Genomic DNA, 144,179 nt, shown 5'->3' on the forward strand with positions numbered 1-144,179 from the left:
TAATTATTTTGGTTCAAATGCTTATGAATAAGGTTGTTATCTCTTGTAAATGAGTAGATCCTTGATGAGAACTATAGATCTCGAAAGCATGATTTTGTTTTTATAACAAATAACATTAGATCACACAAATTTACGTTTTAATTGGTGCTGACGTGTTATATTAATATATTCTATCAAATTTTTTAACTACAAAAAATTATTTATTTATTTTTAACTTATCCCAAATAATATTTAGTCACTTTTTAAACATTATTAATCACGTACTCAAACCATGTATATCAACTTAGGAATTTTTCCAATCTTTACTTGGCTTCCATTTCCATGGGCCTTGATTTATTGAAATGATCTTTATTGGGGGCAACTGAGTAATTCACTCCACGTGGGGGGAACAAAATAGAATAACTGCATGCTTATTACACCAGTGACCAGTCGGAGTCTACTCCCAAAAAAAAAAAACAAAGAAAATTAATAATAATAATAATAATAATAAAAGAATTGTTTACAGGTCTCTGACTCTCTGTAAAGTGGTAGGTCTTCTTCTACCTCCTTGAAGCCGTGAAAAGATCTTTGACTTGAGTACCTGAAAAAATAAAATAAAATATATATATATATATATATATATATATTAAAAAAAGTCACAAATATTTTGACTTCTTAATGAGATATTTTATTAGAAATTTAGAACCTTTCTAAGGTCCCATTTTATAAAATTGGAAATTGTTAAACGATGCAGTAAGTTGGCCTTTGGTGCACCGGTAAATAATGTTGGTGGATTTGCTCAACCCAACATTACTTATTTTCTTCTACTTACCAATGTAAGAACTCATGTAAAATATAAAATATGAGGGAAAAAAATAGAAGCAAATACAAGAGATTTAGAGCGGTTAAATCTTAGAGTACTAACCCACTACTAACAAAGGTGAGTAATGCTAGAAGTAAAACTTTTGTTCAACTCTTATCCCTCTAAAAGCATTCACAATGAATGATCTAAATTTCAATCTATTCTAGATAACCAAAATCCACTTTTTGCTAGTTTAGCTAACCACTCTTAAAAATACCCTCCAACCGATTATCTAAATTTCTATCTATTTTATTAAAATAATCATTTTTAATATTTTTTTTTTATTCTTTTTGTTAAAACCTCATATCTACTCATCCTATGGTTTCCACCGAAACACAAAATCTGCCTCTCCCTCATCTTCGTCTTCTCCTTCTTCGGGTGCGATCTGTCCACATGGCTCCAGAGCATGCTCTCTGAGTTTAACCCCCCACCTACCAATCAATTCGATCCCACGGTTTCCATCGACTTGCCGTTGGGGCTCTGTCGGTTCTTCTCAATGATTTGTTTTTGGGTTTGGCCGGGGATGCACGAGCAAAAGCCACCAACCCGCCCAAGCAACAACCATCGGCGATACAAAGAGAGGGAGATGCAGGGACGCACGAGAGAAAGAAGAAAGCTAGAGAGAAGGTAGGCGAAAGGAGAGATCAGAAAGGTAGAAGTTTCGGGAGAGAGAGAGAGAAGAAGAGAAAAATTAATAAAATAATAATAGGTTTGTGAACAGTGTCACGCTATTCACAAATGCTAAGGAATATATTTTGGCGTTGGGTTTAGAGAATTCGTTGGAGGGGCTTTTTTTTGCTTTGGTTACCTATTATAGATTCACAGTGAGTTTTATATAACCCACCGTGAATGTTCTAAGAGTGATGTGAAAGAATTTAATAATGATTCATTTTAAATTCAATGATTCAAAGTCACGTCGTATTTGAAAGGATAAAAATCTTCATTTTAACATTACTCAATAAAGGTTTTACATTTTTATTGTACTGAATTGTATATTATAATTGGTTAACATACCCTATTAAAAGAAGATTGTTGTGGTATAATATACTAGAAAAGGTTAAAAAAAAAAATTAACGAGAGACCTAAAAAAAAAAAAACTTATAACACCAATTTTATTTGTAAAAACCTTGTGAGGAAAATAAAACTTAAAAAAATAAAAAGTGCCAATTTTTTTACTAAGAAATAGTTACCAAGATGATGTAAAACTTATTCATTAAAAATGATTAAAACAATTAATAAAAAAAAATAGTATGAATATTAATAAATAAACTTCAAATCATTTTAATATTTATCTCTCAATAAAACATTATACCTCTGGCATTCCTCAAATAAAATTCCCACACCGACAATACACGCACACAAGAAGCGCCTCCCCAACACAAAGGGAAGTTTCTCGATCATCGCGTTGTTAGCATGCATTAGTGCATAAACACCTCAATCCCTCTTTCCCTTCACTTTCACGCCTCACCTCTACCTTTTGCGCTCGAAATCCTCTGCACATATTTCCTTCCTTCCTTCCTTCCCTCTATATATATATATATAAGGGATTCACCTCTATTTCCTTATTAAACGCACAAATCCCAATTTCCCTTCATTTCAAGAGAAATCGACGTCTCTTCTACACGGTTTCGCATTCGCATTCGCATTCCTCTGGATCCAGAGATTCTCTTCTCTTTTACGGCGTCTACGTGGCGGGATCTCACTGCACGCTTCCATTTCCGTTCCCGTCAATCTAGGCCTTCCGCTTTTCTCTCCTCCCGAGGTCCAATCCCTTTCTCTCTCAAACCGTCTCTTGCTTTCCTCAGATCTACTGCATTTCGCTTCAAAACGGTTGCTTATATTTACTCTCACTCCCACTACCTTTGCTTTTCTCGTTCCTCTCAGATCTAAACATATTATTATTCAACCTCATTCTTCGTTTTCGTTGCTAATGGCCGAACTCGCAAAATTCTGTCTCGCTCTGCTTTTGGCCTTCTCATTGCTTGGATTTTCTGTGCCCCAGCAGTCGCCGTACACCTCACCGAGTCCAGCGCCTGAACTTGGCGCCGACTCGTCTCCGCCGCCGCCACTTGTTCCGGTCGCTTCTCCGGCGAGTCCACCATCGACATCGTCTCCTCCGGCACTTTCGCCGGAGGATCTCCCTCCAGGCTCCCCCCCGACGCCGTCGCCGTCACCGTCGACCTCGACGCATCCGGGGCCGGCTCCTTCCGCCGTCAGCGACCTCGGTCACGTATCGGCCGACGGCGGTGTACACGAAGGCAATGGCTCGTCCGAGGGAATGAGCGGGGCGAAGAAGGGCGGGATCGCGATCGGAGTGATATTGGCGGCCGGGCTGGTGGTAGTGGGAGGCTTCGTGTACAAGAAGCGCCGCGACAACATTCGGCGAACTCAGTACGGGTACGCGGCGAGGAGAGAGATTCTGTGAAGAGGCTGTCATACAAATTTTTTATAATCAAATTGGTATTGGTTTATTATTGTTATTATCTACAGTAGTAGTAGTAGTTGTTCTGTTTTTAAATGCTTGGCATCTTCATGGTGGTGATTATTGGAATTCTGATTCTCGATTCTTTTTGAATGTGATCCGATACTGGAGTTAATATATATATATATATATATGCTGCTATTCTAGTCAATGATATCTTTACAAAATAATTATATAAATAAAATAAAATAAAAAATTGCTTTTTGCTGTTTTTCTTCTTCTTTATCTTTTATCTTTTTTCTATTTTCATATTTTCTGGTTGGTTTCCTGGATTTACTTTTTTTTTGGGGTTGGGCGAGAGGACGCTGATGACAATTTGGTGATTGTTGGAAGTGAAAATGGATGGCATTTAATGTGCAGCGTGCTAGTCTGGCAGACGTGAGCCGTTTGTGTCTGTAAGAGCATTTTAATTGGATCGGGGAGGCACAATTGCCAGCTGTGGGGCTTTGGCTTATTCATTCCAATCCCACCGGTGACATTTTTATTTTACAATACTTTTTCCCTACTATCACGCCATAATATTAATTCCCTTGACTTGAGCGTCTATTTGCAAGTCTTTTTACAATTTCAAATGTCTAATTTGTCTTTTGATGATACCCAAAAAAGGTCTTATCATTATAGCATTTCTAGTTTGGTGAGGTAATTCGGTAAAAATACACAAAAATTACTCCGCAACTTTAATATTATAAAAAAAAAATAATAATAATAATTAGTGAAGGAACAATACTCACGAACAATAGTGAGTACTATTTACTTACCAAATATTAAAAAATGTAAAAATTTGTCGCTGTTAGCTGTAATGTTATATGCTAGAAGTTTTTTTTTTAATTTTTTTTAACTTTAGACTATAATATTTCTATACTTTAGACATCTAATACCGTACAAATTTCTTGTTTACATATTCCAACAGGTTTTGTAGAATTGAAGGGGCATGTTTGGATAGAATTTTATTTTTGATTATTTTTATAAAAACAAGTTTGGGTAGGTTTTTTAAATTTAAATTCTATTCGAGTTTTATCAAATTTTTTTCAATTTTGTCTCGGGTTTTTTAAACCAATTTTCTCGGTATTTATAATTTTAAATATAGTAAAGAATAATATAATATAATACAATTTTTTAAAAAATATGACCATTAAAATAAGACAAATATTTAAAAATATGACCGTTAAGAAAAGACAAACATTCAAAAAATATTAAATAGAGAAAGAATAAAGAAATTTGAAAAATATTATTTAAATAGAATAGTGATAATGAATAGTTTTAATGGTTAGACTGCTGGGGTGCATTAAAAATGTGGTTCATCAAAATAAAAATAAAAAATTAGTTTTTAACTATTTTGGCTAGTAAAATTTGGTAAGGCTATTAAGAATGCTCTAATGAAACTACTATGGGTAACCATAGCATTGAAAATTAAATGGGTCAATCATGTGGCAACCCTCGGGTTGACTCGTTAATGAAATTATATATATTTTTATATAATATATATGATTTTAAAATAGGTTGTGTTTGAGTCTTGAAATAAATTGTGTTGAGCTTAGGTCAAACAGGTTAAATAAGTTGCTTTTAGGTCTAAACAGGTCGTGTCGGGTCATTCTTGAATCGTGTTAAGATTGATTGGCTTGACCCGTTTAACTGAATGAATCGTGTTAGGGTTGACGGGTCAAACGAGTCGATCCGAACTCGACGCGTCAACTTAAATTCAAATTCTAATATTTTTTTTTCTTTTAGAATACCACTAGTTACAAGATCTATAACATTGTACGAATCAAGTAATATGATTATAGATGGTGATGGAGGACCAAATCTTTTTTATTATTATTATTATTATTATTATTATTATTGTTATTGAGTCATTAATCCCAATCCAGTCTAATATTTACGACCGCATGGGATAATTGGGATTCATTTAACTCGTGATTTGTGGATTGAAATGATCACTGTGGACTAAAAGACCAAGATTAAAAATGTTCAAAAATGTAGGATTCGGCCTAATTAACCATAATTTTTGTCTGAATTCCGCATGTCAAGAGGACCTTTATTCACTAATCAGTTTCTGTTACAGCCATATCTTGAAGGCTTTATTTTACTACAACTCAATCAAATTACGATTTTGCTATGTTCTTCCATTAATCTTGTTCAATAAAATTAAGAAAAATTATTAAATTGATCCGTAGAGTACTTTAGCTTTGTATAAAAATAAAATCAGTCCCGGTGATATAAAAATTACCTAAGAGTTTTGGGATGTCATGTTGTATCAAATTGGATAGATAGGGATGGATCATTGGGGCCAAGGGGACGCTACCTCTATTTTTTTCTTTTCTTTTCTTTTTTAAGAGAAATGTTAAAAATTTCATTTTTATTCCACAATAATGATGTGGTAATATCCCAACCAATTTTTGTTAAAAAGAAAAAAAAATAAAAATTGAGAGTTAATTAAGACTATCATGACAACATTATAAAATAAAAATGTAGTATTTAGCATTATTTTTTTAAAAATATGTAAAGGAATTATGAGAAAACGTCAAAGGTAGATGAAAGAAGTAATGACATTTTTTTTTTTTTTTTTTGCATATTTTATTCTTTTTTCATAATTTTGGATCATTCTCTCCGTCCCTAAATGAAGAATCATATTACTCACAATAATAATAATAATAATAATAATAATAATAATAAAAGTAATGTCAATCTTTTGGACTCTTATGTAAAAAGAAAGGGAAATAAATCGTCCTCGATTAACACGTCATAAATAGTTTCCATCATTTTTCTTTGCCTTCTCACATATTCTCATGGAGCCCTACAGCCTGCAGGGGGCTAAGGCAGATTTTATTTTATAATTATATCTAAGTCCTCCTAAATAAACATCCTACTCCGTCCCTGTTGACAGAGATCGTAAAACTCAGTACAATTAAATACTAAAAATAAAATAGAGAATAAAGAATAAATAGATAAAATGATTCAATAGAGATGTATTTTGGTAAAAATAGACAGAGCATAATAAGGCTAATGGGCATTTGATTAAAAGGGGTAAAATTTTAAAAACATTTGATATGGGGTGTTGCATTCAATGTGGCTAAATCGCATTCGAACGAGAAGAAATCTCCACATAGCACTAATTGGGTTAGTTGGGTTCGAACATGCTAAGTGTACTGTACAAAGGCAATGACATTTTCACGTATCATTACGCATGATAGTTATAGGTGAAGATCAATGGCTCAAATCTTTCAAACGTGCGAATTAAGTGAGATTTGACGCGCATTTAATGCTGATTGATGCATCATCACATTCGAACATAATAACAACGTGTTTGAATGGGACTGCTTGATCAGCATAAATTCGAGCTTTAAAACGTAGAAACAAGGGAATGGGTCGTTACATAATGGGCTTTGTGATCCAATATTTTCTTCTTCTTTTTTTTTTTCTTTTTTCTTTTTTTTTTTTTTTATAACGAAATATTTAAGTATTTCATTAAATCAAAGATTACAGGCATATAGCTCTTACATCATAAACCATAAAGTTCTGCAAAATCATAACCACGTGCTATAAGGTTACAAAGTCATAAATATAAATAAAATTTTTACAATAAAGTGTTATTTATGACTTTTATCGTCCACTAACCCATGTATAAAAATAGCTAAAGAGCAGATTTGCTCCAAGCAGACTAGATCTAAGACAATGGTAGCCAAATATCTTAGAAAAATTTATTTAAATCGGCCGTGAAAAATAATCCCTCACACCAAACTATCCAGATCGTGAGAGATAACCCATCATACCGAACTATCCAGGCCGTGAGAGATAAGTACCCTCGCACCTAACTAACCTTCATCCTATAGATCGTCCATGAGTGCAGATCTATGGAGAAGAAAACTCTTATTCAAAGTAAAAACACAACCAGCAAACAACAACATTGGTCATGGAGGAGATGGACAATATAACACAGAGGTAAATGAACGGATGCGTAGTGGATAGGCCAAAATTGCTGATCTGGTCGGAGAATACCTGTAAACAAAAAAAAAAAAAAAAAAAACCATAATAAGAGGAGAATGGTAAAAGCGGAAAATAAAGAGTGAAAGGGAGCTGCTCCCTCCTCTCAGATATATTTTCAGAGAGTTTTTTTTTTTTTTTTTTTTTAATATTTTCATTTGGAAATAATATTGAATATCCATTGATTAAGCTAACATAGATCTTACTAATGGGCCCGCACGCACATTCTAAGCCCATCAACTTAAGTTTTGCCTAAGAATTAAGTTAATTAACCAAGGCTGGCCATCCTTGAAAATGATGTAGTAATAAGTTATGATGGACATACAATTGATACCGATGGAACACCACATTAATTTTCATCAAATAAAAGAAACGTGAAGTTTCCTGGCACCTGCAACAAAATAGACAGGCTTGAATCGATTGATCATCGACAAGAACAATAATATGTAAACATTAATAATAGTAATAAAAACATAAAGAGAATAGCTCAAGGCAATATCCTTCTTTGGGTCACAGGAATAGATTATAGAATGAGTTCATCTTAATTTTTTTTTTTTTCATCGGTTAAAGGTATATTCTTTAAAATGCATGCATGTACATTATACATACATGAGTAATTCTATGAAATATCTTTTTATTCTCTCAAATTAATATTATTCTTAAAATTATCAGTAGATTTGGAATGGATCACTATTGAATTTTGATCTAATGATGATTTTAAGTACCACATCAACTTTGAGAGAATAAAAAGATGGTATCTACCATTAGAAGTGCACGTGTAAATATCTGCACAGTTATTTGTGATATTCGCACCCGCATCCGCAAAAATGCTGATATCACTTTTAAATATCTGCTTCTGCATCATTTTTTACAATTCGCATTTGCGCAGTTATTGCGGTTATTATCCGCTATTCGCAAATAGGTAATGAACCTATTTTAAATGTTTTTAAAAATAATTTTAACCGAGTTTTAGTCTTTTAGGCTTGTTTTGAAAATATAATGCAATACTAAAAATATATAGAACCGAGAAAAAAATGGGATGATGATGGATACAATTTCAAAATATTTATGGTAATCAATGCTCACAAGAAACATCCTTATATTTTTTTAATCCATGATTCAATAAGCATAACAATCAAGCCAACAAACAAAAAAAAACATAAATAACAAATCCAACATTATATATATATATTACAAATTCATAACATAAGAAAAAACATAAATTATCTAAATATATACATTCATAAGTGGAATATATATATATATATATTAAAATATATTAAATATAAAGGGGTATGCGGATGTAGTTATTATCCTCATATCTTAAAATTGTTATCCGCGCTTGCGGATAATGGTTTTTGCTATCCGTTATCTACATGTGTGGATAGCGGATGCGAGCGGTTAATAACCGTCTGCATGTACACCCCTACCTACCAGTACTTTCTTTTGTTTCCTCAATCTTTTGTCCGGCATCAATTTTAGTATTAGAGTCGGATTCAATTGTTTCCCATAACAATTTAGCAATAAAAATGTTAATTTAAGGTATCCATCTTTCAATTTTTTTCAATTTCAACCATCTGTTAAAATTTTTTATTAAATCCTATCAAAATTCTCAAAATACTATTGTGTTTATTTTTTTTAAAAAAAAAAAATCATAAATTTAGGCATTGATATTTTTACAAATTCTGTTAAATTCTAACTAACAATTAAATCCTTCCAATTTTTTTTATTATTTTTTTCCTTAAAAAAATCAGGGTATTTTGAGAATTTTGATCGGATTTAACAGAAAATTCTAACGGATGGTTGAAATTGAAAGATGAATACCCTAAATTGATACTTTTTAAAGTTTGAATACTTAATTATAAAAATGATAAAAATTAAGAGTTATAAGTAAAGTTTTTTTAAAATATATATATATATATATAAAAAGAAGAAATGTTGGTTGAGTGGAGTGGATTACGGTTTTTGGCCCATGAGGATCAAGTTCCTGGTCCAGTGGTCCCCACCATATGGATTGATTTTGAAACTATCGTACCCAATGAAATTTACAGCACACGGAATTTATAGATCCAATATTGATGGGCCGGACCCATCACGGACCCCATTTCTAGGTTTTTTTTTTTTTTTTCTGCAGCAAATTTAATGTATTTGGACTATTTTGGGCATGCTTGTGGAATTAGTTGGGGAGCAGTAAAGCCGAGACTGCCTCCCAAAAGGGCTAGTTTTGTTTAACACCTTTTTGGGTGTTCTCTTTTAAAAAAAACACACAAAACTAAAAGCAACTGCATTTGCCATTTGTTAACGTTTTCATTCTTTTACTTTCACCGAACACAACACAGGTCCTTTTGCTCGGCTTTCAAAAGTCTTCCCAGCATGCTTCAGTCTTCTCAACATGCTTTTAAAACCTACGTTTACGTATGTCTGTATACAGGGACAGTGACAGTACATCTAGAGTTTCTTTTAATATTGCAGTGATAACGCTTCATAATAATTTAGAGGAATGCTAGAGTTTCTTTTAATATTTTTCTGGTGTCCATCTGAAATGACATACATGTAATAAAAAAAATATATATATATCTATGTCCTTCAGATAACATGAATGTAATTTTTTAATTTTTTTTTTATTATATTTATATATTTCCAGATAGACACCAAAAGAACACTAGAAAGAGCTCTGACATTCCTCAATAATTTATAGTCCATTGGTCCCGAATTGGCTTGTAAATTTTTTTCAACAAACCAATCTCTAAAAATAACATGTCTCATTTGCATGTGGCACATTTTCTTTTAATAGCATGCTCTTCTTACATGCTTTTTAAATAATTTAAAGAACACAAGTCCCTTTTAGAAATTTTTTTTTTTTGTAAAAGTTGAGAGACATCCGTACCGTTGGCTTCACTCAAAAATTCATCAACTTCGATTTTTTTTTTTTTTTTGTTTTTTTCTAAATCATCAACTTTGATTAATAACACAATAAACAAGACTGCAGAGAATTTGCAAAACATACACCCCGGGGTTTCAAAAAAGAAGACATATTTTTGATAGGGTGAGACTGCAACGCCAATTAGGAAAGTAAAGGTTGCTGACCAGCACCTTGGTGCTTTGGTTAATTGCCGCATCATAACTCATAATAAGCCTGCTGCCTGCCATGGGGACTTGCGTAGCTCCTTACCTCATTTGATATATGGAAGATAACAGCATGTCAGCATGCAACTTGGTCTGAGTTTGGCACTTATCCGGTAAACTATATATATATATATATATATATTTTTACTAATAATGGGGGAGTATTACAATGCTGTTTATATAAAAGTTGATGAACATATAATTCGAATGGGCGGCTTACATGTAGTTTGCGGAAATAGATTTCCATATTGACGTTGGCTTTGGGGGACGGGAGAGACAGTGATCTATCTTCGACAGTCTCTTCATTTCTATCCGCCAACCAGAACTGCCCGTGCTAGTGCTAGTGCTAGTGCTAGTGCTCTTACTCTTCTGCAGGAGGGTCAACCCAGCGGCCATGATCTTTTATAAGCTGGATCAGGGCATCGGTTGCATGCTCCATTGCAATTCCACGCTTCACCACCGTCTGAAATACAATCCAACCTTTTGTCAAGTTCACCCATTTGTTGGGATTGTGAATCAGAATATCATGAATACAGCAAATGATAGGGTGACAACGTCATCCGGCCACCATGGTGTTGGCCAAATAAATCATAATTTTCGTCATTGGTACACGAAGATCAGAAATATTAACATTTCAGGTTCCTTTCCGGTCATAATGAAGACACACTGCATGCTCCTACCATAATATGTTCTGAAATATGGCTGCTAGACACCTCGACGTAGTGTCAGAGAAGCGTGCAGATTTAATTCAGAAACTTGATAAGTTTCTTACTCATTATTTTGACTATAACTTGATAAAATTTTCAATCGGGTTAGGTTTAAAATTTACATACTTATATGCATAGAACTGTTTCTAAGTATTCCAAAATATGTTTGCAGGTCATATCATAGGTTGCAATTGAGAGTGGTCTGTACCCTTAGCTCAATTTTTCTTTAGGATGCAAATTTTCTTAAAAAATATATTTCAGTTAAATACACAAAAGATTTCATACCTTCCCAACATAAAGGTCAATCTTTCCAGGAGTACCACCAACATATCCAAAGTCTGCATCAGCCATCTCCCCTGGTCCATTCACAATGCAACCCATGATTGCAATCTGGCACAGGAAAGAAAGAAAATAATTTAGTCCAATGAAAAGAAATTGCATTATACATCTTGATCACTCAATGCTGGTATTCAACATCTTCTGATGAAAGTGCAAAAGTATCAAGTAATTACTGAAACACCAGGCAAGTGTAATGTCTTTTCTCGTATTTGTGCACTTATTTCTTGAAGGTCAAACAAAGTTCTGCCACAGGATGGGCATGAGACGTACTCCTGCAACAATGTTTGGGCATATGATGAAATTGTAAGATATTGTCATTTATTGATCAGATGTTGAGTCCTTTTCTTTTCGACATAGATAAATTACCGTCTTTGTATTCCGCATTCTGCAACCTTGTAGCAAATTGAAAGATGTATTCCGGAGGAAATCAAAATCCTTATCTGGGGCTTCTAATAGGACACCATCTCCAAGTCCATCAACAAGAAGGGCTCCAGCATAGGTACCAGCCCTAATGACCAAGTCATCCCTGCAAGAAAAAGAAAGAAAAATAATCAGAAATTACTCATACCCTGCATCTGCCTCAACAAGGGGATTAATTACCTGTGAATCCCATTGGGAAACTGAATATGGTGAATTACAGGGAAGTTCAGAGAATTCTCTGCTTGGTACTCAAATAGCCTGCAGCCAACAGTTAAATTATCATGATAGGAAAGATTTGCACAAAGTTGTGGAGAATCTTGTTAAAAACTGGCGCCTAAGGATCCAGTTAGAAAGTGAGATAACTTCTTTAAATATAGTCAAACTGCCACCGATGGAAAGTGCTTCATTGGGACACAAAATAGACACGAGTTGCAAGATCTGTTAGAACTTTCTTTCTTATAAAGAAAAAATGTCTAGAAGGTCACTGGAGGCAAACAAATAGACAGCAGAGGAGGTCTCAATGAAGAATAGATGAGACTTTCAAGAATGGATGTATTCTAAAACTCAGGTACTAAAATTTATGGCTCCATGTTTGAGGTTACACCTCTTGTAATTGGCAAATATATATTTTTAATTTAGGGAAAAATACACTTGACCTCCCCGAAGTATCACCACTTTGTCACTCGTACCTCCGAAGTTTAAAAAGTGACATCGGACCCCACAAACTACCACTTCGTTACACTTAACACCCTCTGTTAGCATTTTCTGTCAAATTAGACGGAAATTGTGCCACGTGCCTTGCATGTGACTTTTTTTTTTTACATAAACTGTCTAAAATGACCTGATTTTTTTTAAGTTGGTTTATTTGATGTATTTTGAATCACTCCTTATATAACTCCACGTGGACCCTCTTTCAAACCACGTGCGTGTCAAACAAACACTGCATCTAAAAAAAACACTGCAAGGAAACAGTGCAGGGATGAAAGGAGTAGTGGTGCCTTATGAAGGAGGCCATGTACGGACGCCACCACCTCTCTGCCGCCCATGCCGACTACCCCTCCTACCTCCACTGCACCGGGCTCCAACATCTGAAACTAGGGTTGGATTTAACTATAGATACATTTATTCTAGATTAATTTCATACTGGGTTAAGCAGGTCCGACCTAAGTAGTCATCGATCAATTTGCAGTGGTTGGTAGCTGTCTATGTGTTAGCCTTGTTTTGTTTGTTGTTGTTGGCTACGTGTTATGTCGATTGGGTTGTGATTGCTGGTGGAGTGAGATGCCTTGAACCGGTCTGTGTTGGTTGTCGACGAAGAAAGTCCGTTGTAGCCGGCAAATCTGTGGTTGAAGTGGGAGAGAGGACCGGTGTTTGTTACAGGAATAACCCACCTCTTATCTGGGTTAAGGATATCCGCAACTTGGTTTGGATTTTACTTCGGATATCCACAACTTTGGTTTGTATACCTATTCAAACCTGTCAATAAAACTCCACTAAGACATGTCCATCAGTATCCTATAGTTCCTTGAGTCAGCTAGATTGGATCTTTCATCATGATCTGAAAATGTGAGTTAACTTTTTGTTAATCTAGAAGCACTGCTTTTGAAATGAAACTATAGAGATATGATTCATTTGATGGGTTAAATATCTTATCTTACCTTACCTTATGTTATTTTAGACACCAACCGTTCTGTTCACAAGTCAGGTCAGAAACTATTTAAAGGGATGGACTCTCTCAAACAGGATTGGACACAAGAGTTCTGCTTTTGGTTTGAAAAGTGAGATATCATTTTTGTAGTTCAAAAAACAATCTCCTGTTTGGATCCAGCATAACCCAACTGTATAACATGTTTCGTTTCAGCCTATAAAGTTTAATATTACCATAAATCCAATATCCAAAGCTTCTAGATGAGAAATTAAACACTGTTTTCAAGATATGAGAAAAATGCTGACTTCAAAGATTGTAAGTCTGAAACACGAAGAAAAAGCTTTCAGAAATCATCTGAATGGACATTTCTTGCAAAGATTCCAGGGTAAGAAAGAGAGGATATTTTAAGTGACATGTTAGATCAGAGTGAAACTCAAGAAGGAATGAAAAACACTGTGAAATAGGGTAGCAATGAATTTTCTTGAGGTTAGTATACCACAGAACAGTTCAGCAAAACAATACCCATCCCACAATAAACTCCTATTCCACAAAATATTTACGATGGCAATTACCCACAAATAACCCATGATGCCCATAATGTAACGATCTAAGGAAAAACGCTAGCCACATCTACGCTATTACCCCAAAATAACTAGTCATTTGGAGTTTCCCTAGAATTCCTTATAAAACCCAATTTCACCTAATAACTAAGCAATGTGGGACTTAGTACTCATGACTATCTTTATAAACCACCCTCTATGTGGGCTACTCATCTTCCCAATATGGGACCGAAGTGTTACACATAACTTCTCCTTTCTATTGAACACTCATGTTCTTGTGTAACCATCTCCCTCATGCCACATCCATTGTTGTGCATGATGCTTCGTTACTCCACATACTTTGGGTTGAGTTTCCAAGTGCATCATGGCCTGTTTTATCATCTCTTCAATTTCAGCTGGTTCCTATTTCTCTTTGGTGGGTTTTGTTTAAATTCAACCTATGGTGGTTTTCAGCTGGTTCAAAGGTATTTTGACAAGTTTCAATTACCTTCAAGTTTTAAAGGTTGAACCAATTAGCAAAACCGAGCAAAGCCCTAAGTCAAATGTGGGATTTAAATCCTAATGACAACCCACTTGCTAATTGGGAGTTCGATGAAATGACTAGAGTCATGCACCTTCATCACAAGGTCGAAAGTCAGTTGCAGGAGAGAACAAGAGGGTTAGAATTTGCATTTTTTGTCTGAAAGCACATAATTTGTGGTTAAAATGTAATTTCCCAACTATTATTAGGGACAATTATGTCTGTTTGTAGATTTATTATGGTTATTTTGGACTTTTACTTAAATTCACAAACATGTCATGCAATCTTACTGATGAGAGGGCAATTTCGACAAAGCAACCCCTAAAAAGGGATATTTTGGGTAGTATATGTTTAAAAAAGTCACCTGTGGCGCATGTGACGTAATTTCTGTCCAAACAGGTGGAAAAAACTAATAGAGGCTCTAAAGTGTCAAGGTTTGATAGTTTGTGGGGTTGGAGGGTCACTTTTTAAACTTTGGAGATACAAATGCCAAAGTGGTGATACTTTGAAAGAAGGGGGGGGGGGGGGGGGGGGGGGGGGGATAAAGTGTATTTTTCCCTTTAATTTATATATCATATGAACCATCATTTCAGAACCAAGGGAAATCCAAGCAGTTCTCTGGAGAGACAAGGGCCATCTGAACCTAACAGAAAGCTAAAAGGGAATTTTCAATGTGAACTTGGTTTTCACCAGCAATCCCTATCAGTGCTTTTCAATAATTAGTAAATAAATTAAATGATTGACCATCAACAACTTGCAATAACCTTGTTGTTGCCATATTTCTTCATATGACTGATTTGTGAATTTAGATGTAACGTTATTAGTTATTACCTCCTTGCTGCATGCACTCTGCTGATTTTATCTTCAGTCAAGGGTAGTTCATGAAGAAGCATGGTAGCATCAACGTCTTTGAGGATTTCTAGCTCTTCGTAGGGCTCATCGCCACGTACAGACACAACCAAACGTGTGCCTGAGAGATAATAAATGGATATGAATTGAGATATAAAATTCAAGGCTATAATAGAATGTGCTCAACTATGGGGGACATAAAAGGAAAAGGATGCTAAGCGTCACCTTCTTGCAAAAGCTTGTAAGCACCGGTTGATAATTCATTCAGGTTTACCAAAACCATGGCATTGGGCAATGGCTTTGTTAGCTGCTCTGACAAGGGAGTTATAACCCCCATGCTTATATCTATCAGCCTTTTGAGAGCTAGCCGCTGTTCACGACACAATGAATTATTAAGTCATAATGATTTTTTCAATATGGTGTAAGAATACAGTAACCCAGAATTGCTTAATTGAGCATGCGTGTGGGTATGTAAGAGAGAGAAGACAAGAAATTCTTTTCCTAAAGTAATGAAGCCAAAGGTGAGTAGGGTTCTTACAGCATCATCATCATCTACTGGTGGAAGTTCTCTCAATAAGATTGAGTCCACTGTTGCCAGATCCTAAATCAACAGCATTGTGAGCCAAAATTGTAATGTAAATCCCACAAAACATGAAGGTAAAAATAATCTTTTAGTGAAACTACATGGAGTGAAAATATACCTTAAATGGCATGCCAACAACAAGTTTTGTTGCAAGTGACTTGTAAAGGAGCTCTGGCATCTGTATTTTAAAAAAGAAAAGAAAAGAAAAAGGATTCAGACAGTTCCTAATTAAAACCCCCTCCCCTCTCTTTCTGCTTAGAAAAGATTGAGAGGAAAAGAATACAAATAAGTAAAAAAAGGGAACAAGGGAAGAGGTACCTTCAACTGATCCAGGGAAACTGACATGAGAACAGAACCATCACGGTGCAGGACACCTCTATAATCCACCTCCTCACCCTGCACTTAAATTAAATACTTACTCTGTTTGAAAGGTCCAAATAGAGCAACAAGAATGCACAACTCTAATACCAATTACAAAAATCTAAAAGACAGACCTCTTTTTGCATTGGCAATTGACCAGATCGGCGCTGAAAATCAAAATAATGTCTGTTCTTTTCTTCAAATGGAGCCTGATGAAAATGGTGCCATCAAAAAGCAAGTTCATAAGATCATGTAAATGTCAGTATTGAAGTTCTTAAGCATGTTAATTTGATCGTTGAGAAGATATTATAGAATCCTACCACCCCTTGCTGAAGTTCAGCTGCTCTCATACCAAGATAGGCCAATCTTCTGCAGGGATCTATCTCCTCCTCTGGCGGTTCTGTAAGAGAAACTCTGATAGTATCACCTAGACCATCCTGCAAATTCAATAGTGTTTATGAGTATTCTACTATGGTAATCATAGTGCTTTGAATAGTTAGAGTTCATTTGGTAAGCTAAAAAGAAGGCATATTACAAGGATTTGGTATTACTACGAATAACATAGTTTTTACCTACTCATTTGTTTAGTTATAGTATTTTTGTATTAGACAAAGATTTATGATACCATATAGTTTGATATACAATAACATCTTACATAAGAATAGATAATATTATAGAATAAAAATAATTTATATAGTTATACATATATTTTAATATCATTTCAATTTCAATTTTTATTTATTTCTATTCATAGTTTAGTTATATATTTATACATAATTTATAATAATTTTTTATTCTACAATACAAAGTACTAGAGGGTATCAAGACTAACCATCCATTCTTAGAACATTTCCTACAGCTTCCCAATAATTTTCCCTAAATATAGAGAACAAAACTACTTTTTACTTCACTATCAAAAAATACCCCACAGCAACTTCCCAATCATTTTCCGTAAATATAGGGAACAAAACTATTTTTTACTTTCCTATCAAAAAATACCCCACAGCAGCTTCCCTTCATTTTTCCTATATCATTAAAATATTACATTTTACATTTTTCTTTTATTTTTTTTTTTTTCTTTTCTTCTTCTCTCTCGGTGTCTCCTATCACACGCAAGCCCAAATACAGAAACCCATCCGACAAGGGGTGTGGAGCCGGCTAATGTGGTTGCAGCGGGTGAGTGGCGGGTGGGGGACGAGCCGGAAACAAAGAACACAAAATAGAAGCCGGCGTGCCCTTCCTCAGCAAGACGAAGCCGGCGCCAGCGCCGAGCGTGAGGAAGGGTACGCCGAAGAGGAGGAAGGCTACGACGCCGGCAAGAGCTGCCGATCATACCGAGAATTCGAGGCCGGTAACGGATCAGCAATGATGGCCTGGGAGGTTAAGGCAACCGAATTGTACGACTGTATGAGTCGGAGCTTGGATTTCACCGACGAGAGGAAAAAGGTCGGTAGATCCATGATAATAGCTTAAAAGTGTTTATTTTTTCTTATTAAGATAAGCATTATCATACTTTATTATCATTTAATTCTTGCATTTTACATTTAGTTGTGGAAAATTGTTTAATCATTAATCTTAAGCTGAAACGATATATTCATGCAAGAGTTTGTGCTTTGTAGAAATTACCAAAAGGAATAAAAAGATAGAATATGAACAGAAGAGTTCCTATTTAATTAAAGGAAGACAAATAAAAGTCCAAGAAGAACTCTTATTTCTTATGAAGTCAGACGGCAAAAAAAAAAGAGATAGAAGAAGATGTGGAGAAGGAAAATGAGTGGAATTGAAGACAAAATCAAATAAAGTAGAAGAAGTCAAAGAAGAAGTGGGCACGTGATATGTGAAGGCTTGTGAGTTGTAAAAAGGTTGAAGCCAAAAAGAGGTTAAAACTGGGACCAACTTGGAATTTAGTTGAAATGAATCTCTTGTGAAAACAGTGGCTCATGCGTGAAACAAGGGGGAGAAGAAGAAAAGTAAAAGGACTCTTATCTTTATTTAAGAGCAGACCCACGACACAATAAGGGAGGGAAAATTATCCAAAAATTGCAGAAAAAGAGAAGAAGACATTCAGCTTCAGATCGAAGAAAGACGGTTCAAGATTTGTTTTTATTTTCTTCTTAGTTATTTTATTTTGCTAGCATAATGTTTAGGATTTTAACGATGAAATTTATTTACATAATCATGTCTAGCTAAATCTCTAGTTGAGGCTAGGGGTGAAACTTTTAATAAGATTGTAGTATTTATTTTCCAACTCTTTTATGGTTTTTAATGTATGATCTTTTTAATTGATTGCATGATTTATTCTTAGAAAAAAGGTTTTTGTTCTGCAAAATTCCTTGATTCATTGTTAACTACGGGTACAATGAATGCTTTGAATTCCCTGCGATTCAAATAACCAATTTTGCGTAATAAAATCAATCAATTTTAAGATTAATCTTTTGATTATATTTTCTCTTGGTATTCCCTGATCTATTTTTCGATTATCACATGAGTTGCAAAATAAATATTATAATTTTGTTAAAAGTAAAACCCCAATGCCTAATGATGTGTTTGGCAACCGAGTGGAATAATTATTCCACTCAGATTTTTTTTAAAACCCGCCCACCCGCCCGAATACCCGAATTTGACCCGAATTTTGTTTGAATTTTAAGCTGACAATTTGAGTACTGGCTGGGCCCCACGCGCAGGACAAACTGTCTCCCAAAAAGCGCGTGGGTCCCACATATAAATAATAAAATAATACAAATTTAAATAAAAAAAAAATAAAAGAAATTAATTAAAAACACAAGGGGTGGCTGCCGGTTGCAGCCACCCCCGACCCGGGCGGGGGTGGCCGCGACCGCGCGGGCACCCCCGACCCTTGGGGGTGGCCGCGCGGCCTCCCCCGACCACGGGGGGTGGCCGCCCGGCCTCCCCCGGCCACTGGGAGTGGCCGCGCGGCCTCCCCCGGCCACTGGGGGTGGCGCGCGGCCACCCCTGCATCATTTTTTTTTTTTTTAATTTTAATTTTTTTTTAAAAAAAAAAAAATTATTTATTTATTTTTTAATTAAATAATCAATATATAATAAATTATTATTATTTAAATTATTATTTTACACAACTTTTCAAAATACCAATCATTATACACAACTTTTTAAACTTCCAATCATTTTTTACCATTAAAATATAATATTTTTCAATCTCAAAATTCAACATCCAAACACAATTTTTTACCTCGATATTTGTAAATAGAATTAGAATTCAATTCTAATTCTCAAAATTCAATACCCAAACGCTAGCGATTTCTTTTAATTGTTATTTCTGTTATATATTTTATTTGCATCATTCAACTAAATTATCTATCATAGATTTTTCTTAATTTTTTTTTTTTTAGTGTTCTGCGTTTCCCAAATCTCTGTGGTTCAACACTCGGACTTCCGAGAATTACTACTTCGTGACAACCTGTACTTGGGTTCTCATACTTAAGTTGTCAACAATCCGCCGGCAGTGTGGTTAGGGCATTGCAAAATTCAATGGTGGACGTTAACGCGAGACTTTGTTTGGAATCGAAGAAGGCAATTGAGCTTGCAATTGCTATTGAGGGCGATTCAGGCATAGTGGCTTCTGATACCGAAAGCGTGTCTTCTTATTTTTTATTATTAAAATAAGCTATGGGAATGCTACAGTTACAGTGCTTCCTTATGTAACAGAAAATTATAGGGAAGCTACTGTTAGTGGCTTTTTGTGACTTTCTTGAAATTTTATCTAAAATTTAGGGAACAGAACCCTTATAGGGAAACTGCTGTGAATGCTCTTAGATAAGGAATGCCTATTCCTCGAATCATAGGAGTGACTATTTCAAAGTCATTCTAGAAGAATAAGCACGACAAGACCTTTCTAAGATGTAATATTCACTACTAAAATAAAAGATTTTAGAAGTGCCATACTACATACATGTAGATGCATCAACAAATTCCAATTTAAGTTGTTTTTAGATGAAGAATTTAAAAACAATCATTGGAAGTTTGAAAATGAAATAATTTCAAATTAATAGGATTGAAATTCTCGTCAATTTAATAGTTCCAATCATTTGGATGAGCATATCCAAAAGCTAAGAAGTTATTGTGGTAGCAACAGTGACGATGATTATAACTTTGTGAAGGTGATGGTGGCAATATGAAGACACTGGTAATTATAGGGAGAGAGGATCATAGTGGCAATGGTGGTAGTGAAGATGATAGCAATGTCGTATGATGGCGGCGGCAATAACAATGGGTGGAGCTAGTGTAAAAGCAATGGTCATATAGATTGTGAAGGTGATTGCAACAACAATGGTGGTCGTGACATTGAAAGCAATGGTTATTGTATAAAGACGATGATGGTGGTGGTGGTGGTGGTGGTAGTGCTAGTAGTGGTGGTGGTAATGAAAGTAGTAACAGAAACAATAATGGTGGTGGTGGTGATGTGAAAGTAATGATGATAGTATGAAGATGTTGATGTTGATGTTGGTGATGATGGCAAATCAATTTCCGCAAGTGGGATTTGTAAAATAACACCCCTACACATAGAACTTGAATTTTGGATTTTAATGCTTGAAACTCCAAAAAAAATTCAACATTTTTTTAATAACTCTTTAATTAATTTAAAAAAAAAAAAAAAAAAAAAAAAAAAAAAAAAAAGAACTCAATATTTGAAATTCACAAATCCCGAATTTAAGTGAAATTCCACCATAAAATCCCTCATCCAAACACAGGATAACAGAATGGTTCCCAACTAACAATAAATCCACAATTGCATGAATTCGCTTTTCAAAATTAGCTACAACATTACGAAGGTTGTTTGAAGAACATATTACCAATTCATAAACTAGATAGGGAATGCATTCTTGACAGCAGATGAAGTCATCACAACATAGAGCTATTATAAAAATTCAGGAATGATCATCCATTTCATTTACTACACAGTTAAAAACCATACCTGAAGAAGGGTCCCAATGCCAATTGCAGATTTCATCCGACCATCCTCACCTTCTCCAGCTTCAGTGACTCCCAAGTGTAATGGATAATCCCAGCCCTGAACATACATTTCAGCTACAAGCAGACGGTATGCCTGGACCATGACAACTGGGTTGCTTGCTTTCATTGAGAAGACAAAATTATGGTAGTCCAACTTCCTGCATATCCTTGCAAACTCAAATGCAGATTCAACCTGTTCAGGCATACTGATCAGTATGACATCGTGGAGCTTGGAGGTAGAAGAAAACAAGCACAAAAAGTTGTCCCACAGAACTAAAGAAATAACTGTTCACCATTCCCCTTGGAGAATCCCCATAGTAACTCATTATGCGATCTGAAAGACTTCCATGGTTGGTCCCAATACGCATTGCTCTTCCATACTTCTTACATTTTTCCACCAACGGAGTAAAAATCTGGTATGATTAAAATCGAAAAGAAAAAAGTTTCAGACACTTGAATAGTTGACATTCACTGCTGCCTTGTTTATGAATGACAGGTTTACTTTTGGACAAGAGAAACATTCTAGAAGCATGTAGCTAAAAATAGATAGAAGCAGTGGTAGAAGAACAAAGCTTTGATCTTTAAGTGTGCATCTGTCTGACCCACTGGCATGAAAAAATTATCTTGCAAAGAACTTTAACTACTTCTACACTTCGCTGGTTCTGGACTTAAAGTAAATGGGGAATTACAGTATCATCAACTTAAAATCAATGAGAGATTTTAATGGAAGAATCTTATAAACAGAGGCATAGCATTTATTATTTCCCCCTTTCCTGTTCACTTTACTCCAACATACTAACTACATATTACATGAACTTGTTTTTGAAGCATATTTGGCATGAAGTGCTGACGTAGCAGTCCATTCTGTGACTAAAAACAATTTAGGAGTGCCCATATATTTAAAGATGAGTAGTTTGACCTGCTCAATATGCTCTAGTTCTTTCTGATAGTCCTCTTCTGTGTACTCTAGCTTCTCAAACTGAGCCCGCCTATCAGCTGCACTAAACTTGTTATATCCAGAACTATTTTCCTGAAACATCTAAAAACAAAATTAATGAACAGCAAACAGCATACCGAAATTTCCAGGGTTGACACGAATCTTGTCAAAGCATTCTGCAACACGCAGTGCAACAGAGGGAGCAAAATGAATATCTGCCACCAGAGGTATATTGTAACTGCATAAATAGGGAGTTAGTGACTAGCTAATCCTTATAAAATTATACATGAATTTATGCTTCAATTGATGCTCAGTATTGCGAACAATAATTCAGACCTACTTTTTTTGCACAAGAGAGTTCTTGATTTCAAAACATGCATCTGCTTCTTTCTTCCCTTGGACGGTTATTCGAACGATATCTGCTCCTTTGTCTGCAATTCTCATTACCTACTGACAGATTGGCAGTTAGTTTAATGAAATTTTCCCAGAAAATGCATAACAGTGGGATACAAGATATGCCTGTGCTATCAAAGAATAAAATCAGAACTGTTCTATCACTTCAACCTATTTGACTTCTTTTTAGTTTGTTTAAATTATGATAGTAAACAAAAAGTTAATTGGAAGAAAAAACAGTATGTAGTGTCCTGCAAACTCTGAGATTTGTAGAACTCAGTCCTGAGAACAAAAGAAGTTTAGGGTGATGTTGATTCAGACCCATCATGCAGTTCCAGCAGTGAAACCTAAAATGTAACAGGTCTGCTTAATCACATGGATGGTAGTATGGGCCAGTCATCGATGCTTCTAGCTTTAATAAACATATGTTTGCAAATATAAATAATTGGCACCCAGTTACCAACACAGAGAAGAACATCATATGCCTTCACCTATATCACATCTGCAGATATATGCATGAAATGTGGATGGTCCTAATAACTTTACTATCTTCGATAGAGAAACATAGCACTTTTACATGTGGAAGACTTGCTCAAGCACAAGGAAAGTAAAAGAACCTGTTCAACTGTTGCAGCAACATCCTTGGTGTCAGTTGTGGTCATTGTTTGAATCCTTATGGGATGCTCACTACCAAGAGCCACATTTCCGACCATCACAGTCCGTGTATTCCTCCTGACAGTTTTGTGTAACGATCCACAATATTTTTGCCTAGGAACTACATACAAAATAATTACCCATCCATCAGGAAAAAACACAACCACCCATAAGATAGAAAAGATGTACATATCATTTAGATGTTCACCACCTTAATTTAATTAAGTTGATAATAATAGAAAACAGAAAACAAAAAAGTAACCAAAAATTTGAACCCCACTGAATTGAGGTAAACATAATTGGTGTTCGTACAACCATTTGCCTCGGTTGAGGCAATATTTCAATTTTATAGAAACCAAAAGCACATTCTGCTGCTACCCTCATTTTTTTGTTTGAGAGATATCCGGTAAAGCAACCTAAGTGGAACCATTTCCGGAAGCTAGAATTCATCACATGCTCATTTAATTACTTGTAACTACATCAAACAATAATTAAGCAAAAATAGCAGTCTCAAACTGAAATTTTGTAGTTGCATTATTTTTTCAGATATTGAAAGGAAAAGGAAGCCAAGACATTGAAAAACATAACAGAGAGTATCATAGACTTTACATACACAAATGCACTAAGGAACTATACCTAATAGAGGGCTCCGCTCCGATGCAGTCTGAAGTTCAGCTGTATCGGTGCCGGGATTTGAATTCCGTATGACCGAGACCTTTCTTCTACCAGCCTTAACCTTTTGCATATCAGAAATTCTCACAAAATCCATACTTCTCGTGAACCCCAAGCTTGGGTCCCTGCTCTTCAGACCCGTAAAGGAAGCCGGTACAGCCCCGGTAGCCATTTCTACTAACACAAAACCACCCCTTCAGGTCCCAAGACGCAATTCAACATCAAAAGCAGTAAAGGAAAATATGAAATTACACACCCCGTTTCGTTGCCGAGAAATCGGACAAAACATAAGGAAACAAAGACTTCTAGAAATCATAATCATTTTCACCGTTTGGCTCACAGTAAAGAACTTCACAATCATATTTCTTACTCTTTTCCTAAACTTTCTCAGCAACCAAACAGCAACAATTTTTCTACTTTTAACTCAAAGAAAATAGTAAATATCCACACAAGCATGTAATAACAACACGATTTTTACCTCAAAATCGTCTAAACTTTAAAAAAAATAACTCAGTATCGATCACTCTGGAATATAATCAGAACACTCTAATTGAAACGAAAGACTTAAAATGCTTTTTCGAAGTGCTTTCAGAAAAAGCCAAAATTCAGCTTAATTGGCGGAGCTTGAGCTTTTTGTGGTTTTGGATTACCTGAAGCTTAACGTATATATTCAGCTTGAAGAGGCTTTTAGAGAGAGTGATGATCGAGAGTGAAAGGGAAGGATCTGGAGGAGGAACTGGTGGTGGGAGGAGTTTCAGAAAATTTTGGTGAATTTGTATTCCTTCCGAGAAAATTTAGTGGAAGGAACGTTTTTAAAAGTCTCGTTGAGGGGGAGGAACGAGACAAAAACGTTTTTCTTAAGTATCTTTATTATCCATGTACAGAGGTTATGCTGTATGAATTTCTAATTCTGGCCCCGTAGGTTTTGGAATATTCCAATGTGTCCCTAGATTTTGTCAATTCTGCTTAATGTTCAGAATGTTTTGTACTAGTCCAAATTATTAAATTAAGAAATGTTAGGGGTATCAAATCATTTATCAAAAGATAAGTACCAAAATAATGTGAAGTTTTTTTATTGGAGAGACTTAAAACAATTAATAAAAAGAAATGCTAAAAGTTCCAATGAATAAGCTCAACATCATCTTGCTAAATAAGAAGAGAAATGCTACATGTACTTAAATTTTTACAAAAGAAGCATTACTAACTGATGTGAAGCTTATTCATTGGAGGTGATCAAAACAATTAATAAAAAGAAATGTTACGAGTACTAATGAATAAGTTCTACATCATTTTAGGGTGCACTTGGTATTGTGATTTCATAGATAATAAATGCGATTTTAAACCAAATCGCAGAACACAAATCGTTTGGAAATGCATTTTTAAAAATTTCGATTTGAAAACGCAGAAAATCTGCTTTTTCAAATCACAGGTAAAATTGTGCTTTTTTGAAAATGTAAAATTTTAAAAGCTAATTTGCTATTTTAAATACTAAACTGCGATTTTGCCAAAAGCTTAATTGCGTTTTTAAAAATCACTTTTTTCAAATCGCACATTTTAAAATCGTGATTTTAAATCGCACTTTTTGAAATCACAAACCCAAACAAACCCTTAGTAAGGCTCTCTTTGTAAAAATGTAAGTACATACAACATTTCTCTTCATATTCATATTTGTGGGGAAACTTCACTTACCACCTCCCTTTGAAGTGTCATGGTTGTTATAAGGTTAATCTTGAATTATCAAAAAATTAAAATGTCAGTATCCCATTTTTTTGCTCCATTTAATTTCACCTCTACTATTAGAGTTTGGGGTTAAATCAAACAGCAAACAGATAAAATTCTTTTATACCCCTGTAAAATTTGTAAAATAATAAAATAAAACTAGAAAAGAAAAAAAAAAATATGGAAAATAGAAAACCATGGGTCACCAGGTAATTTATACTTTAAAAAAAAAAAAAAAAAATCAAACACAAGTATTTTGGTTTTTTTGGCATCTTCTGTCATGATTTAACAAAAAATCTTAACAGATAAGTAAAATTAACAAAAAAAACTCACATTATAAATTTTGATAATTTAAAGTTAACATTGCAAAACCCGTAACACATCAATGAGTAAGTGAAGTTTTCATATATTATTAGTGGAGATTTGAATCTTCATTAAAGGTGTAAAAGCAGGACGGTTATTAACCAAAAATAACTAACAACAACCGCAAACCGAAAAAATTGGATAACCGAATTATCGAGTACCCAGTTGCAGTTACCGATTATTACATTCTAAAAAATCAGTTAATAACTTGATAACCAGTAACCAATTTTTACTATTATTATTATATATGTTTTTAATTGTACAATAAGGCAATTATCAACTTTTTCCGTACATGATTTTCAGGACAGCTTCATAAAAAGTTTAGAGATGGGACCAGAAATTGATTCGGATCCCATCAACACTGTCTTGCATGGGAAAAAAGATGAATTGGCAAGCTTTATTGTTGTTCATTTAGCAATGGGACGAGAATACTCAACACCCTAATCGCCCAGTTGCCTTGCTTGCGTCCAACGTAAGTGTTAACACAATCACGCGCACACGCTCACTCATTATCAACAAATTTACGCGGTGGATGCCATCAACATAAGGGTACCTAGGGAGGTAAATAAACCAGTCCGTTTGACAATCCGTTCGATACCCGCTCGGTTTAGTCCGATCCGAACTCGAGCTCGATACTGTAGAAATTCGATCGTTACAGTAGAAATCCGCTCGATTAGTAAGTGATACATACCCGACTCGCTCGACAAAACTTGATAGGGGCTCGCGAGCTCAGCTCGTTTAAAGCTCGACCGGATCGCTCGCCCGGCTCATTAGTTCAACTCGTTAGCTCGTTCATATCTTACATATATATTAGTGAATAGTAAATATAGTATAATATATATAGTATTACATATTAATTATAATACTTTGATAACAATATTTAGTATGTTAAATTAACATATTAAGTTATTAATAGTTAGTATGTAACAATATTAAATAATTAGCACATATATATATATATATATATATATATATATATATATATATATATAAACACATATATCACATCACACATGGTTAACAATAGTTATATATTATACTTATATTTTATTTACTTAGTTATATAGAATATATTAGACTTACTATTTGTTCACGTTAGACATATACCATAGTTTATACTCTCTACTTATATATAATAACATATTGTTAATTTGTTACTTATAAACTATAATTATGTACTATATTTTATAATATGCCTTATATAGTTACATATTATATATTTTTGTTATTAATAAATACATAGAGGTTGTTCATAAACTTGGGCTTGAATTCTGCTTTGATTACTCATTGAAAAATTTAATAGTCTACATCGAACTCTAATTGAGCCGAGCTTGTCCAGTAACCCGGCTCGGCTCGAATGTCATTTTCAACGAACTCGAGCTTGAGCTCGAGCTCAAGCTCGCCCGAGTTTTAAACGAGCCGAGCTTGAACATGCAATTTATAGCTCGACTCGAATTCAAGCTCGACTCATAAATGAGCCAGTCTTGAAATCTTCAAACTCGACTCGGCTCAGCTCAATTACATCCCTAAGGGTACCCAAGTGCTTAACAAATGGTTGAGAGCGATTTGAAATTGAATCTAGAGCTCAGTTTTCAGGTTCGTGACCTGAGCATAATCTGATTCACAAATTATTCTCGTGATTCTTGTTATGGGCATTGCCCTTAAATACATAGAGAACAAATTAATAAGAGTGGTTTTTTTTTTAAAAAAAAAAAAATATATTCAATAATATATGAAAACCGGTTGTCCGGTTAATAACTGGAGGTTGGTAAAAATCGCAACCGGTATACCGGTTGCGATTGCGGTTATGAGCATATATATATATATATATATATATATATATATATATATATAAAAACAATGAGAGTTTATATTTTCGGAACACTTAAGAAGAGGATTACTTTATGATTTTTGACTTCTGATACGACAAGAATGCACCAGAGCTGCATACCTGAAAAGGCAAATTCGAAGAGGAGAAGAAGATTGTGGAATAAATGGAGTTATGGGGTGCAAACCTACCACATATATGGATGCCTAGTGAGAGAATTGGGGGAATCTTCGGAATGCCGTTTTGCAATATTCCACCGGGATCCAGGGAAACACGACCCGGCCCGCCATTTGATTTGAAGCCTTGACTACGCGCTCCATCGCGTGGCATCAGCAACTGTTAACTGGATGACAGTGATACAAACGACTTATTGGAACTTTTTTTTTGTTTGCTTTAAATTTTTCGATTTTTTTTTTTTAATTAGGTGTTGACGTGTCCACGAGATTCATGCTCTTGACTTCTTTGGCCGACGCCCACGGGATTCACGATCATTGCCAAAATCACGTGTTATTAACAACTTAAAGAAATACTTTTATATATATATATATAGGTTAAATACATTTTAGCCCTCCAAACTACCAATGCTTATATTCTGGCCTCCCAAATTACCACTTTCTGATTTTTTGGCCCAATCCGTCTATTTATGCCGTCAATTCTAACATAAATTGGCCAAAAACTCAAAAATATCCATTCCTTAACCGTGTAAATTTCAAAGTTTAGGAGGGGTATTTTCGAATTTCTGTTTAGAATTGACGGCATAAATGGACGGATGGAGCCAAAAAATCGGAAAGTGGTAGTTTGGGGGGCCAGAATCTAAGCATTGGTAGTTGGGGAAGCCATTCGGAGAAAGGGTGGTAGTTTGGGGGGCTAAAATGTATTTAACCCTATATATATATAAAAACAACTTAAGAAATTATTAATGAAATAGAAAAATAAATAAATAGTAAAAATAATATAAAAAAAAAATACAAAGATTTTGGTAGTCCGACTTATAATTTATGTTTACATAATAAAGTCTTAAATGCTACATTTTATTGTTATTCCTGCATTATTTTATAATGCATGAGACTCCTATTTATAAGAGTATTAAGGTAGATAATTATGCTAATAGGAGTCTCATAAATTATAATTAAATATGATTATAAGAGATTACTACCCATTACAATAAATCTCTGAAATCAAATCTCCAAATATATTCTAACACCACCCATCAAACTCAAGATGGAAAACTCTCAAACCTTGAGTTTGATTTTATTTATTTATTTTTAGAGATGACAAGCAGCAACGAAGACCTAAAACTTATTGAAGTTGATGGCAGCTGGCGGCGGTGACTATGATAGCGGCAACGATGACTAAAGATGGGCCTTTAACAACAATAAGCTAAAAATATTAGACCAAAACAAGGCTAACTATGAGCAAAAAAGAGAGCCAACAAAGGGCTGAGCTGAGGCCAACTCTAGGCCTTAAATGGGCATAGGTTTTAAACAAGAATAAATTTATAATAACTCTCTGAGTTGGAGCGCGATTTGAAAATGGTCAATCACTTTTTAATTTTTAACATTGACTCCTTAACTTTTTCACAATTTTGAATAGGGTCATTCCGTCACTTTTCCGTCCAATTTTGCAAATTTCGCTTGGTTGAGTCACCGCTTGTCCACGTAAGCATTGACAGATTAGCCTAAAAACAATGCCGTTTTATTTTTGGCTTTACATGTCAACCCCAAATCGTCTCTATTGGAAATGGGCGACACTTTATACATGTTCTTGAGCATTTTCTGAACGTTGGGGAAGGATGATGCGAAAAGCAAAAAAGCTAGAAGGAGCTGGAGCAGATGAAATAGAAGACCTCTCCATAGGGAAGGCAAATAAGGTTGAGTATCGGTAAGTTGTGTTTATGGGTAGTTTCAGTTAGGATTTCTTGCTTAAAGTTCCCCAATCTGACTGTTTAGGGTTCATCAATGTCGTCTCTGAGAGGTGATGTGGGTGTTGATGCACCAATGTGCAAATGCGGCCTTCAATCTCTATTAAGGACCTTGTGGACGATAACAAATTCTGGGAGGCGTTTCTTTGGGTGTGCTATGTACGACCCATCAAAGGTGAACTAACCGTAACCCAACTGTTTGATGATGTTCCCCAAAGAGTAAAACATATGTGATTGTATGTATAACTTTTTTTGTAATAATAATAATTTTTTTTTTTTTTTTTTTTTTTTCCCGGTTAGAAAGCAGGGCGCGAAAAGGAATTACTGCCTCCATTGCGTAGTGAATTGAAGTGCTTGAAGGAAGAGGTTGTACAACTTAGAGTACGGAAGAGGTAGCTTACTCAAATGTTGGTGTGTTTATCAGTTGTGTTTATTGCTTTTTGTGGGAGTATGGTTGATGGGGTGTAAGGCCATACATTGACAATGTACGTAATAGTAGTACTTGTAATGTTTTATCTGTTTGTAATGATAGTGTGTTTGTGAAGGAAGTGTGTTTGTAAAAGTATCGTCAGCTTTGACAGTTTTGGATGCTTGATGGGGTGTAAGGCAAGGCATTGACAGTGTTTAGGGTTGTGGAAGTATATGTAATGGTAGTGTGTTTGTAATGGTATTATCGGCATTGACATTTTTGGATGTTTGATTGAGTTAATTTACCACTCCCATTTTGTATTGCCATTGTATATTTTGGTACTCCCATTTTATGGAAGGAGTAATAGAATGAATTACTTTTTAATTGAATAGCTCATGAAGTTCTTGTTGGTAGCTCAATCATGAAGTACTTGTTGGTACCCCTTCTAACAATATCATATTGTTTGATGAAATCATTGTATAATTTGGCATCTTTGTGAAGGCATGTCAACATAAGATATCTCCATTACATGTGGTTATTTAAAGGAGATAAAATATGCATTTGCAATAGGTAATATAATGCCATCAAACAACTTGCTAAGTGAATTGAAAATATTGTCTGAAATCCAATATTTTCAGCACAACACAAGATATCTCCATTACAAAGTCTGTACAATACTTCCAACACATTCACAAAATATTGTTCATTCCACCAACATTATGCATTTATTGGTTATCCAAAATACCAACATTCACTTTAGTAGGTGTTTAGATCATTAACAAAATACATATATTTTTAAGCAAACCAACAAACCTAAGTGTTTAGATCATTAACAAAATAAAATAAAACAAAACCAAATATCATTTCATAATTGTCTTGCTCCTTCTTCTTCTATCATGGGTTTGCACAGGTTAGGATGATGCAACAAATTAAGATAACACAGGAGGTTGAGATGACCGACATGGTTTAGATGATGCATCTTCATTTTGGGATACCTAGAACATAAAAAGGAGTAAGAACTTTGTTAACACTAAATTTGACAATAAAAGAATATAAACATATTACACTTACATTTAAAGAAGTTCCGGCAATCTTCCTCCTCTTTGGGTTTCATCTTTTTCAATTAGGGTTTAGAAGTAGATAGCAACCCTTGTAATTGTGACCTTGACCCCCACAATTCCCACACGGGACTACATACCCACTACGGCTTATCTTGTATGGGTTAATGGTCTCATCGGGTGCCCTTCTCCTCGCTTTTCTTGGACATCTAGGTTGAACTCTCACAATTGGGGGCATAATTTCATCATAGCCTTCAGCAACTGGCTACTCTTCAGGCCCTAGCATAGCACGTACTTGTGGTTTGTATGCATGCATGTACTTCACCATCATATAATAACCGTCTAAATATTGTCCGGGCTTATGTTTGTGTATGTAAATGGCAGCACAAGCATGTGCACAAGGGATACCATTGATTTGCCATCTCCTACATGTGCTTGTACCTTCATCTACTACTTGTTCATCATTTGTCAATGGCTTCCCTAATTAATCCATGTCATTGTCATCCATCTTATACCAGTATCTTAGGTCATTCACATACCCAAAATCCCTAACAAGATCCTCAATTTCCCACACTGAAAGGAAATCAGTATCATAATCTTTGATTTCATCTGTCATACCTCCAACATACATAAGCCCAGGATTGTGTTGCACTATTCCGCTGTGGTGAATGGTTACATCGACTGACATATCTGTAGATGGGGTTGTGAATGAATGAGAGTTTGAGTTTTATCAGTTGCTGACAATTATAACAACAGACAAAGAATGATGTTGATAATTAGGCAGGGTTTACAAGATAAGTTTGCATGCAATGTTTACTATACATTGCATATGTTCAAAAGTTACTAACATGTAGCAACATAAATTGGAGTAAACACACGAATACGAAAAACTTAAGGACCACAATCTCCACTACTTTGTCAAAAATGTGTGAAAACGGTTCCTGACCACATGCACATCAAGTGGTAAAATGCACAAAAAAATCGAAAAACTGAGGTACCACAAATGTTTAAAAGCGAACCCAACCCCCACAGCCCTACATGCTAACTTCTTACTTTATTCTCAACTACCCCTAAAGACAAACACTTTTGAGTAATTTAATGTTCCCACTATCCGTTTTTCAAGCAATCCCAACATCCACATCTAACCCACATGTCCTAGAAATTGACCACATACAGACAGATATCCACATCCCACTCCCGACAGCCCACAATAACAAATATCAAAATCAAAAGTATATAAAGTTGTTGCATAACATCATTTCATAACCCAACATCACTTTCGGACAAAACCCAAAACCCTAAATTGGGAAAAACAACAACATAAAACCGAGAAAGATGATTGAGAAATTACCTTCAACCTAGGGATGACGGAGACGGAGATGGAGATGGTACTTGCAACCCAATCTGAACGGAACAGAATGGTTTCCACAACAACTCAATCCACAATGGAAACGACAAAGACACAAACCTCTTTTTGGGTGAATGGACAATATGCCCTTGTGTTTTCCAAAATATTATATTTCGTCCTTGATTTTGTGAAAAAAAATAAATAAATAAAAATGCCGCCCATTTCTAATAGAGACGATTTGGGGTTGAGGTGTAAAGCCAAAAATGAAACTAGACCAACAAAGAGTCAACATATGGGCAACTTAGCCTTTTTTTCAACTTTTTTTTTCTCGGATTTTTTTTTTCTTTCTTCTTTTCTTTTCTTTCCAAAGATATATATATATATATATATATATATATATATTTTTTTTTTCAAACTACAAACAAAGAACCTATAACAACCGCATCTCTACCTCACAACCAGCAGCCCTTTCCACCACAATGTTTTGCCCTTGAGCCCCTGGCCTTTTCTGGTCATAGAGTTGAAGCATGACTTCCAAATGGCAATGGAGTTCCTGTTCTTTATGTTGGCAGTAAGCACTTCCTTGAAAAGATATGGCACACGATGAAAAGAGCAAGAACCCAATTAAAAGAGATTTGTAACAAGAACAAAGTGAGGCTTCTTAGGTGGCACAAGACCTGCTTGAAAAAATGCGCATACAAAGAGCATAACAAGCAAAAGATGGGAAAACACCCAAGTGACAAAGGATCTAATATCGTTCTCTGACCAATGAGATCACTGGTACCTTCAATACTGAAGAATACTGACAAAAGGAAAAGAAAATGGTGCAACACAAAAGCATGAGGAGAAGATCTACAATGGCAATCGGTGAAAGGAAACAACGATAATTGACGGATGTAAAATTAAACTCCACATGATCGAAAACTGGCACTAGTCTATAGCTCTAATATTATGAAGAAATTAATAATGAAATAGAAAAATAAATAAATAAATAGCAAAATAAAGAAAACAAAACACAAGAATTTACGTGGTTCGGTCCATGACCTACATCTACAGAATAAAGCTCTAAGTGTTACATTTTTCCCTTATTTATTGATTAGTTCACAATACATGATTTATAGCAGTATTTGATAGATAAGTATGGTAATCAATTTACATTTGATTTGATTTGATTACCATCAAATTTGATTATAGAAGATTACTATCATTTACAATAAATAACTAAAATCAAATCTCCTAATATATTCTAACACCTATAAGGGTCAGGAACCACTTTGACCATTCATCCCGAGAAATCGTGTATATTTATTTTTTATTAGGAGAAACTACTCAATAGTGATTTCCATCACCCACTCACTGCTCGCATTCATGACCACCTAACCCTCTCAAACATCTCCACCTTGACTACGGCATCACGAGTGGCCACTACTGCCACATCTGATGATTGCAACATCACTAGTTCATGGGTTCTTTGAATAATGCCAGTCTCAAAGAGTGTTGGTTAGGAAGCTTGAGGGTGTTGGTTGAAGCCTTTCATGGCCATTTGATCTTCATGTGATCCGTAACCAGGGATAGTTACACGTGGAAATGACCTGGGCAATGAGGGATGCATGATGGGCTTTACCAGTCAAATATGAGGGTTTTGGTTGGTGTCCCTATGCCCTTTTTTTAAAGAACCCATGAACCAGTGAACTACCGTCGTGGAAAGTATACACACACATAAACATATACACTATTGTCCTTAAATTTTACCTTGCTATCACATAAATGATAAGCGAAACGGTCAAATCCTGAAGGACCTCTAATACAATATTAGTACTTCGGATATATACGCATACCGTCATATACTAGCAGCTCGACAAGTTTGACTTCGGATGGCCCAGGCTACTAGTAAAGCCGTAATTGTGACCCCCATTCAAGCATGGTGTACCAGTCACAAACAACCATTGGATCCAAAGCCCATCATAACACATCATAAACCTTGACCATAAAGAACAACCCATGTATTAGTAAGCCCATGGTCGTTACTCCGCACGAAACAGAGTACCATGTCATACGATGCAATAGTATGGTTCATTTATTGTTGTTATAAAATTGTAATACTCATCTTGAAATAGTTATCAATGCTATGGAAATTTAACAGGCTTATAACGTACCATTAAGAAAAGTTAATCATACTCAGTCAGCTGACATATCATATCTATTGTAAAATCAGTTTTGTAAGTATTTACTTACCATGTTCGCTCATCCATAAACTGGGACATCCTGGGTTCCTGCTACTGCGAAACATATTCTAAGATTAATAACACTCCTTCATATATAAATAAAACCCTATTTTCATCATTTATGGTTCCACCCTTCAAACGTTCGACCATAAAGACAATCGTTCGACCTACGGGTAATGAATGTTCGTTAAAGGTTTAGAGAAAGTTCGATAGTTTTAGAATGCCTGAAAATCTAAAGATATCATACCCTAACATGCTAACTCTTAATTCAAGGCTTCTAACAGCATAAAAGGGCATTTAAACACGTGATCGAGACCATTTATGAAATCAAGAGTGAGCTTATACTTTTGTTTTTTAAAAAAAGAAGAAGAAAAAAAAAAACATTTTCTTTAAAAAGATAGTCTATAAAGCTTGCATGCTTAAAATTTTTAAAACATATAACTAATAAGGATATCATATTAACAACATGAAAGAGAAGTTAGACAATAAAGGTTACCTCTAGTGAATGTGGATTATCTACCAAACTCCTTCTTCATTCTGTAGAACTTCCCTCCAATCAAAAAGTGTGATAAAATAAGTGTATGAGGAGAAATGGTGCAGTGAAAGACGTAGGGGAAAAGGTATTTATAGGAAAATAATGCAAAGGATAAGGATCATCTGATATGTCAACTGGCGAACATTCGTCAAGTGAAGCTCAAACATTCGTGTACTGTTTAGGGTTAACGAACACTCGTTGTACGGTCTGACACACATGTTGATGGCATGGGATGTACTTGCTGATTCACAGTACAATACGTCATTGAACGTTCGTGATAGGGGTTCGAATGTTTGTTATTGGAACTTTGAACGTTCGCAAAGGGATAAGGATGATTGGTTGCATCAGCTAGGGTTTTCATTGATCGTTTGCGAAAGGATAACAAATGTCGGTTATAGGTTTTCATTGAACGTTCCGAGGATCACAGAGAATGTTCAGGGGAAACATTCAAATTTTTTAACTAGGGCATTTTGGGGTAAATTGTTGTGGGATGAGGTATAGGGTTAATCTTTCTTAAAAACAACTGATTTTTATACGGGGCATCACATTGTCCCATTCTTATAAAATTTTTGTCCTTGAAATTCGGTAAATAAAACTTTTCATATCATGAAAATGTAAGCAAATTTAAAAGCATTCAAATAACCAAAATTAAAGATTTTTAAACATGCGCACACAAGATAAACGATAAAAATGTCATGAACATGTCAATAAATCTAAATATCAAAGAAATCTCCGATGTCCGCATCCGTGCTTGGAGCCCATCTCTAGTAAGGTTGACCGTAGTCATCAATTGTGCTGTCATGGACCATTTAGACTCCCATCTCCCCTGCTCCTCCCTGAAAGTGGTGACGTGGGCATCCAACGCTTCACGTAATAAGCGTACCTCGCTAAACAGCTGGACTGCCCATGGGGGCATGTCCTGGTCCTGGGGCAGTTGATGGGGTGGTGTCGTTCCATCGAATGGTTGCTCAGTTGCAACTATTGGGTCCTCCTCCCCTTGCTACTGCAATATTGCTTTCGTCAAGTGACCCATGCTCATGCTGATGAAGTGTTTGTTGAAGGGTCCTAATGACTTCTGGATATCTCCCCCTTGTGAGGCATGTACACCGACCTTCCTTGCTATCTTCATGATTAGTCCTTCGAGAGACAAGGCGATGTTGGTCATTATCCTGTGGACATTCCACATTTTCCTGATGGTGTGGGTGGCGAAGTCGATGAGAATGCCCTTGAGCAGTGCATATAGGAAATATGCCCTCTCAAGTGCGATCGGGTCGATGTTGGAGATGGGGTGGAGGCATTCTACTACAACCCAGTAGATGAGGTGGACGTCCACCAGAAGAGTCTTAAGGAGATATTGGGGGTCAGCTTATGTCTACACTGTGCCTAAGGTGGCGACCACCTCCATGTGGGGTGGGGTCTGCTCGGGAGTGCAGGGATATGGTGAGTCATCGACTAAGGGAGTGCTGGTAAGCTCGCAAATCAAGTCAGGGGAGACTATAGTCTCCTTTGCCTGGAGCATGGATTGGAAGGTGCCATCCCGAATGTCATGCATGTTTGTTTAGAACTCGCGAACCAAGGTAGGGGACACCTTCTCAGATGTAGAGACCATCTCCACTTATCTCTACTGGGTGAAAACCTCCACCGCTAATGGATGAGACACCACAAAGTCGTCGAACTCTACCCTCCTTTCTAAAACCACGTTCCTTCCCAAGTATTGTTTGAAGAATGCATGGGATGCCAGCTGGGTGCAAAACTTGATGCTATCAAGCAACAGCTCCTGGGTTGCCTAGGGTTGTTCGACTGGCAAAGTTAAGGGTAGGGTCGACCAAGATTCGGACTTTGTAGCATTAGAGTCATAAGCAGCATGTGTGTCTAGAGTGGGCTGGCTGTCCTGGGAGGTAGAGCCATCTATTGACGTGTGTTCTCTTCCTAAAGCTCGTCATTACTGCTTGTTACAAAGAAGAATAAATCAAATTCTATCGTTAAGTGTCCTACCCTTAATCAACACAAGGTGGTTTGAAGTCCTGGGTTTGCTCGTTTAAAGACCGGGTGTGAAAACAATTTTTTTTTTTTTTTTTTTTTTTTAATTTCCAATGAGACGAAATCTCATCGGTTAGCTATAAAATTACGAAATTGCCCCTATGTGACCCTCATTGGTTGACACATGGCAGTCCGTTAAAGTTTGGACGGAAAAATAAACGGAAGTACCAAGTCAGTATTTTCGCAAAGTCCATGTACCATCTGTGATGCGAAATGAAACTGAGGTACCAAAAAATAAAGTTTTTAAACCAAGGGTACCAAACCAAATATGTCTTTAACCCTTTTTTTTAAGCCCTAGTGTTATAGATGAAATTTATATCTTAATTTCACATTCCAAGCTAAAAGCAACAAAGCAAATACAAACACCCCATGATGGGTTTATCCAAAAAAAATACAAACATACGAATTACAAAGTGCAGTTGTTCAAATGTAAATCCAACATTACAAATCCTAAACATAACCTAAACAATGTAAAGAAAAGAAAAGAAAAAGCCTAAACATAACCTAAACAAATTAGATGAAACTTAACCTAAACAAATTGCAAAGTGAGTATGTGAGATATGAGATGAGAGAAAAGAAAAAAACCTAAACATCACCTAAACAGATTAGATGAAACATAACCTAAACACATTACAAAGTGAGTATGTGAGATATGAGATGAGAGAAAAGAACAAAAACCTAAACATAACTGTTGGTTTATTTTTATTGACTTCATTTTAGTCGACAAAAAGGCTTCCATATGAAGGACTTCCATTTCAGGGACTTCCATAATTGGGACACCATAATTTAGACTCTTCTAGAAGAATATTACAGAATATTAATTTCAAATATGGAATGAATTGATCAAGACATGATATCTGCATAGAACATCCCTAAGAAGGCAATTTCCTGTTGAAGTAAATATTCTGAAGACTTTACAGCTCAGAAAGTCGGTTTTTCCCTACAGCCCGTCCGGACGCCCAGATGCCGGAGTCTAGACGCTCAACACCAAGAGCAAAAGTCCTCTGAAGGCCTGAACAGTTCAGCAGGCGTTGAAGCCCGAAAGCAAAAGTCCTATGAAGTTTCAGACGGCCCAGCAGATACAAGCCATAGAGAGCAAAAGTCTGAAAGAAGGTTTGGACGTTGATGCGATGACTGTGGACTGTGGAAGTACTTTATGCAACTGTCTGAATGCTAGCGTTGCAAGTCCGAACGCGCTTCAGTCATTACTCGAAGTTTTAAGTTGTAGGTCCGGACGTTGCTTATGAAATTCGAGTTTGAGTAGAACTAGGTTTTCTGAAACCTATTTAAAGAGGCTCATAAGCTGTGTATTTGTAAGGAATTTAGTGTAGAATTCTGAGTGTGATAAGAGAGAGTGTTTAGACAGATGTTGTTAGATGTGCTAGCTCTCTTAGAGTTTGTGTGTGATTTGATCAACATTGAAGTCTAGCTTAGGGAGGAGCCCTAAGCTAAAGGAGTCCATTGAAGAACCCTTCAGATAGGCGGTCTGATTGAGAGGCGTTCACGTATAGGTACGTGTTAGAATTCAAGGTACGACTACTGCAATGGGATTTATGAGTACGACTGTCATGTAACTAACTATTTATCCTGAATAGTAGATTTCCTGAGTTTTTCTCTTTGTTTAAATAGCTTTCACTTCGTAACCAAAATATATGTCTATCTTTTTACTGTTTTATATATTTTGGTTGCATGTTTGGTTGTGATCACACACACGTATTAGGAGTCATTTATTTTTCAATAACCTAAACAATGTAAACATCACCCCATACCAAATTCAAAATTGTCGTCATTTTGGTATTAAAAAACCAAAACAATGTTATATATATATATATATATATATATATATATATATATAAACCGCATGCATATCCTAAAACTGCTATCAGCATCCGCATGTGATAGCAGATAGTTGCTACTGTGCCCTAGAAAGAAGTAAAACCCGTGCTGCACATTGTTGGTAGCATCTGAAGTCAGCCTTCAAAAGTCGTCATTTTAGGGAGTAGAACTTCCGTACTAGAAGCTGCATAAACCTGTTCTATGGAAGAAAAAAGCGCGCAACAAGTCGTTTTGTAAATGTCTGTGCTTATGATTCATTTCAGATACAAAATCTTTGAAAATACAAACACCCAAAACTTGTGTATCTGCAAATGTAGCCAAATGCATTGCAACATAACAATACATCTTGCAATCATTATATTACCATCAGAGCCTGTACAAACAAGTTTTTGGGTTATAACTTAAAGAGACAAAAGTAAATATAAGATCCCGTTAGATGAATATTACGAAAGAGATCAAGTGCCTCGTCTCAGATGCAACAAAACTAGCTAGCACCCTTTCAGCTCGCTAACCATATAATATTAAATACCAATGACACATTTCAGACCCCTCCATAAGTTTCAGGATTTCCCACTTCAGTTTGGTGGCGGCGTTCAGAAGGGCTTACCCATGGTGGATTTACTGACCTAGGAAATTGGCTTGGTCGACTGGTCGCTTGTGAACCAGGATGGAGCTCTAACTGAGCCCGCCGTCTTCTTCTCCATCTCAAAAGTTCGACAAGAATAGAACTCCCACTCATTGCGACGCCAATCCCAGCAAATGTTGCCAGCAGAATTGACAGAACTGCTGGCAAGCAAACCTGCAGTCCACACAAATCAATACAAAAAATAAATACAAATTTGTATTAGGCTAGTCCTACTTCGATAGGATATTTTGTTGCAGGTGTTCTCCCATGACCATTCCATTCTGCCACATCAAAGTAAAGACCAGTGCTACAATAATTTCAAAAATAAAAGTAGAGACGAAAAATTGTAATCTAATGGCTGCAGCACCCATCTTTTGACACGTGGCATGCTTGATTGGCTCTTGTGGCATCTGAAGATGCACGAATCAGAACAGAGTCATGCCCAATTCATAGAGCCGGTGACAGATACTATTAACGCATATATATTAATGACACACATATAGGTAAGAAGAGTAATATTTGCCAGCCTAAATCTGGATATGACTCAGAGACTTGGGACCATGACCAAAGTTCCGCCCACAAAAATGTGCATATACATGTACAAAAACTAAGAATCATACAAAAACTCATCAAACAAGATCAGCTAAGGCTAACCTACTTGTCAGCTAAACTTGTTTTAGGATTCATTCTAATCTGTTAAGAGGGAAAGAACTTACGTGGCATTTGGTTTGGAGAATCTAACGTTTACTCCAACATCCACATTCCAAGAATGTGATGCTTGAGAATCTGGATAAACGGGAATATGACTAAACCCACAATTAGGAATTGATTAGGAATCTAATAGAATTCCTGGAGATATGAAATTCTCATATTTGTTTTAATCTTTCCAAAATATCTTTATGTTTCTCTCTTCAAGTGTATAAGGTTGTTTAATCCAAAAGTATTTAAAAATTAAACAAAAAAAAATGACAAGGAAAAAAACTATCTATAAACTGTAGTTTCTCTTTCATTTCCCAATATATAAAGTGTTTATACTGTTTGATTTATTTATTATTATTTCATCTACAACAAAATAAAGCCTATTTATTTCTATTTTTTGTGGCATAAAACAGTTTCTCACTTTTATATACAGTTTTTACAAATGGTTATAGTTAAAACTAAAAAGTAGCATTAAAAAAATAACCATAACAAAATTATCACACAGTTTAACTTTTAGTGTATAACTATTACAATATTCAATAAGAGAAAAAGAAACCCAAATAGTAGCATCAAAAAGTTCAAAAGTTCATCAACTATAGATCAATGTTTAGCACACGCACAAGGATGTTTAGCATGTCTTATTAACAAAAAAGCATGGGCAAGGGAATGTGGGCATTTTGTCCTTAGAGACAGAGAGGTTTCCCATGGCCAAGGAAATATGGATTACCACACCGTTTGAGAAGGAAATCCACATTTCCAGCAAAAGGTAGTTGGAAGGGAATTCAAATATCCAGGGCATCTAGATTCCCTTGGGGGTAATCTTGTAGGATTCCCAGGAATCCTAAAAGATTACTCCTATCCAAACGCCACATTAATAGAAACCTTAATACATGAACCAGATCTAATTCTTGATGTGGTAACTTTTTAATGGTTTAAATCTATTACACCAACCAGGTTGCCAAAAGGAAATGGGGTCAAACCGACTCCCATTATGATAACTACCAAAGCCTCACACTAGATTTCTCAGATAATTTTATCTCTATGTAGAATCAGCGAAACTAAGCAAGCCAAAAAAAAAAAAAAGAGAGAAGTGGAGAGGTTCTTACCAAGGAGTAAAATATATGTGCAAAGAGGACCACCAGAGCAAACTGAATCGATGCATAAACCCAGACAAATCTTCTCTTCACTGAATACAAATGTTCAGAAGGTGAGGGTCATTAAAATCATTGGGAACAGACAATGTAAAAATTGGAGCTTCTCTTACCTTACAGAAAAAATGGTCCAATATAACATCATAAATGAGTATCATTTATGGTCATAGTTGCACCAAATATTTACAAGGACATTTTACAAATATCAAATATTTTACGTTTAATATCGAATTTCTGTCTCCCAATTAATATGGCTTCTAAATGTACCCCACTAGTCCACATATCCAATTCGCAGTAAATAGTTCCTTAGATAATATCTTTTAGAAAGATGCATCAATTTTTACATTATTTCTTAAGGATGTTTATCAACATACCCATGGTTGACGAGGTCATTGATGAAAGTAGACCCAGTACACAAGAAAATGGAAGAGAGATAGCAATTGCACCAGTGCCCATCTTCCCAACCTGCACAGAAACAGATATATTACCAAGGGTATATAAGAGTAAATTTGACAGCTCTGGATGTGAAACTGCTAATCTTACCAGGAGCTGCTCAAGGAAACAAAAGTAGGCTAGCATGCTGATAATGACGAGCACTGGAACCTCCTGCCAAACCCTAACAAAATTTAAACATACAAAATTTAATGCATGACCATTTTGATTAGAGGGCTTATAAATATAACAAGATAAAACTTGGGTATAACATAAAAAAACACTAAGCTCACTTTCCTGACAGCATTGATGTTTATCAGATTTTATATTGAGAAGAACTCAGATTATGCCTGATTTTCTTTTTTGGCAAGAAGTACACATGATTTTCCTCAAAGATATAATTCATTTAAGCATAAGGAAGTATTATGGAAATAAAGGGTTCAAGAAGGGAGTTGTTATGGATGACCCTTTCTTATCTTAACCAAGTCAGAAACTTTATAGTGGGTAAGAGGCTTATATTGCTCAAGTCTAAAACGTTTTTACCTGAAAGTCGATACCTAGAGATTAAAGAATACATTTTCATGCATGACAAATCTCCACCTTTGTCATTGAAGTGGCAGAGCAAATTAAACCAAGGCAATCCTCCAAGAGAATACAGTATTAGATGAAGATCAAAACAAGAAAGCAGTCCCCCAGGAGTATACAGTATTGGATGAGGATCAAGACAAGGGTGTCCAAAGAGAGAAAATTTATCCACAATCACGAGCTGAATGTTAGGTTGTATGATTCTAATAGAGGGACTTATTTAGGGGAATATGCAGGGTACCAATAGACAACTGCATATGATGTCCTGAGATCAACAAAATTGGGGGAAAAAAACTCCTCCAGTAAGAAACAGCTAAAAGTGAGGACTATTTTTTTTTTTATTTATGCAATATTTCTAAACGGTCAATACCATTGTCGGGACAAGAATCTTAAATAGGCTTGTCTCAGACAACTGTTTGAGGTGGCCCAGACATGAGCCATCACTATTAGGTTTTAGCTTTATACAGTTGAGGAATCAAGATCGCCATAGAATATTATAAGAATCAAGCTGAGTCATAAGGATATAGTCAATGGTGCTCTGAGAGGTCTGAGAAGAGAAAGAGACATAAGGGAAACAGGTCAGGGAAATTTTAAAATTTATAAGAGACTCTTAACACTTGGCTAGCTTCGCAGATTTCAGAAAAGTTAGGGTAGGTGTGGCTGCCACAAGATTCCATCTTTTTGCTTCATCTCCTAGAAGTTCTTAGTTCTTAGCAATAAGCAATCAAATGGAGCACTACGAAATTTCTCAGGCATCAAAATTAAATTCACTTGCCTGTATCCATTAACATCTACCAGTGCTCCATTTGCTCCAGTATTTCGAGTTCGAATACTTTGAATGCGCAACAGAGTGACTGGTAAATTCTTAACGTCTTGCTTGCACACATCACAGGTCTTGTTTCCCTTGATGCTGAACCATTTTACTGCACATTCTTGGTGGGCTAGAGCCAGTTCACCTTTGCAGCTGCACTCCATCTTGAGAGTCTCACCACCTTCACACAGTTCAACCAGACAAATTCTACAAACAGCCTCTTCTTCAGCTATGTCTTCACCGTCGTCATCATTGATACCTGAACCGTGAGATCAAAATGAGACACAAGACAAAAACCACAAGTGCTAGATTTTTGGAAATGCAGACAATAGGAATTTTAGAATAAGAAAAATTAGTAAAAAGAAACTGAAGAAAAAAAGAAAAAGAAAGAATATTTCTACAAGCCTCTTCTGAATAAGAAAAATTATTGCATACAGACCAGAAGCTGTGAATGTAAGTGGCATTTAAAAAATTAGAAATAATTGAGCCCTGTTTTTATCCCATTTTGATCTGTCAATTGATTGTCAAACCCCGTAAACTAAAGCTATAAGTCTAAATCTAGGTTTCTGATATTCATGAATGCAAATATGAGGGCACAAAGTAATGAACACAATGAAATTACCAGCATCCATGGTGGGAGAACTATTTGACACAGTGTCTCCATCCTTCACTCGAGGTGTAGAAGGAATTACACGAAAAAAGGAATCCATCCTCCTTATGCTTCTTTCTTTGTTGGGAATAGGGACTGAAAGAGAGCGAGATATGTGCAACTGAGCTCCTTTTCTCTGCAACTGGAAATAAGAACTAAAGCTATAGATGCTCAGATCCTTGTATTAACATGACCGTGACGCCAGACTAGACAAAAGATGAAAATCATAGAAGATATTGGGAAAAGAGGCGGAAAGTGTACTCAATGTTAGTACAGGAGACTTCGGATGTACTTGACTAATTTGTCTAATGTCTACTCAGTGCATATACTACATATTGAACATATTTACTGTAAATTAACTTCCTTGACCCTAAGCATCACAAATGAAGAAATTTACTGCAAAAATTCTAGAGAAGCTCTATCCCTTATGTTTACCTACATGTGTTGTTCTATAGAAGATGAGGTCAATGAACTATGTTAAGCATTCTTAAGGCACTAATCATGAAAACTTACACTTGAATTTGGGGGTCCACCTACGCTTCCAGAATGTGCAGATTCCAGGTTTGAATGTGCTATTGGAGTTACAGGTAGCGATGATGTTCTCTTCACCCTAGGAGTGAATATCTTTGTAAGTGAATATGACCTTGCGATTGAAGGCTTTTCTTGCATCCCTGTAGACGAACCTTCAGTAGCTAGGTTGGAAGCCTTCTCAATATCTGAGGAAGTTCGATACATGAAGCTTAATTTTGGTAAAAGGCTTCTTATGGATGACCTGCCTCTAGTTGAGGGCGGCCCAGGAGAACCTGTAATTCTCTCATCAGTAGAACCAGGTGTCAGGAGAAAATTTACTTTCTTGGGAGTGGGAGTTGGTGTTGGGGGCATCTTTATTCCAACAAAGCCCTGAGAGGACTCTCCTGATGTTCTGGAGGGTATCTCTAGGAAGAGATTTTGCCGTTTCCAGTGATGACCTTGGGGGGTTTCTTCAGTTATTCCCATTGAGTCTTCAACCTGAAATAGGACAACAAGAGATTGGAAAATATTCAAAATGGGCATATAAACTGCACTGAGTAGTTTCTTGCTCTTAACAACCTAGCTAAGCAGCAAAAATTGTTCCAGATATTTTAGGTTGGGTGTCTTTTAAAGATTTGTAGGGATATCAGTTAACAAAGCTGATTTCACTAAACTCAACTAACTAGTTTGAAGCTTTAGAAGACAATCAACCTAAAACTATGCCCGAATTCTCTGAATTATTATATATGGGCATAAATACTTTCAACTCAATACAATAAAGTGTTGCCCAGACAAAAATAAATAAATAAATAAAATGAAGCCTTAATCCCAATTAAGTTGGGGTTGGCTATTGATTACCATCAATTAATTGAGGTTGGCAACATGTATTCTTTTCTTCCATTCTATGTTATCTAAAATATAACTCATTCACTTTCCTATTTAATGTATCCTTCTTCACTACTTCAGCTCAAGTTATTCTGTCTCCCTCGCCCTCTTTTCACTCCATCAACTAAAGTTAGAGTACTCTTTCTCACTGGTGCATTAATCAGTTTTGTTGCACATGACAAGCCATTTTAGCAACTCCCCCTCATCTTAAGATTAGAGTGAATATATATATGCACAACCTAAAAGTTTATTGATTTCAATCAACTTTTAAATCCTTAAAAGAAAAAAGAAAACAAAAACAAGAATGGGGGTCATATATCCAATATATAGATGCTTAGAACCCAGTGGATTAATTTCAATTCTATTGGGCATCAGAACACCCATTTAATCACATTACTTAAACAAGTGAGAAAACTTTAGGCACTTTTAAATTTTAAGTCGGTTATCAACCACACAACACAAAATTTCAGACATTTACAACAACTCTTCATCCTGCATATACAGTAAAAATTAACAAATTGCAAGAGGTTGGACACCAGAATACGCTCTGCCACCATCAGAAAAAGGCTATAGATCCACTCCACAAGATAGCCTTTTGCAGTAGACCTTACATGGCCCAGGGAAAAAGATCTTGTTAGAAAATGAATTAAATAATTAAATTTACTCATTCCTATCGGCTTATGTATTTGAGATAAGAGGTGATTTAACATACTATCAGAATAGAGGTCATGAGTTCGAACTTGACACCACAATTCACCCCTATTTCAATTAAATATTTCACATATTAGGTCTCACTTGTCCCACACGTGGGAGGGGAATATTAGAATATTAATTAAATGATTAAAAATTCATCATTTCTTATTAACTTAAACTTTTGGAATAAGTGGTAATTTAACCGATCTCTTCTCATTTGTTAACTCACATATTCTTCTTGACTTGGCTGAAACGATGAAAACAACAACTGATGTGTGAAATCAGTCTAAAACAGAATTAATTTGCAAGATATCTTAAAGAAGAGATTTTTACAGGCAGGTAAAAAATTAATTTTAACGAGTGTACTCTTTCTAGTGGGCTTACGTTTATCATTCAATTTTTCATGTTAAACCACTATCAGACGCTTAACCACTAGAGCGGTAAAGCTCCGCAACAAACTGTAACAATTTATTTATAAATTTCTCAATGTTAAACTCGTTGATCTGGAGGCAGACCTCATGTTTTTTACAAACATGGGTTTTCTATAGTAGTATGTATACCACGTATCCTACTAATATTGGTGCAAAATTCTATGGCGTTCAGAGAAAATAAATAACCAGACACCCCCTTAAGCTCATTTCCATCTCTACAGTAAATCAAATTGGATTCCAAAAATATAATTAAAGTGAAACATAACCCATTAGCGAGAATAATAACCCCAAAAAGACGAAAAGCTAAATCTGAAAGCAAAAACTCAAAGAGAAGTGGAAAAAATATGAACACTCATCAAATTCATCCAAATATTTGAACACTTGAGGGCACATAGAATGAGATAACATTGAAAGTTTCACAGTAAACAAATAAAGGCGTAACAGAAAGTACCTTGTGAACTGGGAATACAACTGTTGTTTCGCATGAACTCACATCATGTCCCTGATCAGCCACAGGCTTGCCATCAGTTCCCATTCGGTCATAAACCCAGCAAACCGACAACCCCAAATGCCCAGCAAACCAGCAAACCAAAGAATTTGAACTTTTGTACCAACAAAAGCCTTCCCAACCCAAGCAAACCGAAGTTTTAAATCCGAGCCAGAGAGAGAGAGAGAGAGAGAGTGACAGTTTATCCTTGAGATGCGAAGATAGTGAAGGAGAGAAAGGGGCAGATGGTTTGACATTTAAGGCAAAAAGGTTGTGGGAAGGCTGGCCTACTGGCTACTGCCACTCCCCAGACACCAGTGCGCGCCGACTCGGGTGCATTTTTGCATGGTCACGCTAAACACACCCGTGGTCTTAGGGAACAGGTTTTTCACAATAAAATTGCATAACATATCTACGAGATATATGGGTGGGACCTATTACATGAATTTCACCTCTTGTGTCTTGTGTCTCGTGTATGTATTATATAATTTTATTGTGCACCAATCACAATTCAGGGTCTTAACGACGAGTTTTTCCTGAGAGATACTGTCGCTTTTATTTCCCATCTCATTTCTCACCACACTAGAAACAAAAATGGGGTTATATCTGAAAGGGAAGTGCGGCCTGCAGAGCATGCTTTTTAACTTACTGTTTACTTTTAGAAGCGGAATTGATTCATTTTAATCGATCTTTTTAAATAGATAAAGTCTAATATATAAAATATTTAATTAAAATAAAAAGTAAAAGATAGAGACAATATTTAAACTCAAAATTTTTACTCTTATACTATGTTAAATTATTATTTACTTAAAAATCTTAAACTAATAGGAATGAATAAATTTAATCATTTAATTAAATATTATAATAGAAGCAAAAGTAAAAATTGTAATTAGATGAAATAATAAATAAAAATACATATAATATTTTAATAGTAATTTTTACCGTCACGTTTGAATGTGAGGACTTAAGAATTTTGGTGTTTTGATTTTAAAATATCTTTGACGTGACGTAAAGTTGAGAAGTGTATCATGGGAGATCCATATTTGAAAGAATGTTGTATATGAAATTCATATTAGGAAATTGTTTAGTAAACTTTTTTTTTTTTAAAAAAAATGTTTTGTATATCCAAAGAAACAAAGATTGAACATAATTATTATGAGAAAACCTAAGTTCATTTTTTAAGTATGAAGGTTGATTTTTTTTTTTTTTCAAAAAAAAAATAAATTAGAAAAAGAAAGTGGTCATGTGGCTAGGCCTATTTCGTTAGAGCGATTGCGCAACCACTTCTATCCAAGACAAAGTTGGCCGTGTAGCCATCCCTTTATTTTTTTTGTTTTAAGGGTAGAATCAGATTTTTTTAGTCGCAGGGCCCGAACCTACGTACTAACGTACATAAATAAATATATAGATACATATAGTTTATTTATCTAGTAGATCAGTAGAAAGATAAATCATCTAACCATTTAGGAGTGAAAAAGTCATCATGACAATATAGTACAAAAAATAATATTTTTTTTTTTTATCAGGATTATAAAATTTTTTGGGATTGTAAAAGACCATCCCAACTATTAAGGTAGGTCCACCCTGTCTGTTGGGATGGCTATAAGAAGATGGATTTATTTGGTTTTAAAATGTTCAGATTGAATTTCACTTTATTTCTCCTTCTAATGCTCCGTTTGTTTTCGACGTAAAATGATTTTCGTCGTAAAATAATTTCGACGAAATCATTTTCAGAAAAAATGATTTTATCGAATATATTTTTCGGTGTTTGGTTCGCACGAAAAAATTACGAAATGCAAAAATAAGAGTTTGGTAATTGTCGCCGGAATCCGGCAACGTCCGGTCGCCGTTGCCGGATTCCGGCGAGACAGTTTGACCGGATCCGGCCAAAATGGTCGGATTCAGGCCGGAATCTTCCGAATCCGGCCGGATTAATGGCCGGATCCGTCCAGATCCGGCCGGATCCCGGCCGTTTTGGCCAGATCCGGCCGGATCCCTGCCATTTTGGCCAGATCCGACCTGCTTGGCCGGAATCCGATGATATCCCGGCCGGAATTTGGTCTGCCGGTGCCGAATTCCGGTAACAGCAGAATTCCGGCCGCCTGTTTCCTGCACCGGCAGAATTTCTGTGGCCTGATTCCGGCGCCGGCAGGTTTTCGGCGACTGGATGTTGTCGGACTCCGGCGCCGACTGGATCCCGATGACCGACAATTACTAAATTTTAACGATCGGATATCAAATATGCGTGTAAGGACGAAGAGATTAATTTCGGAAAATGATTTACGGTTTTAAAAATCGTAAATCGTTTTCCGAAAATTAAAGAAGCTTTTACAGTCAAACCGAAAATGATTTTCATTGACTGTTATTTTCACCCCAACCAAACACCGGAAAATGCGCCGAAATCATTTTCCAGAAATCATTTTACGCCGAAACAAACGGAGCATAATACTACTCTTGAAATTCAATTTGGATTTTTTTTTTTTTTTTTTTTTTTTTTAACGGCACTTAAGCCCAATCTTAAGGGCTAAGAACATGAGTACTTGTTTGGAGGTTGTTTTTGTATTTCAGTTGATAATTGTTTTATGAAAGTGCATTTTTGTATTAATTTGAGAAGAGAAAATACAATTGGGGATGGCTAACAAACATGTCTTTTGTAGTTGGAATAATTTTGTAAAGCTCCTGCCACAGGACTGGAGATACACAACACAATAATTGTGAGACTGAAAAGTACTGGGGTGGCGTTGGGTGTTGGTGGGCAACCGAATCATACTGTGTAATATTCATCATTATTAATCATTTACATAAATTATTATTTGTCTTAATTACTAACATTTTAGGCTAAAAAAAAAAATTACTAACAATTTTAAAATATAATATGAAACATTTCTAAATAAAACCTAGTAACCTACCTGTCAAAATAAACCTACCTGTCAAAATAAACATTTCTAAGTTTTTTATAAAGTCTCTTAAATTATTCGTCTAAATTATTAACGATTCAAATAAATATTTAAGAGATAATTTCACAAAAGGGTATCAAACTGTCGGCTGTTTTGAAAAAATGGTACTAAATTATCAAACGTCTCAAACTAATGTATCCAAGTTTCCAAACGTCTCACTTAAGGGTACTCAGTTAAGATTTACTATTAAATCGTGTCAAAATTCTCAAAATACTCATATTTTTTTTAAGAAAAAAAATGTTAGGATTTAAATGTTGGTTAGAATTTAACGAAATTTGTAAAAATACCAATGCTTGAATCTTTAAAATTTTTTAAAACATAAATACAAGAATATTTTATGAATTTTGACAGTATTTAACAGCAAATTCTATCAAGATACCTTTAAGTGAGACGTTTGAAAATTTAAATGTATTAGTTTAAGATGTTTGATAGTTCAGTACCATTTTTTTCAAAACGACCGATAATTTGATACATTTTTGCAAAGTTATCCCAATAATTAATGTAAATCGAATTAAATATTTAGCATTTGCGAAATCAGATATGACACGGAATAATTATTGAAGTCCGCAGATTGTAGATAGAGTAGGACAATAATATTCACTAGGCTTTATTCATATAAAATAGTAAAAGTATAGGGCTTGACGGGTGGCCGGTTAAGTAAATGACAAAAGACTATGGAACATCAACAAACGGAACACGTGTGCAACCCGGCCAATAAAGACACGACACACGTGTTCGGTGCTGTCCGGTGGCCGGTTTTTACACGGTGCTTAAGGGGATGGGTGTGGCCTCCACGTGCCGTCTTTTCGGTCATGAAATTCGTCCCGATGGCGGCTACGTTGTTTGGGTGTTTTCTATTTTTTTTGTATATTCTAGTTGTCTATTTCTACGATCTGTCTTTGTAATACTCAAATATTACTGAATTATTTGTCGGCTTAGATAATTATATCGGCCATCTTTTCTGTGTTAGAATATACTTAAATGTAAAGAGTGGCTCAAACGGTGTTTATGTAATATTTGTATATTGTTTAAGCAGTTATTTTAATTTAGAGCTTATTCTAACTTAAAGTGTAGAGAGTCTTGAATCTTTATTCTCTGTATTACTTTGGAGCTTTTTTCAACAATATATCATAACACAAACTTTCTATTAAAAAAATAAATAAATAAATACAAACACGAGACAAGACAAAGAAGCTGCGTCGTTTTAACTTTTAACCAAGAAAAAGACAACTGCTCGAGCCAACCTTCAAATATATAATCTTTCTTTTTATTTTTGTTTTGACTTTATTGTCCTGATCATCTGAATAAATTAAGAATAATAGAAAAATGGCAATGCAAAATACACGAACAAACCTATGGAGGCTTTGCAGCCCTGCAAATAATCAAATCCTACGTCACAGATTGAATGGATAGTTGCTACTATTAAATTTATATCTATGATGATATTAAAGAATAAGAAAAGAAAAAGAAAGAAGACTCTTTTCGTGTGACTTTCATTTACGTTGTTAATTAATTAGGGTGTTTTTTTTTTTTGGGTTTCAAGCAAAATTTTACACGTGTGTGCATCTGACGTGGAACGTGTCTTAAATAGAGGACCAAATTAAGACAGATTGGTTTTTTTTTTTTTTTTTTTTTTTTTTTTTATTTGATATGTCCACACAAGAGATTTATTTGTTTCAATCTATTGAATTATATATATGCTTAAAATGTTTTTAATCGGAAAATATTATTTAGAAAAAATAATTTTCGATGCTTGGTTCGTACGAAAAAATAAGCGACGACAAAAAACAGCTAGTGACTTCCGGCGAAAATTCGATAGTTTGAGAAGAAGAAGAAGATGGAACTCGAAAAATGGTTTAAGACGAAATTTAAAAACGAAAAACAAGTTTTTGAAACTAAACAAGTTTTTTTAGTCAAATCAAAAATATTTTCAGTTTAATTATTATTTTTCGGTCACAATAAACACTAAGAAATATGAGAATATTTTCTGCATAAATAAACTAAGCCTAGTCTTTCTTTACAAAGGACTTTAAGATAAGGTACGTATTTCTAGTTATGGTTGGAAATGCTATACATCTCGCCAAAAAAAGAAAATAATAAATTTATAACAAATTCACAACAACTGTACAACACCCTTTCATATGGGGGTAGGGCCCAGTGTGTAGGGCCCACCCCCATGTGAGGGGTGTTGTGCCGTTGTTGTGATGTTGTTGTGTAGGAATTAAGACCCGCCAAAAAAAAGAAAAAACGGGGTGACAGGGAGTTATTGTGCACCCTGTTGCAGTGGATAGATAATGATGATTAACGTGTCAAAAGATCGCATCAAGCCACTACTAAACAATCCCTTTTTTGGTAAGTCAGTCAAGCCACTTAACAATTACAAGTAGGAAAATAAATTTCTTTTAAAAAATTAAAATAAAATAAAATTGCAAAGGGTACGGGTGGGGGGACAGAGAAGAAACATACAACTTTTCCTTTCAAATGAAACTCTACACCGCTTCCAAGATTCATGAGTAAACCTGTAAAAGTTGGCTGCCAAACTCCAACCGCATCCATTGACTAATCATGATTAAGCTTTTAGATAGGCTCGAGTGTCATGCAACATATGGATATTCCTACAGTTATTTGTGATATATGTGCTTTCCAAATTCGAAAAATGTGAATATCACTTTTTAATATCTAAATTTATTTATATTATTTTTTTACTATTTTATCTTTGCAGTTATTAAGTGCTTTTATTATCTGATTTCAGCAAATAGGTAATGAGTTTATTTTAAACGCTTTTAAAAATAATTTTAATTAATTTTTAGTATTTTGAGCTTGTTTTGAAAATATAATACAATACCAAAAATATGTAAAAAAGGAGAAAACAAAAAATAGATGATCGATACGACCTCAAAATATTAATGGTAATCAATGCTTACAAAATCACAAGAAACATCTTTATGTTTTTTTATCTATGACTTAATAAGCATAACAACCAAGTAGCTAACATAAAAAATAAAAAATAAAAAATTATAAATCCAACAAAACAAAAAATAATATTACAAATTCATAACATAAAAAACATAAATTATCTAAATATTACATATTCATAAGTGAAATTTATATATATATATATATAACGAGTATGCGAATGCGATAATTATCCAGATCCACACTTACAAATAATGAATTTTTTTATTCGCACTCGCATGCGCGAATAACAATGCGGACAGTTAATATCTATATATATATATATATATATATACTCGTAAGGCAAGTTGTGCAGTGCAGCCCTTCAAACTTTTCTAAAGACAACAATATTAAAATGCGTACACTATTTATACAGTATTTTTTATTTTTCTTTGTTAATTTTAATCAAGTTACTTGTATTCTTTAATGCAGCAAAGTTGAGGGAATAATTATATTGAAAGAAAGTAACCAGTATTCGTTTGTGGGGGCCAAAAGTAGGCAGTAGGTTTGAATTGCCGATGAAAAGGCGATTTGGTTTGTTTATTTTTATTTTCATTAAAAAATGAGGTGAAGATTCGATCAAGGGAGATCTGGTTGGTCAAGGTTTTTTCAAAATTTTTTATTGAGATCTTAGAACAAATAATCCCACAAACTAATTAATTATTAAAATCTCTCATTTTTCTCTTTCAAGTTGTCAATTTTATGAAAGCAGGGATAGCTTTTTAATTAATTATTAAAGTTCCCAGGGCAGTGGAATAATTGATGTCTCCATGAAAATAATAAGAAGTCATAGTGGGATTAGAAGAAATCCCACAAAGTGGGTGTGAGTGGGGGTCTTTCTAATGATTTCAATCAAACAATTTCAACTATAATGTGTTTTGCCTTTTAGCCTTTTTATTTTTAAGGATAATTTCTTTAAAGGGTATTGAAGTATACGCCGTTTTGAAATAAAAATATTGAACTAGCAAACATTTCAAATTAGAGTATCCAAATTTTCAAACATCTTACTTAATGGTACTCTATTATGACTTACAGTTAAATCCTAACAGAATACCTAAAATACCCTTATTTTTTTAGAAAAAAAAATGGTAGGATTTAGGTGTTGGTTAGAATTTAACAGAATCTTTGAAAAAAATTTATAATTTTTTTTTTAAAAAAATAAACACAGGGGTATTTTTAGAATTTTTGTAGGATTTAACAACAAATCCTAACAGAGTATCCTTAAGTGAGACATTTGAAAATTTAGATACCTCAGTTTGAGACGTTTGTTAGTTCAGTACCCTTATCTCAAAATCGCGTATAATTTGATACCATTTTGTGAAATTATCCTCATCTTTATTTATTTATTTACTTATTTTTATATAAATATATATAATGGCTGTTTGGCAGTCAGTTCAGGGAAAGTCACAGGCGACCACACAGGCATATATGGGCAAAATCAAATCCAAAAAGGAAGAAATTTCAAAAAAAAGAAGATAAAAGTCCGCCATTTTTGACTTTAATAAAGCAAACGTCCAATAGCGTGTCGCCCACAGAGAGAAGAAAGTAGTGAAGATGTTACCTGGGCTGGGTACTTAAAAGAAGAGAAAGGAAAAAAGGAAAAGGAATAATATTATGTATTAAGAGTGGCGGTTACGGTAGGTCAAGTATGTATCTCATATATTTTATATTTGCTTTTGCATTACCAGAATCCACTGCCTCTGGAATGGAAAGTAGCAATATAGAAAAAAGAGTAGGCAAAGGTGAGATTTTTTTTTTTTTTTTTTTTTTTACATGTCCACACAATAGAAGAAGAGGAGATTCGAACTAATAACCTCCGTTTTATGAAGCGTGATCCCCAGCTAATTGAGTTACTCCTTTGAGACAGACAAATGTGAGATTTAGATGAATTCCATGTATTATTATATCATTAGGTTTAATCTTCTTTTTGTGGTACCATCAACCATGCATGCATCACAAAAACTTGATGACATATAAAGCTTATCAAATAAGCCAAGATCTATCCAACCCTCATGAATGATGATGGAGAGAGAGAGAGATCCATCTAATTATATATTTCAAAATGATCATCAAAAGTCATTGCCTCTTAATTAAGATTAAAGAGATATGGATTCTTATTTCTTAAGGTGCCAACTCTCCTGTTAAGACACTTGTAGTAAATCCAGACGTGGGGCTTAAACTTTGAAAAAGTTAGGCTCGTGCAATTAGGAATGAACAAATAGCCAGTTAAAAATTGGCATAGTTGTCCAATTTGTCCGACTGTAAGGGTTTTGGACAGAATTATGGCCCAGTACCCTAGGCGGGCATGCATCTTTATACACTCCTAATAGACGGTACATAAGATAAGAGAACCATCCATTTCCTCATTCCACACTCTTGCTATAATATTTAGAAACTCTTGATGATTCGCCCTAAAATAAAATAAAAAAATTCAATTGCATTTTTACTTTAGGCAAATCAATGAGCTTAATGACTATAGGGGAATGGTTTAGAGGAAGTGAGCCTCCTGCTTAGTGTTAACCAAGGCCTATGAAATAAACAAGCAAAAAAACAGGTGTGTGTTTTGTTAGCGCAATTAGGGGTGGGCAAAAACCTACCCACCCGCACAACCAGCCCTAAAACGCCATGCCTTGCCTTTAAATTCATGGATTTTGCCTTATAAATTGCGGGTTTTTCAGGGTGGGGTGGGTAGCGGGTTGGGGTTTTAAAAAACCTCGGGGACCCGCGCTTGCCCTGCCTTGCTGAAAAAAAAATTAAAATAAAATAAAATAAAAAACCCCCTTAAGTAACCCTAGCACCTCTTATTTTTTCATCTTTGAACCCAGCTGCTCACCCCTTCGTCTTCTTCCTTCCTCTGATTCTGAAAGTACGCATGTGTAATCTTTTAATGGCAATATTTTATGTTTCCTGTAAAACAAATTTGTTATTATCTCATTCTTGGTCTTTGATTCTTTGTGTTGGATAAATTCGTGGTCTCTTCATCTTCTTTGATTCTATGTGTTATTGGTCTCTTCATCTTCTTCGTCCAAACCTGCCCTGCCCCGCCCCACCCAACCCACATCAATCCCCCCCGCACCACGCAAACTCTCCACCATTTTTCATGTGGTTCGCGAGTGCAATTTTTACCCCTTGTAGGGGTGCGGGGTAGGTCCAAAAAGGACGGAAAACGCCCCCCCCATGCTTACCCCTAAGCGCAATAGCTTGATCATTAGTGCAACGGCTTTCACATGGCTCTTTGCTGCAGAAAAATTTTGTAGATAGCTTATTAAGTCGCCACTCCCGCATAAATTGAGTCGCCACTACCCACGAGGCATTGGGAAATCAAGTGGGTCTAAGATTTTTTTATTTGTTTTGCTACAAATTTTTGTAGATCTATGAAATGGTAAGAAAATTTTAATGGTGTTATCTTTTATGGTAGCTAGATTGCTTGATTTTGTATTTGGCAACAATTTTTTTATTTTTTTTTATGGAAGATTCTAGAGCTTGATTTTGTGTTCTTGATCCATATCTATCCGGTGGGGGCAGATACAGGCAAATTCAGCCCCCTATGGATGAGCGGCCAAAAAAACTGCCCTCCGCTAGGGGTGAATACAGTAGCGAGATAGGGCTGAAATCAATCCGCTTGTACGGGGTGGTGTTCAGCCCCACATGCAACATCGAACCTAATCCAAAACTATGCTCAGGCCTCATAGTCAGGACACTCTAAAAATGGGTTTCACATTATTTGATGACCAAATCTATAATTTGCTATTTTATTAGTAATCACAAAAATCACTAACCCATTGGGGAACATAACAATAAATATTGGTAATATCTAGATCAGTTAAACGGAGTAAAAGCGAAATTCTGGTAACTGAGTTCAAATATAAAAATCGTCCAAAATTGGTAAAAATGTTAGACAAGACCCTTATACTATCAAAATTTGTGGTTAATCAGAACTCATCAAAGCCTTTTAAGGAATCTTTTCGATATCAGCTACATACCAAAGCAAGTAATCTCCAGAGAGGTTTGGTTTATGTCTACCTTTCTAGGAGCATCACCAGTTCACAGTGTGGAGTATGCGGGAAAAGATCAACAGCCATGGCTTTTACGGGTCGGAATGGCTCTGAAACGGGCATAGACTTGGCCCTGTGCCGTGCTAGACCAGCACTACTCATATTTCTCCATCCCCGGTTGTTTTTATTCCCTTTCTCAATTTTCTGAGGAGATGGTGTGCAAAGCTCAATGGCATTTGCCACCAAACTTTCGGGATTGCAGGAAATGTAACTGCACCAAACAGGATAAACTTGAATCACAGTGAAGATAAGATTTGAAAAGACATTGGAAAATAGAGAATCGGTTGGGAACTAACACAAGCCTCCTCAGACAAGGATGAGTTCTCAGAGCTTTTATCACCTGCATCCTCATAAAACAAGAGTCAGCATCAAAAGGACATGGTTTGAGGGAACTAGTTCAAAATTCAATAAACGGCTCCTATCCATAAATTTAAAACTAATAATGAATTCTTATACATGTTTATTGCAGCCTAGTGGTACCATTTTCATGACATCAATCCCAATCTACTGATGGTAGTTTTATGAAAGCAGCTTCCAGAATCTAATTGCATGTGCTGTTATTTTTCCCCCTTTAGAACTATAATTATGTGATATAGAAGGAAATAGGAACACATCTATGAAGCAAGTGCTGCATCTGAGAATGAGCAAAGAACACTAGAAAGAAAAAAAGAAAAAAAGAAAAGTAAACTGACTAAACTCGGTTCTTGACCAAGCTGACTTGGCCATGATAATAAAAGGGCTTAGATTCCAGAACCTTCAAAACATTTCATTCTACATCACCCCTAGATGGAAGCATTGGAAATCTTAGTTCTTACTTTTAACCTTGAGTTGGAACCCAACATGTCAAGTAAGGCAAGTAAAATATTGTTAATTTCTGATCTAAGAAACCTCAAGGTCCTACAAGGTTGGTGTCAGAACAAGGGGGGGATAGAAAATTGTATGTATCCCGTAAAAGTTAAAGTTTCATGCTTAAAAAAAAATAGTTCAGTAAACAATGTTGGTAGATGCAGTGTATGGGCCCAGATAGCCTACATATAACTTTCCATGTTATTCCAACATAGGGATTTCAGATCTCAAGATGTGCTGTTTCTTTTTAGTCTCTGTTCGTCTCATCTCAACCAACTCCAGCCCAAATCCAACACGTTGAAAATGCATTTTTGCTAAGTCAATTTGATGGACGAGCAGAAGTGCATAGTCCTCAGGAACCTTAACAAGGCTAGGTGGCAAGGCAACCATCACCTCAAGGAAGTCTAAAACTAATCATTAGCCACGAGGGAAGCCCTAGTTTCCAAAATAAAGAATCTCTTCAATTATCATGCAACCAAGGTGTTTGTTGCAATAGAGTAAAGTTGAGTTGAGAAGGAAAAAAGGGAGATTGGGTACGTACAACTGCACACAGCAGAGAAGCATGTAACTTACAATCGGATGAAGTCCAACACGTGGAGGATCAACAATAGCAACAACATTTTTAAACTGCTGTACAGAAGTATTCCCAATTTCAGAAGTGCAATTCCTCTTGAGTTGGCTTTCAGCTTCTTGTCCTCCATTTTCTGAACAATCAGAAGCACTTTTATTATTTACAAGATCATGACGTGTGCTTTCTTCAGGGTCTAGTACACTGTCAATTGAGGTATCTTTCTCTCCAGCAGAAGTGGTTTCTTTGTCACTAGTTCCAGAAGTATCTGAAATCTCATCTAGCTTCTGAGGTGCATTTAGGTACTCTTTCAATAATGACCCCATCACATCCTCTGCCTGTTGCCCCCATCAATGGCAAACACATGGTAAACAAATGATCAAATTAATTATAATCAATGACAACAAGCTTAATCAATTAAAGAAATCATTGATTGAATAATCAAGTTTAAACTTGTTTAATCAACCATACCCCTAAAAGAATTTTACAAAAAAGAAAAAAGAAAACTATACTTGGGCAATGGATATCTCTCTTATTTCTTTTCTTACTATAAAAAACCAAGTTAAATGGAGACTATTGCAAACTCACCTTTGCACAAACAAATTTACAGTTCTTAATTCCATTAATTTCAGCATTCCTAAAAGCATCTGAAACTGCAGAAGCATTCATTTCAATGCCAATAACCTGGTAGAAAAATAAAGCCAAAACAAGTTCAACCTTTTGAGAAAAGGAAAAGAAAGAATCTAATTTTGTTTCATATACAGATGTAATAGGACTCCTTTTCTATAGTACCAATCTCAATCAGCCACTGCAACTAAATGTTTTACTCACATTCCCTTTTCTCCAAAAATGGAAGGGTCTTTGTTACTCTGGGCATTGAATAATTAAAGGAACTGATCATATATGTATGAAAACTAGAAAGAATCCAGGAATTGGGTTGGTGACTATTACCATACCAACACGATGGGCTAAAGTCAGCCCAATTGTTCCAGTCCCACAGCATACATCAAATAGCAATGTATCAGGACCCAAAGCAGCCCAATCCCCGGCAAGCGAATACAGCTTCTCAGCAGCAAGAGTATTAACCTGCAGGACAGTTGGAGAAATATCAGGTGCCACTAGCAAAAACTATTTTCTTGAGCAAGAAATGCATAATAATCTGAGCTCCAAACCTGGAAAAAAGCAGTGGGAGATATACAGAACCGAAGATTGCTTATACAGTCATGAATTCTCGCCTCTACAACATCATTGGTTGCATCCAGTTCAGGACCACTGGCTCTAGGAATGGATAGTTGGCGCAAGGGGGCATCAGCCGGTGCAACATTTGATATTCCTTGGTGATCCTACATAAAAACCAATCACAATGCAAGCCATTTGGGAATTAAAGAGAGCATATTGTGACTCTAAACTAGAAAAAGCACCACGGTATTGCCTTGTATCTGCCTCAATTTTTTTTCCTCTCTCTCTTTGGGCCTGTGCCATAAGGCTAGTTATGACACAAGAAGATTGGCCACATCCACAAAAATCACCATGTGCCTAAATTAGACACAACATGCTTTGTAAGATCACTTCAAGATTCATACCAGAATAGTAAAGCACCAAGTATCTAGAACGCGGTCCATTTATAAACTTCTCTGATTAAAAAGTCTCATGGCAAAAAGCTAGTACCTGAACAACCAAAGCTGTTAGAGGCAAAGATGGAGAATTTGCAGTAGCTCCTGCAGCAAAAGCTTGAGCCAGCCTCTTAAATTCACCGGTTATTACAGCATCATCAAAGCTCACAGAGCAAACCTACATAACCGAGAAAAGAAAAAGAGAAAAGAATGCAATAAATGAAACTTTTACAACAAATTTACCACTCATACTATTTGTAAGTGTCAAAATATTAATTAAATAATTGAATTCACCTTTTCCAATTAGCTTAAGCTTTTGAGATTATCGGTGATTTAGCATGGTATCATAATAGAGGTCTTGAATTTGAATCCTAATTCTACATTATACATATTCCACATGTTGGGCCCTACTCATTGAGGACAAGTTTGAATCTACAAGCCAGGAGAATTAAGAATATTAATTAAATGATTAAGTTCACTATTTTCTACTAGCTTAATATTTTATGGTAAGTTGTGATTCAACAATAAGCAATTCGAGTAGGTTTATTCCCATTTGAAAATGGAAATTTCATCTACCATACAAGTGGCCAAATTGCACCAGTATGAGACAACGCGGTTTCTCTATTTTTTTTCTTTCTCAACAGCCTTGTGGAGCTAGCAGACATGCATGTCTAATTGGAATTCACTTGTTGAAAAAGAAAGAACGAAGAAAATAGAAAAAAAAAGAAAAAGAAAAAAAAAGCTGAAGCTTCCTAGACAAGTTCATTATACACCAACCTGAACAATAAGCATGACCTCTGAAATGCCATCAGAATTTTCAACATCAACAACCTTCCCCGGGGTCTTTCCCTCCCGAACCTTGGAACAGAAATTATGGACAGAATATTTATTGAAAGAATGACAGTAATTTTTATAGTACTTCTAGGCATGTTTCAACAGCAGAATAAACACTCCCAATCAATAACTCAAAAGCTGCATAGCAGCAAGAACGCTTATAATTAAATTTCTGGGACTTGGAGCCCTGAAAACAGCAATGCATACTGTTAATTGACGCCAAAATCCAGTATTCTTAAATCTGTTCCAAATTGGTAATTCTGATTGTTGCAAAAATTCCTGGAAGATAGAAGCATATTTGCAGGCAATTCCTGAAACATTGGGGCAATCCACTGGTTCTTCAACTGCTGTCACACCCTCCCTGAGAAGATTCTTTAGTAAATGATTCAGGTGGCAAGAAGTACTCCAAAAACTGAGCAAATGGTATGTACCTAAAGTTACCGAGCATGAATCCCACTGTTCGTTTGCCCTGTACAGAATATCCAACTGAGAACTCGCACTTGTTGCGGTACCCGTTTACAAGTGGTGATTCAATTATACCCTCTAGCTCGCATGGAAGACCACCTGTAGGATTCAAGAGAAAAGGAAAAGAAAGATGACAGCCATAAGAGCCACAATATTTCTCATCCTGCTTCAATAGAATGAAAGAAATTATGACAGGGCAGCATGCAAAAATGGAGCAATCAAGAATGTTGGTTAAAGGTAAGAAAGGTACCTATTTCCCTAGATTTGAGAATCCATTCTGGAAGTGAAACACCATTAGGACAAGCTTTTCGTGCATTTCTAGTCTGCCAGGGAAAAGGTAATAGTTTAGTCAGCTGAAATTTTTTCTTCAACAAAATTAAGACACAGGTAACAACCACAGACAGAAAATATGATCACAAAAAAAGCAAAACAGAAAGTGTTTCTCACAAGTCTTTTGAGAATCTGCATGAGAGTTTTCTTTTTCTGCTCCAACTGATCACCATAAGGCATATGAGCAAGGGGAGTCACAACATCGCGGGCACTCCTTGCCCTTGAAACCAAACCATCAGCTGCTGAATCACTTTTATTGTCATCATTTGTATCACCATCCTCAATCCCAGTTGAAGATATAGAGACTCCTGCATTCTCTCCATCCAATGCAGGTTCCCCAGTTTGCTGGCCATTTAGAGGGAGAGCCGCTGCTGATCTAATTTTCTTTTCAAATGATCGAGCAATGACATCAGCAATCTTTAAATTTTTGTTGCCAATAGATTTTCCTTTCAGTTCCTGCCGCAATGAGATTTAAAGTTCCAGTCACTGTATTTATGGCAAGTTCATGAAGAACTCATTTGACATACAAGAAACAGGGGATACCTCCTGTGCAGTTTTCAGTTGTTCTGCATCTTCAAAACTCACAAAACCTACAATCATGCCTTTCTTTTTCTTTGCAGATTTGAAATGAACTCCCTGGAGGAAAAGATCTTTTAAATTTCCAATATGACAGTTCTAAGTCTCTTCTATCACACCAAAGAAGGGACGATTTCATAGATGATTTTCAATTAACTAACTACAGCAAAGACACAGAAACAGAATTGTAAGATTAAAAAGGTTTTTTTACCTCCCAGAAGAATGTCTGTCATGGAAAAATACTATGAACAAAATCATAAACTTCAATAAAAACATTTTTTTTTTTTTTTTTTATGAAATCAATAAATATATTTTTTTAAAAAAAAAATGTAATAAATACATTATTTGTTTAAAAAACCATATCACACCACACTCCAACATATAATTCACAAATAGTTTTCTTCGAACAAGGCCCATATCACATGAATGACGTTGGTTTCATATCATATAGCATACATCGTATATGTGCCAGTTTTGCTTTTATGTTGCAAAACATAGAGCTGTTTTTTTGATAAGTAAAACATAGAGCTGTTTAAACCAATCATTAGAGAAACACCATCATACCCACGTGCCCAAATCTCAACATACCTTCCTTTCAGCCAAGATATTCACAATCCACAACGGTAAACGGTAACGTTCTAGCAGGAGGTGACACTCTTGCTCTTTTTCACTCTCTTTTAACTCGAGATGAAGCTACACAGACCTCAACCAAGTTTCTGCCAAAGGCATATAAACTGTCTACTGAAAGAGCCTAGCAGGACTTATAATTTCCCATAACAGGTTGGCAAAGGGATACTACAAAGTCCAGGTTTTGGGTGGTCACCATAAGTTATAATACCAAAGTCAAGAAAATGCAATTCCAATCAGTCAAGATTTATTCCAATTGGGACTTCTAATTCACCTCCATATACCCCTTCACCAAGCATGATCAATTTGTACATTTCCACATTTTCTCAGCAACTAAATAAGCAATTACAGAGAATTGGAAAAAAACATAAAACAAAATTGACCTCAGTTCAGCATGGAATAAAACCTGAAAACCAACCAAAAACCCCACTTGCCTGCTCGCTAAGAAAGTTCCTCAAATTCTCGGAGTTCCACTTCCTCGGCAAATGCACCAAGCACTTGCTAAGCCCAGGGTCCAAGCAACCACCGCCATTATCATCATCTCCATCATTATCGTCATCAACCACCTCAGTCATCATGATATCCTCCTCCTCCGGACCCGCGCGCTTCTCGCTCTCCTCGGACCTCAACGCCTTCTTCGCGCGCTCCGAGGTAGGGTCCCACGTGTTGTCGGGGCGCGGTCGGAGCTCCTCCTCGCAGTGCGCGTACCTGCACGTGCTGCCGTGGCTGCACGACTTCGAGTTGCGCCTGAAGTAGGAACAGAGGCTGGTCTTCCACAGTGGGTGGAGGGACGAGTCCTCTCGCTTTCGCTTTTCGCCGCATGAAACGGCGTCATCCGCCGATGTTGGTTGGGGACTGGAAGGTTCTTGTTGGGATGGGCGAAGGGGTTGGGTGGTGGAATCGTCGCCGTCCATTTGGAGAGGAGTGGAAGGTTGAGAGTTTAGGGTTTGGGTTGGAGATGGTTCGTTATCCGGTCGCTTTTCGCCGCATGAAACGGCGTCATCCGCCGATGTTGGTTCGGGATTGGACGGTTCTTGTTGGGTGGTGGAATCGTCGCCGTCCATTTGGAGAGGAGTGGAAGGTTGAGGGCCTAGGGTTTGGGTTGGAGATGGTTCGTTATCCGGAGATGCCGCCATTGGAGCAACTGGCCGTGCTACGGTGCTAGGGTGCGAGTGCTGACTCCGAGTTGTATGATAGATTGAAAGTTCATACCCCCGCCCCCGTAGGATGTAAATCAACAAAGTCGCTGTTAAAAAGGCTCGTGCTCGGATCGTAATAGCATAGCTGGAGCTTAATTTATTTATTTTTGAACGGGAACTTTCATTGCATAAGAAGCCAGGAGGCAAATAAACCAGTTCTGAAATTTACAACACAAGCTTGAAGGTAATGAATAGAGATGAAAAATCCCTAAACACTAAGCCATGATTAGACCTAGCTTAAAGCAGTTATCAAAGCAACAAACAAAAAATTACAAGAACAAAACCTTTGGGCTCTCTCTTTACAATAAAGCACGAACCATCTAAAATTGAGAAGACTTGGTCTAGCTATCAAGCCACCTAAATGCCCAAGTAATTTTTAGCCCATTACAATAGTAAACTACAAAAGAAAGTAAGAATATACATAAAACAGAAACAAAACACTGAGCCTGCAAGTGGAGGACTACCTTGCATCGGCACGTGTAAGACACACACCGCACTCCGGCCACCCCTGTTGCAGCCAGTCAACAATCCTTCCCGAAAACACCACCCCGCTGGCCTGAAAAGTGGAACGTGGCCCTCACATGCAAACCAAACCCTCAACGCGTGCAAACCACGCTCTGAGAGTGGGAGTTCAATATCGCCGGTTGTTGAGGCGGCAGGAACATATGCTGACGGTGAACAAACACTGGTGGGTCGTGTAGTAAAATCTCTGGTGTATCAACGTAAATCTGACAGAAAAGAAAGCCGGGAGACCAAGAACGAAGATCACTCCCAAGATGACTTAAACGAAATGTATCTGTCAAAACAAAAGGAGAATAACAACAAAAGCACAAATAACCAAACTCCATAGCCCCAACAGCTAGGAGAAACAAACACCACCACTAGAAACTTGCTGGGGGGAACAAAACTCCCACTGGAACAAACCATGGGAGACAAAAAACCACCCTAGCTCATAAAGAAACTAGAGGGAGAAACACCACCAGGAGGAGGGAGGCGACACCTCCCTCCCCCGGAGAAACCAAACCCTTCGAAGCTCTCTCTCTCTCTCTCTCTCAATTTATTTATTAAATGAATAAAGCTTAAATAAAATTCAGACTCATATAAGTTTGGTTCGTATAAGTTCGGCTCAATTTATATAAGCTTGTATAAATTTATATAATTTTATTTTTAACTTTATAATAAAAACATGTTAAGTATTTTTTTTTTTAAAAAAATGTTTTTAGTAATGTAATAGATATAAGTTGAGTTATTGTAATTGTGAGTCTCGATATAGATATATGTGTTTTTATGTGTATATAAGCGAGTTTATATATATATGTATAAATGTGTGTGTATCTATATACTATAAGATAAACATATAAAATTGAGATTATATTATTTAATATTTGAGTTAATTTCTCTAATTACTAAAACAATAAATCTTAACCATAAATAAATAATTAATAATTAGTATTAATTAAAAAAATTTAAACAAATATAACATTTACTTTACATATGGAATGACTAAATTACTTGAGTAGCTTGTGAACAAATTCGAACTCGTTCCAAAAATAAATGAACAAAGTTTGAACAGATTATCTAGTTGGGGTAATAAGCTCGAGCTTGACGCGTGTTCGAAAAACAATTAAACGAACCGTGCTAGAACATTCAATACTCAGCTCGATTACAGCCCAATCCTAAACCAATTGGATCGTGGCTACTCTGACCTGAATCCAGGTCCAAAAAAGGATTTAGATCAGGTGCATGCGGTGCAAGATCCTAGATTGGGGCAGTTCATCTAAATTAACGGCCTAGAACACATGTCAGCAATCCGTGTTGAATTCATGTTAGCAATTCGCATGCTTATTTATACACCTCTCGATTTTGTCTCTATTGTTAAGGTTTATACACCTCTCGATATTATCTCTATTTGTTAGGGTTTTATACACCTCTCAATTACTCTGTATGACATTTTAGTCTTATTAAATAAAGTTGTTTATTTGCTTATTTATTTCAAAAATAGGGTTAAATACCTCTTTACCTCCTGTGGTTTAAAAACTTTATTTTTTGCCCCCTCAATTTTTTTTATTTTTTTTTCCATATGTGGTACTTGTGCTACGCGAAAAGATGGAAATGGTTCCTCCGTCAATTTTTCCGTCCAAAACTAATGGATTTCCATGTCAGCGACACGTGGCACATTGAAATTGTGACACGTGGCTACACATTTTTTTTTTCAAATTTTTTTTTAAGTCTTTTTAAAGAAAAAATAAAAATAAATAAATATAGGAGTAGCAGAGCCACCTCTTTTGGGCTACATGGGGGTGGCCGGCCACCCCCATTTGGCCTGGGTGTAAAGACCAAGAAAATAAATAGGGCAGTTATTGATTAATAAATTGTACCTATTAAATAAAATGAGTTTTAAATAAAATAATGGAATAGGAATAATAATAATAATAATGAGTCCTAGAGTAATAAATAATTAATTGTATGAATAAAATGTAGTTAAATTAAATAAGGGGCCGAATATTAATTGATAAATGATAGAGGTAAAATTAGATGGGGTCCTACTATAAATAATAGTAGTCTGAGGGTTTAAAGAAAAAGAAATCCTATCCTGCCATGTGTCATCGCCAGATTGGGTAGGAGAAGATTACTCTATCTTCTCCCAACCACTTTCAAGATGACACATGGCCATTTCTTCTTTCTCTTCCCTTTCTTTTTCTTTTTCCCTTATTTTCTCTCTTTTCCGGATTCCCTTCTTTTCCCCCTCACCCGCACGACTTTTCTTCTTTTTCTCTTTTTCTTCTTTTCTCCTCCCCGTCGCACACCCCCTTCTCTTCTCCTCTTTCCTTCTTCCTCTCTTCCGCTCAGCTCCAAGCAGCAGCACACCGGACTCCTTTTCTCCCTTTTTCCTTTCTTTCCTCTCTTTTCCCTCCACGCGCAGGCCCCCCCCCCCCCCCTCTCTCAGTTTCTCCCCTCGCCTGAACCCCTTTCTTTCCCTCTTCTCTTCTTCTTCCGCCACAGCAGCACCGATGCCCTCCTCTCTTCCCTTCCCTCTTCTTCCCTTCAGTTTCCACCTGCTGGCCGAGTAAGAGCTGCTGCCGAGAGTGGGATTTCTGCATAAAATTGGTGTTGGCCGTAGATGCTAATAAATTAAGGTGAGATTTCCTCTTCCATCTTCTCTTTGATTTCAGTTTATTCCCCTATATTTTTGGTGTAACCATATGGGTATTCTAGGGTTTGATTTAATTGATATTCTAAGGTTTGAATGGGTAATTTCTAGAAATTTGGTGATTTTTGGTAGGGGTAGCTGAATGGGTTTTTGTGGGGATGATTAAAGTCCATTTTTATAAAGATTGATTTTATGGGTAATGTTGTTGTGGAAAATTCTGGTTGGACTCTTGGTGTAGGCCGAATGGTATCATTTGGGTTTTGGTTTTGTAAGGCTTGATTGTGTTCAATGTTCTAAAATGGATTGTGGGGCTTTGATGTGGATTTTCTGTTTTGATGATTGTTGAAATTATGATGGGTGTTTCAAGGGAATGCAAATATGATTTGGTTGATATTTTAATAATAAATGTAATGATTATTTGTTAAGGATAGAGGTTAATGTTTGTGATTGAACGGTTGGCATTTTGGTATTGATTTGGTGAACCTTGATGGCTATGGCTGTGTGGAGTTTCAGAGGGTTTTGATGGCTTTTGTTGGCTAGTTTGCATTTTTTATGTTCAGTTTTAGTAGCTCTCAGTGATTATGGCTGGTTGACTTTATGTGCTAGCCGTGTGGGTATTGTACTAGGAATTAGGATTATTTTGGGTGCGCTATTCCAAGTGGATTGGTTTATTTGGTAGGCCGTGGTTTGTTGAGATAAAAAATAGGTTAGTATGGGGTCTAATAGAGTAAAACCAATATGAAATAGTTAAAGAAAGAATGAGTGAAAGTAAATTGTTAAATGTTAGGTTCTATAAGTTAATTATAAAAATATTTACCTAACTATAATTTAAGTAGGGGAATAAGTAAATAAAATAAATATAAGAGTATAGCAAATAAATGGAAAACGTAAAGATTATAACATGAAAATCATAGTTCAATGTAAAGGAATTACTAAACCAATATTTTAGTGTGCAAATCATTAAGGTTCTATAAACTAAATACCTGGATGTTTAGTTAACTAAAAGATAAAGTATTAAATATAATAGTAGATGTATTTAAAGGTTAAGAAACAAAATAAACACGAACCTAAAATCAAGGCTTAATCCAATTGTAGCCAAGGGGTACCTAACTAGCTTTAGATGCGGGTAATACGACGCAGGAGCACGCGGGTAGTTTATACGTCAATAGCTTAGTCTAATATCATATATGTATGCAGGCACAGAAGGTGGAGACTTCAATTGTTCCCCAACGGTGAGTTCAAGGTAACTAGAACGTGGGGGATATTCGAGTCATGAGTCCAATGCAGCTAGGTGAGTATTCTACTCACTGAGGAACCATAGGAACTTAGATTTACATTTTGACAATATTTGGTTGTATTTATGATTATGGAATTTGTTGAGGAAATTGTTTATGATTGAGTTGTGATATATTGGTTTGTAATTGTGTGGATAAATGGATGTTGAGGAATCTTGGTTGTTTATGATTATGGAATTTATTGAGAAAATTGTTTATGATTGATATGAGATATATTGGTTTGTAATTGTGTGGATAAATGGATGTTGAGGAATCTTGGTTGTTTATGATTATGGAATTTATTGAGAAAATTGTTTATGATTGATAAGGGATATATTGGTTTGTAATTGTATGGATAAATGGATGTTGATGATTCTTGGTTGTTTATGATTATGGAATTTATTGAGGAAATTGTTTGTGATTGAGTTGAAATATATTGAATTGTAATTGTACGGATAAATGGATGTTGATGAATCTTAGGTGTATATGGTTATGGAATTTTGATGAAGATATGTATTGATGATTGAGTTGTAAAGTGTTGAGTTAAGAATTATGTTGAGATGGTGAAATTAATATGCAGGAATTATTAGGGATTGAATGACATGATGTTGAATATATATATATATATATATATATGGTGGAATTGTGGATGCGTGTAGATGGAAAAATTGTTTGGACATACATGTGTAACAATAGGGGTATGATAAGGTAATTTGGATTAATGAGAACTCGGTAGTTGATAGATGGTAAGTCCAGTGTTGTAGTATCTGGCACAGTGGTAGGCCATAGTGTAGCAGCTCTTGGCTGAGATGAGTGGTAGGCCAGAGGGTAACAGCTCTTGGCTGAGATGTGTGGTAAGCCTAGCATTGAAGTGCTAGTACTAGTGAGATATGTGGTAAGCCTAGGATTGAAGTGCTAGTACTCGTGAGATGTATGCCCTGCGGGTCGAAGCTTTATGGGTGGTGTTGATGGTAAGCCTAGCATTGAAGTCCTAGCACTTGTGAGATGTGTGGTAAGCCTAGCATTGAAGTGCTAGCACACGTGAGATGTATGCCCTGCGGGTCGTAGCTTTACGAGCGATGTTGACGGTAAGCCTAGCATTGAAGTGCTAGCACTAGTGAGATATGTGGTAAGCCTAGCATTGGAGTGCTAGTACTCGTGAGATGTATACCCTGCGGGTCGAAGCTTTATGGGTGGTGTTGACGGTAAGCCTAGCATTGAAGTGCTAGCACTGGTGTGATGTGTGGAATATTGTTTATGGTACGCGTGGAATATTGTTAGTAGAAACTGGGATAAAATAATGTGTGATGAACAACGAGACTTGTACTTGATAATGTGTTGTTGCGGGAACTTAATAATTTGTGAATAACGTTGTTGTACTCTGCAAGCAATTATGTTTGTGTATATTGTATACTTAGTGAGTTTTATACTACTGAGGTGGTGAACTCATACCTTCACCTGTACGGATGTGATTAAACCCACAACCGTACAGACTCTGATGCTTTGACTAAAGGTTCAGTGGATCTAGTGAATGACGTCATAGCATAGTACTTGGGATGTTATGAATGAAGCCCGACGCGACAGTTTTAATGGTTGGACTATGGGTTGTTCGCCTTTTGGTAGACTTAGTTTATGGCTCGTGTTGCCTGTGACACTTGTATTTATGAGCTAGTCTTTTGGTATGTATTTAATAGTTATGTAGAAGTCTTAAATAGATAAACATTAATGGCTCATTTGTTGTAATTAACTATTGTTTATAGATGGACCTTCCGCTATGTTGATAATGTTATTATGTGTTATCCGCTGTGTAAATGGAACTTTGATTATTAGATACATGTTATGGAATGTGTACTGTATGTTGGCTGAGCGACATGTAGTAGTGCCACTGTGATGACTCATTTTATGTTTCAAAAAAAAAAAAAATTTGGGTCGTCACACTGGGGGTGGTTCGACCATGACCAAATTGAAAGAAAAAGAAAAGAAAAAAAAAAAAATTCAGTTTGGCCCTTGGGGGTGGCCAAACCCCCCCATGGGCCACGGGGTGGTTCGGCCACCCCATAGGCCAAAGTTAAAAAAATTGTTTTTTAAAAAAAAAGTTTTGGCCCATGGAGGTGGCCCACCCCCAAAACTGGCCTTGGGGATAGCTTAGCCACCCCCTTGGCCAAAATGGGGTGGCCAGCCACCCCATGTGGCCCAAAGAATTTTTTTTTAATTATTATTTTTTTTTTTAAAAAAAAGGCTTAAAGTTTTTTTTAAAAAAAAATTGAAAAAAATTGTATAGCCACATGTTGTAATTTCAATGGTGCCACTTGTCGCTGACGTGGAAATCTGGCAGTTTTAGATGAAAAAATTGATGGAGGTACCATCTCTGTCTTTTCGCATAGCACATGTAATATGTATGAAAAAAAATGAAAACTAAGGAGGCAAAAAATAAAATTTTTAAACTACAGGGGTGTATAAGGTATTTAACCCTAAAAAATATTAGGCATATTATTGTTTATTCGTATGTATTTAATTATTGTTATTTACCATAAACATGTAAAGTCCATAAATTGCATTGAATACAGTTTAAGGTGTGTCAATGAGATTATCACACATAAGATCTTAAACCATAAACGTTGTAAACTTATAACTATTATTTGTATTCAATAATGGATTTTGAAAAATTGAAATTGACTTCTAATATAAAGCAAGTGTGTGTGTGCACAATGTGTTAACAAAATAATGCGGAAATTAAATAACGTAAGATTTTTGTTAACGAAGTGGAAAACTCAATATGAGAAAAACCACTCCGAGGCAGCCAAACCCAAGATATCCACTATTCAGAAGACAAGACTAGATACAAAGTAGTAACACTCACATACCCCTGATGCAGTGGTCGTACCTTGCTCTCTAACGTATAACCCAACACGAACGCCTCCCAACTAGGTCTCCTACCTGAAGGGGTCTTCAATGGAATCCTTGACCTTAGGGCCAACCCCTAAGATAGACTTCAGATTAAGCGCAGCAACAACACACACAACAACAGCTTCAGAGAGATCAACTTAGCTCAATAATCTCACAATATAGCTCTCTAAGCACTAATGGAATTCAATACCGAATTCTTGCAGTTCTCAAGCCTAGGGGCCTCTATTTATAGGCTAACAGTTCAAATGAGCGTTTGGCTTGATAAAACTGGGTGCCATCCGGACGGTGGTCATAGGCCATTCGGACAGACAACTGTGCGACCGAAATTTCAAAAATTTCGCTGAAAATCTTTCCTGTTTGAGAGCCTCGTTCGAACGGTGTTGCCCTGTCGTCTGGACGGTCGCACGTTTGCTGCAAGTAATTTCCATATAGAGGCTTTGCGCGTCCGGACCAGGAGGATGGTCGTCCGGACGGTTGATCTGATGCACGCAATTTCCATATTTGATACACGCGCGTCCGGACCATGATGATTGGCGTCCGAACGTTTGGATTTGAATTGCGATACTTGCCTTATGGATGAGCGCGTCCAGACAGAAATCCACGTCGTTTGGACGGTTGCAGCAATCTTCCCATATCTGTGTTTTCGAAAGAAATCCTAAAGCTTTGGTCGAACACTGAGGGTTGTCCGAACGGGCTGCTGAATCGTCTAGACGGATGCAAGCTGGAGCAGTTCGAAGCTTTTTGACACAGAGGAAGGTCCGGACGGGAATCCACGTCGTTCGGACGGATGATGCTTTAGTCTGATATGGTCTAGACGGTATGACACGTCGTCCGGAAGGCTGGTGCTTTGGACAGTTGGGCATTTGGACGGTATGACACGTCGTCCGGACGGCTGACAGGGAACCGGATTTTCTGACTTGCAAACTGTGCAGAATCTTCTGGAAGCACTTATGAATAGCAGAATCCTATTAGAAAGCATCATTACATAGAAGTGATTTTGTCCAACAGAATCTGGCCAATTTCAAACTAACAAACTCCCCCTTTGGCCATTCTGAGACAAAAATCACTTGACCGGTTAAAAATACAATCCCGATCCAAAACTAACATATACTCCCCCTTTTTGTCACAAAGGGACAAAGGGTAAACAGAGTATAGAAAGACCACAGTAATAAGATACTCTCCCTTGATGTCTCAACAATACAAGGGTAAACAGAGTATACAACATCCACAGACAAAAACGTTCTAAAATCCAAAACAATAGGAAAATAGAGAAGAGTCTGCAAGTGGCCCAAAATGGAGGAACAAAAATCCTCCAAGTATCAAATCCTGCTGATCCACTGAAATTAAGTAACGGAGAGAAATCCGTATAAAATGCTGGATTTGTACTACTTCGGCTTCTAGCTCCGGAAGCCGGGAACCATGGACTGAAAAACTTTCAGTCGCTTGATTTTGCAAGGCCTGAACCTGGTTATCTGCAGATTGACATCCTCTAAGCAACTGGTCTGCAACATAAATGAGGAGATTCACCACTGAGCCTCTAACTGATGCAGATCTGAGGGAATGCTACAGAATGCTCTGTATGAGTTGGGGGAAAAAGCTCATCTTAAATCCTGAGACCCTTGGAAATTTTGAACAACCGACTTACAATGGTCAGTTTTCCAAAGGATCCATTTGTCAGATATTGTGCTGAGAGCTGCTGGACGACATATTTCTGAAAAGATTTAAACAGAAATATTTCCAAAGATAATACCACAAAGAAATATTAGTTCTTGTTAGTCCCAAAAATAAAGTGGTATTATGACTGCTGTCAATTGGATGCCCAAGTATTACAAAAGCAAATATCACAATCCAAATGACCCAGATATATCAATATCAACCCAACACACAGACCGAATAGGATTTTCATGCACATTATCTCAAGAAAATACCCCAACAAATATTCCAATATTCTAAAAGCAAAAAAACTTAAAAGAATAATGGAAGACACAATGAAGATCACGGGATGAGAAGAGATGTGCAAAGAATGCCAAAATTTCGGGAGGAATCCACGAGAAAAACACACAACATGACATGATAAAAATGCAAAGATGTGTGTATGATAGAGAAAGAGAAGCAAGTCTTAAACCTATGGAGATCCTGTTCGGACGTGTCACTTAACCGTCCGGATGACAACTGCTAGGTCAGCATATGGCAAGACTGCTCTAGTGTGGACGTAAGAATAGGTCCATCCGAACACTTCACATTGAAAATCTGAAACTTCAGGAAAATTTGCAGAAAAATATTTTTCCCAAAAGTTAGCTTCAAAACACGCATGTATAATCAACTGATAGAACAGTCAAATAGCATTGCAGAAATATGCAAAGATATAAATGAGAGTTAAGTATTCAATAAGCACAAATTTCCCTGCAGATAGAAATTTTAAATAGATTACTCAACTCATGCAATGCGTGTGTGTGTGAAGACTTTCTCAATAAGGTATGAAATTCACTGATACAAAAAACATCCAGATTTTCCAAACAAGAGATAAAATCAATGAAAGATCAGCCAAAAGTCAAACCTTATCTTACTAGGGCCTAGCCACCTTCATCTGATACACTCTCCCTAAGATGCAACACCTAATTGTTTTACTTGTACCATGAAGGACAAGGTAAAATTTTACTTGCACCATGAAGGACTTATTGTAGCACAGAAGCAGTGAATGTAAGCATATAGCACAAAAAACTGAAGAGTTACTGCTTGATTCTAAAGGTGCTGCAATCTAGAGAGAATGCTAGAATTTTTAGGATCTAGGTTCAACTAGCATCTGGTCAATTTGTCCATCTTATCAAAAATCTCTCCTCTTATCCAGAATTTCTAGAAGCAAAAAGTTAGAGAAGGAAAGATGTACCTTAGGGGAGTCTTGGATAGTGCACATTTTCATCGCATGAGAAAAGTAACTATCTATCATTAAGATGCAATAGGAAAACTTAGAAGATATCATGTATAAATTCTAAATCATATATAAGCATATTTAATCAATGCACAATGAACTGAGATATCAGGCAAAAACACATGCAATATCTGAAAAGCTATCAAAAGAAAAAAAATAAAAATTCCTCATCTTCTCCCCCATTTTTATTTTTATTTTTGTTGAAAACCAAAAAAAAAAATAAAAATAGAAAAACAACAAAGACATGTATATGAAAAAGGAAATGACATCTAGTCCCAGCATGTAAGGTAAAATCAAACCTGTCCTCAGGGAGAGAGGTTTAGAAATACCAAGACAGAAAAGCAGCCGCCCGACGTGCTTTTAACTGTCATCCCAAAAAAAATATCTGCATAAGTTTCTCTAGATAACAAGAGAAAATATGGATGATAAAATAAACGGTTCTTCAAACAGAATGCAAAGCATGAATAATATATGACATGAAAAACAATGCAATGCAAACATACCTGATATGCACTAGGATTTAGGAACCAAAATCCTAGGCATGGTGAGACTTCACCTTTACTAGGTGAGTCCACTCCCCCTCAAGGGGTGAATGGTCTCATCATTCTTGACCCATACCTGTTTGACCCGTGGCGGTGGCGTGCAGGTCTTGTCCATGTTGTCCATTCTCCTTAGCATACCTTGCATCAGACTCAGAAACCCTTCATAGTCGTGGTAGCTAATGGGCTTCTGCGGCTTTCTCTTGTAGCGCATTGATTTGTTCTTCTTTGGTTTGCCACTTTGATTGGCAGGAACAAACTGCTGCTAATGTCGTAGAGCCTGATGTGCTGTCGGAGGTAGAATGCCTGATGTAGCTCTTGCTGGAAGCTCCCTTTGAACCTTTGACTTCTGAGCCTAGAGCTGTGGACATTTGGGTCGGATGTGACCGGTGATGTCGCAGTGATGACAGGTGGGCAGGCTTCTTTTGTTAGAATGCTGCTTGACTTTTTCTGCAGAAATATGGTTAGCATTCTTACACCCAATATTGCCCTTACCTTTTATATGTCTCCTATGAGGAGGGACATATTTGGATGAGGAAGAATCTTCAACTTTACCTTTCCTCAGAGCATCCTGCTTAATCCAAGGCCTGTGGGATTTCAACAAATAATAATTTGGCCTAATATGACCAATTTTCCCACAATTATGACAAGTAGGAACAAACTTACCTCTTGTTCCTAATTCCTTGGATTTTGGCATCACATGATTATTTAAGCAAGAATTTTCTAAACAAGCTGTATCTACTATCACATGCATAATATCTAATTTAGAATAAAAAACATGTGAAGTAGAAGTGCTCATATCATCAATAATTAAAGCAGGCTTGTTAGAAATATCTGAATGAATACAAAGCATGCTTTTCAAATTATCACTTGAGAATTTTTTCAAGAGATCTTCAGATTCTTTTAATTTATTCTCAAGTGTATTAATGATGTCATATAGCATGGTATTCTCAGATCTCAAAGAGTCAATCAAAACATGTGATTCAGATAACTGAACAATCAAATACTCTTTTTCTTGCTTCACCTTTTTGAACTCTTTTGGAGAAACAATTTTATCCAATTTAGCAAAAATTTTAGAGAGCTCAATATCACAATTTTCTTCAGATAACTGAGAGAAATCCATTATAAAAGGTGTAATAAAAAAAATAGAAGTCATAAGGGATGAGGATTACACTCAAGAAATAAATCCTTAACAGAGTGTACCTGCTCTGACACCAATTGAAAAATTGAAATTAACTTCTAATATAAAGCAAGTGTGTGTGTGCACAATGTGTTAACAAAATAATATGGAAATTAAATAACACAAGATTTTTGTTAAAGAAGTGGAAAACTCAATATGAGAAAAACCATTCCGGGGCAGCCAAACCTAGGATATCCATTATTCAGAAGACAAGACTAGATACAAAGTAGTAACACTCATATACCCCTGATGCAGTGGTCGTACCTTGCTCTCTAACGTGTAATCCAACATGAACGCCTCCCAACTAGGTCTCCTACTTGAAGGAGTCTTCAATGGAATCTTTTACCTTAGGGCCAACCCCTAAGATAGACTTCAGATTAAGCACAGCAACAGCACACACGTCAACGGCTTCAGAGAGATCAACTCAGCTCAATAATCTCACAATATAGCTCTCTAAGCACTAATGGAATTCAATACCGAATTCTTGCAGTTCTCAAGCCTAGGGGCCTCTATTTATAGGCTAACAGTTCAAATGAGCATCTAGCTTGATAAAAATGGGCGTCGTCCGGACGGTGGTCATAGGCCGTCCGAACGGACAACTTTGCGACCGAAATTTCTAAAATTTTGCTAAAAATCTTTCCTGTTTGAGAGCTGCGTTCGGACAGTGTTGTCTTATCGTCTAGACGGTCTCACGTTCGCTGCAAGTAATTTCCATATAGAGGCTTTGCGCATCCGGACCAGGAGGATTGTCGTCCGGACGGTTGATCTGATGCACGCAGTTTCCATATTTGATACACGCGCGTCTGGACCATGATGACTGGCGTCCGGACGTCTGGATTTGAATTGTGATACTTGCCTTATGGATGAGCGCTTCGTGACGGAAGTCCACGTCGGCCAGACGGTTGCTGCAATCTTCCCATATCTCTGTTTTGGAAAGAAATCCTGAAGCTTTGGTTGAACACTGAGGGTCGTCCAGACGGATGCAAGCTGGTGTAGTTCGAAGCTTCTCGACATAGAGGAAGGTCCGGACGGGAATCCACGTCGTCCGGACGGATGATGCTTTAGTTTGATGTGCATCAGGACGGTATGACACGTCGTCCGGACGGCTAGTGCTTTGGACAGCTGGGCGTCCAGACAGTATGACATGTTGTCCGGATGGATGATAGGGAACCGGATTTTCTGACTTGCAAACTATGTAGAATCTTCTGGAAGCACTTTTGAATAGCGGAATCCCTGTTAGAAAACATCATTACATAAAAGTGATTTTGTCCAACAGAATGTGGCCAATTTCAAACTAACAGATTTAACAATTCCATTTGATAAGATCATAACATATCAATTATGATGATCTGTCTTGATCATGTGAAGTATAGACTTTTTATTGATATGTTGATGCAGATACAATGCACTGAACATACCACATGAGTTATTATTCTTTTATAACTATTGTCAAAATGTGACGTCCCACATCGCTTGGGAATGGGGATGTGCTTATATGTATAAATGCATCCTTCATGACACAACGCGTTTTAAAGCCGTGATGGCCATGAACCTATCAGAACTCTGCAGTTAAGCGTGCTTCTGCAAGAGTAGTACCAGGATGGACGACCTCCTGGGAAGTCTGGTTCGGGGGAGCCAAAAGCGGACAATATTGTGTCATTAGGGGTGGGTCGTTGCAAATGGTATCAGAGCCATTGCCCAGCCTGAGATGGTGGGAGCGTGCACAAGCCCATGAGGGTTGCCAGCGGGCACTTGCTGGGACGCCAAGAATGGGGTGATCCCATGAGGGTCGCCAGCGGGGACGCTGGGTCTCAAGAGGGGGTGATTGTGACGTCCCACATCGCCTGAGAATGGGGATGTGCTTATATGTATAAATGCACCATTCATGACACAATGCGTTTTAAAGCTGTGATGGCCATGAACCTATCAGAACTCCGCAGTTAAGCGTGCTTCTGCGAGAGTAGTACCAGGATGGGTGACCTCTTGGGAAGTCTAGTTCAGGGGAGCCAAAATCGGACAATATTGTGTCATTAGGGGTGGGTCGTTACACAAAAGAATAACTTGAACTCACGACTATTTATAGCATTGACTCTCAATCCTGAGATGAATACGCACTTCAATGTGAAGTGAAGGTCAGTAGGTCATTTTGACACATTTACATGTGAGACTTTTCGTTGTTAAATCACAGTGTGTTAGGTGATGATATATAGCGTTGTGGAAACACTACTTTTCATAATCCTTTGATTTAATCAAAGTGATATAAAATATGCATTTGAGATAGATTTAATAGAACTGGTTATTCTTAATCTCAGACTTGAGTGTTTTAGTAAGAGTTACTAAAACTTATATATATAAAATGAAATAAGATTTCACAAGTACAAGAATAATCAATGGATTAAATTGGACACTCGCAAATAAGAGGTAGTAAATTAAAGTGACAATTATTTTATGACTTTAATTGCACTATGGATTTTTTTTATGGAAGGGTCAAAGGCAAACTATAAGAAGTCATGGGGAGTATTTGATTTTAAAAAATAGGAAGAAATGCAAAATCAGTCCTTGTAGTTTACTTGAATTATAATTAGCTCAATATGATATCAAAATAAACTTAGAGGTCCTTGCGGTATGCCAAAAAATAATTTACTTCCGATAGTCAAATTCCATCAAAACACTTGACGGATTACGTTAGTGTGTAATATCAGCGCCAATAAAATGATGACATGTGTCACTCTAAATAAAAAAATAAAAAAAATAAAAAAAATATAAAAATTAAAAAAACATAAAAAAATTATTATTGTTATTTTAAGAAAAAGATAAAAGGGAAAAAAAAAGGTGGCTCGGCACCCACCCCTAGCCACCCCCATGGGCCGACAGTGGCTCTAGAGTGATCCCCCCCCCCCCCCCCCCCACTTTTGGGGTGGTTGGCACCTGTGAGCCACCCCCAGACACCTTTCTTCTTTTTTTTTTTTTTGAAGTTTTTAAATTCTTATATATATATTAAGAGTGTAACGCCCCAAATTTGAACTAGAAATTCCTAAGCAGAAACTTCCGGTCTCCACATGACAATGCTACATTAGAGATAGAACTCTCGTAGTGGAATATATTTTTTTTCTAAAGTCTTAGGAATTGATAACATAACATATCATAGCTGATTGAAATACCTCAAAACATATATTAGTAGTTACTTTTAGGTTTTTCATTACATGTCACGTGCACACTAGGTGCATCAAAATTAGTGCCATAGACAACACATAAGCATGCAACATAAAGCATACCAAATAAAAGCATCGTTCTAAATATTTTACATGCCACAAAGAAAATAAATACAAATAGATACAACTAGCTATTTTCAAAGCTAACACATAATAATAATCCGTTAATGCTATTTGATGAGTGTCAAATATTGTATATTTGGACCCCTTAATTTGCATGAGCTAATCCTTTAGTTTTGTTATTTTCTAATATTTTTGGCTAGTTTTTGTGTTTTAATGTTTTGTAGGACATTGAGAGAAAAATGCCAATTTTCAAGTAAAAACACATAGAAGGTGGAAAATCTGGACTCCAAGGGAGTGCGCTTGAGTGCACACGCGCCTATAGCAGCATGCAGCACTCATGTGCAACACCTCATGAATGCTCGAGTGTGCTCGAGCGCACCTAGTGTGCAATCAAGCGCACGTTGCAGAATTGACAGACACAAAGTCGTACCCAGAACCCCAATCAGTGATTTTTCCATGCCAAATGTCCCTCTTTCTTAGCTTTTTGCAACAGGTCACGCATCATATGTATTCTTGCTTGTCTTTTGTAAGAGAGGAAACCCTAAAGAAGGGTAGAGGTTCCATTTTGCATGGGCCTCTAACCTTAATGTCCTTCTATAAAGCAATAGCTATGCCTCCTTATAGGAGCACGAATTAGGGCAATAGCTAGGCCATTTTTCTCTCTTCTTGTAGCTTAGTTCAGTATCTCTTTTCCTTTTGTTACTTTTCTTTCGTAAGTTTTGTTTAATTTTATGTTAGTTCTTCAAGCTTTTAGGGTGTCTTTAGTCATGGGATGCTAAAACCCTCAACTAAGGTTGATGACGAAACTTCACCATTGATAACACTCACACTCTTGTTATGCTATTTGTGCATTCCAATGTTTATTGATACATTATTCAAGTTACATTCACTTTCTTGCTTTATGCCATGGGTTAAATGTGCATCTATTGAAGTAGTTGGACATTTAATGTGTTTCAACCGATAGATACATCGATTTATTGGTTTGAAAGAGGATATCCATTGTGATTTGTTCATTGAACGAACACAATGGATGATTTGATTTCAAATGGGTATTCTTTGCGATTTATCTTTGAATTGGATTCATTAAATGCTTTTGACATATGTGGTTAAGGAACTTGAATAATGAGTGAAGTTTAAATGTTCTTCGGGTGTTTAAATAGAAAACAAGAGTGTGTGTTGTTGGATTTGGTTTGGTGGATTCTTAAGCCTTAGTTCTTATTATCTTTTTTTCTTCATCTTCTTTAATTTTATTTTGTTATTTTGCATGTTTTTAAACCCAAAAATTTGGAACTAGGTTAAAATGAAATTAGTTAAACTAGAAATTGATTTTTGACCATTTCCCTGTGGATTCAATCTCGTACTTGCACACACTATATTGCAAATGATTCGTGCGCTTGCAAGTACTTTAAAACTGATCACAAGTTTTTAGTGCAGTTGCCGGGGAAATCGGTTCAAAAATTGATTTTTGTTTGATTGATTTTGTTTTTCTACTAGTTAGGTAGATTTTTGCTTTCTATAGGTGTTGTTTTGTTTCTGTTTTTTTTAAACTAACAAAAAAAAAAAAGAGAATTTTTTTTTTTTTTTTTTTTTTTTTTTTGTGTTTTCGGGTTTGTTTCTGCATTGTTTGCAAAATTTGAGGTCTCTGTAATGCTTCTCGAGTGCATCCAGCCACAGCTATCAAGCTTGAGCATACTTGAGCACATTCGGACAGCGAGGCACCTGAGCACCTGTGCTCGATCCTTTGAGAAGTGCGCTCGAGTGCATGTTTACAGCCAGTGGCAAACCAGAAGCAGCTAAGTAAAAAAAAAAAAAAAAATCTATTTGTTTTTAGTTTATTTTTTTAATATTTTGTTTCTGTTTTACACTATTTTACTATTTGTTTTTCTTTTTTAGTTTATTTTAGTATTAGTTAAGTTTTTGTTTGGTGTATGCTTGGTAGGAGATCTTTGAACTTAGACTTGATATCTTTAGATCCTGAAATAGAAAGGACTCTTAGGAGAAGGCTTAGAGCACCTATTGAGAAAGAATCTGTTGAGATGTGAGATAAATTGAATGCGGGAGAGAATGAACAGCCTAGGGGAGAAAATGTGGACTATATTAGATCACTTAGGGATTTGTTTGCACCTGTTGCGATGAACTCTCCTTCGTGTATAGTGTTGCCACAAACCAATGCCACCCACTACGATCTTAAACCTCATGTCATCCAACAGCTACCCTTATTTCATGGCTTAGATCTTGAAAATCCTTATAGCCATATGAAAAAGTTTAAGGACATTTGTGGCACATTCAAGTTCTAAAACTTTTATGAGGAGTCGGTTCACCTTAGATTATTTCCTTTCTCTCTTCACGATAGAGCCAAGGCATGGTTGGACTCAAACATGCCTAGGTCTATCACATCTTGGGAGAACCTGTTCAACAAGTTTTATAATAAGTTCTTCCCAATGTCCAAAGTGAATGAGTACAGAAAGGAGATAAGTTCTTTTACTCAGGAGGAGGATGAGAAGTTTTCAGAAAGTCGAGAGAGGTTTAGGAGATGTTAATAAAGTGCCCTCCACATGGATATGAGAAGTAGAGACTCGTGCAGTTCTTCTACCAAGGATTGTCCCAATCCAACCGTAGTATGATCGAGTTAATGAGTGGAGGAGCATTTCTGAGTTTGACGGGAGATGAAGCCTATAGGACTTTAGATCAGTTGTCTGACAACTCACAGCAGTGGGATTTTTCAATTTGTCGGGATAAATTTGCACGTATCCCCAAGAAATGAGGCATCTATGAGGTGAAGGAAGATATAGAGCTGAAGATAAAGATAGATGCTCTCACAAAGAAGGTTGACACTCTTGCAGTAGGAAAGTCCATCAATGCTGCCAACACATTCCATGGTGATTGCTGTTCCATTTGTGCTAGTCCTATGCACTTAGCACAGACTTGTCCATCTTTGCAAACTTTTATCGAGTCTCTGATAGAATAAGTGAACGTTTTCAATGATTTTAGGAAGCAAGCCAATGGATCGTTCTCTGAGACCTACAATCCTGGGTGGCAAAACCACCCTAATTTTTCATGGAAGCATAACCAACCAATGAATCAAGGGGGGGGGGGGGGGGGGGCCCTCATCATGCCCATAATCAATATACCCTTGAATTTCATCAACTGGTTCACAATTAGGGTCGTCCAGCGCATCCAGCACTTGCATACCAAGCACCCACTCAAGCCCCAACCTCTTCTTCACAGTCTACTTTGGAGGACACTCTTAAGGCCTTCATGCAATTCGCAGGCCAATCTATTAGTGACGTGAAGAATGCTACCATGGTAAACACCTAGGCAATTGCCAAGATGGAGACCCAGATGGGGTAGATTGCTAGTCACATGGGTGATAGAGAGAAGAAAGCTCCCTAGTCAGCCCGTGCCTAATCCAAAGTTGTAGTTCAGTAGGGGAAGTTCGTCTAATGCTGTGCATGGGTAGGAGCATGTGTAAGCCATTATTACACTGATGTCTAGGAGACAAGTGGACAATCAAGTGGTTCTTTCTGAAGAGAACCCTGCTGTGCCTCAAGGGAAAGAGAGTGGCAACACAGAAGAGAGAGATGCGGAGCCATCTACAGCCACTCCCACTATTGAGATTCCTCTTAGGTCTTTTGTGCCTAAGGCGCCCTACCTAAACAGATTGCTGGCACCCAAGAAAGGAGGGAAATTTGAGGACATTTTGGAGGTGTTCAAGCAAGTTCAGATCAACATCCAATTTTTGGATAACATCTAGGAAGTGTCGTTGATAAGTCTTAGACCCCTTAATTTACATTTGTTAGACCTAGTTCTTGTTGTATATATAATGTGTTGTTGTAGTTTTTGTGTTTTGTCTTATTTTCAGGTCTTAATTGAAATCTAATTCAAAACACTTGAATTAGACTTGAAAATACATCAAGGGTATTTTAGTCATTTCCAGAGTTTGAGATTGTTCCTGTGAGTTGAAGAATTGACCAAGGCAATTCGATCGATTGACTTTATAATCAATCGATCGAAGTTCATCAGTCGAAGAAAAGTTGATCGAGTGAAACTCGATCGATCAAACTAGGACAAGCCCGACTGCGATCTAGTGAAATGCGATCGATCGACTTTATAATCGATCGATCGATTTCTCCGTCTTCCAGAAAATCAGATATTTCAAGATCTTTTGAATTCTTTATGCAATTCAAATCATAAGTTGGATTTTATGGATAGAAATAGACGCCGACCAGCTCTGTTTGTATGGCTAGAATTAATTTTTGATGGTCTTTTGTAAATCTAATTCTCTATATATATGAGATTAGGGATTTAGGTTTAGACATGCATCTTTTGGGGTTTGTTCGGATTTTCTCAGGTGTATCACTTTAATTTCTCATGTTTTAGTTTACTTTGATGCACGTTTTCTGGGCTTAATTCCAGAGAGCAATTTCTTCTTCTTTTTCCCTTTTGTTCTTCATGTTCTAGCTTAGGTTTTTCTTCCTTTTTGTAATCTGAATTTCATAATTCTAATATAGTTGCTTTTAATTCATTTTCTTCTTGTTTTCTTTACTGTTTTCATAGATTTAATGCTTAGATTAGTTTAATTCATGTCTAGCTAATTTAGTTCTTAGGGTTTGATCAAAATCCAATCCAAAAAACCATAAAGTGTTCTTGATGTTCTTGAGATTTTCTTAATATGTTTGATGATTGTGTAAGGCTAAAGGATTGAAAAAGCCATGCTAAAAGGTTTTGTTTTCAATATTTCAATCCATTTATTCATGAAAAAGAGTTATGCTTGTCTATGAGTTTTCTTGGATTCATGAGTAAAATCAACATTTTTGAAAGAGAATGATGTCTTGTGCAACGATGTTTTTTGACATAATATGTGTTTTCTCATTAGAGTCACCTTATAGGGTATACTAGGGAATATCGGTCGTTTCACACCTTTGGTAGTTTAAACCGTTTTTCAATTATAGTGTAACTTTTACGTGATGCGTTCGGTGTAAAACTAGATACCTTATCATTGTGACCTAGTTAGGGTTTTCATATATTGTGTATGCTTATTAGGATGTGTTTTAGAGTAGTAAGCTAAGGAGCATTAATCACTCCACACCTTTCGTAGTGTAAACGTTTTTCAATTATAGACTAATCTTTACGTGGAGTTGTTTAATGTGAAACTAGGTGCTTTATGATTACGTCTTAACGAAAGTGTTTTCATGTCGAGGTCGTCGTAATGGTTGGCGCCCATTACGCGCTCATATCATGCATGTTAGGAAGATCCATATAGACTTTAAGCATTTCATTGGTTGAGGATTGGACAAGATCAATACCCTAAGTTTTCTCTTAGTTTGTTTTCATTTTCCGCTTTCATTCCTTCACTTTATTGTTGTAGCTTCAATTCTACAACCCTTGCTTTTATTTTTATCTTAAAGTTAAGTTAGATACACTCTTTAGATATCCCGTTACGCAAAACAACCAATAATCTCTGTGGTTCGATCACCCTTACTATAGTACAATCGATACGTACTATTGCGAGTGGTAAACTTATAAATTTAAAATCCACGTAGCCGGTTAGTCCGCTACCAGTCGTCTTTTGCTAAGTGCTTGAAGGACTTGATCACTGTTAAGAGGAAGACTTGAAAATTGAAATTGACTTCTAAAAGAAAGTGTGTGCAACAGGTGTCAACAAAAATCAAGCACAACGGAAAATAAAAGACACATAGTTTTTGTTGACGAAGTGGAAACTCAATTAAGAGAAAAACCACTCCGGGGTAGCCAAACCCAGGAACGCTCACAAGATAGTAACACTCACATGTACCGATGCAGTGGTCGTACCTTGCTCTCTGACGTGTAACCCAACACGAACGCTTCCCAACTAGGTCTCCTACTTGAAGGGGTCTTCAATGGAATTCCTTACCTTAGAGCTGACCTCTAAGATAGACTTCAGTTGTAGGGCAGCACACTTGAAACGGCTTCAGAGGGATCTTGAACTTCTCTGAGCTCCTGTGGAATTCGATACTGAATTCTTGCAGTTCTCAATGCCCAGGGGCCTCTATTTATAGGCTGAGGTGCAGAATGGGTGATTGCTGTAATATGTACGGACGCCGTTCGGACGGTGAACTTGGGTCGTCCGAACGGACAACTGTGCGACAGGATTTTTTGAAAATTTTGCTGAAAATCTTTCCTGTTTAAGACCTACGTTCGGACGGTGAGACACTGACGTCCGGATGGTCGCACGTCCGCTGCAAGTAATTTCCATATAAGGCTTAGCGTGTCCAGACCAAGGGGGATGAACGTCCGGACGGCAATTCTTCAACACGCAATTTCCATATCTACTATGCATGCGTCCGGACCAAGAGAGGCAGACGTCCGATCGGTTGAAGTAGAATCGGCAATTTCCTTAACTGATGAGCGCGCGTCCGGACCAAGGCTGACTGACGTCCGGACGGTGACATTTGAATTGCGATTCTTGCCTTAAGGAGATGCGCGTTCGGACGGGATACCACATCTTCCGGACGGTTGATCGATCTTCCCTTTATTGGAATTTAAAAAGAATCTGAGACTGTTCGAGTACTGATAGGCGTCCGGACGAGCTGCTGAGAGGTCCGGACGGATGCAAGCTGGAACAGAAGCTTCTCGATATAGTGCAGGGTCTGGACGGAAAAGATACGTCGTCCGGACGGATGATGCTGGTCTGTCTAGCATCCGGTCGGGATGAACACGTCGTCCGGACGGATGGAATAGTGGACAGATGGGCGTCCGGACGGGATTACACGTCGTCCGGACGGCTGACAGGGAAATTGAAATCTTCTATCTTTTTTGCAGTGCAGAGTCTTCTGAAAATGCTCTGACAAGTGGAATCCCTATTTACAACATCTTTACACATAAGTGATTTTGTCTAAAACACAGAATGAGGCCAAAATACTAACAAACTCCCCCTTTGGCCATTCTGGGACAAAAATCACTTGACCGGTTTGGAAATACATTCCCGGTCCAAAAATTAAAATTACTCCCCCTTTTTGTCACAAAGGGACAAAGGGTAAAATAGAGTAATAAAACCAACTGTCATAAAAATTACTCCCCCTAACGGTCTCAGAAGGACCTGGGTAAACAGAGTAATATTAGTTTAAGTTTTTAACAAAATAACAGAAACTATCAAAATGTCTCAAAATAACAAAAAATAATAAAAACAGAGGGAAATCAAACATCCTCTGGCATGTGTACAGTCTGAGCTGCAGCATCCTCATCATCACTGTTGTCCGGATGATGGACTCAAAGGCACTCCTGAAGGTCCAAATGGGTCTGCTCCACAGGTTGTTGATGGACCGCACTTCGAGATGCAAAGAGGAGATGGACTGCTGCATGGTGGACATTCCTCCCTGAATGGCAGCTAAGGCCTCCATGATCTGAGAATAATTAGCCTCTGGCTCAAATGGCGGGACAGTATGAGAGGATGAAGCCACGTCTAGAAAAGCAACATGCATAGCAGCAGGCATGTCATCATCAGAATCCTCTCGTCGCAGCTGCGCATTCGACTTCATCAATGTCTGTTTGCTGAGGGGCTGCTGGATCTTCATCCTAGGCTCTCCATTCACATTGATACCTGATTGAAGGATGATCTGAGTGATTAGGCAGCAGAAGGGGAGACTGGCATTGCTCTCATGACGAGCCTCGAGCATGACTCCCAGCATATGCTTGCAAAGACAGAAAGGCAAGCAAAGATGAACAGTATAAACAAACTGTGCCCTCTTCAGTATTAGATCACTGCGCCTGGCAACTGGCCAGAGATTGTGCTGAACAATTTTGGCCAACATACAATGAGCCGGAGCTAGTGCACCAATCCTGATGTTGGTATGACGCCCTTCACCCTGTGGAACGGCATGGAAGAACTCTCGGAGATCGTCCATAGAGGGAGGAAGCACCACCTCATTGTAAGGACTGGCAGGCAGATCAAGGACTGGTACCCTGAGGAACCGACTGATGGTCTAGGGATCTACAGTGATGATGTGGCCGTCAACAGTGGACTGCAGTACCACCCCATGCTCATCATCCCGAGCCACCTCAAGGTTGGCATAGAAGAGCCTGACTAGCCTAGTGAGGACGATGCAGGCACAAGTGTAGAGGTAGCCCCAGTGATAGGTCTGGATAGTCTCATAAATTCTATCCAATGGAGGCACCATGATGTCAGCACGTACCACGTTCCACTCAGCGAGGACATTGCGGTCCATGATCTTGGCTTGGAAGGCACTCTGCTCTTCCTCTGTCCTCTGGTGGACCCGGCGCTGAGAGCTGATGGCAGACATGATTTTGCAAAAGAACCAACAAGAATTTTGCCAAAAATAATCCAAAAAATATTCTTGTTAGCGTAATAAAAATTTGGCAGAATAACATCAGTAACAAGGACTTTTGTAAAAATAAAAATAGAGAATATCACAATTAAGTCCAAGGAATTTCAGCATGGCAAATATCCCAAAAACATTCAAAAAAAAAAATCTAACAGTTGTAAAATAAACTGAAAGAAATAAGACAAGAAAAAAAATACCTGGAATGAGAGTGAGAATGCACACAGAAAATGAGATCACCCCAAAAACTAAAAGAACGTACTCACAAGATGCCAAGGAGAAAAATTTGTGGGGTATGAGGGGAGAAAGCGGCGAACTAGGCAATTTATAGCCTCTGTGGGGTACCCGTCCGGACGGTGTTTTGATGACGTCTGGATGCGCGTTGCCTCAGAAAGGAGCAAAACGGTTATGCACGTTCGGACGAATTAAATTACCCCTTCGGACGAGGATGATAGCTCACGTCCGGACGTGGAACAAATTCCGTCCGGACTTCAGAACGCCGTCCGTTCGGACTCCAAAATGGGGACCGTCCAAACTGCTGAACTCCACCTATCCGGACGCCAAGAGGGACCGTCCAGACGCTACACATTGAAACACCAGAAAAACTGAAGAAAATTTTACAAAGATAAAATTTTCTCAAGTCTGTGTCAGAACATGCATGTATAATCAACTGATAACACAATCAGAGAGCATCTCAAAACTAAACAGAGATATAAAAGAGAGTTGTGATTTTAATTAGCACAAGTATTTTTCCTGGTCATAGAAAATTTCAAATAGACAACTCAACTCACTCAATGCATGTGTGTGTGTGAAGACTCTTTTCTTACAAGGTATGACTTTCAATATTTTGACCAATAGCAACCAGATTTTCTTAGACAGGGGAGAAAATAAATGGAGGATAAGCCAAAAGTTAAACCTTACTAGGGCCTAGCCACCCTCATCTGATACACTCCCCCTGCGATGCAGCACCTAAGTGATTTACTTGTATCATGAAGGACAACGTAAATGTTTTACTTGCACGTAAAGGGCAAGGCATAACGCAAATGTAGCACATAAGCAGAGAATATATACTGTAAAGCATAGATTTCATACGATTAACTGCTTGTTTCTTATGGTGCTGCAAACTATAGGGAGTGCTAGAGTTTATAGGCTCTAGGTTCAACTAGCATGAGGTCAATTTGGTCATCTTATCAAAAACTTCTTCTCTTGTCCAGAATTTCTAGAAACAAAGAGGCTAGAGAAGGAAAGATGTACCTTTAGGGGAGCCCGGGATAGTGCACCTTTTTCATCCCATGAGGAAAAGAAGCTATCCTACTTTTTGTATAAACAGGAAAAACATTTGGCCAATATAGTCATAAACGCTCAATTATATCTAAGCAGAGTAGATTAATGCTTACAGAATTGAGATATCAGGCAAAAAGACATGCAATATCTAAAACGCCAAGAGAAAATAAATCCTGCAAATTCTCCCCATTTTTTTTTTTTAAAAAAAAAAAAACAAAACAACAAGCAATATGGAAAAGACATCATATGCAAAGGCAAGATCAAACCTGTATACGCTCAATGATGCCATTACAGAAAAACAGTCGCTCGACCTGCTTTTTCTATCTTCCCCAAAAAGTACTTGCACAGTTCTCTCAAGAAACATAGGGGGCAAACACAACTAGTTCCTAGATTGCATATAACAATATGTCAAGTAAACTGAGCAATCAAACCTGATGCCATAGGATTAGGAACTGAATCCTAGGCATGAACACCCGAAACTGCTAGGTGCGTTTGTACCCCCTCATAAGGTAGCTGTCCTTTTTTACCCATGCCTGCCTTCCAGTGGGTGGTTGCTGGCAGGACTGCATCATCCACTCCATCATGTTTTGCATCCAGATAGGAGGCTCACTGGAGTATTGCTCTTCTTTCATCTTCTGAGGCCTTCTAAACTGCTTGGGTTTGCTTTTGTAGTTGCCACTGTGATTGGCTGGTACAAACCGCTGCTGAGGCCACTGATGTTGTGGAGCATGAGACCAATGGGCTTGATACTGATACCTTGGTGCTTGGTGAGGTGCCTGTTCTAGTGCCATAATGAGCTTGTCTGGGCACTTCTTTCTTGGCTTTGGCCTTTTGTGCTTTCAGTAGGGAGCACTGAGGGTGAACATGCCTACTGAGACCGCAGTGATGGCAAATGGGAGGTCTTATGATGGAATGAGGCTCCTAAGTGCCTAGAACATCATCGTTGACCTTTTCCTTCTTTTTATCTTCAACAGTGGGAGGAGGCTCTGGGACTGTAGGTTTTACAAACACAGTCTTTGTGGAAGAAGGAACATCGGAAGAGGGAGCTACATACCTGAGGCCAGTTTTGTCATTTGGGCTCTTCTGGATAGACAACATACGAGTCAGCTTCTCATCAGTGACTCTCTCTAGCTGGAGCTGCGTCTCTAGTAGCTTTTCCTCAGGCTCTTGTACTTTGAGCAGCAATGAACTCTTCTCGGTCTGTAAACTATTCAGATCATTAAGGTGCTGCTTTCGGCCTTCCCTCAGTTTCTCATACTCTATGTAGAGTGTTTTTAGGCCTCCTTGAGCTCTTCCTCACTATCACTATGCTCTGAGTAATACGAGTCTTCTTCTTCAACATGTGGGGCTACAAAGGCCAGAAATTTCTCAGACTCTGGAGCTTCTTCTTCTGACTCATCACTGAGAGTCACATTGTACGCTTTCCCTTTGCCCTTTCTAAGATTCCCGCAATTGGCCCGGATATGCCCAAAGCCTGAGCATTCAAAACATTGGGATCCTCTGGGATCTTTCTTATCTTCTTCCTTAGGTTCAGCTTCTCTGGGAGATTTCTTAACTCTTTCAGAAAACTTCTTCTTGAAACGATCATCTTTCATCAGTCTTCTGAAATTTTTGGCTCATATAGCCACAATCTTTTCTTCATCATCAAAGTCATCTTCAGATGATGCTTCTACCTTCTTCTTGAAAGTTTTTAGGGCAATGGTCTTTATCTTCTTGACCGGGGGCAGAGATAGCTCATATGTTTGAAGAGATCCTACCAGCTCTTCAATCTTCATCTCTTCAAGATCCTTGCTTTCTTCAATGGTGGTCACCTTGATTCTGAAACGCTCAGGCAAATATCTTAGAATCTTTTGGATGCGTTTTACATCCGAGATAGGTTTCCCAAGACTCACCATGGAGTTCCTCAGGTCACTCATCTTGGAGTAAAACTCTCCAAAGGCCTTCTTTCAACATCTTAATTTTTTCAAATCTTGAAATCAACATTTGAAGTTTGGCAGATTTAACAAGTTTCGTGCCTTCATATGTTGTTTCCAAGATTTGCCATGCTTCTTTGGCTGATTCGCAGTTTGAAATTTTGGCGAATTCAGAAGGAGAAAGTACTTGACATAGAGCATGGAGGGCTTTATCATTGGAAAGTCGGGCGTTTTTTAGAGGGACTGTCTCAAGTGTTGTATCCTCTGGTTTAGTCCAACCAGTTTCAACAATATTCCAACAGTCAATAGATTTTAAAAAAAATCGCATCCGAGCTTTCCAATAGCCATAGTTCGTACCATCGAAGATAGGAACAGAATTAAGAGTTTGAGACATAGTAGCAAATAGAAGTCAAAAATAAATGACACTCAAGAATTTAATCTTCTCAGAGTGTACCAAGCTCTGATACCAATTGAAAATTGAAATTGACTTCTAAAAGAAAGTGTGTGCAACAGGTGTCAACAAAAATCAAGCACAACGGAAAATAAAAGACACATAGTTTTTGTTGACGAAGTGGAAACTCAATTAAGAGAAAAACCTCTCCAAGGTAGCCAAACCCAGGAATTCCACTATTCAGAAGACGAAGCTAGATACAAGATAGTAACACTCACATGTACCGATGCAGTAGTCATACCTTGCTCTCTGACGTGTAACCCAACACGAACGCTTCCCAACTAGGTCTCCTACCTGAAGGGGTCTTCAATGGAATTCTTTACCTTAGAGCCGACCTCTAAGATAGACTTCAGTTGTAGTGCAGCACACTTGAAACGGCTTCAGAGGGATCTTGAACTTCTCTGAGCTCTTGTGGAATTTAATACCGAATTCTTGCAGTTCTCAATGCCTAGGGGCTTCTATTTATAGGCTGAGGTGCAGAATGGGCGACTTCTGTAATATGTACGGACGCCGTCCGGACGGTGAACTTGGGCCGTCTGGACGGACAACTGTGCGACAGGATTTTTTGAAAATTTCGCTAAAAATCTTTCTTGTTTAAGACCTGCGTTCGGACGGTGAGACATTGACGTCCAGACGGTCGTACGTCCGCTGCAAGTAATTTCCATATAAGGCTTAGCGCGTCCGGACCAAGGGGATAAACGTCCGGACAGCAATTCTTCAACACGCAATTTCCATATCTGCTATGAGTGCATCCGGACCAAGAGAGGCAGACGTTCGAACAGTTGAAGTCAAATCGGCAATTTCCTTAATTGATGGGCGCGGGCCTGGACCAAGGCTGACTGACGTCCGGACGGTGAAATTTGAATTGCGATTCTTGCCTTAAGGAGACGAGCGTCCGGAAGGGATACCACATCGTCAGGACGGTTGATCGATATTCCCTTTATTGGAATTTGGAAAGAATATGAGACTGTTCGAGTACTGATAGGCGTCCGGACGGGCTGCTGAGAGGTCCGGATGGATGCAAGCTAGAACAGAAGCTTCTCGATATAGTGTAGGGTCCGAACGGAAAAGATACGTCATCCGGACGGATGATGTTGGTCTGTCTAGCGTTCGGTCGGGATGAACACATCGTCCGAACAGATGGAACAATGGACAGATGGGCGTCCGGACGGGATGACACGTCGTCCGGACGGCTGACAGGGAAACTGAAATCTTCTATCTTTTTCGCAGTGCAGAGTCTTCTGAAAATGCTCTGACAAGTGGAATCCATGTTTACAGCATCTTTACACATAAATGATTTTGTCCAAAACACAGAATGAGGCCAAAATACTAACAAGACTAATGTCCCAAAGAAAGTGTGCTTAACCGAGCAGGTCAGTTCTATCGTTCAATGCAAGCTACCCATCAAGTACAAGGACCCTGGGTGTCTTACTATCGCTTGCATGATAGGAGTCAGCCGAATTGAGAAGGCTTTACTTGATCTTGGAGCAAGCATTAATCTCTTACCTTATTTGGTTTACCTACAATTGGGGTTAGGAGAATTGATGCCCACCTCCATGACACTTCAGTTGGCTGACAGGTCAGTAAAGATACCACGGGGAATTATTGAGGATGTTTCAATTAAGGTTGACAAGTTTTACTTCCTCGTGGATTTCATTGTGCTCGACACGAAACCGGTTTAGAATGTTAGAGTTCAAATACTGGCGATCCTAGGGCGACCATTCTTAGCTACGGCTAATGCCCTGATCAATTGTAGGACAGGGGTGATGAAGATCTCTTTCGGCAATATAATGGTGCAACTGAATATCTTTGATATCAGCAACCAGCCCAGGGGGTATGCTGAGATCGGAAGTCCATGCTTGACATAGGATATCATTGAGGAAGCTGTCAAAGAATCAAGCATTGAGGACCCCCTGGAGGCATGTTTTACTTAGTTTGGAGAGGATTTGGACTTGGACAAGCTACTTGAGCTAGCAGATGCCATTTTGGAGTTTGCTCATTTGGAGAGCAATAAGAATGAGGAGGTAGCAGTACCTGAGCCTCCCAAGAAGGAACTTAAGCCCCTACTAGACAATCTTAAGTATAAGTTCCTAGGTCTAACAGAGACTTTGCCTTTAATTATAGCTATAGGTTTACTTGTTGCTCAAGAGGAGAAGTTATTGGATGTCTTGGGAGAGCACAAGGAAGCTATCGGCTAGACCATTGAAGATATTAAGGGAATTAGCCCTTCGGTGGTGATGCACAAGATACATTTGGAGGAGGACGCCAAACCATCGAGGGAGCCACCGAGGAGGCTCAATCCAGCTATGTAGGAAGTTGTGAGAGGAGAAGTGATTAAGTTGTTGGATGCAAGTATCATCTATCTGATTTCTGATAGCAAGTGGGTGAGCTCGATTCATGTTATGCCTAAGCGGGCTGGAGTGACGATAGTACAAAACAAGGATGGAGAGTTGGTACTAACTCGGATTCAGTCAGAAAGGAGAGTTTGCATAGACTACCACAAGTTGAACACCGCCAGTAGGAATGATCATTTCCCACTCCCATTTATTGATCAGATGGTGGAACAATTGGTAGGGCAGGAGTACTATTTTTTATTGAATGGTTATTCTAGATATAACCAAGTCCCTGTGGACCCGAAGATTAGGAGAAGACAACTTTCACTTGTCCTTTTAGGACGTTCACCTATCATCACATGCCCTTTGGGTTATGCAATGCACCCGCTACTTTTCAGTGGTGCATGATCAACATCTTCTGATATGGTAGAACGTTTCCTAGAGATATTCATGGATGACTTCTCCATCTTTGGTTTTGGTGCGGTGCAAGGAGAAGAACCTAGTGCTCAATTGGGAGAAATGCCATTTTATGGTGAAGCAAGGTATTGGACTTGGGTAAGTCATTTCTCATTGGGGGATTGAGGTTGTTAGTATTTTATATTGGCAACATTCTGGTTGACAAAAACACTTTATGTAACGGTGTTTTTTAACAGGATTATCGGTTCTATTCAGAGTCTTCAAGTAATATGGACAGTGTCTCATTTCATACCTTGTGTATGGTCACAGGTTTCTAAGAAGATGTCCATGAAGATTCCATGCAATTTCCAAGTCAGAACGGCCGGTTCCTGTGCAACCATCCGGACGGGCCTTTGAAGGTGTCCGGACGCCCCTTAATGTCCAGCAGTTTTCACCGTCTGAACGCTAGGTCAATCAGTATTCAACAAGGAGTTGGATTTTAGAAGTCGACATTGTTAGGGAGTCTCTACAAGCCGTTCGGACGACGTGGCAACAAGTCTAGATGCTGTCCAGCATTTCAGAATATTCCAGTGTTCTGTTCGAATGCAGAAAGGAGTTATAGCAAAGACCGCCAGGACGCTTGGTCAAGCCCTTCGGACGCGGACCTGATAAAGATAGAATTACGCTGTTTCTGAATGGATATCACAGAAAACCGTCTGGACGAGGCTAACTTCCGTCTGGACACTCGACAGCTAGAGTCCATTTTTCAGCAGATTTAGGGTTTCCTTAAGCCTATAAATGGGGGGCTATAGGCTTGTATTTTGTACAGAATTTAGGGGTCGGCCCTAAGGTAAATGAATCCATAAAAAACCCCTTCAGGTGGAAGATCTGGTTGGGAAGCGTTCACGATAGGCTTCGTGTCAGAGTTAAAGGTATGACTATTGCATAAGGGTATGTGAGTACGAGTGTCTTGTAACTAGCTTTATTTTTGGATAGTGGAGTTCCTGGGTTTGGCTGCCCCGGAGTGATTTTTCTCTTCACAGAGTTTTCACTTTGTAATAAATATCTTGTCTTCTTTAAATTCTGCATTTAAGATATTTTGTTGCACACAAACACTCACTTGGTTAAATTAGAAGTCAATAATTATTAATAGAGGTTGACAAAGTAAAAGTGGATATGATTTCCAATCTTCCACCCCTACGTATGGTGAAGGAGGATCGTTCTTTTCTAGGCCATGCAAGATTCTACTGACGATTCATCCAAGATTTCAGCAAGATCGCCAGGCCCTTGTGCAAGTTGTTGGTGAAGGAGGCCCCATTCGTATTTGATAAGGATTGCAAGAAGGCATTTGGGGCCATGAATAAGATTCTGATGTCCACACCCATTATTCAGCCACCCAGCTGGGGTAACCCTTTTGAGATCATGTGTGACGCATCAAATTATGCCGTTGGAGCTGTTTTGGGGTAGTGCATTGATAAGCTTCCCATGTCATTTACTATTCGAGCAAGACTTTGAATGATGCCAACTCAACTATTCGACCACTGAGAAGGAGTTGTTGGCAGTCGTTTTTACTTTGGACAAGTTTCGATCTTATTTGCTAGGATCGAAAGTCATTATCTACTCGGATCACGCGACATTGAAGTATCTTTTCTTCAAAAATGATGCTAATCTCACCTCATCCAATGGATATTACTGCTGCAAGAGTTCAACATAGAGATTCGGGATAAGAAGGGTTCCAAAAATGTGGTGGCCGATCATTTTTCGAGGATTATCGTGGATTTCACTAAGTAGGCTACCCCCATCTCTGAGACCTTCCTTGATGAGCAATTGATGCTCATTGCTTACACTCTTTCACCGTGGTTTGTTGATATAGTGAACTATCTTGTCACCGGTCATATGCTTTTGCATTGGGGGCGGCAAGATAAGTCTAAGTTATTGGCCATGGTGAAGTACTTTTCAAGTATTGTCCCGGTCAAATCATTAAGAGATGTATCCCTGAGCATGACCAACCCAATGTCATCTCCTTTTGTCATGATCATGCTTGTGGAGGCGACTTCAGTGTGAAGAAGACCGCTACAAAGATTTTGCAGTGCGGATTTTATTGGTCGACCATTTTTTGAGATGCTCACACTTATTGTGTCTTGTGTGAGCGTTGTAAGAAGCTAGGGAGTATTTCACAATGAAATATGATGACTCTCAACTCCATTTTGATTGTTGAAATTTTTGATGTGTGGGGCATTGATTTCATGGGACCATTCCCAAACTCCTTTGGCTATTTGTACATTGTTGTTGTTGTGGACTTTGTGTCCAAATGGGTGGAGGCTGTTGCATGCAAGACCAATGACCACAGAATTGTGGTTCAGTTTTTGAGAGACACTATCTTTGCTCGTTTTGGTACTCCTCGAGCAATTATTAGTGATGGAGGTAAGCATTTCTGCAACTGGATTTTTGAGCAGCTGATGAAGAAGTATTTCACCACACATAAGGTTCACCCTCAGACGAGTGGTCAAGTGGAGATTTCAAACCGAGAGATCAAGAGGATTTTGGAAAAGATGGTGAACCCGTCAAGAAAAGATTGGTCTCTCTGTTTGAATGATGCACTGTGGGCTTATCGGACATCATTCAAGACCCTGATTGACATGTCATCCTATCGTCTTGTGTACGACAAAGCATGTTATCTTTCGATGGAGTTGGAGCATAGAGCATACTGGGTGATCAAGTAGCTGAACTTCGATCTCACGAAGGCTGGCTCACAGAGGAAGCTCCAACTCAATGAATTAGAGGAGCTGAGGAATGATGCCTATGATTGTGCAAAGTTGTACAAGGCACGAATGAAGAAAGATCATGACTAGAGCATTTTCAGATGATCTTTTGAACCCGGTCAAAAAGTCCTTCTTTACAATTCATGTCTACATTTTTTTTTTTTCAGGGAAGCTTCGATCTTGATGGACATGCCCATTTATTATTTGATCAATTTTTCCTCATGGGGCCATTGAGATTGAGGATCCAAAGAATGGTACTACTTTCAAGGTTAATGGACAAAGACTAAGACCATTCTTGGAGTTGTAGTGCTCGGAGGTTGAGACGACCCTTTTGGAGGAATCCGAGTTACTCAGAGTGATTGTCGTTAGTTGTGGATAGTCTGGCTGAAGACTGAAAACTTAGCACTTGTAGGAGGCAACCCTCATTATTTTCCTCATCATTTGATCTTGTTTGTTCTATTTTTGTTGTGATTTTCAGGGTAGTGTTCGCCGTCCAAGTTTGGGGGAGCGTTATTCTACGTTGTGTCTGACTTGCATCGCCCATTTAGTATTGTATTTCTGGTCACATTGGGGACAATGTGTCATTTTAGTTTGGGAGTGGGGTAGACATTTCTGTCTATTATTTTTGTTGCTTTTGTGTATAAAAAAAAAACATTGTGTTATGTTGTTGATTAAGTATGATTACATCTTACTGTGGTTTGCATATCATTGGTTTGTTTAACATGTTGAACATTGTATGCCGTTAAAAATCTAAAAATCTTTTGACTCATCTGTTGAATTAGAGAGACTTCACGTGTTTGAATTGTTTATTGCAAACACATTAGCATAGGTTCTGTGAGCTATGGAATTTGATTTGAGAATGAGTGTCTTGAGATTTGTAGGATGACTTATTGATGAAACCTTGGCAATAATAATAATAATAATAATAATAATAATAATAATAATAATAATAATAATAATAATATCATCAATTTGAGTTCTTATTGAGTAACCGAGCCTCTTGCCTTACTAAGCATTGAGTGTTTGCATAAAAAGATGAGAATTTCAAGATGGTTGATTGTATAGGTAGTTTGGCTTTGTAGCATTTTTTACTTGAGTAATTAAGCCCTTAGGGATGTTTCTACATCTAGTGCTCTAAAATCATCTGGTTTGGGAGTCACTAACCCAACACTCGTTACATAAGTCAATTAGAAAGCTTAAGGGAGTCAAGCATTGCACAGCCTACATTATATATATATATATATATATATATATATATATATATATATATATATATATATATATATATATATATATATAATTGCATATTTTGATTTAAGCCTTGATTATTTTCTTCTGATAGAATTCTTATGAGTCTTTGGATACACATGCTTTGAGAAAAATTGAAACCTCATGAGTTTATGTTAATCTCACTCTGCACTTATTTGAACATGTGCTATCTCAATATTCTAGTTATGAGTTGATTGATTTTGGATGTCATGTTGATGTGATGTTCATTTTGTTAAACATGCCCATGATGTATGAACCATGTGTTTGTGTGGAAATTTTTGCTTGATTGACAAGATAGTGCTTTAAAATATTTGTGGGTATCATTTCTGGCAAACCCTTACAAGACTTCACTCGTCCACTAGGAACACTACAAAAAAATCGGCTTTTTGAGCCGTTTTGTTAAAACGGCTCTAAATAATTTTGAGTTGTTTTAGTAAAAACGGCTCTAATTAGAGCCAATTTTTGAAAATGGCACAAATTAGCGATGCTTTTAAAGCGACTCTAATTTGAGTCGTTTTAACAAAAACGGTTCAAAATGGAGCTGTTTTGATCAAAACGGCTTTAATTGCAGCCGTTTAAAAAAAAAAAAAAAAAAACTCTCAAATTAGAGTCGTTTAAAAAAAAAAAATGTCTCACATAGATCGTACAACGATCGATCACATAGATCGTAGTACGATCGATCACACTTAGATCCCACTACGATCGATCACACATGATAGTAACATGATCGATCACATAGATCATACCACGATCGATTACATAGATCGTACCATGACCTATCACATTGATTGTACCATGACCTATCACATGGATCGTACCACGATCGATTACATTGATCATACCACAATCGATCACATAGATCGTACCGCGATCGATCACATAGATCGTACCATGGCCTATCACATAGATCGTACCACGACCGATCACACATACTAACTAGATAATATATTGCTCAAATTGGAGCCATTTTTTCCTAAAACGGCTCCAGCTGGAGCTGTTTTTCCAAAATGACTTCAAGTGGGAGGGGGGGCCGCGTGCGGGACACGCACCAGCCTCATTTTATTTTTCAAAATTTTTGAAACCCTTGTTTTTGTTTTTTCTTTCTTCTTTCTTGTTCTTCTTTTCTTTTCGTCCAATCCAAAGAGATTAGAGAGAGACCGGGAGAGAAAGAACACTCTCTCTCTCTCTCTCTCTCTCTCTCTCTCCCCACCACCTTCTAGTGATGCCCGCCCACTCACTACACCGGACAACTCGTCGTAGGAGGCCGGTGGGCATGGCTCGATGTCGGGGAAGCAAGGCTTTGATTTTCATTTTTAGTTTGTTTTGGAGGATTTTCCTTAGAAAAACCGAATGTGTATTGAGAAATTTTAGGGTTTGTGGAGGATTTCCGGTAGAGGAACCGAATGGGTGTAAATTTATTGAAAATTTTTTGGGGTTGTTTTAGGTTTCCTCTTCCTTTGTTAATGGATGAATGAATATGGTGAGAATTTCTGAGTTTGATTTAAGCTAAAAACTGAATGGGTGTTTTGGATTTAAGAGTTTTCAATCTCAATTTTTGATAAATTCTGCCGTTCTTTGTCTATTTGTGTTTTGGTTGTTTTTTTTTTTTTTTTGGATTTTTTCAGTTTCGACTAGCTTCCTAAATTCAAGCATGGTTGAATGTATGTATGCATGCATGTGTTTTTGTATATGTAATGTGTATATGACTGATGAGGATGGTGACCATGTTTTTGATCTAATTTGGATTGACAGCTAATGCTAAGGGATATCAAATTGCATTTCTCACTGAATGCTTGGGGGGGGGGGGGGGGAATTTAGCTCCTTACTATAAAAGTTACTATTGATGGTTGACTGCCTAATTCTCTACTGGCTTCTTCCAGATAAGCTGTCATGACACGTCTGATGAGAAATTCTGCTTGCCATTGAGTCGTTGACGAAAATTAGATCATGAAGTTTAGGTTCGTATTGTCTAAAGTTGGATTTCTGTTATCTTTTTTATGACAAATTTAGTTCCATTACATGTGGGTTATTTTCTGCACAGAGTAGAAGAACCAGGAGTTAAAGCACTCATTTGCCAAGATAAATGGGTTTTTTGGTAAAGAACTTTCAGAATGGCAAATTTAGTTGATGGTAGTATCAACTTTATTTTTCATTACTTATCAATTTATTTTTCATTACATAATTCAAGCTTTATATGTTCGCCATGGTTTTTGTTGATGTTTTGAATGCATGCTTTTCTTTTATATGCATCATCAGGTTTTTCAGCTAATGTTTATTTATCAGAGTGGCAAGTTTTAACTAATATTTTGGAGTTTTGGACTGCAGCATGCTAAAAGCCCTGTTACAATTTGTGGCGATATTCATGGGCAGTTCCATGATCTTGCAGAGCTTTTTCGCATTGGAGGGAAATGTATTTGTCTGACTGGGGATTTCAACTTTGTACTCATATTATGTTTGCAAAAGGAATGGTGATCAATTACTGCTTGAGATTTATGAATTGACTGGTTTTTCCAATTTGAGAATTGAAATTCTCCAACTGCAGTTGTTGTGTTTATGATGATGTGTTAAGATTAATTATTTTTGTAAGTGTGAAAGAGGCTTCTAGACTTAGTTGACCTGAGGTGTTCATGACTTAGCTTATGGGCTTGTTCCAAAGAAGATTGTAATTTTGGGAGTTTCCGTCTATGAATTTGCTAGAACTTTGTAGGATTCATTTTGGCCTAGATTTTTATTCGATTTTCTTTTGGTGGATATTGAGCCTTCAATTTTTTTGTGCATCCTAGCCTATAATTGCAATGCTGATACTTATAAATATAAATAATTGCAACGCTGATGCTGTGCTCTACTTTCACTCACTTTTGTCCCTAATCGAGACTGCAAGATGTGACATTTTTATCTGAATCGTCTTTGGTTGAATGTTTTAATTTTTGTTGCATTTATTTTTCCCCGGTTGACGTTTTATCTGATTAAACTTCTTGCATTGTCTTTGGTTTCCTATCACCTCAACTGTCTTTGCTTGGAGGTATTAATCACTTAACATACACAATTTAAGTATTCATTTCCGTTTGATATTTTTGTTAGTAGTGTCCAGATACAAATTACTTGTTTATGGGAGATTATATTGATCGTAGCTACTACTCGGTTGAAATTGTAACTGTAAGTATAAGTTCTAACTTTATATCTTTTTGATGTTTTACCAACAAAGAATTTTTTTTGAATTCTTGGAAAAAGAATATTTTAGTTAAACTTAGGGTTTTTATTGAAAGAAGCGGAACTGTAAATGCTCCCTAGATGAAAACATCCAAAATCTTCAATTTTAATGAGTTAAAAATAAGTTGAGGCCAATATATTTGGTTCATCAACCCTGCAAATAATAAGAGGAACACGGTGGTAGCTTTGAGGACCTTAGTGGAATTAAATGATTTTTTTTTTTTCTTTAAGACTTATTCTTTGGGCTGCTGCCTCAGATTGTAGTTTTTCGAATTTTCTTGCTTTTTTAGATCTCTTCTCCGCAATTTGATAAGCTTCTCTCTTATATACTTCCCATGTACTTGGATTGCGCCTTTACACTTTTTAATAAATTTGCGATTACTTGTAAAAGAAAATATATTTGGTTCAATTAATGTTCATTATTTCCTTCATTTACAAGGTTCTAGATCTTCCTTTGAAGACATCTAGAATAGACCATTTTGTAGCATTTGCTGCTGCACTAGGAATGAGGGATGCGTACATGACTAGAGTGTATGTATCTCTTCTATTGCCATGTATGTTGTTTGTAGGGCTGTATAATTGTGGGTTGTCAACTTATGAGAACTTGATGTGTGCTTTTGTTGAATGTACCATGTAGTTTTATGCAACACATATGGGGGTGTTTTCTTAAACATGATAAGTTGCGGGTTCTAAATCAATGACATTGTACAAATAAATGAATTGAGTATTTTTGAATATGTTCTTTTAGGAAATTAAATTATTATTTTTTTAAAAAATTATTTAGAATCGTTTTAGGGACCCTAAAACGACTCCAAACAGAAAATAATGTTTTTTTTTTAAAAAAAAATTATTTTGTGCCATTTTATTAACCAAAACGACTATAACAGGTTAGAACCGTTTTAAAGGTTAGAACTATTTTAACAAAAATGGCTCTAACTGGTTTGAGCCGTTTTAACCTGTTAGAGCTGTTTATCCAAAACGGCTATAATTAGAGCCATTTCAGTTAAAAATGGCTCAAATTAGCACTTTAATACTGGTACTCTTGAGCCATTTTCAAAACGGCTTAAAAAAAACCGCTCAAACCATTTTGAGCCGCTTTTAGGTCTTAAAACGGCTGAAAGAGCCGTTTTCTTTGTAATGAGAGTCTTAGGGGTTTAAAAGGCTTGTTACATATGCTAAATGTAATTGTTTCTCCCACGACAGCGGACTTATGTTTCAGGCTTTGATTTTGTTTTTCATTTTGTTTTGCTAAGGGACTAGTAAAATGCAAGTTTGAGGATATTTTTTATGAGTGTCAAATATTGTATATTTGGACCCTTTAATTTGCATGAGCTAATCCTTTAGTTTTATTATTTTATAATGTTTTTGGCTAGTTTTTGTGTTTTAATGTTTTGCAGAACATTGAGAGAAAAATTGTAATTTTCAAGTAAAAATGCATAGAAGGCTTGAAAATCTGGACTCTAAGGGAGTGCACTCGAGCGCACATGCGCCCTCAGCAGCATGCAACACTTGTGTGCTGCGTCGCACAGCGCCTCATGAATGCCCGAGTGCGCTCCAACGCACCTAGTGGGCGATCGAGCCCCCACTGCAGAACTGACAGATGCGGAGTCGTACCAAGAACCCCAATCAACGATTTTTCCATGCCAAATGCCCCTTTTTCTCTGCTTTTTGCAGCAGGTCATGTAGCATATGTGTTCTTACTTGTCTTTTGTAAGAGAGGAAACCCTAGAGAGGGGTAGAGGTGCCATTTTGCATGGGCCTCTAACCCTAATGTCTCTTTATAAAACCATAGCTATGCCTCATTGTAGGAGCACGAATTAGGGCAGTAGCTAGGCCATTTTTCTCAATTCTTGTAGCTTAGATTGGTAGCTCTTTTCGTTTTGTTACTCTTCTTTTGTAAGTTTTGCTTAATTTTATGTTAGTTCTTCAAGCTTTTGTGGTGTTTTCAGTCATGGGAGGCTAAAACCCTCAACTAAGGTTGATGATAAAACCTCTCGTTCTTAGGTTATTTCAACCCGTTCATGTCCGTTAAACCTCCCACTTTGAAGTTTACCTGTTTTGACTGAAATCCTACTTGTCCTAGCTTTAGTTTTATATTAGGCCTTTGGACTGTTATTACCCAATCCACTGGTAGCTACAACTTTCCAGCTCTTTTATTATTGTTTTTGGACTCGGTAGCTACAACTTACCCTTCCATTGGTAGCTACAACTTGCTAGTTTGTTCATTAACACATATCTTAATCAATTAGGCACAATATGAATTTCATGAGAAAATATCCAAGCAATAAAACAAATATAATGTTAATCATTTTAATAATGTAACATACAATCATCTCCCAGTAAGTACTTCCATATTTACTCTCTTTGGTGCAGTTTTTTACTCTCTTTTGTCATGAATATTAAAAGGTGATTACTTATAAGTCTTTGACGCAATGCTTTATGTTTAAACACCGAAACATAGCATAGTGCTTTTGGCGACATAATGTTTAAACATAATCTTTTAAGTCAAAGTACCTTATAAGTATTTTATAGCAGTTATAATTATTCATAAGAGTTACAAGTATAAATCAAGAGATCAATATAAGAATATAAGTACTACAATAATTTATGTTTAAACACCGAAACATAGGCAACATAATACTTAAACATGAGTCCTAATAAAATATATATGAAAATAAGTACTACAATGATTCATATTTAAGCACCGAAACATAGGCGACATAATACTTAAACATGAATCCTAATAAGATATATATATATATATATATATATATATATATATATATATATATATATATATATATATATTTATATTTATATATATTACTTATGAAAGTCTTTAGATCAATCATAAGTAATACCATAATTCATGTTTAAACACTGAAACATTGGTGACATAATATTTAAACATGACTCCTAACAATTATATATATGGAATAAATAATATATAAGCAATAATAATCACCTATGATGATCCAAGACCATCACAAGGTTAAAATACAGCAAGGACAATATATATATATATATATATATATATATATATATATATATATCAATTCCATATCATCCATAATAACTTCAAATAAAATCAAAGGAAGATAGAAGTGTTCTATAGGTTATTTTCTTCATATATTTTATTTTTAAAACCATTTCTTTGGTGTTTTGAGTTCCAAGCAGTATATTAAAATAAAATATATCTTAGAAAACACTTATGGAGCACTTAAACACATATAAAACATACCAAACAATTTCTGGAACAAAACTTATCTTTCAAGCTCAAAGTGGCCGAATTGGAGTTTGTTTGAGCTGTTTTCTAATAGGGAGTTTTGGTTCTTTTTTGCATGAAATTTGAGTTCAGCATGGAACGAATGGTAGAGCAAGCTGGTCTCCTATTTATAGAAGTCCTAAGCACTCAGCAAAGTGAAGAAAATCCCACGAAAGTGTGTTGGAAATCATGAAGTGATGAGTGCCAAATATTGTATATTTGGACCCCTTAATTTGCATTTGTTAAATCTTTAGTTTTGTTATTTTCTAATGTTTTTTTGTTAGTTTTAGTGTTTTAGTATTTGCAGGTCATTAAGACAAAATGACGGTATTTATGTGGAATTGCAAAAAAAGAAAAAGAAAAAAAAAGGGGGGGAAATAAAAAGGAAAGAGATATTTTGTAGAAGACCAAAAAGAGAAGAAAATTGAAGAAAGCCAAGAAGCTTGTTGTTAAGTGTAGGACCAAAAAAAAGAAATGGATAGTTGCACCACTGGTCCTTAGGGTTGGCTTAAATTACGAGTCACTCCCTGTGTACAAAAAGTTCATGGAGGGTCCTTGTAGTAAACTATAATTATGAATTGTTCCCTAAATCCGTTTTTCATCCACCAAGTTAACAGAATCCGTTAGTTTGCCACGTCATATAAATAGTGAGACAAACTCTAAATATCATTTGTATTGTAATCTATTAACGAACTTTGTTTATTTGGTGGACGGAAAATGGGTTCAGGGAGTGATTTGTAATTATAGTACCACAGGGAGTGATTCGTAATTTAGGCCAATCCTAGGAACCAGTAGTGCAATTATCCTAAAAAGAAATGAAAGAAGAAGAAAAAAATTGAGGAAAGCTAAGCTTCCTGTTATGTGGGACCTACAAGAAAAAGAAAAAAGAAAAAAAATGAAGTCTTGTGTACATGAACTGAGCAAAGAAAGCAAAGAAGATGTTTTTTTTACACAAGGGTAGATGCGTCATTTTGGTTTCTTTTTCTAACCCTAGCAGCACCTAATATAAATGAAGCTTTTCTTTGGTAAAAGTGGGGAAAAAAATGTGAGTGAACATGCGGGACAGGAGGCACAAGTCAGAACTATAGCTGTTTGGTGCATTTTTCCTCTTGTAAAGTTTTTCTTTTTGTAAGTCTCTCATATTTATGTTTTTAATAAAAGTTAGTATTTTATTTTTAGTCATGAGAGGTTAAAATCTTCAACTAAGGTTGAAGATGAAGCCTCGCTATTGATTAGATTTCGAATTTTCATGTTCTGTTCGTATAATCCAGATGCGTGTTCATTTCAATTCAATTAAAGGATTAAAACTCTTTTAATTGATTGTTTCGATTAATATATGTGCAAACATTGGATATTCAATATGTTTCATCCAATGGATACATTGAATCTTTTGATTTAATTTGGATATCTATTGTGATATGTTTGTCAAAATGAATACATTGGATGGCTTTGAATTAAATTGGATATTCATTGTGATTTGTGGAAATAATGGATTCATTGAATTTTTCAATAGGTAATTTATGAAAATTGGAACATGCATAGGATTTTATTGTAAAGAAGAGAGTATGTGCTTTGATTTGGTGAGTGTGAATTTTGAAACCTTAGTGCATTTATCTATGGTATTTAATTTAGGTTTATTTAGTTATTTATTTTGCATGTGAAAATCTCAAAATTCGAAATTAGGTTAAAATAGGATTAGTTTAAATAGAAATTAATTTTTACAACGCAATTCCCTGTGGATTCGATCTCGCACTTGCACATACACTATATTGCAAACGATTCGTGCGCTTACGAGTAATTTAAAACTCACAATAAGTTTTTGGCGCCGTTGCTAGGGAATTTGATGATTTGTGAAAATTGATTTTTATTTGAATTGATTTTATTTTTCTACTAGTTTAGGTAGACTTTTGTTTTTATTTTTCTTCTTGCAATTTTTTGTTTTATTTTTATTTTTATTTGTTTATGTTTCACTGTTTAACAAAAAAAAAAAAAAGAAGAAGAAGATTTTCTCTTGTTTGTTTTTCTTTTTTTGGTATCATTGTTTTGCAATTCTGCAAAAACTTCATCCGCACATCAGCGCCTTGTGCTCGATCCCACCATCTTGCTCTCGAGCGCACATTCGTGGACTACATCACAATGGATCAGTACTTGAAATTTTTTCAAGTTTATTTTTGGACCGTTTTGTGAGTTTTTAAGTTTTAGTTTTGAATTTTTGGTATTTTTCGTTTTGTTTTATGCTTCTATGTAAGTTTTCATTTTTCATTTTATATTATTTATTTTTGTTTATTTTATCTTTTTTTTTTTAAAAAATCTAAAAAATCTAAAAAAAATAAAATAATATGGTTCATGTTTTAGGTGGGATATTTGCATGCAAACTAGTGAGGGTGGAACATGAATTGTCACCCATATGGACCATATTCATATTACTCTAATCCTTATCATATTTCTAGTAATTGTCCATCTTGGGGACAATTCTACAATTTTTCATATGAGCAAATGAACACCAATTTCTTCGGTCCAAGATTTGAATCAAATTCCAATTTTTGTAACACAGACTGGAGGAACCATTCTGATTTTTTGTGGCAAGCTCAAGTCACGGGAAATTGTGCTCCCCAATACCATGAATTGCACCATCTTGAATATCTGCAGTTTGATAGCCAATCTTCCCATCATTCATCCTACAATCAACCGGTACCATAGTTCACTCTGGAAGACACTCTCAAAGCCTTCATGTAGCTCACAGGCCATGCTATTGGTGACATGAAGAATGCTACTATGATAAACACCCAGGCGATTGCCAAGATGGAAGGACAGATTGATTATCTGGTTGCAGTTGTTAGACTGAGGACTGTACCAAAGCACTGTAAGTATTAACATACTTACTGAGAGTGATACTGGTTTTCGTAATATTTTGATTCCTGCTTTATTTAATTGTATGCGATTTGCAATTATAACTAATGAATTTATTAATAAAAGAGTTGGGAGTGACATCTGCCAACGGACCAGGGAGTTACATTTGCCTGAGCAAAAAATACTAATAAATAAAAGAGTAGGGAGTTACATCTGCCTACGGACCAGAGAATGACGTCTGCCTGTGCCAAAAATATGCTTTAATGGTAATGGGAGTTACATCTCTTATAACTCGCTAATTGGAGTTACGTCTCCTATAACTCGTTAATTGGAGTTACATCTCCTATAACCCATTAATTGGAGTTACTTCTCCTATAACCCATTTATTGAAGTTACGTCTCCTAAAACTCATTTACAGTGGTTACGTCTCTATGAGAATGAATACAAGAAGAAATTGGTTACTTAAATAAAATAGTATTTCATAATATTATTGAAAACAATTGACTCACTTGATTACAATATGAGATTGTGATGATAACCACAATCACATAAATGTATTTGTAGGACAGGAATGTCAAGATCATTATGCCGATCCTGATATTCATGGATGAGGCTTTCTATTGCCTCCTTTGTATAATGGACTATATAGTTTAGTTTGTCTTCTATTTTATGCTAAACTTATCTTTTTACGTTATTTTAATATGTAATATTTTTAACTTAAGGTTTGTAATTATTTAAAACAATAATTACATAGTATCAGTGCCGCATGTGACACTTATGTTAATGCGTTGTGTGTAATTATCACGTAAGAACATGTTATTTGTATTTAATTATATATTAAGGTAATTCAGTTAGCTCTGATGTGTCATATTCCCAACTCTTTAAGAAAAAGATATGTTTCACTGTCAAATCTCAACTCTGACGATTAAAATTTTCATTTACACATTTTTGTAAAAGGCGGGGCGTTACACCTTGCTTGGCGCAGATGCCCTTAGCTTTCTCCAACAAGGTTCATGCCATCTTCTTCTGATTTTCTTGGATAGATGTAATCAAATCCGGGGCTGTAAAAGTAGAAAAGAGGAAAAGAATCACTTATAAAGAAACTCTTAATTTGATCAATCGCAAATTATTAAAAGAGCATATTAATAGAGAGAGAGAAACATATGAGCAGTGCCGAGAGTGGAAATCATAGCGTAACTAAGGTCAACAATGGGCTGTACAACGAAGAGGACAAGCTCAGAATTAGCTATGGTTTCATGAAGATTGTCGAGGTCCCAGAGGAGCACGTAGCGGCTACACTCGCTCTCGTCCATTGCCACCCTCACCTTCTTCTTCTTTTGCTCACTCTTTCCTTCATCCATTTCTTTCTTTGCTCTCGTGTCAGCCGACGGTCACCTCCCCCTTTTGGGATTATTTGATTCTTCTTATTATTACTACCAACTTAAAATTCACAAACAAACCAACAATGAGTCCACAAGATTCCTCTTCCACGGCAGAACCATACGGTGAAGATAGTGGAGAGGCTGACTGTGTTTTGGCTTGGATAGAGGAAGACGAGGCATGTATGCTACTAGAATCTCCATGCTTCTGGAATTTGAATGCCTCTTCCACGGCAAAACCACATGATGACACACATAAGCAAAGCACACCAATGCACTATTCCTTGCATGGTTGGACATATTCCTTGCATGAGATACAGTTGCCATTGGATCTAACATTAAAATATATAGGCCCATGCTCCTGTGCCCCAACCTGAGTGTGTCGTGACACACAAACACGAAGACTAGTTCATAGCCAAACCAGAGAGATAGAGCTCACCATGCCGCTATTTATAGGAAGAGCAAGAACTAGAATTCATCAAATATTCAGGCTTAAGAGCAAGAAAATTTTGGTTCACAAGAACAATTTAAGTCCAAGAATAGTAAATCTAAACAATTGGTTACTAGAAGAAATGAAGAGAAGGATGAGCATATTGGGCTGCTTTGGGTGTTATCATGCTCTATTTTTTGAACGTCAAACAGAGGACGTAGAAAATGTGTATATATTTGTTATTGAAATAGGATTATTTCTCTCCAACTTATTTTTCCTGTATATATTTGTTATTAAAATAGGAGTATTTCTCCTCTTGCGATAACTAACTCTAAAAACATATTCAGGTAAGAACCCATCAATGGTGAGGTTGAGGAAGGGGTTGCCCATGTCGATTGCTACGTCCACCTTCAGACTTGTCAAAGAATTGAAAACTTGACTGAGAATTCCATCGCCACCATCGATAGACCTCCCCGCCCCTCTCACATAATGATCTTCCAAACAAAAAGAGTGATTGAGTCCAACTTAAGTGAGTGAGTGAAAGGCGTGGCAAGAGAGCGAGTTCGACTTGCGAACGATCAACAAATGAAGGACCGATTCTTTTGCGCCAATCCCTTTTAGAAAAAGGTGGGTTAACTAATGAAAGAAAGATGGAACCAGATGCATTCTTAAAAGAATGCGCTTTGCCTTACCTATGATTCTCTTTCAAACCCTCATTCTAACTTTTGTAAGGTAGAGGAGCAAGCTACCTTCCATATCTTCTAGTGGGGTTTTGGCTTGAAGATACCAGTGAGCCACCCCATTGTTGGTATTAAATAAAAGACTTTATCTAACTAGTTGCTAATAGGAGACTCCCTCTAAAAGAATCCTACCCGCAAGAGAGTGTAGTGAAGTAGCTCCTAGCTAGAGGTACTCGCGTTTTGCTTGACTATGCCAACAACAAGATCTTGAAGACGTACCTAGAGATACTCGGCGGAAGGTGCGTTTTAGTAATACATGTAAACGGTCTGGTATGTTAGTTAAATACTAGCTGTTAGTCTGTTAGCTTAGCAGTTGAGCTTAGTCGGTGACATTTCATTTGTATATATACTTAGCTTGTAATACATTTTCATTATTCAGTACAATCAATATACAAAGAGATCATTTTTCTTTCTAGATTACTCTTCCTTACTCTCTGTTCTTCCTCTGTTCTTGATTTCTTCATTTGTTCAACTTCATTATGTTCATAATCTGATATGGTATCAGAACAGAATATGGAAATCCCTAATTCCTCTTCTTCTTCTTTCGCTGTCCTTCATGATTAATCCTCGGATTCTTTTTTTCTTCCTCACGGAGATAGTCCAGGACTGATTCTTGTTTCTCAACCTTTGACTAGTGAAAATTATAATTCTTGGAGTCGATCAATGTTGATGTCTCTAAGCGCCAAGAACAAACTTTGCTTGATCAATGGATCAATGACAAAGCCATCATATTCTTCACCAGATTTCAAGGCCTGGACGAGGTGCAATGATATGGTTCTGAGTTGGATTATCAATTCAGTTTCAAAGGAGATTTTGGCAAGCATCATCTACATCAACAATGTTGAAGCTGTCTGGAAAGATTTAAAGGAGCGATTTTCTCAAGGAAATGGTCCGCGTATCTTTCAACTTCAGAAATCTATTGCTGCATTTCTCAGAATTCCAACTCTGTAAGTTCTTATTTTACTCAACTCAAAAGTATTTGGGATGAGCTCTACAATTACCGTCCGGTTCCTCAGTGTTTGTGTGGTCTTTGTATCTGTGACTATATGAAAACAGTTATGGATTTTCATCACCAAGAGTATGTTTATCATTTCCTAATGGGATTAAATGACTCTTTTTCGAACATTCGTCGGCAAATTTTGTTGATTGAGCCCCTTCCACCTATCAACAAAGTTTTCTCACTGGTTTTACAAGATGAACGACAAAGAGAAGTTTTTGGAGGACATTTTCCCTCTTCTTAATTCACTGATAGTTCGGCTTTGTTGTCAAGTACTTCTTCCACTTCTCAGAATGTCAAGCAACAATCTCATCGCAAGACTAAACCTACTTGGAGCCATTGTGGTGTGATTGGTCACACAGTTGAGAAGTGTTATCGCATTCATGGGTTTCCTCCAGGCTTCAAGTTTACTCAGGTCAAGCCACCTATTACTTCATCTGCCAATCAAGTTCAAGCAACAGATTCTGCACCTATGCCATTTACTCAGGCTCAATGTCAGCAGCTGATGGCCTTCATGCAGAACAATCCTTCATTCTCTACTTCATCATATGCTCTTCAAGCAGGTAGTGTCTCCACTACTACTTACCGGTTGATTCCTACCAATGCAGGTAAATCTATGGCACTTATTCATAGTGAATTCGTGTCTTTGTTTTCAAAATATTATGTTTTTTCTTCGTGTCATACCACCATTTCTTGTCCATCTCATGCCTGGATTATCGATACTGGAGCAACTGATCATATGATCAACTCCATATCTCTTTTCACATCCATTACTGCCACAATTTCTACCAAAGTAAAATTACCTAATAGAAATTTTGCTCTTGTCACTCATACTGGCACAATTTGAGTCTCTGTACATTTAACACTTACTGATGTGTTAAGTGTTCCTTCGTTTTCCTTTAATCTCCTTTCAGTTAGCAAACTAGTTAAAACCTTCCAATATTGTTTCTTGTTTTTTGCTAACTACTGTTTTCTACAGAATCTTGCAACATGGACGACGATTGGAGTGGGTAAAAAAGCAAATGGGTTGTTTTACCTGCTGGAGAAACCTGAACTACATCAACCGGACATATCTTCTTCTTGTAATTTCACTTTTGCATCTTTTATGTTTTCTGCACATGTTAAATCTGTTTCTACAGATCCTTGGCACTATAGGTTGGGACATTTGTCTCCATCTAGGCTTAAGATTTTACATTCCAATAATCCTCAAATCTCTTGTGATTTGTTGTCTCTTCCTTGTACAGTTTGTCCATTAGCTCGAAATAAAAGATTGCCTTTTCCTCATAGTGTTACTTCCTCTGTTGCTATTTTTGATATTATTCATTGTGACATATGGGGGCCTTATTCTGTTAGTTCTCAGGCTGGTCACCATTATTTTCTTACTATAATTGATGACTATAGTCGTTACACTTGGACTCTGAAAAATTGAAATGACTTCTAAAAGTAAAGTGTGTGCATAAGTGTCAACAAAAATTAAAGCACAGCGGAAAGTAAATGACATAGATATTTTTGTTGACGAAGTGGAAACTCAGTTAAGAGAAAAACCACTCCGGGGCAGCCAAACCCAGGAATTCTACTATTCAGAAGACGAAGCTAGATACAAGACAGTAACACTCACATGTACCGATGCAGTGGTCGTACCTTGATCTCTGAGGTGTAACCCAACACGAACGCTTCCCAACCAAGTACACCTACCTGAAGAGGTCTTCAATGGAACTCCTTACCTTAGAGCCGACCTCTAAGATAGACTTTGGTTTGCAGCACAACACACTTGAAAAACGGCTTCAGAGGAGATATCACGTCTCTAAGCTCTAATGGAATTCACACCGAATTCTTGTAGCTCTAAGTGCCCAAGGACTCCTATTTATAGGCTGGGGGTCAGAATGAGCGTCAGGCAAATTTTGCTTGGGAGCCGTCCGGACGACGGACCATGGCCGTCCGGACGGACAACTGTGCGACATGATTTTCCAAGATTTTGCGGAGAAATCTTTCCTGTATAAGAACATCGTCCAGACGAGATGGCTCGATCGTCCGGACGGACCCACGTCCGCTGCAAGTAATTTCGCGTCCGGACCATGAGGCAGGAGTGTCCGGATAGCTAAACTTCAACACGCAATTTCCATATCTGATGCACGGGCGTCCGGACCATGAGAGGGAGACGTCCGGACGGTTGAAGTCGAATCTGCAGTTACCATATACGATGCACCAGCGTCCGGACCACAGCTGTCAGATGTCCGGACAGTTCATTTTGAACTGTGATTCTTGCCTTACGGAGATACGCGTCTGGACGGTTGATTGATCTTCCCTTTCTTGAAACTTGGAAAGAATCAGTGAACCGTTCAAGAACTGATAGGCGTTCGGACGTGCTACTGAAACGTCTGGACGGAGCAAGTTTGCACAGAAGCTTCTCAATACGAAGTAGGTGTCCGGATGGAAGAAGCACGTCGTCCGGACAGGTGATGCTTGTCTGTCTAATGTCCGGACGGAGTGACACGTCGTCCGGATGGATGGAACAGTAGACAGATGGGCATCCGGACAGGATGACACATCGTCCGGACGGCTGACAGGGAAATTTGTAATTCTTCTTACTTCACTCTGAAAAGTGGAATCTCTGTTTGCCGCATCATTTACACATAAGTGATTTTGTCCAAACACAGAATAAGGCCAAGATACTAACAAACTCCCCCTTTGGCCATTCAGGGACAAAAATCACTTAACCGGTTTGGAAATACATTCCCGGTCCAAAATAAAAATTACTTCCCTCTTTTTGTCACAAAGGGATAAAGGGTAAACAAAGTAATAAAACAAACAACTGAAATAAAAATTACTCCCCCTAACGGTCTCAGAAGGACCCGGGAAACAGAGTAATATAAGTTCAACAGTTATAATAAACAACAAATTGTCTCAGAATAACAAAACAAAATAAAAAGTCAACAAATAGACATGAGGGAATCAAACATCCTCTGCCATAGGTGTAGCTCCGGGAGTCCGACGGGCAACCTTTGGTGCAGCAGCCTCATCATCATTGCTCTCTGGATGATGGACTTGGAGACACTCCTGAAGGTCCAAGTGGGTCTGCTCCACCCTTTTGCTGATGGACCGCATTTCCAGCTGCATGGAGGACACGGACTGCTGCATGGAGGACATCGATACCTGCATATTGCTCATCCCCCATTGAAGAGTAGCAAGAGCCTCCATAATCTAAGAAAAATTTACCTCCGGCTCAGATGGCGGGACAGAATGAGAGGATGAAGCTACGTCCGGAAAACCAACATGCATCGCAGCAGGTATATCCTTATCAGACTCCTCTCTCTGTAGCTGCGCATTTGACTTCAGCAAAGTCTGTTTGCTGAGGGGCTGTTGCATCTTCATCCTAGGCTCTCCATTTACATTGATACTGGACTACAGGATGATCTGAGTAATGAGGCAGCCGAAAGGAAGACCGGCAGTGCCCTCATCACGAGCCTCGAGAATGACTCCCAGAATATGCTTGCAGAGACAGAAAGGAAGGCGAAAGTGAACATCATAGACAAACTGGGCCTTCTTCAATATCAGATTACTGCGCCTGGTAATCGGCCACAAATTGTGTAAAATAATTTTGGCCAACATACGATGAGCTGGACCTAGAGCACTAATCTTGATGGAGGTCGGACGCTCCTCACCTTGTGGAGCAGCATGGAAAAACTCTCGGAGCTCATCCATAGAGGGAGGAAGCACCACCTCGTTGAATGGACTGGCAGGTAGATCGAGAACAGGTACCCCGATAAACTGGCTGATGATCTAGGGATCAACAGTGATTATGTGTCCGTCAACAGTGGACTGTAGTACCGTCCCACGCTCATCATCCTGAGCAACCTCCAAGTTTGCATAAAAGAGTCGGACCAGCCTGGTGAGGACGATGCAGGCACAGGTATAGAGGTAGGTCCACTGATAATGCTAGATAGTCTCATGGATACTGTTCAGCGGAGGCACCATGATATCTACACGGACCACGTTTCGTTCAGCAATAACAGTCCGGTCCATAATCTTTGCTTGAATTTCATTTTGCTCTACTTCTGTCCTCTGACGGACCCGGAGCTGGGAACTGATGGCAGACATGTTTCTGCAAAAAGAAAACCAACAAGAATATTCCAAAAATAATCCAAAAAGAATCTTGTTAGGTTAGCAAAAATTTTGGCAGAATAATAGCAGTATGAGGACTATCATAAAATTTAGACAAAAATTATCACAGTCCTACAAATAATCCCAACATGGTATAAGCATCTCAAACTCTCAATAACACTCCTAATCAAATATTGAAATTCTAACAGTGTAAGAACTGAGAAGAATAGGACAAGAAAAATACTTGAAGAGTGATTGAGAATGCAAAGAGACACACAGGGATGATATTACTCCAAAACCACCAAAGAAAGTTACTCACAAAAAGCCAAAAGGTGGATTTGGTGGGGTATGAGGGAGAGAATGACCGATTCTGGGAAATTTATAGCCGCTGTGGGTCACCCGTCCGGACGGAGTTTTCCAGACGTCCGGACTCGTGGGCCTCGGGAACGTGCGTAACGGTCATGCTCGTCCGGACGAAATAAATTACTCGTCCGAACGATGGTGTCAGCGCACGTGAGTCCGGACGTACAACAAGACCTGTCCGGACGACGAGGCACTGCACATGTCCGGACTTTCAGAGAATATCGTCGGGACTACCATGCTACACCCGTCCGGACGCTCCACACTGAAACACCAGAAAAACTGAGAAAAATTTACAGAGATCAAATTTTCTCAAGTCAGTGTCAGAATACGCATACATAATCAACTGATAACACAATCAGAACACATCTAAAAAATAAATAGAGATATAAAAGGAAGTTTGAGATTTCAATTGGCACAAATAATTTTTCTTGATCATATAAAAATCAAATAGGCACCTCAACTCAAGCAATGCGTGTGTGTGTGGAGACTCTTTCCCCACCAGGTAAGACTTTCCAAGACATGACACATAGCAACTAGATTTTCTAGACATGAGAGAAAATCAAAGACAGATTAGCCAAAAGTCAAACCTTATAACTTGCTAGGGCCTAGACACCCTCATCTGATACACTCCCCCTAAGATGCAGCACATATTTTGTTTTACTTCTACCATATAGGACAAGATAAACTTTTACTTGCTCATAGAGGGCAAGGTAATTTTAAGCACATAAGGAGTGATTAAACAGATTTAAAGCACAAAACTTTTTAAGAATTACCGCTCGAATCTTATGGTACTGCAAACTGTAGGGAGTGCCAGAGTTTATAGATGCTAGGTTCAACTAGCATGTGGTCAATTTGGCCATCTTATCAAGGGCTTCTTCTTTTATCCAAAATTTCCAAAAGCAAAGAGTCAGAGAAGGAAAGATGTACCTTTAGTTGAGTCCGGGATAGTGCACTTTTTCATTGCATGAAGAAAGAAGCTATCCTACCTTTGCATAAATAGGAAAAACACTTGGCCAATATAGTCAAAACTCTCAATTATATCTAAGCATATTTAATCAATGCAAACCGAATTGAGATGTCAAGCAAGAATGCATGCAATATCTAATAAGCCAAGAGAAAAAAAATCCTGCAAATTCTCCCCAAAATTTTATTTTTTATTTTTATTATTAAAAAAAACAACAAGAAGTAATATAAAAGAAACATCATATGCTAAGGCACGATCAAACCTGTGTACGCTCAATGATGACATTACAGAAAAACAGTCGCTCGACCTGCTTTTTTTGTCTTCCCCAAAAATACCTGCAAAGTTTTCTTAAGAAAACACAAGGGGGCAAACATAACTTGTTCCTAGATTGCATAAAATATAACAAATACAATGAGCAATCAAACCTGATGCCATAGGATTAGGAACAGAATCCTAGGCATGAACACCCGAACTTGCTAGGTGCGTCGGTTCCCCCTCCTGGGGTAACTGTCCTTCTCAGCCCAAGTCTGCCTTCCAGTAGGTGGTTGCTGACAAGACTGCATCATCCACTCCATCATGTTTTGCATCCAAACAGAAGGCTCACCGGAGTATTGCTCTTGAGGCCTTCTCAATTGCCTAGGTTTGCTCTTGTAAGTGCCACTCTGATTGGCTGGTACAAATCGCTGTTGAGGCCGCTGACGCTGAGGAGCATGAAACCAAGGGGCTTGGAACTGATGTCTTGGTGCTTGCCCCCATGGTGCTTGATAGGATGCCTGATGCCAAGGAGTCTGATGCTGAGCTGCAGGTACAGTGCCATACTGAGCTTGTCTAGGCACTTCTTTCTTGGCTTTGGCCTTTTGTGCTTTCAAGAGGGAGCGCTGAGGCCGTATATGCCCACTGAGACCGCAATGATGGCAAATAGGAGGTCTTCTGATGGAATGAGGCTACTGAGTGCCTGGAACATCATCATTGACCTTTTCTTTCTGTTTATCTTCAATAACTGGAGGAAGCTCTGGGACTGTAGGAGGCACAAACACAGTCTTTGAGGAAGAAGGAATATCATAAGAGGAAGCTACATACCCGAGACCAGTCTTGTCATGTGGACTCTTCTGGATGGACAGCATACGAGTCAACTTCTCATCAGTGACTCTCTTTAGCTGGAGCTGTGTCTCAAGTAGCTTTTCCTCAAGCTCCTGTATCTTGAGCAGCAGTGAACTCTTCTCAGTATGCAGATTGTTCAGATCATTAATTTGCTGCTTTCGGCCTTCCCTCAGCTTCTCAAACTCTTTGTAGAGAGTTTTGTATGCTTCCTTGAGCTCTACCTCATTCTCACTATGCTCCGAATAGTATAAGTCTTCTTCTTCAATATAAGGGGCCACAAAAGCCAGAAATTTGTCAGACTTTGGAGCATCTTCGTCGGACTCATCACTGAGAGTCACATTGTAAGCTTTTCCCTTGCCCTTCTTGAGATTCCCGCAATCGGCCCGGATATGTCCATAGCTTGAGCATTCAAAACATCAGGGTCCTCTGGGATTTTTCTCATCCTCTGGTTCAGCTTCTCTAAGGGGTTTCTTGGCTTTTTCAGAAAACTTCTTTTTGAACCGATCATCTTTCATTAGTATTCTGAAATTTTTGGCAAGCATTGCCACAACCTTTTCTTCATCCTCAGATTCTTCTTCAGAGGAGGCTTCTACCTTCTTCTTGGAAGCCTTAAGAGCAATGGTCTTTAATTTCTTGACCGGGGGCAGAGACAGCTTGTATGTTTGAAGAGATCCAACCAGCTCTTCAATCTTCATTTCTTCAAGATCCTTGCTTTCCTCAATAGTCGTTACTTTAATCCTGAAACGCTCGGGCAAAGATCTGAGAATTTTTCGGATGAGTTTTACATCCGAGATAGGTTTCCCAAGACTCACCATGGAGTTCCTTAGGTCACTTATTTTGGAGTAAAACTCTCCAAATGTCTCTTCCTCTAACATCTTAATTTCTTCAAATTTTAAAATCAACATCTGAAGTTTGGTAGATTTTACAAGTTTTGTGCCTTCATATGTTGTTTCCAAAATTTGCCATGCTGCTTTGGCTGATTCGCAATTTGAAATTTTAGCGAATTCAGATGGACACAGTACTTGGCATAGAGCATGGAGGGCTTTGTCATTTGAAAGACGAGCGTTCTTTTGAGGGACTAGTTCAGGTGTTGTATCCTCTGGTTTAGTCCAACCAGTCTCAACAATACCCCAACAGTCAATAGATTTCAAAAAGAAACGCATACGTGCTTTCCAATAGCCATAGTTCGAGCCATCAAAGGCAGGAACAAAATTAAGAGTTTGAGACATAATAAAAGTCAAATATAAAAACACTCAAGAAATTAATCTTCTCAGAGTGTACCAAGCTCTGATACCAATTGAAATGACTTCTAAAAGTAAAGTGTGTGTATAAGTGTCAACAAAAATTAAAGCACAGTGGAAAGTAAATGACACAGATATTTTTGTTGACGAAGTGGAAACTCAGTTAAGAGAAAAACCACTCCGGGACAGCCAAACTCAGGAATTCCACTATTCAGAAGACGAAGCTAGATACAAGACAGTAACACTCACATGTACCGATGCAGTGGTCGTACCTTGATCTCTGACGTGTAACCCAACACGAACGCTTCCCAACCAGGTTCACCTACCTGAAGGGGTTTTCAATGGAACTCTTTACCTTAGAGCCAACCTCTAAGATAGACTTCAGTTTGCAGCACAACACACTTGAAAAACGGCTTCAGAGGAGATATCACGTCTCTGAGCTCTAATGGAATTCACACCGAATTCTTGCAGCTCTAAGTGCCCAAGGACCCCTATTTATAGGCTGGGGGTCAGAATGAGCGTCAGGCAAATTTTGCCTGGGAGCCGTCCGGATGGTGGACCATGGCCATCTGGACGGACAACTGTGCGACAAGATTTTCTGATATTTTGAGGAGAAATCTTTCCTGTATAAGAACATTGTCCGGACGGGATGGCTCGATCGTCCGGACGGACGCACGTCCGCTGCAAGTAATTTCCATAACAGGCTTTGCGCATCCGGACCATGAGGCTGGAGTGTCTGAACGGCTAAACTTCAACACACAATTTCCATATCTGATGCGCGGGCGTTCGGACCATGAGAGGGAGACGTCCGGACGGTTGAAGTCGAATCGACAGTTACCATATACAATGCACCAGTGTCCAGACCACAGCTGTCAGATGTCCGGACGGTTCATTTTGAACTGCGATTCTTGCCTTACGGAGACACGCGTCCGGATGGGATACCACATCGTCCGGACGGTTGATTGATCTTCCCTTTCTTGAAACTTGGAAAGAATCAGTGAACCATTTGAGAACTGATAGGCGTCCGGACGTGCTGCTGAAACGTCTAGAAGAAGTAAGTTTGCACAGAAGCTTCTCGATACAAAGTAGGTGTCCGGACGGAAGAAGCATGTAGTCCGGACAGGTGATGCTTGTCTGTCTGATGTCCGAACGGAGTGACACGTCATCCGGACGGATGGAACAGTAGACAGATGGGCGTCCGGACAGGATGACACATCATCCGGACGGCTGACAGGGAAATTTGTAATTCTTCTTACTTCAATCTGAAAAGTGGAATCCCTATTTGCCGCATCATTTACACATAAGTGATTTTGTCCAAACACAGAATAAGGCCAAAATACTAACAGATTCATTTAATGAAATCCAAAGATCAGACCAGAACTCACATTCAAGCCTTTTTTTCATTTCATTGAAACTTAGTTTAGTTCCAAAATTAAAGTTCTTCGATCAGACAATGGTCCTGAATTTGCCATGTTTGATTTCTATTCAGCTAAGGGAGTTCTACATCAACTTAGTTGTGTATAATCTCCTCAACAAAATGCAATGGTTGAAAGAAAACATCAACACCTTTTAAAAGTTGATAGATTTCTTCATTTTCAAGCCAATTTGTCTCTTATTTTCTGGGGAGATTGTGTTTCAACGGCTGCATATCTCATTAATCGAATTCCTACTCCACACTTGTCCAAAATCTCACCATATGAATTGCTTTATCAAAAACCGCCTTCATATGATCATCTTAAGGTCTTTGGATGCCTTTGTTATGCTTCAACTCTTTCAAGAAACAGAACAAAATTTGATCCTCATGCCAAGCCTTGTATGTTTCTTGGTTATCCTTTTCAACAAAAAAGGGTACAAATTATTTGATCTTCATTCACACTTGGTTTTCATTTCTAGGGATGTAGTCTTTCATGAGTCTATTTTTCCTTTTGCTGTTGGTCTGCATAATCCATCCTCTGATGGTGTTTTTCTTCCTTCTTCATCTTCACTTCCATCTTCTGTTTTACCTAACATCATCCCGGATGTTCCATCTTCAAATTTTCCCATAATTGATACTTTACATTCTTTTTCTGACCAACAGCTTCAGCACTATCACTGCCAAGTTGCTTCACATTCACCTCATTCGGATTCCATGGATTCAGGTATTCCTTTTTCTATCTCTTATTTTCTTAGTTATTCTAAACTCTCACCTTCATATAGAACCTTTTGCTTATAAGTATCCTCCACCTATGAACCCCAATTTTATCATCAAGCCACCAAGTTTCAGCATTGGCGTGATGCCATGAATGCTAAGATCACTGCATTAGAAGACAATCATACTTGGCTTCTTACTGATTTGCCTCCAAACAAAATCCCGATTGGATGCAAATGGGTTTATAAGGTGAAACTCAAGGCAGATGGGTCAATTGAGCGCTATAAAGCTAGGCTAGTTGCTAAGGGTTATACACAGCAAGATGGTTTCGATTACTATGATACTTTTTCTCCAGTTGCTAAGCTCACAACTGTCAAGTGTCTTCTTGCTCTAGCTGTTTCTAATGGTTGGTTATTACATCAACTAGATGTAAACAATGCATTTTTGCATGGGGAACTCAATGAAGAAGTGTATATGAAGTTACCCCCCGGTTAAGGAGTTAAGGGGGAGAATAAGGTGTGTAAGCTCACCAAATCCTTATATGGCCTCAAGCAGGCTTCACGGCAATGGTTTGCCAAGTTTTCGACTACCTTGATTCAACATGGATTTCTTCAATCCAAATCAGATTACTCATTGTTCACTAAAGTTCAAGGAAAGGTTTTTATTGTACTACTCGTTCTAGCTAGTAATGATGTTGATTCCATTACTCAGCTCATTGTTTTCCTCAATACTAAGTTTAAACTTAAGGATCTTGGTACCTTGAAATTTTTTCTTAGGTTGGAAATTGCCCGTACTTCAAAGGGTATTCCGATTGGGCTGGATGCCCGGATACTAGAAGATCGGTTATTGGTTTTTGTATTTTTTTGGGTGATTCCATGATTTCTTGGAAATCTAAGAAGCAACACATGGTGTCTCGGTCTTTTGCAGAGGCTGAATACTGTTTTATGGCAGCTGCTACATGTGAGATCACTTGGTTGTTGAGTTTATTGCATGATCTTCAGGTTTCTCATCCACAACCTGCCTTAATCTTCTGTGATAGCAAGACTGCTATCCATATTGCTAAGAATCCAGTTTACCACGAAAGAACTAAGCACATAGAAATAGATTGTCATTTAGTCCGGGACAAAATTCAAGAGAATATTATTCGTACTCTTCATGTGACATCTCATCACCAGCTTGCTGATCTTTTTACTAAGGCTCTCGGGTCTAATCTTTTTGAGCACTTGTTGTCCAAGATGAATGTCATTAACATTTTCTCTTCATCTTGAGGGGGAGTTTTAGTTATACATGTAAATAGTCTGGTATGTTAGTTAAATACCAGTTGTTAGTCTGTTAGCTTATTAGTTAAGTTAGCTTAGCAGTTGAGCTTAGTTGGTGATATTTCATTTGTATATATACTTAGCTTGTAATACATTTTCATTATTCAATACAATCAATATACAAAGAGATCATTTTTCTCTCTAGATTACTCTTCCTTACTCTCTGTTCTTCCTCTGTTCTTGATTTCTTCATTCGTTCATCTTCATTCTGTTCATAATCTGATAGTGCGGACTCGGAGAATGGATGATGGAGTTTGGGAAAGCATTTCGGTGATAAGGAGAGCAAGGGACGAGGACTGCAAGGGATAGGAGGCAGTACTGTTGACTGTGTGACATAACCGCGGGGTGAGGGAGAGAGACGGACAACATGGATGGGGGGCAAAATGGTCTTTATTTTTGCTTAAAAGATCACGTGCAACGCATATGACCTCTTTTTCATCCAAAGTAACGGATAAGTGGACAAAAGGTATTAGTTGCCAATAGTTGGCTAGATTGGATGGGTCATCTACCAAATTTTGTACATTGGGGGCCAGAACGCCAAATAATAGATACTTTAAGGGGTAAAGTGTAATTTCCCCATTATATTGGTGTGATTTCTTAATGTGCTTCGTCAAGAATTTCCCTCCTTAACTCAACATGATTTGGTACAGCTATCCAACCATTCTTTGTTTTTAGAGTCTCATATGTGGTGAAATGAAAACTAGAGGAATCTCCACAATTAGCTTTCTCCATAAGTTCCTTCAACTCAGGATCATTCTCCTGTGCTAGCTTAACTTTTGTCACAGTCAATGGACGAATCACTAAGGTCGCAAGAAGTGACGATTCTCCCGTTAACACACCATCTAAGTGCACAATTGCAAACTGGTAAGCTAATTTATCTATAGCAGCCACAAAATCGGTCTCAACATCTTGAGACTTCCTACTCGGTGCGTCAGCTACAACATTGGGTTTACCGGGATGGTAAGAGATATGTCAATCATTGTAACGCCCCGCCTTTTACAAAAAGGCGTAAGTGAAAATTTCGATTTCTACGTGATATTACGACATCATCAGAGTTAAATATTGGTAGCAGAATATATTTTTTCTCTACAAATACACATCAGAGCTGACTGAATAACCTCAATATATAAAATAATAAATTTTTGTTCTGATATAATAATTACATTCAAATTAATAACATATGTGCCACAAGTGGCACTTAATAAAGTATCCATCATACTGTAATAAATATCACAACACCAAAGAAACATATGAAAAGAGTCTGACATAGGTGCATTAATGGATAGACTAAGTAGGGTAGTCCATGACATCCAAGAGTCCACAACACAGGAGGCAACCTAGCCTCAAAAGACCACCACTAGGATCCATCTAAGCATCTGAATAGTCCTGATACTCTTCGTCCTCATACCCTGTATTAATAAATAATACAGATAGAAATAATAATACAAAAATGCCTAAGTGAGTCAGCTGTTTCCAATAATATAATGAATGCTGATTTATTTATGAAATGCAACACAATAAGATGTAACTTTATGATTATATTTATATGCAATTCATGTTCCGGGCATGAATTGAATATATATATAATAATAAAACGATGTTATGACAGTTTTATATGCAGAGTTTTATTCATCAAAGTAACTTTCTTCTTACCTAATTCTAGTTATAGCCTTTGTTCGGTTAACGGCTTATTCTAGGAACCTATGCTCCTTCCAGTTGAAGCCTATGCTTCATATATTTAAAGCCTATGCTTCTTTTATCGGGGGCTTATGCTTATCCGTCAAATTGAAGCCTGTACTTCTTTTATCAGGGGCCTAAGCTTATCCGTCAAATTAAAGCATATGTTTCTTATATTTGAAGCATATGCTTCTTTCATCCAGAGCCTATAGTCAAAGCTTATTATATTAATACTAGTAGCCTTTTCATCCCAATGTTGTTATTTATTAAATCTTTCACAGGGCCTATGGCTTCCTGATGGCCTTTGCACACTAGCTTTGTTATTAACTAGTTTAGTTAAAATAGAAAATATGTAAAATCACATGCGAAAACAAATAAATAAATAAGTGTTCATAATTTTAAGGAAAAGTCCACCAGCATCACCCTCAGTAAATATAAAGATACTTATGGTGCGTTTGGGTATTGAATTTTTAGAATTAGAATTGAATTCTAATTCTATTTACAAATATCGAGGTAAAGAATTGTGTTTGGGTGTTGAATTTTGAGATTGAAAAATATTATATTTTAATAGTAAGAAATGATTGGAAGTTTAAAAAGTTGTGTATAATGATTGGTATTTTGAAAAGTTGTGTGAAATAATAATTTAAATAATAATAATTTATTATATATTGATTATTTAATTTAAAAAAATAAATAATATTTTTTTAAAAAAATAATTGAAATCAAAATTAAAAATTAAAAAAAAAAAAAAAAAAATGAAGGAAGGGGTGGCTGCCGGTTGGCAGCCACCCTTTTGGGGGTGGCCGGGCCACCCCCAGGCAATGGGGGTGGCCGCGCGGCCACCCCCAGTGGTCGGGGGAGGCCGCGCGGCCACCCCCAGTGGTCGGGGGAGGCCGCGCGGCCACCCCCAAGGGTCGGGGGTGGCCGCGCGGCCACCCCCAGTACTCGGGGGAGGCCGCGCGGCCTTCCCCAAGGGTCGGGGGTGGCCGCGCGGCCACCCCCAGTACTCGGGGGAGGCCGCGCGGCCTTCCCCAAGGGTCGGGGGTGGCCGCGCGGCCACCCCCAGTACTCGAGGGAGGCCGCGCGGCCTCCCCCAAGGGTCGGGGGTGGCCGCGCGGCCACCCCCAGTACTCGAGGGAGGCCGCGCGGCCTCCCCCAAGGGTCGGGGCGCGCGGCCACCCCTTGTACTCGGGGGAGGCCGCGCGGCCTTCCCCAAGGGTCGGGGGTGGCCGCGCGGCCACCCCCAGTACTCGGGGGAGGCCGCGCGGCCTCCCCCAAGGGTCGGGGGTGGCCGCGCGGCCACCCCCAGCACTCGGGGGAGGCCGCGCGGCCTTCCCCAAGGGTCGGGGGTGGCCGCGCGGCCACCCCCAGCACTCGAGGGAGGCCGCGCGGCCTCCCCCAAGGGTCGGGGGTGGCCGCGCGGCCACCCCCAGCACTCGGGGGAGGCCGCGCGGCCTTCCCCAAGGGTCGGGGGTGGCCGCGCGGCCACCCCCAGCACTCGGGGGAGGCCGCGCGGCCTCCCCCAAGGGTCGGGGGTGGCCGCGCGGCCACCCGCAGTACTCGGGGGAGGCCGCGCGGCCTCCCCCAAGGGGGGTGGCTGCCAGCCGGCAGCCACCCCTCTGTTTTTTTTTTAATTTCTTTTTTTTTTTTTATTTAAATTATTGATATTTTATTATTTAAATGTGGGACCCACGCGCTTTTTTAGTCAACTTTTCCTGCGCGTGGGTCCCACCATTAATCTGAAAAACAGCATTAAATTTTCTCAAAATTCGGGTCAAATCCGGGTCAAAATCCGGATTTTATGCGGGTGGGTGGGTTTTTTCTAAAACCCGAGTGGAATAATTATTCCACTCGGTTGCCAAACAGTTCATTACCGTCTTCTGCTTCCAAAAGGATTTCCACACAATTGTTGACATGCACCTTTGCTGTAGCACACGAAACAAAAAAATTTTCTGTTTTCTTTTTAAAAAGAGATGCAATCAGTGAGAGCAACAGAGTGTTTCTTCTCTTTATTTTCTTTATTTTTTTTCCCTTTCATTAACATCATAAACCAAACACACAAGGATACACTACAATACAATTTAATACACACCATAGTGAATTAATATAATTCACTAATAATACGTTTTAATCCTATTCTCATTTCTGATTTTTTAATCCTATTATTATTCTGACATAGTAACGGCATATAAAAATTAGTCCAATTATATTTTATTGCTAATTCTTTTACGCGGAATTTATCACGGCATTTAATAAGATCCTTAAGCATAATATTTCTTTTTTTTTTTTTTTTTTTAATTTTTGATCTTTAATTAATATAATGTCATTTGGACATTATAACGGCATATAAAATTGATTAATTATAATGTCACATATTTCATGTGGGTATTATAATAGCATTTATAAATAATAACCAAAATACTTATTTTATAAAAACAGATAAAATAGTTAAAACTCATGATTTTTACAATAGAGTTTTGCAACTCAAAATAACTTAACCTTAAATTAAATAATATTAAGGCAAGTATTGTTTTAGTTATTTTAACTGAAACAATGAGATACCAAAATATATTTAAGTCCATATTTGACTTACTTTTATATCAAATAAATTTAATAAATACGTTAATATAATTAACGAGTTTTATACTTTATAAACAAGTGAAATAAAATAACTTCGTTCTTATTTCTTATTTTAACCTTTATAAAAATTGAGCATAATAACGGCTTTAATATGTATTAAATGCCTAAAACACTTAAAAGTATTTGGGCAGCATAACGACACTTTTGTAAATTAATGTCTTTTTACTCGGATATCATAACGACGTATTTTTATATTTAATTACTCCACTTTGAAAACCCTGTTTCAAAAACAGCTTAAAAACATTAGATTACTTAACAAATAACTCATAAAATCACAATATTAAAACAAAACTTTAACTAAAAACCAAATATATTCTTCTTCTTTTTTTTTTTTTTTTTTCCTTATCCGTCTTTCTTTTGTTTTTTCTTTTTCTTCTTTCACTACAGGTAACACGAGCGAGAGAGAGATAGAGAGATAGAGAAGGATAGAAGAAGAGCATGGGAGAAAGAGACTTACAATAAAGATCCTCCTAATTTCTTCTTCTTCTTTGGTGGACTGACCCGAGAGAGAGAGAGAGAGAGAGAGAGAGAGAGAGAGAGAGAGAGAGAGAGAGAGAGAGAGAGAGAATTTGAGAGAGATCGGGAGAGAAACCAAGAGAGATTTGGGAGAGAATTGAAGCGTGAATTGAACGTGAGGGGTGGGTTCTGTTTTATAGTGGTTTGGATGGCCAAGATCGTCCAAAAACGATCGTATCCAACGGCTAGGACGAAGATTCAGATAGATTTTGTAATAAATTCGGACTACAGGTGTTCGGTTGATGTTACTGCCATGTGCTGAATAATGTTGATCGATCGACTTTTTTTGTGGATCGATCGACACACTGCTCACACAGGTTTTCCCTTTATTTAGTGTCGATCGATCGACATGAATAGTAAGTAGATCGATCGACAGTTTTTGTGGATCGATCGACATACTGTTCATCCGAATTTTTTTTTTATTTAAATCTCTTAATAAATTAGACCTATTATTATATTTTTAGTAAATATTTAATCTTATAAACATTTATACTTAAAATTGATGAATATTTATTCATATTTATTCTATTTATATTATTAGGTCTTAAATCTTATTTTAAGATATTTTATTTAATATCTTAAAATACGGGGTGTTACAATCATAATCCTTTAGTAGCTCCAACCATCTTCGTTGTCTCATATTGAAACCCTTCTGTGTGAAGATATATTTGAGATTGTCATGATTAGTGTAAATTTCATACCGTTCACCACAAAGGTACTTAATGCCTCCAAATCTTCAAAGCATAGAATACTCATGCCTTACATGGACGACATTGTATAAAACCCAAAACTTGTTCCCTTTTTTTTCTTTTTTCTTTTTTTTTTTTTTTTTAAAAAAAAAAAGTTTAAGGGCATTTAAGTCAACGCTAATAGCCAATTATCAGCGTCGACAAGCCACAGTTGACGATGATAACATTTTTTTTTTGAAATAAACTTTTTAGGTAAGTTGACTCTAATGGTCAATTATCAGCTGCAACAGGCCAGAGTTGACGCTGATAACATTATTTATTTTTATTTTTAAAAAAAAGAATTAGTGCATTATCGTCAACCTAAGTCGACGCTGGTAATTTCCATTAGCGTTGACTTTAATGATTGACTATTAGCGGCGACATTTTCGTTTTGGGTATTTTTAGTAGCATCAACTCCAAATATCATCAGCAGCGATGGTCATCATTAGAATTGATACAAAAGTCGACGCTAATAATATAAACATTATCATTAGCATCTGAGTATTGGTGTTGACATGTCGCCGCTAAAGACCAATAGCTTTGACTATCGGACTTTTAGTGGCAACATTTTGTCACCGCTAATGAGCGAATATTTTGGAGTGATTTCTTAATGAGCTAATACAATTATATTGGTGTGATTTCTTAATGTGCTTCGTCAAGAATTTCCCTCCTTACCTCAACATGATTTGGTACAGCTATCCTACCATTATTTGTTTTTAGAATCTCATATGTGGTGAAATTAAAACTAAAGGCATCTCCACAATTAGCTCTCTCCATAAGTTCCTTCAACTCAGGATCATTCTCCTGTACTAGCTTAACTCTTGTCACGTTCAATGGACGAATCACTAAGGTCGCAAGAAGTGACGATTCTCCCGTTAACACATCTACTAAGTGCATAATTGCAAACTGTTGATCTAATTTATCTATAGCAACCACATAGTCGGTCTCAACATCTTGAGACTTCCTACTTAGTGTGTCAACTACAACATTAGATTTACCGGGATGGAAAAAGATATGTCAATCATAATCCTTTAGTAGCTCCAACCATCTTCGTTGTCTTATATTGAAATCCTTTTGTGTGAAGATATATTTAAGACTCTCATGATCAGTGTAAATTTCATACCATTTGCCATAGAGGTAATGCCTCCAAATCTTTAAAGCATAAACTACTCATGCCTTACATGAACGACATTGTATAAAACCCAAAACTAGTTCTTTACTTTTTTTTTTTTTTTTTTTTTAAAAAAAAACACTTATTTTTTTTTTTGAAAAAAAATTAAGGACATTTAAGTCAACGCTAATGGCCAATTATTAGCGTCAACAAGCCAGAGTCGACGATGGTAACATTTTTTTTGAAAAAAAAAAACTTTTTAGGTAAGTTGACGCTAATAGTCAATTATCAGAGGAGACAAGCCAGAGTTGACACTGATAGCATTATTTTTAAAAATATTTAGTGCATTATCGTTGACCTAAGTCGACACTGATAATTTTCATTAGTGTCAAATTTAATGATAGACTATTAGTGGCGACATTTTCGTTCTGGGTTCTATTTCTAGTAGCGTCGACTCCAAATATCATCAATGGCGATGGTCATCATTAGCATCGATACAAAAGTCGACGCTAATAAGATAAACATTATCATTAGGATCCGAGTATTGGCGTTGACATGTCGCCGCTAAAGACCAATAGCTTTGACTATTGAACTTTTAGCGAGAACATTTTGTCACCACTAATGAGTGAATTTTTTGTAGTGAGTCATCGAGGAGAAGACTTGTGGTGTTTCAAGAGCAACAAAATCAGAATTTTTGAATTTGCTAACAATTGGGAATATAATTTATTTCTTGTCCCCTTCAAGTTATGTTGATTATTTTTGAAAATTCCAATTCATGTTTGACCAGTACACTACAAAAAAACTAGCATTTTGCCACGTTCAATTAGCCACGTGTACGGACACTGTACAGGTGGCCACGTGTCATTGGCCACATGTTCTACGCATGTTAGATCCGGGTGTAGTTAATTGCACATTTGGCCGCGTGTACAGTAATACACGTGTCCAATTGGACACGTTTATTGTAATACACGTGTTAGACTGTCTGACACATGTATTATGTACACGCGGCAGACTTGCCAGGAGTATTAAAATACTCGTGGCAAGCTGTTTGCCACGTGTACCATAATACACGTGGCAAACTGTTTTCCTTTTTTTAATTATATTTTTTATTTAAATATAATTATTTAATATAATTTCCGAATTAATTTAATTTTTTTATTCTTTTTTCAAAATTTAATTTAATTTTTATTTAATTTAATTTTTAATTGTATTTTTATTTCATTTAATTTTTAATTGTATTTTTATTTAATTTAATTTTTTATTTAATTTAATTTTTAATTGAATTATTTTTTAAATACCTAATTGTATTTTTATTTAGGCTAATTATTTTTTAAATTTGTTTTGTAATTTCTTTTTTTGCAGTAATTTTGTTATTGTCGACCTAAAATTTCGCGAAATCTATTTTACCCTAAAATAGAACAAAATGAAATTACACATATCAATAATTAATAACATATTTGTTAACTACACATATCTTTACAAACCAAAAATAATTACATAAAATATCTACGAATCGGAAAGGCGTCTCTGCGGTACCGTCGCAGGAGTATACTGGCCACCCAGCGATTGCTGCGCAAGGGACTGTGTAATAGGCGATGGTGTCCCGACAGGGGAGTGCTGGCTTAGCCGTCGTCCAGAGGGAGACAACGGACTAATTGTTGTCGCATTACCTGCAAATAATAAATACACTTATAATATATAATACTATACGCAAAGTATGACAATTAATGAAAAGAAATTTAAAATAATTATGTCATATACACAATATGAATCATACCTGCAGATGCACCAGTCGCTGACGACGTGCTACCTACGTTTGCAGGTGAAGACTGCTGAGCACCTCCTGTGCCATGCGATACTCCCATAGAGGACATGAATCCCTCGAACCCTCGCATGCGCTGCTCCAAGATGTCGTTTCTCTCTCGCTCGGCACGTAGCTCCGCCCACAAATCTGCCACCTCCCAGGCATGTTCAGCCAAAGCTTGGGACGTGCCATCTGATGGAGCCCCCTGTGAACGAGACCTGTACGCGAAACATGTCCCACGAACAGGAGTAACGTTCGGCCCAACCTGCCGAACCCTCCCCGCGTACTCAGGCCTCCCAATCGCCTGTTCGTACGCGTCGTTCGGTACCCAACGCACCGTGTCTTGTGAGACGTTCTGTGTGGCGGCAGGATCAGTGGATAAATTCTGCTCCATCCTCTCCTGTACGTCATCAACATAAAATACACATATATTAAATAATGTCATATCACACACATAACTTAGAAATACATGCGTAAAATAGATCAGTAGCATACGCATAGGATCCGTGTGTGTTCATTCAGGTAAGTGCCGTCCTTCCTTGTGTGCGTCTTCACGAACGACTCGGCGCAAGTGGGGGGCGTGCCAGATGTACATGTCTGTCGCCATCCAGTTGAAATATATAACAAACAGAGAGCGAGAAAATAGTGACAATTAACAACAATTGGCAACAAATATTGTATTTACATATATTTGTTCATACCTCCTCGTGATTAAATCTAGCATAACTTTTGGATCCCGTACAATGGGGGAGGTCATTCTGCTCGCGCAAACGCTTCATCCGTTCAAAGGTCGCCTACGCATTGAACATGATGGTAAAAATGTAAGCATTAACACAACTAAATTAGTAATCAAAATTAAATTAACTGTTATTAAAAAACACAACATTTTTATGTCGTACAATCAAAGACCTACATACCATTTTTTGCTCAGAGCACCAGTCGGTTAGCAGGAACTCTACATCTTCTGCGTCATACTTCTCAAAAACCCTATCTGGCACTCTCGCACGTATGATCTCGGGTGTGTCACCGTCTCGGATATGTAGCTTGGTTTTGAACTTCGACTTTCACGAGCGGTGCTTGCGGCTAATATCATTCCATGCTTCTTGTTGTGCCTTGCGCTCATCTACTGATACAGGTAGATAGAACTCTTCCTGCACATTCAATGTAAGCATTAATTTTTAAAGGGTTTAGGGTTTAGGGTTAGGGTTTTAGTATTCTTTTTTTTTTTTTTAAGGGTTTAGGGCTAGGGTTTTAGTTCTTTTTTTTTTTTTTTAAGGGTTTAGGGTTAGGGTTTTAGTTTTTTTTCTTTACGGATTTAGGGTTTAGGGTTAGGGTTTTAGTTTTTTTTTTTTTAAGGGTTTAGGGTTTAGGGTTCGGATTTTTGTTTTTTTTTTTTTCCTATGGTTTAAGGTTCGGGTTTTTTTTTTTTTTTTTTTTTTTTTTTTTTTTAAGGGTTGAGGGTTTAGGGTTAGGGTTTTAGTTCTAGGTTTTTTTTGAAGGGTTTAGGGTTTAGGGCTAGGGTTTTAGTTTTTTTTTTTTTTTTTTTTTTTTTTTTTTTTTTTTTTTTTTTTAAGGGTTTAGGGTTTAGGGTTAGGGTTAGTTTTTTTTTCTTTAAGGATTTAGGGTTTAGGGTTAGGGTTTTAGTTTTTTTTTTTAAGGGTTTAGGGTTTAGGGTTCGGATTTTTTTTTTTTTTTTTTTTTTTTCCTATGGTTTAGGGTTTAGGGTTTAGGGTTTAGGGTTTAGGGTTCGGGTTTTAGTTTTTTTTTTTTTTAAAAGGTTTAGGGTTTAGGGTTAGGGTTTTAGTATTCTTTTTTTTTTTTTTTTTTTTTTTAAAGGTTTAGGGTTCGGGTTTTAGTTTTTTTTTTTTTTTTTAAAAGGGTTTAGGGTTTAGGGTTAGGGTTTTAGTATTCTTTTTTTTTTTTTTTTTTAAGGGTTTAGGGTTTAGGGTTCGGGTTTTAGTTTTTTTTTTTTTTTTAAAAGGATTGAGAGTTTAGGGTTAGGGTTTTAGTTCTTTTTTTTTTTTTTAAGGGTTTAGGGTTTAGGGTTAGGGTTTTAGTTTTTTTTCTTTAAGAGAGAGAGAGAGAGAGAGAGATCGTAAGAAATCTGGAAGCTACCCATTTCTATATATATATATATATATATATATATATATATATAAAAAATATTATATTAATATAAATTTGAAAATATTAGTAATCAAAAAGGTTTAATTGTTTGGCCAGGTGGCGCGCAGAAGAACTCTCGCGCAGTGTGCCTGGCCAAACAATTGGACACGTGTACGTAGTACACGTGTCCAATCGAAGACGTGGTATCAATACACGTCTTCAATTGGAGACGTGTATTTAAAATACATGTCTCCAATTGTATTATATTTTTAATTAGAAAAATATATTATAATTATATATAAATTATTATTTATATAAATGTATATATAATTTATTCATGTGCTACAAATACAAACCCATGCAACCCTATTCATAAAAAATAAAAAAAACCATGCAGCCCTAAGTGTATGTAATGTACACATTGCTAAACCCTAAGCCTTAAAACTAAACCGTAAACTATAAATTAAAACTAAATCTTAACCATAAATTTAAACCCTAACACTAAGTATATCTATATACACTATACTAAACCCTAAATTAAAATTAAACCCTAACCATAAAATTAAACTCATCGTGTATATACTATATATAGCCATAAACCATAACCTTAACCATAATCTTGAGTGTATGTACTATATATACCTATAAACGACACCCCTAAATGTATATACTATATATATATATCTATAAACCCTAACCCTATATACTATATATAGTTATAAACCCTAACCCTAAATGTATATACTATATATATCTATAAACCCTAACCCTATACACTATATATAGCCATAAACCCTAACTCTAAGTGTATGTACTATATATAGCTATAAACCATAAACCTAAGTGTATATACTATATATAGCTATATAAGTATATTATATATATATATATATATATATATATATATATATATATATATATATATAGCCATAAACATTTCTCTTTAAAGAATGAGAAAAATCAACATTTAGCTTTTTAATTTTTAATTTTTTAATTGTTCGAGGAGATTCTCTCTTTAACTTGATTGAATAAAATTCGACTGAAATGCCGTAAAAAAACTATAAGATATACGCTATAGTTTTTTTTCAATTTTCCAACTGTTTAGATTTAATATCACAATCTTTCTCATACAAAATTAGAGTAAATATACTGTAGTTTTTTGTAATAGCACATAAGCTAAATTCATTCGAATTTCTATAATATCGGAACAATCTATTTATAATCAATCTAGGATTTAATGTTATATTTAAAAGTGTACAATAATGACACGTGAAAAAATATTCACATTATTATTCATAAAATGTAAAATCAATTAAATTATAACTCATAAACCTAAGTGTATATATTATATATACCTATAAACCCTAAAACCCCTAACCCTAACTGTATATACTATATATAGCGATAAACCCTAACCTTGAGTATATATACTATATATAGCTATCAACCCTAACCCTAAGTGTATATACTATATATATCAATAAACCCTAACCCTAGGTATATATACTATATATAGCCATAAACACTAACCCTAAGTGTATGTACTATATATAGCCATTGACATAAAGTGTATATATGTTGGACAACAAAGGGTGCAAACCCAAGTGTAGGTTTTCGCAAGTAATAAATCATGGTAAGTTCGAGGTCGATCCATAAGGAATGATTAGACACGAGATAATAATTCTTACTATTTTGCAGAAAAGAAAAATTAAAAAAAAAAATAGGAATTTTTGCTTTTGGTTTCCACTCGAAAGTGGAGCAGAGGAATATAATTTAAATTAAAAAGTAAACTATAAAGCTAAAATAAATAAATTTGATTTTGAAGATAATATTGGAAAAGACTAGGGTTTCAAGGATCCACCTAGTATTTTATTATATATTCATGAGACAAAAAAAATATAAAATAGATTAAACATGGGTTGATTGAGAATTTGATTTCAAAAACATGAAACAATAAATTAAGCATTCCATATATTTTCGAATCATATCAAATCAAACAAAGTAAGCATTTGATATAAACAAAAATCATAAGGAATCAAAATAAACTTGTCCCATTAAATTACTCTCAAATAAAAAATCATCACCAAAATTTAATTATTCATCTATGAAGAACAAACAACATGGTCTCAAGAACACATAATAAAAATACTCGGCTTCACCTCTAACCCTAGCTAGAGGTTTAGACACTCATGTTTATGAAAATAAATTCCATAATCAAAGTACAAAACATAAATTAAAAACAAAGAAAATAAAATTTCAACGTGGCGTCTCTATGCTCTTCTGTGCTCCTTCGCTCCTCTCCTCTTTTTCGGAAGAACAAAGCATGGTATTTAAAAAGCTTGCAAGGTCTTTTTGGTACTTTCTTGGTGGTCTAGCTAAGGAAAGAATCACATCTTGCATTAATTGCATAGCAGTCCAAGGATGGAAATAAATCAGATCTTGAATCCATGTGTCTTGGTAAAAATTATGGAAAGAAATCATGACATGTCAATCTGATTTGTGCTCCACACGTCCATCACCAGGAGTATATGGAAAGAAAATCAACTTGTGCATGAAAGGCATTTGCTTTGGAAAGAAAATCTGCATGATATGGTCCCCTACTCATACACATCCTTTGAAATTCCAATCCAAGTAGGAAAAAGACTCCATATTTGTACAGATTTGCACTCTTTTATTGCGGGGCAATTTGGGCATAGTAAAAGTCCGAAATAGGAAAAACATATTTCTGACTTATTTGTTTCATTTTTCATTAGCTTTCCAACGTCATCAAATTCAATGCAATCCGATTCTTGAGACGAAAGTTATGATGAAAATAAAGTAACATGCTCAATCTGGATTCTTTCCATAAATAAAGGATTTTGCCACTTCATTAAAATCTTGGAATTTGAAGGATTTTCTTCCAAAACCTTTTTGCCAATAACGTGTAGAGCTGCTGCCCATTATGGAGGGAGATATGTGCTTGATTTGGTCTCCACAAGTCTAGAGATAAATTGATTTGAACATTCCTTGCATCTTTATGTCAATTCCACAAAAATAACGACATTATTTCTCAAAGACCTGCAAAACACTAAAATACAAAAACTAACAAAAATTATTAGAATATAACAAAACTAAGGGTTTAACAAATATAAATTAAGGTGCCCAATTATAAAATATTTTGCAGTCATCAATATACGTACTATATATAGCTATAAACCATAATTGTAAATACTATATATAGCTATAAACCCTAAGTGTAAATACTATATATAGCTATAAACCTTAACCCTAAGTATATATACTATATATAACTATAAACCCTAGCCCTAAGTATATATACTATATATAGCTATAAACCATAACCCTAAGTATATGTACTATATAAGGGACTAAACTATAAGTATTTATTTTATTATGTAGCACGTAACATTCAAAATAATTGTATTTACTATATATAGCCATAGATAGCAAGGTTAGGGTATATATATACAAGTCATTATAAATGTATATAGTTTCTAAACCGTTTAAATGAATGCATATCTATATATATAGTATTAATTATAGGTTTTTTAACTTTGTTATGTTTTATTTTTTTATTTTTTTATTTTTTTTTGTTTCTAAACGTTGATGGTGTACAAAATTAAACCATAATTTGAACTATTTGGTTTAATTATGCATATAGTACAATATGTAAATTAGGTTAGGGTTTACGTACTTAATAAAATAAGGATTTTTTTATTTTTTTTATTTTTTATTTTTTTTAAAAAAAAAAGAATGAAAACAAAACAATTTTTTTTAATTTAATAAATATTTGGAAAAAAAAAAAAACATTTGGCCACGTGTATGAAGAACACGTGGCAAAATATGGACACGTGTATTTCATACGCGCGTCTATCTTGACACGTGTATTTAAAACGCGTGTCCAGCCTGCTGCGTGTATAAAATACACGTGTCCAATTGGACGCATGGATTAATACACGCGTCTATATGGACACGTGTAATAATACACGTGTCCATATAGACACGTGTAAATACACGCGTCCATATGGACGCGTGTATTAAATACATGCTCTATATGGACGCGTGTATTTAATACACGTGTCCAATTGGCCACGTGGATTAATTACACGCGACCAATTGGGACGTGTATACCACTAGCCACGTTGTCACAATGACACGTGGCTAGTTGGACGCGTGTCTACAGTAACCAGTACTGTAGACACGCGGCCAATTGTTGTTTTTTTTGTAGTGGTAGTTGTGTTCTTGATTTCGTCCCTGAGCAGCACGTGATGTGTGTGAGTTGCATTATCGGTTTCCAACACATATAACACTGAAATATGCCGAGAAACCTTTTAGTAGCAGAAATAAGAATGTCCATGAGCAAAGTTTCTTAGAGATCAGAGATCAACTTGATTAATGTTGTACTGATATCCTTTTGGAAGTATATACATGCAGGGATATATTGCTATAGGGAGTGCAGAAATAAATATAAAATAGAAAATAATATTATGTGAAAGAAAAACAAAAAGAGAGCGGAAGCGAAGAGACGTAAGGGCAACGTCTTGCCTATTCACTATATTAAATAATATTACACAACTCTTTATTTATAGAGAGATAATGAGTAGTAAACAAGAAACCTTAAACTTAAATAAGGTAAAGATCAATAAACCTAATTTAGATAATAAAAATATTCTTACGTAACGGAAATAAATACTACAAAAAAATAAAACTTCAATAAGAAATATTATTATAAGAGAATACACCAAGATAATCTGAAACATATATTTTAACAGGAGTAGCCATCATATATAAAAAATATGACAATATAACATTTTCATTCTCAATATCTTAGGGTTGAAAACTTTTTATACATCCAGATCGAGATCTTCATAGATCATAGCATAGCCATGCATTGGGAAACGTAGCTAATAAGCTTGATTCATCCATCCATCCCTTTTTGATAACGTATAGGAATAGCATGCATGACTACATGTGGCATCATTTTCCATACACGAAAGCTTCAACTTTCAGTCTTTCACCACGTTGGGCCACTCGGGAATGCTTCAACTTTTCACAGGTTTTGTGATTTCACATGTATTTTTTAAGGCGGCTTTTTTATTTCTCAAAGTTGTTGAGTATTAATTATTTCATCTTATCAAAAAGTTCAATGGTAAGTGATAAAGACCCCCCTCTACTTTGTGAGAGGTGGTAGGCATCTTTCCACTTACTTTTTAGTGTATTTATTTGTTTTGTTATTTTCTTTCAAAGTAATAAAAAACAAAAATTCAGTTTTTACTAACTTTTTCAAAATAGAAATGATCCATACACTCATTTCTTACTACAGCCTCACAACAAGCTGACGTGACAGGTAATATTTTATTATTTTTTTGTTTTGTTTTGTTTTGTTTCTGTAAAAATATAATAAAATATTATCAGCCACGTCAGCTTGTTGTGGGGCTGTTGTGAGAAATGAGTGTAGGGATCATTTCTCTTTTCAAAAATCAATCATATTTTATTCAAAAAATCGGATACAGTGGGTGCAAGAGTAGAATTCTATATCTTTCAACTTTTTGCTATAATGTTTGTTTTTTTTAAAAAAAAAAAAATAAATCATACTTTATTCAATTTTTTTTAAAAAAAATAAATTATATTTTATTCAACTTTTTATAATCAAATCATATTTTATTCAATTTTTTTTTTTAATTTTATCTCACAAAGTCAAACTTCAAAATTCACGCACCAAATAAGAATTAAATTCTAATTTCAAAAATAGAACACTCAAATGGACCATTAATATTCTTATACAACATATATATACATGACATTTTTAAGTGTTGGTTAAAATTTACTAGGATTTAGTTGTTAGTCAAAATTTAATGGAATTTATAAAAATATCCATGCTTGAATCTTTGAAAATATTTATATATTTTTGTTAAAAAAAAAAAATAAACACTAGAGTATTTAAGAATTTTGATAAGATTTAACGAAAAAAACTAACAGAGAGTTGAAATTGAAAAAAATTGAAAGATGAATACTCTAAATTGACATTTTTTAAAGCTTTGATATTTTTTTACAAAAGTGATAAAATATCATGGATATATAAATGAAGTTTTCCCTATACTTAATTACTTATAATATTGGAGCAAGTTGGGGCCAATTCCCAGGGTCAGTGGGCTGCCTAAGATTTTGGCGAGTCTTGCTATTTTCTTCATATAAAATGATGATCATAAGGTGGCAAGTGATCTATCACATCTGGCCGTGTCAAATTCAAAGACAACCTGAAAGAAACTAAGCGATATTATTCTTGTCAAACTTTTGCTCAAAAGATACATAGAAAACGTAGAATCGTTCTGGCCGGGTAGGTTGAGGGTGAATTTTTTATTTTTATTTTTTTTAATAAATAATAATAAGAAGTGATTGATGTGATATAAAATTAAAAAAAAAATATTAATTTTTTTAAGAAAAAAAAATGTATTTAAAGAGTAATTGATGTAATATAAAAAATTGTTAAAAATTAATTGATGTGACATAAAAAGTAAAATATTTTGAAGTTTTGTTAAAAAAAAAATTAAAAAGTTTTGAAATTAATTTTTTTAAGGAAAAAATGAGAGTGTTGCCAAACAAACCCATAATGCTTCATACACGTTGCTGAAACTAGCGCGTATGAACCATGCCAACTACGGCTCGTTTTTACATTAGGAAAACAAATAAAACTATGATTGGGTATATATTTGATACAGCAGAAATTAAAATAAACAAAAAATTAAAGAGATAAACCTTTTGTTAACCTGGAGTCTCACCAGACTAGCAATAGGGAAGAAGAAACCAGCATTTCACCGGCTTTGGCAACGTCTCACCACCAAAAGATAAATGAGTCACACTTCAAGAAACACAAACATATTTTTTATTCCCTCATAATCTGTCTTATTACAAAAGAACATTATGCCTAAATAGACACTCTAACCCTAACCCTAATGTAACTGACTTTGGGCCAAGGGCCAAGCCCACTTTTAAAATGATAAATAACTTAAACTAATATGACTAACTGTGGGCCAAGTTCATTATTAAATTACAAACAAAAACTAATAATTTAATTAAAACTAAATGACATATTTATTCTTTTCTCATCCTGCTTCAATATTAGGGTTTAATAACTGTTACGACAAACTAAATTTACCCTTCTAACTGTTATTTCTAAGTATTTCAATTTTTACAATGTCTTCTCCCAAATCTATAATTGACGTTGTAATATCCATTTTTTACGATTCAAAATAATAAAAATGCATTTCATAAAATAATTTTTTTTTATCTTGTCATTTTGAAAATTCATTTGTCTAGGGTATGTTTTGTTTGTCTAGGGAAATCCATTAAGGGATATTTAATAAAAACAAAGGATAGCAAAGTTTTTACAAATTGGGTTGTAAGAATTTTTTCAATACCGTCTGTAAAAGTGTTACGTATATTTTACGCATGTTAGAAAAAATAACACATGCTTAACTCTCATATATATATGTTAAGAAACACGGATTAGAAGAAATTTTGCAGCCCGAATTTATTGAAAATTTGTGTCCAAAAAACAAATTCTCCGTTTTGAAGCTTTGGGTCAAGTATTACATCATCATCATCAGAAGATTTTAAAGCGTTTGGGGAGGTCCTACTTCAAACGTCAGCGTGTACGTCGGTCCAACCTCCACAATATTGTAAAAACATTGATATTTAATGATTCTTTTGAAGAAACGAGAGATATGTGAGAAAAAGGAAATGATACGTATTTGAAGATGTTTTCTGTGGATACATCGAGCACATAAAACCTTTTAGTATACGTAATCACATATATATGAAAAGAAGAAGTCTTCAAGAAAATAATTTAGACTTGCAAACAACAAATTGAGTGCATCTAAGATTTTTCTTTCTCAAGATGTACTATATATAAAACACCAAAAGAACACTAGAAGAAATTCTAGCATTCCTCATATATAAAAACAGAAATTTAGATCGAAAAAAGTTGGTTACGAATGTAAAAAGATATAAATAATTTGTGATAAATGTTAATTTGTATCTCATAAATTAAGAGATTTAGATGATTTGATTATCGTAGATTATGTTAAAGTGTTCCACATCGTCAAGAGATACATAACTTGAAGACTTTTGAAAGAGTAAGTAAGGCCTATAAACTTTTACATGGTATCAAAACAGGTTTCTTGGACGATGACGAGCCTTTCACTTCTGATGTTGAACACATGTTTGACCAAAGTTGCCACACGTGAAGGGGTGTGTTAAAGTGTCCTACATCACTAAGAGATACATGACCTGAGGACTTTATATTCCATAGACACCCTCCTCTCTGAAGGCATCTTTTGAGAGTAAGTAAGATCTATAGACTTTTATAGATTAAGAAATTTGTTAACCTTAATTCAACGAATATGTTTGTTTTTTAAATTATTTAAATTACATAAAAAGCTCTGTAAATAAAGTTTTGTACAAAAATCAAATATCAAGGAAAAATGTAGATTTAGGCGATAGGCCGAACCACCTTAATCTTTATATTTTTTTTTAATCTTTGTTTCATCTCTTTATTTCATTATCAATTTTTAAATTATTATTTTTTATTTTATTAAAAAAAAAAAAAAAAAAAAAAAAAAAAAAAAAAAACCCGTACATTATTGCACGGATTAGAATTTAGATGGTAGTTTGAATTAAGGGAATATGTGAATTGAATTAGTCAGGGTACGTGGGTGGCTAGGTAGGGCTAGCTCTACGTATTTGGTGTCGTCTGTCGTCGACTCTGTTGTTTCTTTCCATTAAATGTTCTCAATTCTGTGAAAACACTTGCCCATATATTAAATAATCCTTGCAATTCAACAATAATAAATTAAATAATAGATATCTCCTTAAACAAGTTAAATTCAATGACCAAATCGCTCATACCAATTTTATTTTTCTTATTTTTTATTTTTGCGTTCTTACTAAATTAAATAAAAGATATGGAGTTGAAACTCACTCTTTTCTTTTGAGTCCATTTTCTGACTCCAATTTCAACGTCAACTTAATAAAAAGAACTTTGCCATTTAAGAACAAATTGCCAAATTCATGCTTTCATAATATTTGGAGAAAATTTCAATTATTACTTCCGATATTTTATCACTTTTTTTTTCAATTAAGTATTCAAACTTTAGAAAATGTCAATTTAGAGTATCAATTTTTCAATTTTTTTCAATTTTAACTATCCGTTAGAATTTTCTATTAAATCTTGTCTTTATTTTTTTCAGAAAATTTTGAAATTTTCAAAATAATAATTACTTAATTACAAAATGCCGAAAGATGAGAAGTTTTCTCTAATATTAGTTGGAGTAAAAATGTAGTGTCCTTTGTTTTTAGTCAATTTATTGTCAAAAAGTGGTAATTTCACATTACTTGAAATACGTACCCTAAAAGCAAGCAAATGCAACGATCCGGCATTGTCAAAAAGTAATTTCACATTACTTTAATTTGTTCAACAAAGAGGCGTCACCATGGACGCGCGCGGTTCAAATGGAACCTGCCCGCCCGCCCGCCCCACCTTATGTGTAAAATGAAGTATAAAGAAAAGAAGAATATATTAGAAGAACATTTTTCTCAACACCTTATAATTAAACCATTGATAAAAGGAAGATTCATTCTCGGACACAACTTCTGATGTTCAAACTTGTTAGCTGAAATCACTACAAAAAAAGGCAGAATCTGCCGCGTGTCTACAATATCAGTTACTGTAGACATGCGGACAACTAGCCATGTGTCTTGATGACAACGTGGCTAGTTGTATAAGTCGAACAAGTGGCCGCATGTAGTTATTGTACACGTGTATAAAATACACGCGTTTGACTAGACTCGTGTATTAATACACGTGTCCAAATAGGCACGAGTATATGTACACGCGTCCAATTGTACACGTGTATTTTATACACGTGTACAATTGGCCACGTTGATTTATTACATGCGGCCATATGTGGCCAAATGTTATTTTTTTCGAAATATATATTAAAAAAAAAATGGTTATGTGTTCATTTTAAAAAAAAAAAAAAAAAAAAAAAAACTCTTATATAGTTAACTATATATCATAATCTTAAATTTGTGCTATAAATATATATAATTACGGTGTACATAGCATATACACATAAAGTTAGGTTTTAGGGCTATATATATAGCCCTAAAACCTAACCTTATAGCATATATGCTATATGTAAATTCTATACTGGGAGTTTACATGTTGAGTTCCTTATATATATATGGTATACTGATAAGTACGTAAACCCTAACCTAATTTACATATTGTACTATATGCATAATTAAACCAAATTTGGTGCTATATATATATATATAATTAAACCAAATAGTTCAAATTAGGGTTTAGTTTTATACACCATCTACGTTTAAAAAAAAAAAAAAAAAAAAAAAACATAACAAAGTTAAAAAACCTATAATTATTACTATATATATATATATAAACAGTTTAGAAACTATATATATTTATAATGACTTGTATATACCCTAACCTTGCTATTTATAGCTATATATAATAAATGCAATTATTTTGAGAGTTCCGTACTACATAATAAATTAAATACTTATGGTTTAGTCCCTTATATAGTACATACACTTAGGGTTTATGGCTATATATAGTATCTATACTTAGGGTTAAGGTTTATAGCTATATATAGTATATACACTTAGGGCTAGAGGTTTATAGCTATATATAGTATATATACTTAACGGTTAGGGTTTATCGATATATATAGTATATACACTTAGGATTAGGGTTTATAGCTATATATAATATTTACACTTAGGGTTTATAGCTATATATAGTATATACACTTAGGTCAATGGCTATATATAGTACATACACTTAGGGTTAGGGTTTATCGCTATATATAGTATATACACTTAGGGTTAGGATTTATAGCTATATATAGTGTATATACTTAGGGTTAGGGTTTATTGATATATATAGTACATACACTCAGGGTTAGGGTTTATAGCTATATATAGTATATATACTTAGGGTTAGGGTTTATCGCTATATATAGTATATACACTTAGGGTTAGAGGTTTTAGAGTTTATAGGTATATATAGTATATACAATTAGGGCTATGGTTTATAATTTAATTGATTTTACATTTTATGAATAATAATGTCAATATATTTTTCACTTGTCATTATTGTACAAATATAACATTAAA

General features: G+C 36.6%; 4 protein-coding genes and 1 long non-coding RNA gene across 7 annotated transcripts; 2 read left to right on the forward strand and 3 right to left on the reverse strand.

The window, feature by feature from the left end:
• The first annotated feature begins 2,370 nt into the window (after positions 1-2,370).
• Positions 2,371-3,416, forward strand: LOC133876667 (proline-rich receptor-like protein kinase PERK2). Its single transcript, XM_062314924.1, has 2 exons — positions 2,371-2,603; positions 2,726-3,416. Exon 2 carries the CDS (start codon positions 2,772-2,774, stop codon positions 3,264-3,266), a length of 495 nt encoding a protein of 164 aa, XP_062170908.1. The 5' UTR covers positions 2,371-2,603; positions 2,726-2,771; the 3' UTR covers positions 3,267-3,416.
• Positions 3,417-10,536: 7,120 nt separating this feature from the next.
• LOC133877322 (4-hydroxy-3-methylbut-2-en-1-yl diphosphate synthase (ferredoxin), chloroplastic) lies at positions 10,537-24,882 on the reverse strand. 2 transcript variants are annotated; one of them, XM_062315580.1, is made up of 20 exons: positions 24,715-24,882; positions 24,029-24,241; positions 23,356-23,513; positions 22,686-22,792; positions 22,483-22,583; positions 22,328-22,404; positions 21,702-21,821; positions 21,371-21,601; positions 16,737-16,853; positions 16,551-16,625; positions 16,375-16,452; positions 16,175-16,234; positions 16,012-16,074; positions 15,699-15,843; positions 15,456-15,594; positions 12,077-12,154; positions 11,843-12,002; positions 11,650-11,748; positions 11,423-11,527; positions 10,537-10,893 (listed from the first exon to the last, which is right to left on the reverse strand). In XM_062315580.1, exons 2-20 carry the CDS (start codon positions 24,234-24,236, stop codon positions 10,792-10,794), a joined length of 2,223 nt encoding a protein of 740 aa, XP_062171564.1. In that variant the 5' UTR covers positions 24,237-24,241; positions 24,715-24,882; the 3' UTR covers positions 10,537-10,791. The 2 variants fall into 2 exon arrangements, with proteins under 2 accessions (XP_062171564.1, XP_062171563.1); XM_062315579.1 differs by having other exon boundaries at positions 24,029-24,238; positions 24,715-24,881.
• Positions 24,883-39,658: 14,776 nt separating this feature from the next.
• On the reverse strand, positions 39,659-47,626 carry LOC133877809 (uncharacterized). Its single transcript, XM_062316227.1, has 8 exons — positions 47,269-47,626; positions 44,812-45,306; positions 44,272-44,440; positions 43,614-43,908; positions 42,365-42,437; positions 42,196-42,286; positions 41,777-41,856; positions 39,659-40,145 (listed from the first exon to the last, which is right to left on the reverse strand). The coding sequence occupies exons 1-8, from the start codon at positions 47,350-47,352 to the stop codon at positions 39,888-39,890; spliced, it is 1,545 nt and encodes a 514-aa protein (XP_062172211.1). The 5' UTR covers positions 47,353-47,626; the 3' UTR covers positions 39,659-39,887.
• A 9,394-nt stretch (positions 47,627-57,020) lies between these two features.
• Positions 57,021-64,626, reverse strand: LOC133877614 (zinc finger CCCH domain-containing protein 24). Of its 2 annotated transcripts, XM_062316000.1 has the most exons (14): positions 63,565-64,621; positions 62,471-62,563; positions 62,045-62,383; positions 61,848-61,920; positions 61,564-61,696; positions 61,340-61,493; positions 61,076-61,156; positions 60,354-60,476; positions 59,858-60,028; positions 59,637-59,771; positions 59,274-59,369; positions 58,691-59,023; positions 57,568-57,611; positions 57,021-57,482 (listed from the first exon to the last, which is right to left on the reverse strand). In XM_062316000.1, exons 1-14 carry the CDS (start codon positions 64,264-64,266, stop codon positions 57,236-57,238), a joined length of 2,724 nt encoding a protein of 907 aa, XP_062171984.1. In that variant the 5' UTR covers positions 64,267-64,621; the 3' UTR covers positions 57,021-57,235. The 2 variants fall into 2 exon arrangements, with proteins under 2 accessions (XP_062171984.1, XP_062171985.1); XM_062316001.1 differs by lacking the exon at positions 57,021-57,482 and having other exon boundaries at positions 57,576-57,611; positions 58,659-59,023; positions 63,565-64,626.
• A 2,442-nt stretch (positions 64,627-67,068) lies between these two features.
• On the forward strand, positions 67,069-100,925 carry LOC133878495 (uncharacterized). Its single transcript, XR_009901918.1, has 5 exons — positions 67,069-67,466; positions 68,678-68,771; positions 100,191-100,268; positions 100,352-100,440; positions 100,636-100,925. It is a non-coding gene; the product is annotated as an uncharacterized LOC133878495 (long non-coding RNA).
• The last annotated feature ends 43,254 nt before the right edge of the window (positions 100,926-144,179 follow it).

The sequence above is a fragment of the Alnus glutinosa genome, chromosome 9, assembly GCF_958979055.1.
Source record: "Alnus glutinosa chromosome 9, dhAlnGlut1.1, whole genome shotgun sequence".
Lineage (NCBI taxonomy): Eukaryota > Viridiplantae > Streptophyta > Magnoliopsida > Fagales > Betulaceae > Alnus > Alnus glutinosa.

Bases quoted from the DNA above. Each gene is read 5' to 3' on its own strand.
- LOC133877614 (XM_062316000.1), bottom strand. From the start codon at position 64,266: ATGGCGGCATCTCCGGATAACGAACCATCTCCAACCCAAACCCTAGGC. The intron at 61,697-61,847 runs GTACCTTTCTTA...TGAATCCTACAG, and splicing joins TCTCAAATCTAGGGAAATAG to GTGGTCTTCCATGCGAGCTA. The intron at 57,483-57,567 runs GTTAGTTCCCAA...TGTTTGGTGCAG, and splicing joins CCTTGTCTGAGGAGGCTTGT to TTACATTTCCTGCAATCCCG.
- LOC133877322 (XM_062315580.1), bottom strand. From the start codon at position 24,236: ATGGCTACCGGGGCTGTACCGGCTTCCTTTACGGGTCTGAAGAGCAGG. The intron at 22,584-22,685 runs GTAGGTCTGAAT...CTATTTATGCAG, and splicing joins AACTCTCTTGTGCAAAAAAA to TTACAATATACCTCTGGTGG. The intron at 22,405-22,482 runs GTATGCTGTTTG...AGTTTAGTGCAG, and splicing joins TGTCAACCCTGGAAATTTCG to CTGATAGGCGGGCTCAGTTT.
- LOC133876667 (XM_062314924.1), top strand. From the start codon at position 2,772: ATGGCCGAACTCGCAAAATTCTGTCTCGCTCTGCTTTTGGCCTTCTCA.
- LOC133877809 (XM_062316227.1), bottom strand. From the start codon at position 47,352: ATGGGAACTGATGGCAAGCCTGTGGCTGATCAGGGACATGATGTGAGT. The intron at 45,307-47,268 runs GTACTTTCTGTT...GTCCTATTTCAG, and splicing joins TTGTATTCCCAGTTCACAAG to GTTGAAGACTCAATGGGAAT. The intron at 42,438-43,613 runs GCAAGTGAATTT...AAATTTTGTTAG, and splicing joins GTAGATGTTAATGGATACAG to GGTTTGGCAGGAGGTTCCAG.